Source organism: Patella vulgata, chromosome 7, assembly GCF_932274485.2.
Source record: "Patella vulgata chromosome 7, xgPatVulg1.2, whole genome shotgun sequence".
Classification (NCBI taxonomy): domain Eukaryota; kingdom Metazoa; phylum Mollusca; class Gastropoda; family Patellidae; genus Patella; species Patella vulgata.
In genome coordinates this window covers 34,779,796-34,888,802 of record NC_065885.2, presented here as the reverse complement: position 1 = coordinate 34,888,802, position 109,007 = coordinate 34,779,796, and the positions used below count along the sequence as shown (strand labels likewise).

Sequence of the window (109,007 nt, the reverse complement as noted above, 5' to 3'; positions counted from 1 at the left end):
CTATGCCTGAGACCTCCTGGTTAACGAGTCAGCGTCTTACTTGCTGAGCTACCATGGCGCCCCATTTAATTAGCATACTTACAAACAACTTATTCTGGGACCCAGTGAAAACTGACTTCTGCTGCTTTGCGGAGAAAATCAATAAACATAAAGGGAAATTAATGAATGTCAACAATGGATTTCCAAGAACTACATAAAACAATACACTTTTTCACTTTATTTTTCCCCACAGCTTTAATAATATCACACCCGCAATCATAACTATAAACCCAATTTAAATAACACATGTAATCATATTAATTTCTTCAAAGCGATTTTTAAAAATGTAAGTTGTTGGATTCCAAAAGAAAAGATGGTAAAATGTGTGATAGTGACTGAAAATCTAAAATCTTACTTAAAGATATATTCCTCTGAGAATTAATAGACCTTCAATTGACCCATGCAATTTGTCTTTACAGTATCCAATAGTATGGTGCTTATGTGTGAACAAGAAAAATAAAATTGCATAATCTCACAATAAGTATACAATTATTCAATTAATTTAATACTGACTATCATCATAAGTTCTGCCATTAGTATTTATTTATTTTTCCAAGGGGCATATCAAACATGACAATAGAGGTGATAATATAAAGTTACATGATAATAATATGAGAAAGTTTTGATGAGAGAAGAAGTAATGATGTCATGAATAATCAGCCTCTTGAGGATAACCCATAAAAACCTGCTTAAATTAAAACAAGTATTAATAAATCAAAGATAATGACATCGATAACACATTCAAATTGACCTTAATGTTAATATTTCATTGCGTAATACCTGCTTCTCTTGAAATATCTTATAAAAAAATAATTTAAACACATATTTTCTATAGGATATTGATTGTCAAAGAAATATATCTTTAATACTTGCTAAGAAATACTGTTTTAACAGTGTATATTGTTTTTCAATGAATTGTATCAAATATTGTAATTGTTTCCTCCTCCATCAACTTGTGTTGTTTTAAGATATATAATAATTTAATTTTCAACAATTTGCATAAATATATTATTAGCAAAAATAAGTAGTATACCAGGTCTGAGGTATATACAATGATTTATCATACAAAGCCTAACAATAAAAATATACACTATAAAATTAATATACACAGTTTGTGATTTACTCAAAATCTATAAATGTTAACAATTTGTTAAAGCTAATGTTCTCAGGATGCATTATTCCAAATGTTGCATTAATTTGCTTCTACATCATGGGTAATCCATCATAGACTATCAATCATTTACTCTATCACATACTTTATATAAACAAACTGAATTCATAAGCAGATTACTACCACTTAGTTCATAGTGACAAATGATCTGGGTTTCTTCTCACCAAACAGTCATAAGTGAGAGAGAGTGAGAGAGAGAGAGAGTGAGAGAGTTAATGCCCACTTGACACAAACTAGGATGAACATATGGTTCAATTTACTTCAATAATTTGCTTGTGTGTTGGGGTCTTAAGCTGTGGGAGAAAATCGGATGACCCATACCCCACCCCCTTTGAGGCTGGACAGGCGACCCTATTCATATTCTTCTTCATGTACACGTGAGCAGTTGAAATCACGCCACTTGTCTCAATGACAGATCGCATGATCTAACACGCAAAAGTTAAACCATTCAGCAACCCAACACCCCTACCACTAGTCAAAGCATAATTCTAATCACCTTCATGAGAAAATTCCTCAGAAACCAATGAAAGTGGACCTAATCTAATTATAAACAAATATTTTTTAATTCTGTTTTTTATTTCTTCCGTTTATTCTGTACTGTAAACTTTTCTTATCAATGCAAAGACTTGGTCCACTGATGTCTTGTTTATAACTCAACTAACAATGACATCAGAAGGCTTATAAACTTGATGAATACATATACTTGATAAATTATGGTTTCTTAATATATAGCTTAAAGACAAATATAGAATTTAAGACCATATATCCAATCAAAAGTACTTGTATCTTTAAAGAATCTGGTCGAAAATTATTCAAGAATCAAGTCCATCAATTCTAACTTAAATGAAATCCAAGACTGACAAATTAACTCCTTACAATGATGGGTGGAAGAATACGGCTGGAGATTGAAATAAAATATAAATGAAATATATAGGTAAAATTCTGCAAGCAACAAACTTGATAAGACTGTCTTGTCACATTTGTTACTCAGGGAATTTTACCTGTACTTTATTTAAATTACAACTTAAGTAACATAGCCATTTAAAGTTTACATTGGTTTCTTCTGATTTCACATCAACACCCATGTGTCTTAGGTCTTTTGACCAATAAAAACCCAATAATTCTATATTTTTCATACAAGCCAGCATATTCATAAAAAATTGTTTTATAATATCGGTACTCAGATGTTAATTACACAATATCCGAGGGCTTTACATTAATGGCATATTTTGAACATTTGAGTAATATGTGAATGATGGTAGTTCATATATAACACACCATATGCTACTGAAAAACATTTTTTATCTTTCAATCTTGTCAATAGAAAAATCTAGGTTATCATATAGTACTTATGTATCAATCATTTCAAAAGTTTCTTCAATCTTGTTTTAAATACACAAGATTATTTTCAAAAAAAGGAAAGCTCCACTACAACAAAAAAGATAGGTTGCCCGGCAACGAAACATACGCCCACAGCAGCTAAATCATCCGGGCAGTCAACAAGTGTTGTCGCATATTTTTTACTTTTTTTGGTAATGAAACATTTATAATACACTAAAATCTGATTAAGAGTAACAACTCATGAAGTAATTATCAGTCTGAAGTCAATCGGATGATAACTTTAGCCACTAGAATGTCACAATTTTTTCAAAGGGCCATAAGTTTGGTAGTAATTATCGGAAATTGTTGAAAATCAATAGGATTCCTTGTCTCATGACCTCAAACACTGTGTATAAATTTAAATAAATTTAGCCTCAAGAGCATCCACAAGATTTTTTGAAGTGATCAAGGGCAGTAATTAATGGAAATTTCTGAAAATCAATACGCTTCTTCGTCTTATGACCGTAAACACTGCGTATAAATTTAAAGTCAATCGGATATCAACTTTGGCCTCTAGAGTGTCCACAAGATTTTCGAGGTGATCAAGGGCCATAACTCTGGAAGTAATTATTGAAAATCGCTGAAAATGAATAGGCTTCTTTGTCTCATGACCTTAAACACTGTGTATAAATTTAAAGTTAATTGGATATTAACTTTGACCTCTAGAGCGTCCACAAGATTTTTTGAGGTGATCAAGGGCCATAACTCTGGCAGTAATTATCGGAAATGGATGAAAATCAATAGGCTTCTTCGTCTCATGACCTTAAACACTGTGTATAAATTTAAAGTCAAACGGATATTAACTTTAGCCTCTAGAGCGTCCATAAGATTTTTCAAAGTGATCAAGGGCCATAACTCTGGCAGCAATTATCGGAAATTGCTGAAAATCAATAGGCTTCTTTGTCTCATGACCTTAAACACTGTGTATAAATTTAAAGTTAATTGGATATTAACTTTGACCTCTAGAGCGTCCACAAGATTTTTTGAGGTGATCAAGGGCCATAACTCTGGCAGTAATTATCGGAAATGGATGAAAATCAATAGGATTCTTCGTCTCATGAGCTTAAACACTGTGTATAAATTTAAACTCAATCGGATATTAACTTTAGCCTCTAGAGCGTCCACAAGATTTTTCAAAGTGATCAAGGGCCATAACTCTGGCAGTAATTATAGGAAATCGCTGAAAATCAATAGACTTCTTCGTCTCATGACCTTAAACACTGTGTATAAATTTAAAGTCAAACGGATATTAACTTTAGCCTCTAGAGCGTCCATAAGATTTTTTGAAGTAATCAAGGGCCATAACTCTGGAAGTAATTGTCGGAAATTGCTGAAAATGAATAGGATTCTTCGTCTCATGACCTTAAACACTGTGTATAAATTTAAAGTCAATCGGATATTAACTTTAGCCTCTAAAGCGTCCACAATTCGGACGGACGGGGGTGACGACAATATACAACCACATTTCAATGTGGGCGTATAAAAATGAAAGAGAGAGGAATGGTGTGTAATACTGACAAACCAAATGCCCTTATGAAAAAAAAAGAGGAAAAGAGTTGGATATTGGATTAATCATACCAATATATATAGTTTTCTACATATGATTTATATGAATATATATGTTCTGAAAGCCCATAAATAACCTATTTATATAAAGCTCATTTACACCCCATGTATGTGCCCTTCTTTCAAGGTAATACTGTGAGTTTTCAATATACTTTGATGTACCATCCATGAAGGGTTAACATATAAATAAATGAAAATAAATACCTCAATGAAAAGTCAATGAACTGGGTAACAGAAACTTTAGATGAAGAATGGTTTAAGTTAAATCAACATTAATAAAATTTGTTTCTGAGTCACTTAGCTTTCACGATAAAAATGCATCTCTGATTTCCATGGTTTCTACAGAGGTTTATATCACAAAATTTATACAATTCAAATAAAGCTTAACATGCCATTTGATCTTTAATAAATTGTATGACTTACATGAGAACTTTAATTGAAGGACAAAAGAGCAATCTGATAAAAATTCAGACTTAAGTTTCGTTTGGACAGCCTCCACTCCATAAAAACATGAGCAGTTTGTGTGGGAGATCACCTCATTGGTCATATAGATACTATATCTAAATTTCAGGGTTACTTCCAAAATGCTGTGAACAGCTTATGCAAAGCTCGACTAAACAGAACCCTCCACATCAAACAAAACACGTTTTATTTAAAAACTCTTTAAGTCATGAAGACAACAAAATCAAAACGAGAAGAATTAAGATTTGCATTTTAATTAGATTGGAAATGAAATTTAACATTTAATCTGATTGGATAAAATCTGATGAAGGTATCAATCATTTTAATCTAATCAAACTTACAAAAGGTTTAGGTGTTTATCTATTCCATGTAATAACCATTAACTATCTTAAAATATTGTTGAAAAAGCGGTGAATAGAAGATTAGAACAAAATCTATTGTTCTATCATTATCATATGTTACACTTACCTTAGTTAATTTCATTTCCTAGAAAACCTGTCTAATCGATTTGAATATTACAGATGAATTATTAAACAAATTTAATATGAACTGTTAGTGTTCAGTCAGACACACACGGATTCAAATAAACAGAAACAGATTTTTGTAGCTAACGTTTCTTGTTTATCAAGTACAACAAAAACAAACTGCATACTACCAAAAAAAACCATGAAACAACAAAGAAAATCAAAAAAATCACATAATTTCAAAATAGTGGCTTACATTAAATTTTACAAAATTCCCCTAGTTCTTTGAATTTTACAGAAGTAATGTCCTTCAAGGGGAATTTCCTCAGACTCAGTAACTTCCATAGGAGTCGTCATTTTGAATGACACAATACAATTCAATATAACTGGTTGAATGCAATCTCATTTAGATAAACAATAAACATTGGGCTAAACAGTTTTTAATCGTCACACATCAATACGAAAAAGAACAGCTACACATTTTATTTTCCGTTTTGTTTTTATTTGAAACAATATGCGTCCGACTTTAGAATAAACTCCATTAAGTCTGCCACAGATGTTTACATTTTGTGCTGAACAACTGAACATTCAAATATCTGTACAACAGACATGATCTAATTATTGATGACAAAATAAGATAGGATCATAAAATAAATATAATATAGACATATAAATGAAATAATTATTTTAGCAAATACAAAACAAAATAAATATAATTATCTGAAGCCCCAATTTTCTACTTTATGAAAGAATAACAGTTCCCTCAAAGCTCCTCATAAGCTTTTATGATGTAATTGCAAGTGATAATGAAAAGATCTTTTCCTCACTAATAATTAATGGATTCTGATCGATGCATGTACAATTTTGTCTCCTCCCAAATTTTTCTTTAAAAATTGAGAGGTTTTTCTTTTGGTAAAGGTACAAACTTACTATACATATAAACTGCCAGCATTACAAATAGAGCACCAACGGTAAACTGTAAGGTCAGCTGAAAGTCAAAGAAATAAATGGAAGCTATACATGATAATACTATAGATGCAGACGTGGCAAATCCTTTTAAAATGTTGTCAGCGTATTTCACGACTACAGCCACAACTAATCCACCAAAACTTTGTAAAGCAATTACCAGGCAAACAAGCCATGTGTATCCAAAATAAAATCCTTTCTCGTGAACGGATGTGCCATCTTTGATCTCCATGGTAAATAGTCCAACGATGACGCCAAAGACACTTAATTGGATGTTGCGGATCCAAACCGACTGCCTGGTTCCTTTTAGAATTTTTTCAAAGTAAACACCGGCAAACCCAGACAGAACACAGGAAATGACTACAGCTACAAGTCCTTTGAAAGGATTCTGCATTACAGTAGGTGTCTTGGTATTATTACTATCTGCCTGGAGCTGGACGACTGAAACACCTGCAAAAAGTATTAATAACGACACCCATTGTAATTTGGCTATTTCTCTCTTTAGCATAAACACAGAAAATATTGCTGTTGTTAAAATTTTCAGTTGATATGTCACCTGGAATTGAAAACAAAAATCCTTATTATTAAAACAATTTTCATGGTTGGTACAGATGTGTCATTTTTATGAAATGAAATGGGAGTTTAACAATTTACTTTTCTACACCACCTGGGCTAATCCTTATTATTAAAACAATTTTCATGGTTGGTACAGATGTGTCATTTTTATGAAATGAAATGGGAGTTTAACAATTTACTTTTCTACACCACCTGGGCTAATGAAGACGGGTGTACACCAAACAGCCTACCGGTACTAATATATCAAATTCCAACTGTCAAGGGCCTCCGTCTTGCACCACTGGCAAGAAGAAACCACACTGAAAAAAATCCTGGGGATCTTTCTCGATCAACAGAGGCATCAAACCCCAGATCCCCTGGTGAGTGTGAGCATGGTTCCCCCATTTCAATTGGAAAAGACACGGAAGTGATATGGGCCAAGTCACTGGTACACAAATTTGCAAATTCATAAAACAAATGGTTATATGACTATGAGTGTGAGAAGACACGTTTTAAGAGGGGAGAGAGAGAAAAATGGGGTTTAACATCCAATTAACACAAACTAGGTCATTTCGGGATTAACATATGGTTTAATTTTGTTATTGACTCAATGACAGATTTTATTTTATGATACAACTTGCACGCATTAGCCACCCTAACCCTAACCCAAAATATTATTTTAGGGGATATTACCTACCCATTAAAAGATAACAAATAGCAGAGATCCTTGATTTTTACATTTTTGATCGATCAACACCTTGCTGATTTGCGCCAATGTTTTACTTTACATCAATACTTTTTATAACCTTTGGGAAAGGGATGTTGTTTAAAATTATATGATAGCCATGACTGAATTAAAAAATAATAAAGACAAAGTCTTGGTAGCTCAGTAAGTATGGTGCAGGCTCGCTACCCAGGGTTGACCGAGAAAAGTTCCGTAGGATTTTCTGGCATGGTTTTCCAAAGTCAGTATTCTGGCAAGGAACATATTATCTAATTCTTCTGATGAGATCAAAAAAAAAGCTGGTATGCACGTATATTAACAATTGACGGTTTTGAAATAACAGTAGTCAATAATGCTGCTGTCCATACATAATTGCCCTATAAGCTCACACAGCATGGTATACAAGTATGGCCATTTGTTTATCCCAGTTGTTGTAGAAAAGTAGAATGTTAAACCTCATTTTAGTTTTCTTTATTAAGGTCACTATATATATATAAAACTATATTGATTTAGATGGTGAATGTGAATTTCTGTATAAATAATTCTATACAACTACCAGTCTGTGTTCTAAATATACATCTATTATTAATCAATATACTTATATACGTCCACATATTTCTTACTATTATATACATAGACTACTTTTATTCAAGCATGACACTTTTTCATTTCTTTTTGCTTCTTGTTTTGAATTTCTTTTTTTTAAGTTCAAAAAGTGATATTCAGGGAATGGAACTGAATCGAGGTGTGACTCCTCACGATAATGAATGATGGTAAATGATGCAGTAGTTTCATTCAAATAAAGTCTGAGCACATTCTGTCAATTTTTATTTTCTTATTTCTAACTCTTTTTATTTGTAAGTTTTAAAATTTCAGTCAACCCAATTCTTTTAGTAAAGTTGGAATAATGATATATTCTGGGAATGGGCGTGAATTGAATTGAAGTGTTATTCCTCACGGTAATTCAGTGATTGGTTGACAAGACTTAATGACGACAAATGATAGGTTGCCAGAGAACGAAACATAGGTCCACAGCAGCTGAAATGTCTGAGCAGTCCACAAAGGTTGTTGCATTATGAATCTTTATTTTAGGTATTCAACTTCCATAGGTTTCTTCATTTTACTAATTTGAAAAATGCTGCAATTTGTCATACAGATCGGAAGATAACTTTTTGTCATTAGAGCATCACAAGATCCTGCAAAGTGAAAATAGGGCCATAACCAGCGATTCTGTTTTATTCAAAAATACTGGAAACCCTCCTACGTTTATCGGCAAAGGTCTTACTGCGAATAGGCTATGCCGCTATACCCAAATGCACAGTCATAGATATATAACTCTAGTCTAAGTAACTATCTTGCTTCTTCGTTACACTACTTTAAATAACACAACAGAACAGACGATTGCTGACATTCAATAGGCTTCTTCATTTCACTAATTTAAATGATGCATATGAATTTCATACAGATTGGGTGATAACTTTTGTTGTTTGAGCGTTCACAAGGGTCAACAAAGTGAAACAAGAGCCATAACTCTAGATGTAATTAACGGAAATTTGCTGAAACTCAATAGGATTGTTCGTTTTACTAATTTAAACGATAAATTTCATACAGATTTGATAATAACTTTTGTCGTCAGAGCATTCACATGGTACAACAAAGTGTAACAAGGACCATACCTAACTCACAGCGTAATTCATGGAAATTGCTGAAATTCAATCGGCTTCTTCGATTCACTAATTTAAATGATGCATATAAATTTCAAACAGATCAGACGATAACTGTTGTCATTAGAGTGTTCACAAGATTCAACAAAGTGAAACAAGGGCCATAACTCTAGATGTAATTAACGGAAATTGCTGAAATTCAATAGGATTCTTTGTTGTACTAATTTAAATGATGCATATAAATTTCATACAGATCGGTTGATAACTTTTGTCGTTCACAAGATGCAACAAAGTAAAACAAGGGCCATAACTTCAGAAGACATTAAGACAGAAATTATTGAAATTAAATAGAATTCTTCATCCCACTAATGCAAACAACATAATATATCAATTTCAAAACAATCATATGATAAATGTAGTCTGTAGAGTGTTCACAAGAAATTGTGGATGATGGACAGACGGACGGACCGACGGCAATATACGACCACATTTCCATGTGGGCTTATAAAAATGAATCGTATTTTTGTCGTGTTAAGACATCATTCACGTTCCCAACATCCATATTCACGGTAAATTAGATCGAAATGCAACTAAATGTCCGTTAAATGAAGCAAGTCTTTTTTTTTCTGTTAATATTAATTGATAGCTACTGATTCTAAAATGTGTCTGTAAAAAGTTTTGTAAAAAGAATGAGATTTATTTGGAAAACTAATAAAATCAAATTTCCACCTACTTGAATAAGATTTTAGAAATAATTAATGGAAATTGTTTAAATTCAATAGACTTATGTGTCACACTACTAAGAAATAGTCTAATACAATTTGAAAAAGATATGATTAATAATGTAGTCTTTTGGAGTGACAGAATAACAGATGGGGGAGATGACAATTGGCATTCCTATGTGGTCTGGTGGGCATATAAAAATCAACCTAAATTTAACTACCGGGGTATACAAATTCCCTGCAAATAATGATGCCGACACCACAATTTTATTCTCTACACCTATATTTGATTTCTACACTGGAAATTAGCAGTATGTAGGTTGGGTTTGAGATACTTATTCAAACAAGGTGTATACAATGTACATTATTGCACCTAGATAACCTTTTCTTTTAAAGAAGATACACTGAGATAAATTTGAATCAAGTAGGCCTACTTATATTATATAAAGATATTTATTAAACAGCACGAATCTAAATTATCTTAGGTTAGGATTGAACTTTATTATCACCATTTCTTTGCGGATTGGGGAAGTCATATTTCAGTACAGAGAATTTATCTATTGGGAATTTTGTGTTTTAGGGTTAGTTAAGATAAGTCCCCTAACCCTTGACTCTTAACTCAACATGTGAAAATCTCAAACCTCCTCAAACAGTTTGCGAATAAACTTTCTTTACTGCTTCCCTCAAGTAGAAAATCCATGAGGATAGGCCCTGTATAAAGGGGGCTGGATAGCCGAATGGTTAGCACATGCGCAAAGGTCTATCATTGAGTCAACTGGCTTGGTTTCGTTTCCCCGGTTGTACATGACAAGGAGTAGGGTCCCCTGTCCAACCTCGTTGGCTTTCTCCGGGTCCTCCGGTTTCCTCCCACTACTAAAGACCCCTACGCGCAAGTGAATTATTGAAATAAAATTGAACCATGTGTAAGTCTAGAAATGACCTAATTTGTGTCGAGTGGACGTTAAACCCCATTTCTCTCTATCTCCTCCTATCTATAAGTATTTAAGGAAGATATAAACATATCAAAAGTATGAAGATATATGATATTGTATTTAATCAGTTGGATAAAACATAAAATATTTATACTGTAACCAGGTTACATGTATATAAAACAATTTCAGGTTACAAATAACTTATTTAGTATATAGACCGGTTTGTGAATAATTTATCTAAAACAAATACATACCGGTAAGCTTACCTTTGTTCACTATACAGACAGTGGCATGCATGATGAGGGGGATGTGGGGGAGGGTGGCAGAGTGTAGTTAAATTTAAGTTTTTTTTAAAATTGAAATTATCGCTGTTAACTTTGTTGTACATCATGCCATACTTAATTTGAATAAAACATTATTTCATCTTGTGTTCTTGGCCCTATACCTGAGTCTTTGAGGCATAAGCTTACATCATCAAGGAGTTGCACTAGGCACCACTATACAAACAATGGTGGAAAGGATCTAGTATGTATCTTGTATAACCATTTTCAAACGTAAAAAATAATTAAATAAAACAATTACCTGAAATGTTGCAGCATCAAGATTAGAAACCGCTAAATACAGGAGATTATTTTGTACTATATAAACTATTGAAGGCACACATACTTTCACACAGTCCAACGGTTCATCGATTATATCTTTTTTTACTACACTTAGAAAGTTCCTAAAGCCTCCTTCTTGGACAGTTATGATGACCACACAGGTAAAGAATTTACACATCTCTGACATGACCACAGCTGTCGATGATACAAACATATCACCTGTCCGTGTCCGTGTGTAGCGCATGACCAATATAAGAGCTGCATTTTGTAGAGTTAAAACCAATAGTGACACATACTTTAATGGTAGCCTCTCTGAAAAAAAAAATAACCAGTTAATTAGTAGGTTTTGCTTTAGACAGGGAAACAGCATTTTTTTTTTTTTTAAAGATAACAACTTTTCAATACCTTTTTCAAAGATGCGAACTTTACAATAATTTTTCAAAGATGAGAACTTTACAATGCTTTTTCAGGGATAACAACCTTTTAATACTTTTTCAAAGATAACAACTTTTCAATATCTTTTCTAAGATAACTTTTCAATAATTTTTCAAATATGACAACTTTTTCAAATTCACATATATTAGTAAGCTTATGTTATATGGAAGACCAAACAACTTTTTATTCAGTGTTCTTAATTCTTAGTTCTTAATACATAGTCTTTAATATTTTTTTCTTCATTTGTTGTCGTATTTCGACATTTGTATACTAAAGTAGTAATATCAACATTTGTATCTTAAAATTAACATTCATTTTACAAATCTGACATTTGTCATATCAAATTTGTAAATTGTATCTTTGTTTAATTTAATAGTATTTTAAATTTCTTTTAGAAAATCAAAAAATTACATGAATTATTTTATTTAGTGGTAGAAGGCGACAACAACTCTCGTACGGTGGGTCCGAGGTAGCTGGAGGCTAGTAACAAAAGGATGTCTAAGCTGGGATCTCAGCGATGCACAAGGGGTTCAGGGAGGCGCAGAAATAAGTTTTAGGGGCTACCTATCTACTTATCTAATTATTTTATTTGGTTTGCAGCTCCAAAATGCAATGCAGTTATAAATTTACATACTACTAGGGCAGAAAATAAATGTATGTTGATAATGTATGTTAACAAATAAATGTAAATTGGATCAGTTAGCTACATAAAGTTTATGCTTTTGAAATAAATACACATATTTATCATTCAACAAAAATCTTAAAATGCTTTACCAGCATGTAAGATTTAGATAAGTAATGGTTTAAAATTAGATAATAAATAAAAAATTAATCGAAAATTTCAGTCAAATTACTTAAAGATCACCAAAAAAGCTTCATAATTTTTTAAAATAATGCAAGTTATATTAATGTCAACATATCCTTTCCATAAGTATAACAGGATCCCGAATGTCAATGTTACCTGCCACAGGTAAATTTCAATGTTAGCGATTTCCACTGTTCTCTGCAAGTAGTCGGAACTTTCTGCGAATAAAACAGCTGACGTCATTTTAGTCATTCTGCTCTTAGAAATAAACTAGAATATATGCAGAAAGAAAGTTATGTCACAGTTTGTTTATTGGCAGGAATTTACAACTACTCGCGAAGAACGGCGGAAATCTATCTGTTGAAATGTACCTGTGGCATGTAACATTGACATTCGGGATTGTGTTATACTATGGAAAGGATATGTTGACATAATTCCTTGCATTATTTTAAAAATTTATGAAACTTCTCCGGTGACATTTAATTCTGTGCGAAGTTATGAGTATTTGAAGTTTTGACGTAAATAGTCTTATAATCAAGTACTATTGCTACAATAAAACGATAAAAAACAAAGTCCTTATAAGATAAACACAGCAAGGTAAACAAAACTAAAATTTTACATTATTAATTTAAGAAACAGTCTTAGTCTTACCTAGTTTATTTTTTTCTATAGAGAATATGGGCGAAAAAGGAACATTTATCTCAACAAGTTTCTTCATTGTGTATTACAAACATTACAGTATATGCATACAACATAAAGCACAGTTCTTTCTACAATATTAGTTAAAACTCCTCTATTCTAAATCCAATTATGAAAATATCCATTCAATCAAAATTATAACTATACAAAGAAAATGTCAATTTGTCCTCAAATTAAACCATGAAGAAGAGTAAGATTATATAATTATAATGTGTGTTAAAAGAAGTTTAACCAACTAAAATTACTATGTGATAATTTTGTTAACATTCTTTCCCATGTGAAATTCACTGGTGTTATCAATGTATATGTATTTTACTACCGCTCCTATCATTTTTATGAATAATAAAAGGAAACAAATGCTTAATTACCATTATGTAGTATTGCTGTAAGGCATAACCCTCGAGCTATCATTCTTGCATTTCCATTAAAACAGATTTCATTTTTATAAGATATTTAGCTATCACCATTTGTATTATGCAATATTACCTAACTAAAGTACATACTGTGCATGTTAAATAACTTACAAAAAGGACTGTGATATAATAATAAATATCTTCAATCTTGTAAATAAAAGTGGTGTGATGGACATGATTAACCATCATATTGTTTAAGTTGTTTTCTATTTAAAGGTGCATTATGGAAGATTAGATAAAGAGCTGGCAGTTCTCACTATTATAGTTGAAAACTATTATCTCGATTTATCCATTTTTGCATTTAATCATCAATGAGTGTTGAGCAGCAGATCAAATTCAAATCCAGTGAAAATCGAACACATAAGATGACATCGAGAGTTAAGGTCTTTTCATGTTAATAAATGTATAATTCATAGTTTATTATAACATTTCAGGCCTAAAGAAAGATCTGCAATAGGCAGTTTCAGCTCTTACATAATGTAAGTTTTAAAATCTGGTTACAAGACACAATTATTTAATGAATTATGGAAAAAATAATATTGAGGAAAATAATATTGGGGAAAATTATCTTTTTTGATATCAAATTTAATATGGCACCAGCAGTAAACCATCTGATACTGTGAACTGTAGGTAGGACCTCACTGAACTTGTTGGAAACACATAAATAACACATTAATAATGCCATGACATTGTATAATGTACCGTATTGCAAACAATCTTTCTACTCTTAATTAAATCAAAGTTAGGATAAAACACTGCCTCTGATGTTCATAAAGCATATTATATTATTACTTATTACAACACAATGCAGGCGCTTGCCCATTTATTTAATCTTGCAAGTTCAATCTACTAACTATAGTGCAACATTTCCATCAAATTATGGTAAATTTAAATACGAAAAAAGAGTGTGTCCGAAACAATAGGCTAAGTTTAATTTATCAACAGGGTAATCTCACATGAGAAATCACAAAATATGTTTGCAAATAATTTCACTCAGCAATTATTTCTTCAAACATCACAAGCAAGAGTCATTATTAAGGCTTGTTATTTGGTCTGATTTTTATACGCCCACATTTCAGTGTGGGTGTATTGTCATCGTCATCACCCATGACTATCCGTCCAACAGATTTGTCCAATTTGGTGTGAAGAATGAGAGTACGAAACCTTTTGTTCTGAAGTTACACATTTAATGCAATAGAGGCTACAGTTTTGAACAGATTTATTTTTCAAATTTGTTGTGAAGCACTGGCCATGAGATTGAGAAGATGAGCTTATTTCCAAAAACATTGTTGGAACGATAAGAGGAATGATACAGTAGAACAGATTTCTTTAAAATCTGGTGTGAAGCATTGGGACCTTGAGAGCCTGTGACATTTCGTTCTAGAGTTACAACCTTTTTCTGAAAAACTTTCTAATGCGAGACGACTGTTTTATTTCAAATGTGGTTTAACGTATTGGACTCAATTGGAGTCATGAGAAGACAAACCTTACTGAGCGTTCCTTGACCTTCTGTTAAGGCATTACCCCACCCCGGCCATATTCCGAAAACCTTGTGAACACGATAGAGGCTACTTACAGTTTTTAAACGATTTTTTCAAATTTGATGTGAAGTATTGGAGTCATGGCACAACCTCTCGTTCTGGAATTAAGTTACATGTACCCCCACATCCCCCCCTTTTTTGAAAATCTTGTGAACTGTTAAGGCTATAGTTTTTAATGGAATGTTTTCAACTTTGGTGCTAAGTATTGGGGTCATGAACCCTATTAATAAGCAGCTATCTCCTTTTTCCAAAAACCTGGTGGACGCAACATTAGAATTAGAGGTTACAGTTTGTAACAGATTTTTTTTAAATTTCAGGTGAAGCATTTTTGGTCTTGCGAGTGAGAGGACAAACCCTATAGATCCATTTTCTATGTTCTGTGACCTTTTGGTCCCCCCCCCCTTTCTGTAAACCATGTAAACTTGATACAGGCTAGAGTTTTTAACAGATTGTTTTCAAATTTGGTGTAAAAGCATAATTTGGTGTGAAACTTTGAGATCAGAGTGGATGAAGCTTGTTGATTTTTAGCTTTTAGGATATATTATTATTATTATCCAGAAATGATTGTGGACATATGCCGGTATTATCAAGCTTACAGTTTAAAGCTGCTGTTGCATTTTGGCATGGTATGCGTGTTGGCGCCTTCTTACTGACATCAATAAATACAAAAATATGACTAAGTCGAAAGTCGACAAGACGGTATACAAGCCAAAATGCAAGTCGAAAATAAGAAATTTGGAAAAGATAGATTGCCAGGCAACGAAACATACGCCCACAGCAGCTATATCGCCCGGGCAGTCAACAAGAGTTTTACTTTTTTTCGGTAATGAAACATTTATAATACATTAAAATCTGATTAAGAGTAACAACTCATTAAGTAATTATCAGAAAAATAATTAGAATTTGTTTGGTTTTTATAAAGTTCTTCCCCATACTAACGTGAAGTAAACAAAACATTTAATATGGATTTAGCTGTTCAAGTTATCAAAATTCATTGAAAATCAATATACTTGTTCTGGTTCATCTCAAGACCTTAAACTCTGTATATCAATCTGAAGTCAATCGGATGATAACTTCAGCCTCTAGAGCATCACAAGATTTTTCAAAGTGATCGAGGGCCATAACCCTGGCAGTAATTATCGGAAATCGCTGAAAATCAATAGGCTTCTTTCTCTCATGACCTTAAACACTGTGTATAAATTTAAAGTCAATCGGATATTAACTTTAGCCTCTAGAGCGTTCACAAGATTTTTCAAAGTGATCAAGGGCCATAACTCTGGCAGTAATTATTGGAAATCGCTGAAAATCAATAGGCTTCTTCGTCTCATGACCTTAAACACTGTGTATAAATTTAAAGTCAATCGGATATTAACTTTAGCCTCTAGAGCATCCCCAAGATTTTTCAAAGTGATCAAGGGCTATAACTCTGGTAGTAATTATCGGAAATCGCTGAAAATCAATAGGCTTCTTCGTCTCATGACCTTAAACACTGTGTATAAATTTAAAGTCAATCGGATATTAACTTTGACCTCTAGAGCATCCACAAGATTTTTTGAAGTGATCAAGGCCCATAACTCCAGCAGTAATTATGGAAAATCGCTGAAAATCAATAGGCTTCTTCGTCTCATAACCTTAAACACTGTGTATAAATTTAAAGTCAATCAGATCTTAAAGTAGCTAAGTCTCTAACTCAATATCATCCAAAATCTTCGACATTGAAAACACAAATTATTTGTCGGTTTAAATCAACATTGATGTTGTGATCTTACCGGGAAAAGATGGCCTTCTGATATCCATTATTTAAGACAAAATAAACATTTTACATTAGGTACACTAATCATTTACCATAATGCGTTTCGGCGCCATTTGCCATAAGGGACTCGAAAAACGAGGCTCGGCATATTCCACAAGTCATGTCAAACGGTGACGCTATATTCTTATCTGGAGAGCATGGCCAATAAATACTATCGGGGTAGACTGGAATAACCAGACGCTAGAGATTGAAATTTGATTGAGAACCTAACTGTTTAGAAATTACAGTAAAAACAGAAACGATTAAATGTAAATCAATTTATATACATTCTTATTACATTATTGTATGCGTTGCGACCCATTTGTGTCAATTTCTAAGTCCCAAATATTAGCGACTTAGCTCCTTTAACTTTGACCTCTAGAGCGTCCACAACATGTAAACTTGATACAGGCTAGAGTTTTTAACGGATTGTTTTCAAATTTGGTGTAAAAGCATAATTTGGTGTGAAACTTTGAGATCAGAGTGGATGAAGCTTGTTGGTTTTTAGCTTTTAGGATATATTATTATTATTATCCAGAAATGATTGTGGACATGATAAAGATCAAATTATTTTTTCGGGACATATACCGGTATTATCAAGCTTACAGTTTAAAGCTGCTGTGAGGGCGTATATGCACCCCAAACAATAGGGATGTTTCTTAGGGTACAAAGAATAAGTATGCAAGGTTTCAAGATGATACGTTAAGAAATGCGGTCTGCAGACGACAAACAAACAAACACAAGAAATGGGCATGGTTCCCACCCAGGGGGTCGAGCATGCACCAAAAATAATAGGGATCCCCGGATCATCCTTAGGGTATAAGGAATAAGTATGTAAAGTTTCAAGATGATCACTTAAGAATTGGGGTCTATAGGCGACACACAGACACAGACACACACACACACACACACACACACAGGGGTGACGGCAATAAAGTGCAAATTATGAATGTGGACGTATAAAAAAAGCTTATTAATTCAATATATCAAAAGTCACTTATTACAGGCAAACAAGTGAAAAAAAACCCTTCTTTTACTTGTCACAGTGTAAATTGGTGGGCATGGTGGCTCAGTGGGTTAGGCGCATGCTCACTAGCCAGAAGGTTAAGGGTTCACTCCCAGGGCCAAGAAAGTTCCCTGGGATTTTCCAGCTTGGTTTCCACTCGTCTAGGGCCTGGCTAGAAAAAGTGTTTTAGTTGTTCAGATGTGATGGTCCAAGCTTACATCATGATCAACATGATGCCTGGATGTAAAAGAATGCAGAATTCAAGTGCTGTACAGGCAAAATTTGCCTCATAGCAGCACAGGGTAGGCCTATGATATGAAGGTCTTCATCAGGCCGGTATGTGCAGAAAAGTAGGACAACAAATTTGTGTAATTAAATTAGTAGTAATAGTAGTACTGTAGTCATTGATTGAGTTTTTAGATCTATAGCATTGTGACTGTCTCATCATAAATCTGTTTCTCAATGCAAAAAAAAAGTTAGCACTCACTCTTGGCATAGAGGCCATGGGTGATAAGATTACAATCAGTAGACCTACTAAGTGAAGGAATTGCTGTAGATTCTCACACACTGATACAAACTCTACATTGTTGGATTTGGAATACACCCTGACCTTGAACCTGCAATGCGTGGCTGTAAACAATACCACAATTAAACAAATTTTCATGCCAACGCAACATCTTTTTTTCAATTTTTGTCAATAAAATTCACTATAAACACTACGATTGAAGTGTTACCATTTCTAATGTAAAAGTGGGAAGCCATTTATCTAAATCTAAGTATTACATCTTAAATACTAACCAGGCGGTGTCGTCTTTTGCTGAGGCATCTCTTCTAGTACAACCAAAGTCAAAGGCGAGCTCAAAGCATCTCGCGTTTTTCCAATCGCTGACGTCGTTATCGTCGACATGGTGGTCACACTATTTTGACAGTGCCAGCGGGGAGGAGTGTTGTGATTAATAGGCCTATTATATGGTCTCTCTAAAAAATTGGGAAACTATTATTTTGTATATAATGTGCCTAATAAATGAGTATTTTACCAATAGATTTATCCTAATTTTTACAGAATTGGAACATTGTATTTTTGTTTACTGTTAGAAAATGAAACATTCCCGTTTCGGCACCCTTTATAATCTCGATCTGACCAATAAAGTTGTTTCGTACCGACTTTAGTTCTTGATCTTTTCGTATTTACATGGAAACAAACCGATAAAATATATTGGATTATTTTTTTTAAATTCAACAGCCACTAACTGAATATTTAATTTACGTGTACCCAACACACATTCGACCGTATGAGCCTTATAGTTAGGTAATCTAATAAGTGTGGGGCGAAATATCCTCATTTATACAATTCCCACTTTGAGTCTGGATAATCCTGTGTTTGTAATTTATTTTACGGATTGGATATGGAATAGAAATATAAAACCCTGGGGTCATTGGGTATATGTCCCTTATCCCTTATGATAACCTATTGCTTCTTGATATTTTCAATTAATTATTTAAAGGATAGGGGAATCGAATACATAGTTAGGGGGTATGACTTTCGCAGATGACCGCCGACATGCCTTTAACACACCGACGTCAAAATAATATATAATAGCATAAATACATAGCCTACCCAATAAAATATAAAATAATTATGATCATTGCACAACAAAAATAGATGGTACAATACAATACAGGTAAACATATCACATACATGAAAAATAAAAATGTCATTTTTGCTAACTGACACATTATGCTATTGCCGTAAGTGTTTTATATTTTATTGAAAATGTAGTCCTGTTATTAGGCAACTAAATACATAATTATTATTATGTCGTCGGTGTTGATAAGTAAATTATCAGGGGTCGTCCGACTGTCATCGGTGATCGTGAAAAGTCATACCGGTTGGTTACCGATGCAATAATAATTTTAAGAAAACGGATTTTCCTTATGGTGCCCCAATAATTAATATGTGGTTGTTCAAAAATGTTGTTGCTCTGTTTTGTTCTTCAAATTAAAAAAAAAAAATTATTTTCGACGCGCAATCATGCCAAGTTTAAGGTCAATCTTACATGAATTGGCGGAGCCTTAGGCATTTTTCGAAGCGCGTTGCACCCAAGAAGAACGAGATGAGTAGGGCTTGGTAACAAGTTCCTGATCTATAAATTACGTGGAAAGTATTATTATTTGGTGAACATATATAACGGGAAAACGTCGAAGAAAGAGGGTAAATTCATTTATTCCAGGAACATGGGCGCATATAATTGTGTTTTGTTTGAGCCAAATAATGACCAATACGGACATTCGTACCAACAGTCAGTATACGGGAGAAGTACGTCGATTATTATTTGGCGCACAAATAAATAAATTTATACTAGTGAAATATTGGACTCGCGTGATGTGTTTCACTGTAAAAGAACGTGCGGAGTGTCTGTATTTTAAGTCGTTTAATGGTCTTGAGCTTAAGACATTGCGTAATATATTGTAAAAACACTCGGGCCTACGGCTCTCTTGTTGTTACAATTGTCTCGCTCTCGACCATTAAACAATACATAAACGACTCGCTCTTCATCTGTTTGATAGTTGGTCGGAGTGCATATTCCTAAAGCAACGACTGCGAGTTTTACAACATCTAGACGTTGCTTGCTTACTTCACAATTCCCTAACTTATAGCTATTTCATCTACAGACACGTGAGCAGTAGCGTCCAATCAGAGGTTGTGACATCGCGACCTCCACGGAAAGTTTGACATTGAATGAACTTTGAACTTTGCATCTCGATTATCATAGGTATACATTTTAGCTTGAAAGCGCGAGACTTGGTATTCGCGACGATCGAGGAATCTGATAGGCTCACAAGCTGAGCTTGTACCCAATCGAATTTAGTGCCGAAATATGCAGGGTATTGCGTGAAGGCCTTGATAAGATGTACGTAGTTAAAGCGAGATCAAGCCTTCTATTGAAGATGGTCGGAGTGCTGAAATAAAGGGAGAGAGAGAAATGGGGTTTATTGACCACTCTAAACAAACTAGGTCATTTTGATCGGGACTAACATATGGTTCAATTCTATTTCAATAATGCGCTTGCGCGTGGGGGTCTAGCAGTGGGGGAAAACTGGAGGACCCAGAGAAACCCCACTATAATAGGTTGGACAGGCGACCCTACTCCTTGTCACGTACAACCGGATAATCGATGCTGAGATTGAAAAAAAACATCGAACGTGACATAGTTGGTAAATACTATTTCAAGTATAAGCTAAATAACAATATTTTATTCAAGTTGCACAAAGCGATATGGATTTCATAGATAGCGGTGTTCAGTAAAAGAACATATAGACCAACAGTATAATATAATAGTACACAATATATTTATATTATGTAGTAAGCGATATTAAGCAGCAAAGAATCCTCAGAAAGTTATCAGCACAAATTAAGAAGTTAATTCTAAACAAACTGAAAAAAAAAATCCACACTCGATGTTTGCTTATTACCCAAAAAAAATCTGCGAATCCAAATGTGAAAATACACACACAAATGCACAATTCCTAAATGTACTGCATACACACACAAATTTCAGATTGATCCTATGTCTATATTAAAGAAACTGCAAATCCGATATGAAAAGTCCACACAGAAAGTCCTGCCAGGAACAGAATAGCATGCCGTTCCCAGTATTCCACTTAGAAAACAAACAGTATTGATTGGTTAATCAAATATCTGACTTCATAGGGACAAAAGCCGCCAGTATGACCTGTGACGCGACCTCTCAAAACAAATGGTCAGATTTTCATGTAGTGTAAGGCATCGAAAGTATAAAAAAAACGAAACGAAATATAGACCTGTAGCCTATTTTAATCAGATTGGTTGAAAACCCGAGTTCGTAAGAGCGTCCTTTAAAATATTTATAAATAAAGACCTGTTCAGGATCCTACCTTGCTGCTGACAAATAGGGGATCCTCGCTTAATGCACCACTGCTGTTTGTAAGAGTTAAATAATTCTACCATTGTCTGAAAACTAACTATTTCTGATAACAGCAAATTTCAGCCAGTTCTACGAATAGCTTTTTATTTTAGACCTTTTAACTGTTGGCAATCCAAATCTGATCCGCTGTGGATATCCAGTAGACCAGCTAGATTACTGGATAACCTGGCTATCGCTGTCATGCGCAAATGAAAAGGGGCCATGTGCTATGTTATGGAATGATGACAGAGGACAACAACAACCGGCGAAATATTAATGAATTTCATTGACATTATTTCGCGAACTTTATTCTAATTGACACATACAGAGACTGATTGTTTCCTGTGCATTTTAGTATAAAATAAAAATGGCCTACTGTAGAGAAGAGGGTAGGGTTTGGATGTCTTTATAAATTTGTCTTCTCAGCTGTTGCTGTTCAGCGTGACATTCACTTCATCACTCAGTAGTCACATTAGGATTAGCCCTATTTATTAATACGTGCAGCGTCAATTTCTATTTCTCCTTTAAATAACATCTCCATCTCGAAGAAGTACGGTTAAACAGACATTATGCAAGAGCTAAATCTGCCTATTGCATGTCTTTCATTAGGCCTTCTAAGTTCTATGGTTATATAAATTGTTAATGGGCCATGTCACGTGAACTGGTGCTTGTAATAAAGTGACCCCCCCCCCCTCTCCCCCAAGAATATTAGAAAAAAAATATGTTATAGTAAATACAAATATATGTAAAACTGCAAAGTTATATGACTCTAGCATTAATATTGACTGAGATGTGTCTTAAGGGGGTACCCTTTTTGCAAGTTTTAAAATTCTATTTTATCATGTATGACTATATTTTGGTGTCTTATATTTATAAGTTATAACTTATAGTTAGACAATATTCTTGAAATTATGGTGTTTGTAAAAGAATATTATATAGAATAAGAAATCACTATCAAATTTCACAGAACAAGTACCATCAACTGTGTATGTTTGGCACTTAGGGCACTCCATACACATTTGACAGTACTTATTCTGTAAAATTTGATAGTAAATTTTTAATCAATATATATAATATTCTCTAAGTGACAACTTCTGATATAGTGTAGTAAAATTTCTACACTGTATCGAAATAATGATTTTTTTTTGCACAAGTATCAAAAGTTGACAAAAGCATGGAAAATTCAAGACTTTTAACATGTTAATATATTTACAGTTTTCGCCCATTTGAAAGGATACATTATACATGTGATAAGTGACAACTTCTAATAATATAGTGTTGTAAAATTTCAACACTGTATCGAAATATTGATTTATTTTGCACAAGTATCAATATATTCTGTTGTTATAAGCTGTAGTCGAAATGGAACGTAGGTGAAATTGGAGGGTACCGTTTTCTTCCATACCGACATTAGTAAGGATGATCAAGGCTAGGCCTAAAATTCAATCGCTATTATCTCGGTTCAGAGTGGATCAATTTGACTGAAATTTTAGCAAATTTCCATTACATTATCTAGTTTTTAACTATTATAGTGTGAACTGCCAGCTCTTTATCTAATCTCCCATAATGCCCCTTTAAATAACAGAGAAGTAGTTATATTAACTTATATATACCTTGTGTTTGATTTGTTCTAAATTCGTATTTCCCAAAACACCCCACTATTGTCAACACGAATTACAAAATTCATTTAAACCAAAGACCACCTTTTTGTTATTTTTTTGCAGCTAACTGTGTGAAGTATGTTTATTTAACCACTTCCAGCAAGACAAAGATCCAAGTTGATGGCAGACTTGTAACCACCCCCACCCCCATCATATTTGTCCCACTGCGCTGCCTATGTTGCTTGTCAGCGATGAATTTTTGGAAATCTAGTAAAATGGACAGTAAAAAAAGATTTTGTGTGATAAAATGAACTGGATATATAAGTATAATGTGTTAGCAGTGTAGATAACTGAATATTTTGAGTTTTGTTGTCTGCTGAAAGAAGTGAACTGGATTCGCGTCAAGCTTTCGACTGGTGAAATGTTAAATGTTTCGTCGTCAGAATATCAAAGAGTTGGATTACCCCTGCAAGTGGGAATGGGAACCAGATTTTTGAACCTGGGACATTCCAATTGAGAGTCTGATATGACATCCCCTTACTGCTCGACTACCACTGCCCCATCTTCTGTATATGTGATTAACATGCAATCCGTGTTGAAATTGATGATCTATAGTAACCATAATATAGCATTATTTGTTCACTAGTTACTTTTTATTTTTGTAGGGAAGGATAAAGTAATATTTGCAACAAAGGAAGATCTAGAACAACCTAGTACAGCCTTGATAACAATAGAAGATCCAGATGCAGAACCGGGTACTCTCATTATTATTGATAGACATTGATTGGAGGAAGAAGTAATAGATGGGTGACTGACAGAAAGAGCCAAAACTTATTTAAGGCTCTGTTTTTTTCCCCCTGGCCTTTCGAAGAAAGCAGGGGACTATTAAAATGGGTTCGCCCGTCTGTTAGTTTGTCCGTCTGTCACACATTTTGGGACACAATAACTCTCCTTCTAATTGAGCTAGAATGTTCAAACTTAGTGTAGGTGTTTATTAGGTCAATGCCTTGACGGAGTTCGAGGATGAGCATTTTCTGCTTAGGGTAAACAGAGATAAGCAATTTGATTGGTTGATGCTTTGGGACATGATAACTTTAGCTCTAAGCGATAAGCAATTTGATTGGTCGAGACTTTGGAACACAATAACTCTCATTCTAATTTAGCTAGAATGTTCACACTTGGCGTATATGATTATTAATTAGGTGAATGCCATGATAGAGTTCGATGATGAGAATTTTCTGCTAAGGGTAAGCAGAGACATAAGTAATTTGATTGGTTGATGCTTTGGGACACGATACTTTTAGTTCTAATTAAGTGAGAGTGAGGAAACTTGGTGTATAGTTTTATCACATTAGTATCTTGACTTAAGTTCGATAATGAGAATTTTCTGCTCACGGTAAGAAGAACATTAAGCAATTTGATTGGTCTAGACTTTCAAACACAATAACTCTCACTCTAATTGAGGTAGAATGTTCATTAGGTGAGTGCCTTGATGGAGTTTGGTGATAAGCGTACGGTAAGCAGAGATAAGCAATCTGGTTAATGGTTTGGGGCATGATAACTTTGGTTATAATTAAGTGAGAGTGTTGGAAGCCCGAGTATAGATTCATCATATCATTACCTTGCCTAAGTTCGATAATGAGAATTTTCTGCTTAGGCTAAGGAGCGATAAGCAAATTGATTGGTCAAGACTTTGGAACATAACTCTGCTTTTAATTGAGGTAGAATGGTTAAAATTGATGTAGATGTTCATTAGGTGAATGTCTTGACTGAGTTCAATGATTAAAATTTCAAGCTAAAGCTAAGCAGAGCTAAGCAATTTCATTGGTCGCTGCTTTGGGACAAGATAATCTGAATACATTCTTAAACCTAACCCATAATCCACATACAAACCTAAGAAAAAGTAGTCAGATCAACCACCAGCGCCTAACATTTCGAGCTAAACAATTTCATTGGTCGATGCTTTGGGACAAGATAACTTTGATTCTATCTGATAGAGAGTGATGAAACTTAGTGTATAGCTGATAATCAGTTTGATTGCTCGATACTTTTGGAAAAAATAAATGTGCGATTGATTAATATGTGTCATCTATTTATTTTTGGATTTCGATGGGGGACATCGGCCTCACTGTTGGCTTTTTTGTCTGTGTTCGAACATTCCAAGATAATTAGGGTTTTGAGAATTTTCATATATACAATAGTCAGAACCCCTTTCTGATTGATAAACCTTATATTATATGCATTATACATTGATTGAAAGCTTAATTATTCCCAAACCTTCCTATTCTTTGTAAGTTGTAAGCTGTCAAAGATAATACCACCGTCTATCTATTGATCATACTAGTCGGCATAATTTTGTACCTAGTATGTCTGATGTTGTCACATTAGGTTTTTATACCATCTGACGTAAGCATTTTATGTTTTTGACTTGTTAGAACTGCTAATGGGAATGTCAGATGTACATGGAAGTGGTGGTGGGGATTTAGAACACATGTCCTTCTGGCACAAAACAGGGGCAATTACTTTACTACAAATAATTTTTATGATTTAGGTATTATAAATTTAGTTTCAAGAGGCAATGAAAGGGGCAATAAGCAGTTGGCATATTTATATATTTGAATTGAAAGGGTTAGTGGCTGTTTTGGGGGAGTCAAGAGAGGGTGGGGGACATTGTTATGGATGTGAAACTAAAAATTCCCAAAATCCTGTGAACCTTGAGGGGTTTAACAAAAGTTCTCAAAAAAGAATCTATACTCTTCAAAAAAAGTAGGGGATATTGAAATGCAAATACCTATGCAGGTTGTTATATGATAAATAGTCATGGACACTTGACATGCTTTAAGAGTATATTCACAGACGAAGAACTTATCGCCCCAACAGAACCACTGAGCTGCACGTCCGACACGCAATAGCGCCATACACGTGGGAGGCGGGTGTTCCATTGTCAAATTTGCATAAGATTTACTGTTCAGCGTATCTTTGCTTTAGTGTGTTACGTTTAATTTGCAATGAGATGTCTTCGACATGATGAACGTCTATGTGCTATTGGCATGCTTCAAATAGTTTCTACACAGCAAGCAGTAGCCAACATGCTTAATGTGTGACAGTCTGTGATCAGCAGACTGTGGAACCGGTACCAACAAACACACAATGTTGATGATAGACCTCGTTCGGGTTGTCCTAGAGCCACTACACAAGCCCAGGATCGATACATTCGTACACAGGTCCTGCGAAATCAAGGACAAACGGCCAATCCGCTTTCTGTAAATTTGTACCAAGTTACAGGAATTCGAGTTACACCCCAAACGATTAGAAATCAGCTACATGCAGCCCATTTGCATGCGTGACGACGTCGTGTTGTGCCTCCATTAACTCACCAGCACATGGCAAACAGGCGTCAATGGTGTAGACAGCGTAGAAATTGGGGTAATCGTCGATGGGCACGTGTAATGTTCACCGATAGGCGTGCTCGCGTTTGGAGGCAGGTAAATGAGCATAATGTTAATGTCAGACAGCATGACAGATTCGGGCGTGGGTCTGTTATGGTGTGGGGAGGAATCACCATGACTGGCAGAACGGACATGCATATTGTTCAAGGAAGGGTCACTGGTGTATACTACCGTGACCACATCCTGGCACCGATAGTTCATGTTTCAAGATGGTAATACCCTTGGCCATCACACTCATGTTGTGAATGACTACCTCCAGCGTCACCATATTCCTTGGCCAGCCATGAGTTCTGACCTTTCCCCTATAGATCCGGAGACGTGTTCGTTGACGTGAACGTCAACCGACAACACTGCAAGAATTGGCCGTGGCACTACAAGAGGAGTGGGTCAGATTGCCCCAAATCGTGAATGGACGGTTGAGTAGGAGCATGCCACGACAAATTGCTGAATGTCTGAGGATTGGTGGAGCAATTACTCATTATTAAGACAAAAATCAAAAACGTCCATTTTCACTTTTGACGGTGTATATCTTTGCGAGTGAAATGGGGTCATCGGATAAGCCGCCCATATGAACTCTTTATGTTCATGTGTAGGCAATTGGCCTGTTATTAACACACACTAGTTACCTTTAACCGCAGTTTTGTATTGTTTCTGAATATCCCCAACATTTTGACCATCTCCCGGCCATCAACAGTCAAAAAAAAGGTTTTAACTCTTTCCTAACCATCAAAGAAACAAGACAAATTTTTTAAGTCCCATCTTTGTTGACTGCTTTTAGGAATTGGATCAGTTTCTTTATTCAGCTGTTAGATAGTGATGTTTGCTCTGCATATGACAGGAAATACCTAGTCAATAGTGGACATGGCTCATTTATTTGAGACTTCGTTTAATTTCTGATAAATCATGTCTTTTAATAATTTCTTTCTGCCTTACAGGATTGATATTAGAAAATGGTGATATAAATTGGAATTGTCCGTGTTTAGGTGGAATGGCTAGTGGGCCATGTGGTGTACAGTTTCGCGAAGCGTTCTCTTGTTTTCATTATAGTGAGGCTGACCCAAAAGGATCTGAATGTTATGAAAGTTTTAAGACAATGCAAGACTGTATGATTGGTTATCCAGAGTTGTATCCGTCTAAAGAGGACGCTGAAACTGCAGCTGAAAAATTAGAGAAACAGGATGAATTTTTTAATACAAACAATTCTGAAACTCAGGAGATTGCTGAACAATCTGAAGCCAAGTCTTGATGTGTGTTGAATAAATAACTAGGTAAAAATCAATATAGATAGTATGATATTTATGTGTATGTAGTATGTACCCTAAATCAAAAGACTAAAATTACATAACCGAACATCGTGGAATGTCAAATTTCTATATATTGTAGAAAATGGAATCTATTGTAAAAGTTTAAATATTTTTTGATTAACGAAGCATTATGTAAGAGCTAAACTTCATTTCATTTTTCTAGAACATCAGATACAACACCCACACCATATAACCAAACTTTGTTTATTATTTTAACACTGGTACTATTTTCACTATAATTTTGCTCAGAATAAAGTAATTTGAGTGAAATTTCAATATATTCATTTTTTATGTTCCCACATTTTCATGTGGACGTTTTATGCCGTCGCTGCTGCCGTCCGGACATCCAGACGTCCGTCCATCCCCAATTTGTTTGTGGACACTCTACAGGTCACAATTTTTATCCGATTTTGATGAAACTGGATATATAGGTTTATCTACCAAAGATCTCGGTTCTTTTCGATATTGGCATGTATCGAACCATAACTTCATGGATTATGGCCCCTGATTGTACGAAAAATCGGCTTTTGAGCTTGTGGACACTCTAGAGGTCACAATTTTCGTGAGATTTTGATGAAACTTGAAACGTATGTTTATAACCAAAAGGTCTTGGTTCCTTTCGATATTTGCGCATATCAGATCGTAACTTCCTGAAATATGACCCCCTGATCGTATGAAAAATCACTTTTTTAGCCTGTGGTCCCTTAAAAGGAAAACGTTCGAATATATCACCGTTACACCATAATGTCAGTTGAGTTAGAATTTCGAGAAAATCGGACCAAACTGCCGGACAAAATGGCCGCCCCACGAGCGCAATTAGTGTAAACATATGGTATATCAAGGTGACAATTTTTATCCGATTTTGATGATACTTGAAATACATATTTATAACCCAAAGATTTTGGTTCCTGTCGATATTCGCCTATATCAGATCGTAAGTTCCTGAATTATGGTCCCTGATTGTACGAAAAATTGCGTTTTTAGATTGTGATCCTTCTAGAGGTCACAATTATTATCTGATTTAAAAAAACGTTTGAATATGTCAATGTTACACCGTAATGTCGGTTGAGTTAGAATTTTGTAAAAATCGGACAGTAACTGCCCGTCAAAATGGCTGCTCCTTGAACACAAATTGTGTAAAAGTATGTAATACCATGGTTGAAGACCTGATATGGTCCCGGATTGTACGAAAAATAGTGTTTTTTAGCTTGTGGATTCTTTAGAGGTCACAATTTTTTATCCAATTTTAAAAAACGTTTAAATATATCACCATTTCACCAAAATGAAGGTTGAAGTCGAATTGTGTAAAAGTATGTAATACGAAGGTTGTGGACCCTCTAGAGGTCACAATTGTTATCTGTTGTTGATGAAACTTAAAATGTATGTGTATGTCCAAAAGACATCAGTACCTTTCGATATCTGCGCACTTCAGACCATAGATTATGGCCCCTGATTGTACAAGAAATCGCTTTTGTTTTTAGCTTGTTCTCTATCCATCTCTTGCAAAATGTGGGCAGATCTATTTTTGAACTATTGTAGTAAGAACGGCCAACTATTGATCTAAATCTTACATAATGCATCTTTAATGTTGTATAAATATTTCTAAGGGTATGTTGTAAGATATCTGGTATAGTTCACAGGTAATTGATTACATACAGAATTCTGTAAATGATATAATGCTGGCATGTTGTAAAAGACCATTTCATTTCAAAATCCACTTTTATTTACTCTGTTGGAATTTATTTGTTGGACAATGTGGGTTTTTTTTATCTGTCATTGGGACATTCGGCAGTTGTTTTGATACCAATGATTGGCATATCTTGATTAGGAACAGTGGATCATAATTTAAGTATTGCCGTTGTGTCTCTTAAACTATGATATTTATACTTTGAAGAGAAAATAATAATATATATATCTATTATAGTGTTAGAGTTTTATGATAATATCATCCAAATTATATGTCAGTCACAAATAGCTTAGAATTTCCAAACATCAATCCAAAAAGTATTTTCTCTCTCCGGTTTCTTTAGTTACCTGGGCCCTTATTCATGAAAACTTAAACTAAGTTACAACCGAAATTTTAAGAAATACTGCAACTTCATTGGATATATGCAAATTGATTTTACTGGTCAGCCAATCGAATTGCAGTATTTCTTAAAATTTCGATTGTATCTTAGTTTAAGTTTTCGTGAATAAGAGCCCAGCTACATATTTTATGAACTCCAGAAACGATTTGAAATAAAGAAAAATTTGTGATTTTATGACAAAATTTTTTGTTCTGGTAGATATGAAAATCAAACATCATCATATAATCAATCATATGTACAATGTACCTGTTTTATAGTTATTCCAAGATTAGGGGATTGCATTAAAGTAGATAGACTTTAATTAGGCTTGTTAAATTGTGTTTTATGCAATGTACATGTTTTATAGATTTTGTATTGGAGGTATTAAAATGAAAGAGATATTTATAGTTAGTCTGATTAATAGAAATTGTGATTGTGTGTATGAAAATTAGATTTCAATTAATTACATAATTCCATAAACTCATATCAACTGTAGTGTTATAAAATTGTTAGTTATATGCAGTAAGTGTGATTGAATGTGGCAATAAAAATTGTTTATTTAAATTTCTTGTTGCTAATATGATTTATTTGCCCTCCTGAAAGAGTATAACCCTGTTTACATTAAAAATTTTAAGCACAGCACGTTTAATTTTATTTTGTAGTGTAAATGGGTCAAACATAAGCGTCCCAATTTGGCCCACTGAAGTGAGGTCTCAGAATGGTGCCAGTACGGATTACTGTGCATGCGCCAAGTGAACCTTGACCTATTTTCCCTGCAAACTTTGACTTCTGTCATCAGTTATGTTAAAATGGCTGCTCAAACTAAATCACCACCACAATTGTTTTCATCGGGGTAAATTGCATAGTGACTGTAATTAATTTTTTTGTAAGGAGTTCCACATTAGGCATGCCTGGCATGGTTCCGAAACCATTTATTTTAGGGTAATGTAAACGGGTCAATTTCTTGAAATTTATCGCTGCCTGGTAGCGTGTGCCGTTCTCTTATTGCTGCCAAGTGTAAACAGGGCTTACGGCTCAGTGATTATGGCACTGACTAGAAGGGACAAGTTTCGATCCCTGTGGTGGCTGAAAGAGTTCATGGTGCAGGACAGGACAGAGGGTCTGGCAAGGAAAGTGTCTAGTTGTTGAGATGGGACAGAAAAAACCTGTACTCTTGTAAAGGAACCCTTGACAGAATTTAGATTTGTCATTCTGTTTCATTGCATCAATTCAAAAGCTTTCTATTAACTCTGTACTATTTCTTTACGGTCACATCCAGTATAGTTCTACTTGTTATGTCAAATATTGTTGTTGAACATGTGGGTTGTTTTTATGAGACCTAGTAATACAAGCCAGTCCAGGCAGAATTGGCATATTAAGTCATTTTTTTTATCCAGATATACTTCAAACTGCGTTATTTACTTTTCTAATGATTTAAAAAATGGGTTTAAAAGTAAATTTTCTGAAGAAAATATTTAATATTGGAGCTAACCGATATTGCCAGCTAAGCGAATATACAGCTGACCAGTTTGCAGATGGTTATGTTGATACGAAATGTGGTCTGCATCCAAATATTGGAATTGTTGTTGCCTCCCTTTTGCCATGAGGACGACAAAAAAAAAAAATCATAGCAAAAATCTTAATTTCTGTCATTGTAAAATGGGAAGGTAGTTTAATATTATAAATTCCCTATCATTTCAGATTCCAAGTTCATTATTTAATCATATTCATGAATGCATTTCGGTATAGTTCACGATCCGTAATTTTAATTAACAATAGTGGTAGTTATCTCCCTTGTACCAACTTTATATTTTGCACTATATTTTATAAAGAAGATATTTATTGCCAATTGCAGGTCTTGGAAGTCAAAGTATTTGTTATGCCACTACCACCAGCATTAGCAGCTCGGCTTGCTAAAAGAGGAATAGTAAAAGATACACCTAAACCACCCCCACCACCTTTTAAAGAGGCTAAAAAAAATGGCAAGTAGCTACAAATCTACAATTTAGACTAGTACTAGTAGGCCTACAATAAATTGGGAATATTAACTTACATTAACGTGCAACAACCATAACCTTTTCAAATGATTAATCAGTACCGGATAGACAATGGGGCCTAGTGGGGCAAGAGCCCTCGCAACACCCAACAGTGGTGTCTGAACCATCGTAAATTTTAAACGGATTTCTTTGATTATGAACAAACTACTTACCGTAACTTTAGTTATTATAAACTTACCTACCTGTGTGTTTGAAATCACCTCCCGTTAAATAAAATCCATTATCTCAATGAATAAAAAAGTTCTCTTGAAAAATTGAATTCCCACAAACTTTTGTCATCGAAAAATACCTAAATAGTCATAGAAGTTGATTACGTTATTCTTCGGGAGAGATCATTTCATATAAAAGGGTTAGACTTACAGCATGTCACAGTTTGCGGTACTTTTATGACAATTCAAATCTTATCTTAGTTTTGTATAAGAATAAGCTTTAAGTCTCGGCTTGGTATTGAGTTTGGGCGTTCACACACATAACTGCCCGTATTCCTTTATTTTGTTAGTACCGGTACCATCTTTTACATTCTAGTAAAATCTCTGCAAAGTTTATAGGTCTACCTTTTGTTTTACTTTTAGTCATACTGATTAGAGAGTTGAATGGATGAAGTTTCTTTTAAACACAAATGCGGCACAAAAACAATGACATTCTTTCACAGGCCTTAAATTTGACCCTTGAATATCTTTAATAATGATACATGTATAGCATGATACATAACGTATTATGTAAAGACTATTTGCAATTATGAGTGGTGGTGCGATATAAGTATTATTTACAATAAATTAAAAGATAATTGATGATAAAGAGTATATTAACATTATGATCAAACAAATATTGCACCATATCACAGTACGGTCAATTTTTCGAATCTAGAACTGATGGTGCGCTTCTTAAGAGGTCTTACAGCTTTTTTAGCATTATAAACCCACCCAAAAGGCACTTTCAGGGCTACCTCAACAAGCTTATAGATGTTATTGAAACGTTTATTATTGGATTGAAAGAATGATATCAAATTGACAATACACTTGGAAATGTCTTTAGTTGATATTTTTTCGTTGACCAAACTCAAACGATCGAAATGATTGCGCTTTGGTTTGATCGCAACAAGTGGTTTTCAAAATCTCTGTCAAAGTGTTAAACCACCCCCTCAACAGCTTCACTGGTTTCGTCCAGTGGTCAAATTTTTCAAGGGAAATTTTTTTGTTCGTTGGAATATTTAATTGTACAATGGATTTTATTTAATGGGGGGTGATTTCAAACACACAGGTAAGTTTATAACAACCAAAGTTAAGTAGTTTGTTCATAATCGAAGAAATCTGTTTAAAATGTATAATGGTTCAGATAGTAGGAGTTTCGAACAAGTCTGACTCAAAGCGATCAATCCAGATCATGTTTCCCCCCTTGTACCAGACTTTCACTATCAGGTGAAGTCGAGAGGTCCTCCCAATTAGACTAAGTTACTACAACAAGCCACCCGGAAAACATACCTTACCCATGCCAACAATAGTGTAACTGAATACTATCATTCATCAGTAAGGTATCTTTAAGACGATTTATCACAACAAACCGACCACGTTTGTTCCAGTTTCTGTACATAAATACTATTTCAGTATTTTCTAGTAAGTCAAGTTTAAAATAAAATATAGCTGCCAAAATTGGCCAAAAAGGATACTGCATCATTATATTTCACACGCATCTTATTCCACTCATAGAATTAGTTGGTTTCTAGATTTACAGATATTAAATCTCACACATGGTCTATAATTTAATGTTTAATGTAAATTGATTAGTAGATCAGTATTCAAATCAGTTTAATATAACAATTATTTCTAAATTGTTTTTTTAAAAATTATTGTAGATGATGAAGAAGTATTTGCTGAAGATTATGATGACATGCGAAAATCAGACCACCCCCAAATTCCAGAACAATATACAATACCCGAACCTGTAGCAAAACCTATTATACAGGTAGAAGAAGAGGAAGAAGACTATGATCCTAACGAACCAATCATTACAGAAGTCATAAACTGTCCATTTAAAATTAACCCTTATCATGAATGTACCGATTATTGCAAAAATACATATGGACTTAAACCGTTTGAACCAGAATCTAAAATGTTAAAATTACGAGAACGAATGTTACGGAAATATCCATTACCAGATAATTGGCGAGAAGTAGCTGATCCACTTTCGTATGTTATATTTTATTTATTTCTTGTTTTCTGCAGATTTGTATCTCAAATTTAATATGCATGTACATTTGTATACTGGTATTGTCGTCAGATTGTCAGTTATCTAGCAGTCCAATCGTCCGTCCATAATATTGTGTGAACACTCTGCAGATCTGAGTTTTTGCCTGAGTTTTTTCAAAATTGACCGAAACTATAGTGTGTGTGGTCAAAGCTAAAAAAAAAATGTTTAGACTTTATGTTAAGACTTATGGGTTTATCTCCCAAAGATCTCGATTCCTTTTAATATTGGCAGGTATTGGACTGTAACTTCAGGGATTATGGCCCCTGATTGTACGAAAAATCACGTTCTTAGCTTGTGAACCCACTAAAGGTCACATGTTTTTATATCCCAAAGATCTTGGTTCCTTTCGATATTCCACATAACGGACTGTAACTTCCTGGATTATGGCCCCTAATTGTACGAAAAAATCACGATTTTAGCTTGTGGACCTACTAGGGGTAACAATTTTTTATCGGATTTTAAAAATCTTTAAAATATATCATCGTTACACCCTGATGATGGTTAAGTTTGAATTTCGTAAAAAATAAAACCCAAACTGCCTGATAGAATGGCCGCTACATGTACTTGTACGTAAATAGTGTTAATGTATATAATATCTAGAGGTCCCAATTTTGATCCGATTTTAATGAAACTTAAAACATGTATTTATATCCCAAAGATCTTGGTTCCTTTCGATATTTGCGCATATCGGACTGTAACTTCCTGTATTATGGCCTTTGATTGTACGAAAAAATCGCCGTTTTTTTTTTTATCTTATTATCTATCCATCTCTTGGATGTAGTATACATGTATTTTTTAAAAGGAATTTATTTTTGTCTCAGAAATCGTTATTATTATTGGAATATGATGTCAGATCAAGTTTGTTGGTTGTCACCATTACATCCTAGAGCTACTGTTACATTACCAGCTGAAAGATTAAAAGGTAAGCTTAACATAAAATATTGAAAGATCATTTGGAAAATGAATGTCAGTTTGTCCAGAATGTCCAGAATTGAAAATTTGTCATCATCCATCGTCTAGAAACGATGAAAATGGGATGGTAAAAATAATCCATATATTTTAAAACTTTATAATCCAAGATGTAGTTCTCAATAAGAACATAATCAAGTATCTTGGCTTTAATTCACAGGTCATAATTTTTATCCGATTTAAAAAAATGTATTATTATATCACCGATACACCATAAGGACGACTAAGTTTGAATTTCGTGAAAATCATCCCAAAACTGACAGACAAAATGGCCACCCCTCGTTCTCAAATTGCGTAAAAATATGGTATATTAAGGTTGTGGACCCTATAGAGGTCACTATTTTTATCCGATTTTGTTGAAACTTGAAATATAAGTTTATAACTCAAAAATCTTGGTTCCTTTCGATATTTGCGCATATGGAATTGTAATTTCCTGAATTATGGCCCTTGATTGTGGGAAAAATCACTTTCGTTTTAGCTTGTTTTCTATCCATCTCTCGAAAATGTGGGCGAATCCTGCCTGGCAGCCGCTGGTTGAATTAAAAATTATTAAATGGGAATTGTATTTCAATCCATTAAAAATTACAACCATCCTATTCCTATGTTCTAGATAGTTGAATACTGGCTTGTTATGTGAATACATGTCCAATTAATAATTTATATAACATTTGAGGTCAAAAGAAAGACCTGCAGTAGGCAAATTTAGCTCTTACATAATGCATCTTTAAGTTTAAAGAATACTGTTTTTATTACATCACTTTTGATATCTTTCACATACAGAAGTTTGAGACAAAAAATCAGTGTACAAATCTTTTAATGAAATAGCTTCTCAAACCAGAAATAAATAAATACACACCAAAACAAAAGTATTGTAATTTTCTTTTTGACAACACAGATATGCAGAATAATGTCACATGATTAATATGGTCTGATGGATTATAAAATTATGTTACCAAAAAAAAAAAATTTTTTCTAATGACTGAAGATTTTCATAGAATCAATTTTAAACTTTGTACCTACATTTAAAATTATCAATATCATTAAATTGAATAATCAATACTTTTCGGTGTAATAGAAGTCTGGGTCAATTGACATCTTGAAATAAGACCGCTTTTCCAAGATCCTATATTTGTCCAGAGGACATAGACAAGATAATTCTTGATATTTGCTAGGCTTACAGGTTTTCATTACAGTAATCAAATGTTTAAGAAGAAAAATGATTGATTGTTTTTTAGGTTTATTAGATGACAAAGATAATTTATCTGACCAGGAAGATGATGAGAAAATGGAAGAAGGAAGTGATTTGGTAGGTTTCATTTCATAGAAATACTTCTAGTTCAAAGGATTCAATGTATGTTGTTGCACGAACATGTGCTTGATGACTAATTGATTCAATCTTGTACCCAGGTGACCTAGCTACATCCACTAAATGCCAAATTTGTGAAATGATGTATGGTTTAGTTAATTATTAGTATTATAGTGAAATAGTGTGGCTCAGTGGATATGTTGCTGTTTGCCACCAGTCAGATTAATAGAATAAAAATATATGTTCTGAAATGATCAAGATGTGTTGAGGCACGTTTTTTAATCCCATTTTATACTACATTAATATTGCCATCGCCCCCGTCAGTGTGTATGTATGTGTCTGTGTGTCACCTACATGCCGCAATTCCTAACTGATCGTCTTGAAACTTTACATACTTATTCCTTATACCCTAAGGATGATCCCTATTGTTTTTGGTGCATGCTGTCTCCCCCCCCCCCCTCCAGGCGCAGAGAAACGGCCATTTCTTGTATTTGTTTGTTTGTCATCTACAGACCGCATTTCTTAACGTATCATCTTGAAACTTTGCATACTTATTCCTTAAACCCTAAGGAACATCCCTATTGTTTGTGGTACATGTCCAACCCCCAGGGGCAGAGCCACGCCCATTTTCTTTCTGTGTGTCGCCTACAGGCCGCAATTCTTAATCGATCATCTTGAAAACTTTTCATACTTATTCCTTATACCCTAATGATGGCCTCTATTATATTTGGTGCTTGTCCGACCCCCTGGGACAGAGCCACACCCGATTTTTGTGTGTGTCTTGTATTTTGCCTACAGGTGGCAATTCTTAAGAGATCCTGAGAGCCATGGTGGCTAAGTGGGTAAGACGCTGGCAAGCTAGCCTGGAGATCGCGTGTTCGATCCCGGAATTGGACCAGAAAGTTCATCAGGAATTTCTGATTTGGTTTCCCCTTGTCACTTGGTGCAGGACGGAGGGCCCGACAAGGACAGCTGTCTAGTCATTCGGATGAGACGAAAAACTGAGGGACCGTGTATTCCTTGACGTACAAATAAAAGATCCCTTGGCAGTTGGATATAAGAGTAGGGCATAGTGCCGCTGCCCGGGCAAGATTTCCCTCTTCACTGCATGGCGTACATGTATGCCCATCTTCATTAGCCCATTCGGAGTAGAACTTGGAACTTGGTATAAGTATTCCTTATAGTCTAAGGATGGCAACTATTGATTTGGTGCATGTCCCGACTCCTAGGGACAGAGCCATGCCCAATTTTTGTGTTTATCATATACTGTCCGCAATTCTGAATGGATAATCTTCAAACTTTGCATAATGTATTCTTTATAGCCCAAGGGCGGCAACTATTGATGTTGGTGCATGTCCTGGATTTATCTTGGAACTTGGAACTTGATTTTGGTGCATGATCCGCTCCCCTTGGGTGGTGCCACACCCACTTTTTGTTAATAGTTGTTAAGCTCATAACTTTTTATTGTCTAGCAAACTAGAATTCTCATTCTAACCTTCCCATCAAATGGATGACACAGAAATTGGGCCAGACATTGTCCTATCTTTAAAAAAGATTCAAGAAGTGTTTGAATAGTACATGAATTTTCAGTTGTGGTTGGTTTTTACTTTTAGAGTGATGACGACAGTATGTCTGGCTCTGATTCAGAAGAAGATGTAATAATGCCTGATAAAAATAATAAAAAGAAATCACAAGATTATGGAGGAAGACAAAACAGAGATGATGATCGGGGTAGAGGAAGAGGCAGGAGGGGCGGTTCGTGAAATACAATATGATTTATTATTTTATAAATAAAGTCACATTTATTCGTCACCTTAGGGGATCTTCGAATGGATCAAGGAAGTTGTGATGATTTTCGGTACAATTTAGGGAAGCAAATTAGATTTTTATATACCTACATGTACTTACTATTTATATTACATCCATTACACTCACAGAATCATGTTGATAATCATCACTTCTCTCAAACATGAGATTGCACGCAGCTAAAACCTGTGTTAACCATGTGAAATAAAACTTATTAGTATTTATATGATTTACTCTGTAATAAATAAAGTTCAGCAGTGTTTAGTTATTCACCAATCTCCATCAATTTAGCAGTCAAGGTGTCTATCTCGGGATACTTTTGCTACTCCACTACGAGCTTACAGGATGTACTGACTGACAACTTGTAATCCTTGTATGTTATATTGAATGTTATTTACATGTCATCCAGCGACGTAAAGTTGTAATCACAACCACTATTAAACACACTATTACAAGAATGGAAGATTTAGGCCCATTGACCACTTTTATTTTTTATATGCCCACATTTTCATGTGGACGTAGTATGCAGTCGCCCCTGTCCGACCGGATGTCTGTCCGTACACAATTTGTTTGTGGACGCTCTACACGTCACAATTTTTATCCGATTTTGATGAAACTTAAAATCTCCTAAAGATCTCGGTTCCTTTCGATATCGCCATATATCGGACCATAACTTCATGGATTATGTCCCCTGATTGTACAAAAAATCACGTTTTTAGCTTGTGGACACTCTAGAGGTCCCAATTTTCACCCGATTTTGATGAAACTTAAAAAACATGTTTATAACCCAAAGATCTTGGTTCCTTTTGATATCTGCGCATATCAGATCATAACTTCCTGAATTATGGCCCCTGATTGTACGAAAAATCACATTTTTAGCTTGTGGTCCCTCTAGAGGTCACAATTATTATCTGATTTAAAAAAGGGTTCAAATATATCACCGTTACACCAGAATGTTAGTTGAGTTCAAATTTCGTGAAAATCGTACTAAAACTGCCGGACAAAATAACTGCTCTTCTACGCAAACAGTGTAAAAATATGGTATATCAAGGTTGTGGACCCTCTAAAAGGTCCCAATTTTGTTCCAATTTTGATGAAACTTGAAATACATGTTTATATCCCAAAGATCTTGGTTCTTGTCAATATTCGCGCATATCAGATTATAACTTCCTTAATTATGGTCCCTGATTGTACGAAAAATGGACGCTCTTTGTACTCAAATTGTGTAAAAGTATGTAATATGAAGGTTGTGGACCCTCTAGAGGTCACAATTTTTATCTGATTTTGATGAAACTTAAAAACATATCTTTATATTCCAAAGATCTCAGTCCCTTTTGATTTTTGCACATTTCAGACCATAACTTCCTGGATTATTGCCCCTGATTGTACAGAAAATCGTGTTTGTTTTTAGCTTGTTCTCTATCCATCTCTTGCAAAATGTGAGCATATGATTTATGGGTTTTATTTTTAGGAAGAAAACAAAGAGATGAACTTGATCCTATGGACCCTGCATCCTATTCGGAAGCCCCTAGGTAAGTTAATGATCATTCGAACTTTTTCAAATATAGAGACAGAAATGGTAGGTTACTGTCCTGAAAATTTGGCTTGTGTGGTCTAAAGCAGGGCAGAAAAGAACATAACACTTGATTAGATGTTGGGAAATGCCATGCTATTAGTAAGTTCAGTAGGACCGCACTACATGCAAACAAAACAGATAACACACAAAACAACATTTATAAAATCAAGTGAATGGATCCAGGGGCCATCCGAAAGCATCCACTGTGCTGTATAGTCCCAGGCCTATAATGATACAGACTTCACTCAAAACGAAACACAAAACAATTATTTACATGAAAGATAATGCGACCGATCTTGACGGTGGTTGTATCCTAAATGGTGTTTCCTGATGGCGATAGTCTGCCAGTCGATATTATTATTAGAAAGAATGTAAAAAATTAAAGATGCATTATATAAGAGCTAAATCTGCCTATTGCATGTCTTTTTATACGCCCACATTTTCATGTGGACGTATATTGTCGTCGCCCCTGTCATTAGTGGACGTGAGGACGTCCGTTCGTCCACAATTTGTTTGTGGACACTCTACAGGTCACAATTCTTATCCGATTTTGACGATACTTGAAATATAGGTTTATCTCCAAAAGATCTCAGCTGCTTTGGATATCGGCATGTATCGGATCAAAACTTCATGGATTATGGCTCCTGTTTGTACGAAAAATCACGTTTTTAGCTTGTGGACCCTATAGAGGTCACAATTTTTATCCGATTTAAAAAAACGTATTATTATATCACCGTTACACCCTAAGGACGACCTATAGAGGTCACAATTTTTATCCGATTTTGTTGAAACTTGAAATGTATGTTTATAACACAAAGATCTCGGTTTCTTTTGATAATTGCGCATATCGAATTGTAATTTCCTAAATTATGGCCCTTGATTGTAGAAAAAATCACTTTCTTTTTAGCTTGTTCTCTATCCATCCCTCGAAAATGTGGGCGTATCCTGCCTGGCAGCCGCTGGTTTATGGCTTCAAATGTTCTATAAATTATTATTTAGACATTTATTCACATTACAAACCATCAAATTTAACGATAAAATGGATAATGGGTTGTCAAGTACCGTTGCTACAATAATGAATGACCTATGCTACATTTTCGCCTGAAGTAAAGTAATTTGAATGAAATTTTCAATATACTGGTATATAGTTTTCATTATCTATTTTTGAACTATTATAGCAAGAAATGCCAGGTCTTTATCTAAATCTTACATAATGCTTCTTTAACAAATATAAGGGCGATAATCTGGATAGAATTTCGGAAAACGCTGAAAATTAATAAAAAAAAACTGTCATGAGCTAACAGAGTTCTGACTAACTGAAATAAGGGTAGAAGTTTTATATCACAGTTTTATTTCTGGACTTTTTGAAATACACCATAGTTATGTTATATTATTAAATTTTGAAACCTAATTAATTTCTTCTTCTCATCGGATATATTTAATGAAAAATTATATGTATAAATAACTATCAACAAGGCTGATGTTACAAGTACATGTATGGATTCCTTAATCATAAAAGTATAATCTTTGCTCAGTGTAACAACATTATGGCCTCGACCTAATATTGGTTTCAATTTCGTAAACAAGTTTTGTTAGATATAGGACAACATGTAATACTGCGGAAATAGAGGATAGATGTATATTATTTATGTATTAAAATCACCCATAGGTTAACAAAATGCAGACTGGCTAGCACTGCCATTTCCTTTTTTTTTATCAACAACACACCATATCTTCTTTTGTTTGTGAAACTACACAATGGAATGTAGCAACGCTGATATAATGTATTTAGTTGATCAAATTAGTACTTGGTTAAGAAATTAGTACTTTGGTCAGTCTCTGACGTAAGGAAATTAGGGGTGTTCGCATCTTTTAAAGAGAGAGAGCGAGGCTGTGATTCAGGAGAGCTCAGCTCACTCAGACTGTCGTACCAGATCATTCGACACTTGTAGAGGGACAGTATGTAGCGTTTTCAGAAGTTATCGGCTCAAACATTTTATTTTGAGTTATTATTATCCGCCACCAAACAAAGTGTGCCAACACCCAGTGGGGGTGATAGTATAACCATGTAGCTTAATTAGGATGCCTGATACCATACTAGTATTTGATTTTTGATTACCAATATATCACAGGGATTGTCTTTCTGTTGACCTTCTAAAACATGTCCAGAGGCACAGGATATTGATGACTTGAGTTTTCTTGTTAAAACTGTTACTTATGCTTCAGATTTCCTGAGTAAATATTGACTGTAGAAATGAAACCTTATCAAAACGTGTATTTTATTAATAGGTCATCATGATCTACAGTATGATTGTTTGTACATGTAGCACTTCAAATACAGTACTTTAGATAGAAAATACAATGTGTTTTTTTCTTGGCACAGACAAATTACATTTGTATTTTTTCTCTACTTTTTATTTTAAAATCCTTCAAATGTTCATTGATTAGTTAAAGTAACATTTATGACACATTCATTAATCTCATATTTGGTTAATTGTCCACCGCCTTTGATTGGTTGATGCTTTGGGACAAAATAACTTTAGTTCTAATTAAGTGAGAGTGATGAAATTTGGTGTATAAATTTATTACATCAATGGCTTCAAGACTAAGTTCGATAATGAGCATTTTCTGCTCAGGGTAAGCAGAGCGATAAGCAATTTGATTGGTTGAGACTTTGGAACACAATAATTGAGGTAGAATGTTCAAACTTGGTGTAGTTATTCATTAGGTCAATGCCTTGATGGAAATCGATGTTAAACATTGTATGCTTACAGTAAGCATAGATAAGCAATCTGATTGGTTGATACTTTGGGGCACAATAACTTTGGTTATAATTAAGTGAGAGTGATGAAACACGGAGCATAGATTCATTTTATCATTACCTTGACTAAGTTCGATGATGAGAATTTTCTGCTTAGGCTAAGTAGCGATAAGCAATTTGATGGGTCAAGACTTTGGAACATAACAACTCTGCTTTTAATTTTAGTACAATGTAGAATGTTTAAACTTGATATAGATGTTCATTATTGAGTTCAATGATTAACATTTCGTGCTAAAGCTAAGCAGAGCTAAACAATTTCATTGGACGGTGCTTTGGGACAAGATAACTTTGATTCTATCTTGATAGAGGGTGATGAAACTTAGTGTATAGTTGATAATCAGTTTGATTGCTTGATACTTTTAAAAAAAATAAATGTGCGATTAATTAATGTGTCATCTATTTATTTTGGGATTTTGGCGGGGGACATCAGCCTTACCATTGGCTTGTTTTAATTGCAGAAATGGAGAATTTGTCTGGCAAGAGATATATCAAAGTCTGTTGCAACCTACACCTCTTTGCTGCTGTCTGATTAGTAATAAAGATATTAAAAAAATCATAAATAATTATATTGAAATTACTGCCTTTTGTAATTACTGGAGATTGAGTGATCCTGTCCAGATATATGACAGTACTCTTAAATTAAATCATACGTTTATTACATTTTTTTATACGACCATATTTTTATGTGCACGTATTATGCCATCACCCCTGTCTGTCTGTCCGGACGTCCGTCCACAATTTGTTTGTGGACACTGTACAGGTCACAGTTTTTATCCGATTTTGATGAAACTTGAAATATAGGTCTATCTCCCAAAGATCTCGGTTCCTTTCAATATTGGCATGTTTCCGACCATAACTTCATGGATTATGGCCCACTCTAGAGGTCACAATTATCACCCGATTTTGATGAAACTTGAAATGCATGTTTATAACCCAAAGATCTTGGTTCCTTTCGATATTCACACATATTGGATCGTAACTTCCTGAATTATGGCCCCTGATGAGACAAAGAATCCTATTCATTTTCAACAATTTCCAATAATTACAGCCAGAATTAAGGCCCTTGATTACTTTGAAAAATCTTGTGGACGCTCTAGAGGCTAAAGTTATTATATTGTTTAAATTCACGAGACAAAAAATCGAAACAAATTCTAATGATTTCTGATAATTACTTCATGGGTTATTATGTGTAATCAGATTTTCATGTGTTGTAAATGTTCTCATTACTGACAAAAGAAAAAATATGTGACAAGACTTATTGACTGCCCGGACAACTTAGCTGCTGTGGGCGTATGTTTCATTGCCTGGCAACCTATCTTTAACCTAAATTATAATAATTTTTTGTTTAAATTGTATTTTCAGGGGTACTTGGAGTAGTGGTTTGGATCAAAGAGGATCAGCTAAAACAGGTGTGGATGCCACAGCTTCGGGTCCACTATTTCAACAAAGACCGTATCCTAGTCCTGGTGCTGTATTACGTGCTAATAGACAGATGGAGGATGATAAATAACTGAACATACCTGAATCAAGGAACAATATTCCTGTACATGATCATACATGCAGGAAAATAACAATAAAGCTACCTGTGAACTGTTAGTTAATGGATATTCTCTGCTGTGAATTATCTGTATGTTGAAAGCATCACTTATTTAATGAGACATCTTAATATAAAATGTATGTGAAGATTCTTTGTGGTTTCAGTCAGTGCAGAAAAGTAGAACCTTAAACCCCATTTCATTTCTTTGATGCTTCGATCATCATTGACCATTTGTAAATTTTTCATGTTACCAGATTTTATAGATCTTCAAGTTTGATCTATGGGGAATATCATCAAACATTTTCATAGATTGTAATTACATATACCATATTCTATCACAATAAACAAATAGGTCAAATACTTTACTTGTATGTTGAAACCACATATTGTTTAACACATCTTTTTTTATAGGATTCCTTTTACCAACTGGCACATTACGGAAAAATATTAGATTGTGTGACAGTTTCTACATATCATTCAAATACAGGCAATCTTTTTTTATACATCCACATTTTCATGTGGACGTATATTGTCGTCGCCCCTGTCGTCCGTCCATCCACAAATGTTTGTGAACACTCTAGAGGTCACAATTTTTATCCGATTTCAATGAAACTTGAAATATATGTTTATCACCCTAAGATCTCGATTCCATTCGATATTGGCATGTATCAGACTGTAACTTCATGGATTATGGCCCCCGATTGTACGAAAAATCGCGTTTCTAGATTGTGGACCCCATAGAGGTCACAATTTTTATCCGATTTGAAAAAAACGTTAAATTATATCACCGTTACACCCTAAGGATGGTTGAGTTCGAATTTCGTAAAAATCAGACCGAAACTGATTGACAAAATAGCCACCCCTCGTTCGCAAATAGTTTCAAAATATTGTGTATCAGGGTTGTGGACCCTCTGGAGGTCACAATTTTCATCTGATTTTGATGAAACTTAAAATGCATGTTTATAACCCACAGATCTCGGTTCCTTTCGATATTTGCGCATTTCGGATCGTAACTTCCTGAATTATGGCCTCTGATTGTACGCAAAATCATGTTTTTAGCTTGTGGTCCCTCTAGAGGTCACAATTATTATTCGATTTAAAAAAAAACGTCCGAATATATCAACGTTATCGGACCATAACTTCCTGAATTATGGCCCCTGTACGAAAAATCACATTTTTAGCTTGTGGAGCCCATAGAGGTCACAATTTTTATCAGATTTGAAACACTGTTTGTATACATCACCGTTACACCCTAAGGATGGTTGAGTTCAAATTTCATGAAAGTCAGACCCAAACTGCCGGACAAAATGGACGCCCTTTGTAAGCAAATTTTGTAAACATCTGGTATATCAAAGTTGTGGACCTTCTAGAGACCACAATTTTGATCCGATTTTGATAAAACTTGAAACGCAAGTTTATAACCCAAAGATCTTGGTTCCTCTCAATATTTGCGCATTTCGGATCGTAACTTCCTGAATTATGGCCTCTGATTGTACGCAAAATCACGTTTTTAGCTTGTGGTCCCTCTAGAGGTCACAATTATTATTCGATTTAAAAAAAAACGTCCGAATATATCGACGTTATACCGAAATGTTTGTAGAGTTCAAATTTCGTGAAAATCGGGCCAAAACTGCCAGACAAAATGGCCGCCCCTCATACGCAAATAATGTAAACATCTGGTCACAATTTTTATCCGATTTTCATGAAACTTAAAACTTATCTTTATATCCCAAAGATCTCAGTCCCTTTTGATATTTGCACATTTCAGGCCATAACTTTCTGGATTATTGCCCCTGATTGTACAAAAAATCATGTTTGTTTTTAGCTTGTTCTCTATCCATCTCTTGCAAAATATGGGCATATCCTGCATGGCAGCCGCTGGTTTTTATTCCAACCCAAAATTCCCATACAAAAGGGGACCAAAGAAAGAATTGCTACAGTACAAATAGCATAACTACATTACTAATCTTTTTGGGACTCACAGTAGCTCAGTGACTAAGGCACTGGTTCATTAAAACCAGGACACCCTGTTGTACCTCAGATTTTCCAGAGTGAACTGTGTCTTGCTGTTTAGATGGGACTAAGAACTGAAGCCCTTCGTTTGTACACATTGACGTGCATGACAGCTAGTTGAAATTTGAAATAAAACAAGGCTGCAGGATTGCCATCAAGGCAAAGTTTTCCCCTCATAGCACACTGCATGGCGTATCCCTGTATTTATTAGCTTTGTTGATTTTCTACAATTTACTATAGATCAAATTTTGAAGGATTTTGAGATTACAAAAACAATCTACTGGAACCCTTATGATGGGAGAAATAACCATCCAGCACTGGTCTCATTAAACGTTTTTCATTAGGGACTCATTTTCTAAAAAAGGTGGTGTTTATACGTCCACATTATGCCGTCACTCCTGTGTGTGTATGGGTGTGTGTGTCTGTGTGTCGCCTACAGGGCGCAATGTTTATACGCCAACATTTTCATGTGGACGTATATTTGATGTCGTCCCCGTCCGTCCGTCACAATTTTTATCCGATTTCAACGAAACTTGAAATATAGGTTTATCAGCCTAAGATCCCGGTTCCTTTCGATATCGGACTGTAACTTCATGGATTATGGCCCCTGATTGTACGAAAAATCACGTTTTTAGCTTGTGAACACTGTAGAGGTCACAATTTTTATCCGATTTGGTTTAAACTTGAAATGTATGCTTATAACCCAAAGATCTAGGTTCCTTTAGATATTCGCGCATATCTGTACATAACTTCCTGAATGATGGCCCCTGATTGTAAGAAAAATCGCGTTTTTAGCTTGTGAACCCTATAGAGGTCATAAATTTTATCCGATTTAAAAAAAAAACGTATTATTATACCACCGTTACACCCCAAGGACGACTGAGTTCGAATTTCGTGAAAATCGGACCAAAACTGACATATCTAATGGCCGCCCTTTGTTCTCAAATAGCATAAAAATATGGTATATCAAGGTTGTAGACCCTATAGAGGTCACAATTTTTATCTGATTTTGTTGAAACTTGAAATGTAAGTTTATAACCCAAAGATCTTGGTTCCTTTCGATATTCGCGCATATCGGATCGTAGCTTCCTGAATTATGGACCCCGATTGTAGGAAAAATCACTTTCTTTTTAGCTTGTTCTCTATCCATCTCTCGAAAATGTCCCAAATCCTTAGGGGCAGAGCCACACCCAATTTTTGTGTTTATCGTATACAAGGCCACAATTCTGAATGGATCATCTTCAAACTTGGCATATGTATTCCTTATAGCCTAAGGGTGGAAACTTTTGATTTTGGTGCATGTCCCAACCCCAGGGGCAGAGCCATGTCCATCTTTTGTGTTTAGCGTCTCAAGGCCACATTTCTGAATGGATTATCTGGGAACTTAGTATACTTCAACTATTGGTACATGGTCCGCCCCCCTTGGGCTGTGTCACACCCACTTTTTGTTAATATTTTGTCTGTAAATAATCTACAGCTTGCAATTATTAACATATTTGGATCCAATTCAGTATGATCCATCATAGGGTTGTACCTGTTTATATTGGTCCATTTCCACCCCCAGGGGCAGAGCCACGCCCAATGTTTGCATTTTTTGACTACAGGCTGGAATTCTGAATCTGAATGGGATCATCTCGGAAATTGGCATATTTATTCCTTATACTGTAAGAATAGCAACTATTTACATGTATTTTGATGCATGTCCTGACCCCCAGGGGCGGTGTCACACCCACGTTTAGTTTGTAAATTTGGCAAAACAAACCCAACACCTAGCCTTCTTTATTTCAAAAAGTACCATATGGATCGAAGCAGAAATGTGGACATTTGTTGCAGCGATAGCGATGCTCTCTCGTTGGATTATGATTTTACATTGTATGCTATTTCTAATTCTTCAGTAACAATAATAAATAATGAATAATACAGCTTTGTATATTTATATATATTTTATAAATGAAAATCTATATTACATAGCTGTACATACAAATATACAATACATTTATATATTAATGACTCCTTTAACAAAATTATATAATTTGTCATTAACATCGCTAACAATGGAATGACATCACCAACAATGGAAAGACTGAAGTTAATACATTTAGTTATCACTCATTTACGTGTTTATAGGATGAAATCAATCTGTTTTGTTTTTAAAATAATTTCAGTTGAATATATCATCCATTATGAAAATATGCAGAGATCACACTGTTAATTTATGACTGTTTAGCACCGTCTGATGTTATTTTACACATTTACACATTTCATATGTACAAATACATTTATTATATACAAATATAATGTATATTTCATAACTATACAAATTGGTGAGTTTCGAAGTTCATAAATTAACTGGAATACATCTGCTGTTGAGAGTTCATGGAATAGTATGGGTTGATCTGTTGATAGTAAGGATAACCGGTATACATATTGTAAGTACTGTTACCATAGTTACAAGACTGGTATGCCGATGGTACCATGGAAGAACTGCTGACATCATTAAGTAAATGAGACATGAGTAGAGGATTGGTAGTAGAGCTGCTGTAGGAGGTCGGTGTTGGGGGGCTACTGGAATGGTTGAAGGTCGTTTGTGAAGGGTTATAGCCCAATGCACTGTAGTTGTGAGTAGGGTCATAGCTTGCAGACGTCATCGGCATATAATGAAGGCTGAAAAACAGAAACAGATAAGCATGATACGACTGGGAATCACTGGCAAGAATATGTGTTTCAACTGGGGCCTCCATAATTAATTATGAGATAAAGAATCGAATACAAACATGGGTGAGCTTGATATGTAAACCGTTATTTATGTTTTCTAGTTTCATCTCCAGAAAATTAGTCTTTACAATTACAAGGAAAACGGAAGTCACATATTGTACTTACTTGGATCTAGGTTTTTCATTTACATTTTCCTTTTTCGGTGCTTCTTCTGGTGGAGAGAGCACGTGACGATTCTCTGCTGGTGGGGATTGGCTAGGTGGAACAACTGGCAAACCAACTGGAGTTTGACGGGAATCTTGATTAAAAATCTGTTTTCGCATCCAGGCCATGTGAACATCTTTTGACTGCCGTTTAAATTTGGAACGTCTGTTTTGAAACCAGATCTGTAAAGCAATTAGAAGGTGGTTTAAGAAATGGTTGAGATATGGGAAATCTCTCTATCAGTTCGTTTATAGACAACGGAAATATGTGTACAAGTGAAGCAACATTATAAAATATATTGTCGGATCTTATAAAATAGGTTCCATACGAAATGATATTAACAATGAACAAACTACAACACCACACCCACATAATATTGATTTAGACAACGTGAAATTCCTTATAAAGAAACTATATAAAATTGCCCAAAAACTGTCGTCGGATGCAAATAATCAAACTGTCGTGCCATCAAATCTATTCGGACATATGATTAAGTTTAAAATCGAGACCAAATCATTTTATGAGTTGGATATCTTTCAAGGTGTGATTACCCAACTTAAAAACCTTTATAATCAATGATTATTGAAACTTACCGATATTCTTTCAATGCTGACACTGAGTGATGTTCCGAGTTCTTCGACAGTTGTAGAATCTGGATATTGGGATACCAGGAATAAACTCTCTAGAGCATGAAGCTGTAAAGACAAGTACACTGTAGCAACCAAGATGCCAACACGCACATTTCCTAATTGCTTCACGATATTTTGCAAAATTGAAATTAATTTATCAATTATTTATTCAATTCTTTTATAAAAGATATATATTAAGTGGTTCAGGCCATCGTTCGCCTTTGTCTTAGATATATTTTTGTTTAATGAATTATGCGCAGCAGGACAAAAACTGTTGTTATTCTGGAACTGTATCTTACCTGTGAAGCTGAATATTTGGTTCTGTTTCTGGGTTGTATTCCTCCTCGTTTCTTCTGTTTATCATCAGGACTTGTTGTAGTTTTAACCTTCATGATTCTTTATAAATACTAACAAATAAAATATAAAAACCAAATTATGTCAGGCGGTATCAAAATTTACGCGGATTTCTTGTTAAAACAGACAGTATAACATTTAGAAGACTATTATACTTGTTGTGCATGGATGCAGAATTTGTAAGATCTTTTAAAATTAATATATAAATATACGATATGTTATTTAGTTTCTATATCTGAAATGTAGACTATCGCTCGCAATTCTTTAATTTGAATTAGACCTACCTTATAGATATAATTTCCCAGATGTTTAATATCAGCCTAATATTGCAAAAGTGAACACACGTTGAAATGTAGAATAAATTGAAATGATGAAATTGACGGGGCACTGTGGGCTTTTATACTTTTTGTATACGTCACAAAATTTGTCAATTAGCTTCTACGATGAAAATTGGGAACTGTGTAGGGGGACTTCAATATACTTTGTTATGAAAACAATACAGGTAAGACCAGGAGAATGATCAAAGGGAAAATAACAGATGGAAGCCGACCATACGGCTAGTATCATGAGTGGAATGGTTTCAACAAACTTTTCATCTACCCTTTCTCTTTGGTGTTATGTTGATTGTTTGTTTTAAATATTGTTGTATCAACCTGTGATTGTTTTTATTGTTTTACTGTTATATTGTTATCAAAATACTCGCTTTTCATTATCACTATTTACCTAATGGAAAACTTACTTAGATTTTTACAACTTCAGTCAAATTCTTTTAGCACGTTTTATAGATAGAAATGTATTTCGAAGAAAAAATCGTCAGCATTAATTTTTCTTAAATCGAAAAATATGGGCTCTTTGTATAAAAATAAATTGTTTAAACGTGTTTAAGTAACTGAATCAGAATAGCACGTGCCACAATTATATGGAATGCAATTTATTTAGATGTTTATTTCTGGTGCCGTTTCGACGATGTTTATCTCGTCTTTATCAAGCAAAGAAAGTCTTCACAAACGACAAAACTGGGGGAGGGGGGTTGGGTGGCCGAATGGTTAGTGTGTGCACGCTGTATCATAAGATCTGGCATTGAATCAACTGGCGTAAGGAGTAGGGTCGCCTCTCCAACCTCGTGGGTTTTCTCCGGGTCCAGCGGATTGCCTCCCACTGCTACAGACCCCTACGCGCAAGCGAAATTTTGAACTATATCATATGTTAGTCCAGAAATGACCTAGTTTGTGTCGAGTTGACGTTAAACCCCATTTCTCTCTGTCTCACGACAAAACTGACCGAAATAACAAAATGAATGAGATAACAAAATGCCAATTTTATGAGCTTTATGAATTTTTATGAATTTTTGGATTGTGAAAGAATGAATGAATCGGTGAAAGAAAGTTTGTTCGAAAATAGATGAAGTAATTTATAACTTTTTGCAGGACATATCTAACATTATTGACCTAAATGTCGGCGAAGAAAGGGCTATGACACCAGAAGCCATTGATCAACCATCAACTGATTGGTGTAATCTACTGTTTTACCGACTTTTCAATTGACGGAGTTGCGGTGATGAAAGTGTTTTTAGAGTAAATTGTTACCCTAACCAAACCTTTGTGTTAGTTAAATATTGTTGCGAAAACTTTTGATTATTCTTATGCAAACAACAGTTATTCCGTCTGGAAAATACTGTCTTTCCTTTTAGGCTATTTTTTTTATTACAAAATATTTTGATATTTGGAACCTATTAATGCAATAATAAAGTTTCCATGCCAAAAAAATCAGTATTTATTCTTCGTTATGCACAAAAGTAATTATACATAGTTGTAAATAAAAGTGTATTTTATTAATAATTCATTCATATAATGCGCCCCAAATCAAGCAAAAAACTGCCCGATAATGCTTAAAATTAGATTTAAGTACTATAAAGAAGTACAATTATTTATCACATTTAAAAAATCTTATAAAAAGTTCATTTTTAAGTTTACAATAAATACACATAAAATAAAAGTATTTAAGGACAATAAAAGTATTATTACTTCTAAAAGGTGTTATAAAAAGTTCAGCTTTAAAGATTTTAAAGCTTGAACAATTTTAGGTGTCTTCTGTTTAAGCGATTTGCCCAGTAGAAAAAAGTTTATATTATTAAAAAAAATTCTAAACAACTTAAAAATGCATTATGTGGTCGTTCTTGTTGTAATGTTCAAAAATAGATAATAAATTAATATATTGATAATTCCATTCAACATTACTTTATTCTAAGCGATGATATCACTGTTTGAAGTTTTGACAAGATGTGGCATATTGTTTATTATCGCAGCCTCGCTTCTCCTTTTTTTAAAAATTAAATCATTAAATGGCGATCATATTTCAATCCGTTTAAATGTCTAAATAAATTATATATAAAAACCCTGCAATATAGGCATCGTTAAGAAATATATTATTTTATTTGATTCATTTGCTGTTTTAGAAAACAGTAGTATTTTTCTTTACACGGTGCAAAGTCAACGATTATGAGACTGCATTCAAAATTCTAGCGCCACGTGGTACGTTAAGAAAACAAAAGAAACCATCCTCTAACAACATCTTTGATTGGTCTTGAACTTTCCCGCCGTTCGAGTTTTAGAGGCAATCAAAGGGAGCAGCCGTGTGATTGGTCTTAAATTCGCCGACGTTTACCCGTACCGTTTTTAGCTGATGAAAGACAGATTCGCCGTGATTGATGTGCATTTGACCGAAAAATTGGAAAGGGCTTCTGTTGGAATTTATGAAATCAATGGCCTCGATTATCTGCTACCTATATATACCAAATTACAGAATTTAGTTGCAGTGTTACGCATTCTAAGTCTTGTGCACATCTTCTCAAACTGCGACTAACTTTATAAATTATTACACGAAAATAGTTAAATTATTGGTATGTAAGTATATAAGAAACATTATGCGCAATTATTAAGTAGTAAATATTTTATTCATTTTAAAGTGAAACTAAGTCTATGTCAGTGAGAATAACATGTCTACAATGATCAGCATTTAATCCTACTAATTATGACTATGTATATTAATTTTAAAACTCCAATACTTGTAATATCTCTCGATAACAAACGTTATTTTGGTTGCCAAATGTTCAATAAGTTTGTAGATGACCAATATATATATATATTAAATTTTTTATTATTTTACAATTAATAACACGATTGCTACTTTAATAGGAGAATACATTTTAAAACTAAGTTGAAAAATATCCACTGAGCGGCTGTATATTATATTATTATAATTTCTTTTTCAGCGATTACAAAAATGAAGGTCAAGTCAAGCCCAGAAGAAAAAAACACAAAGAAACGAGGTGGCATACAACCTAGAAGTAGAACTAAATATACAGTTTCACAGGTACTTTTCTTATGACAAGCAAAAATTTCATTCATTTTGCAATTTTAGAAGAAAGAGTAAAAGCTTTCCATTTTTTTTATCAGCGTGGCCAGCTAACATTTAGTGTTTCGACAATAACAATTGTTATAACAAATTTACATTGCAAAACTAATTTTACGGTAAAACGAATCTTTCATAAATTATATTTTTTTTTCATATTTTAGTTACAAGCTATGGAGAATATATTTTTTACAACACAATATCCAGATTCCTGCGCTATTGAAGATTTGAGCAAATCTCTTGGTGTTAGCATTGAAAGAATATCGGTAAGTTTTTCACAAAATTATCATTCTGAAGGACATAGTTTTCTACCCATAAATCAATAACAAAGCATGGAGCCTATATTCCAATTGGCCACAGAGAGTTTTATGTATAACTTTATTCTTTAAATGGGCATGACAATGAACATCGTTCGGAGGAGACATGCACGTAAAAACACACATGACAAAATATCCCTCATGACAATGCATGACGTATATCCATTTTCATTAGCGCGAGTGGAGCAGAAAATTAGGGCGTTCAATCCCATTTCATCCATTCTTGTTGGAAAACTAACAGAAGCCAGAAATCATTATATTGTATTAGATCTGAATATTTGTTTCTTTCAGATCTGGTTTCAGAATCGTCGTTCCAAATTCAAACGCCAGTCGAAAGGTGTCCACATGGCCTGGATGAGAAAACAGATTTTTAACCAAGATTCCCGCCAAACTCCAGTTGGTTTACCTGTTACGCCTGGCCAGTCATCACCAGAGAATCGCCACTTGCTTTCTCCCGTAGAAGAGACAACACACAAAGCTAACTTAACCCAAGAAAACCCCAGATCCAAGTAAGTACATCAACACCGGGACTTAAAACATCGATTGTAATTACCATACTAATTACCGATTTGACATGGTACTGGTACCCGATGAGGTCAGATTTTTAATTGACCTAACAATTTTGCAAGTAGGACCACAGTACTAAATAGACCCATAATAAGCAATTAGAAGATTTATACTAACAGGGGAAAAGCGGGTAATAAATTGTCGACTGTTTTGAAATGGATATCATATGAAAACAGGAAATCGAATAGATTAGCAGACTAGCGGATGCCGTTACACTGGAATCCTATGCAGAAGGAAGAGAATCAAAACATGGTTAATAACTGACCATACTTTTCTTTTCACTCTTGAGAAATTCGCTAAAATTGTGATTTTAACTTTTTAACAGATTAATTTGTTTTCATTTTCAGTCTTCATTATATGCCGATGACAGCTTCAAACTACAACCCTGTCTTCAATACTGTGGCAACCGCTCCTCCATCAACAACCTTCAACTTGAATTCTGTGCCAAGCACTTCTTCGGCGACGACTTTCAACTTGAATTCAATGGCACCTACAATTTCACCAGCGACCTACAGTTCAAATTCTGCGACCCCTCTTTCCTCGCCAACGACCTACAACTCAAGTTCTGCAACCCCACTTTCCTCGCCAACGACCTTCAACACCAGCCCAATGACATCTGATTCATCGCCGACGGACTACAACTATTCCTCGATGACACCATCACCAACCTATAATACGTCTTCTACCAATCCATTCTCGATGTCCCAGTTGCTGAATGATGCTTCATATCCTTCCACGGTAACGCCAGGGTATCAGTCTTGTAGCTATGGTAACGGTAGTGCTTATGATATGTATGACAGTTATTCTTATTACCCACAGATGAATCCTTACTACACACAGCAGATGCATTCAAATTATTATCAACATGGTTTAGGAGTTTAAGGTATTGGTAATACAAAAAGAAATTGGAGTTTTATTATTTGAAACCATGAAATGGGTAACAAATTGCGACAATGAGGAATACTACAGGAACTAATCATCTTTGTCGAATTGTGTGAAACTGATGTGTTATTATGCATTAGTGATGATTAAAATTTACTTTCAGTTATTTTTGGGTGTGTTTGTGCTTAAAATGTCGACAGTGGAATTCAAAATCAGCTTCACTGTGGATATAGAATTTTAATGTAGACACTACACCACAAAGCAAACACAAAGACTTGAATAAGACTATAATCTAATGCAATTTGTAAATGTTTTGTATATAGAGACATTGTTAATTTCGTGCATCATTGTTAGTGCTTAAATATGTACCTAAATCTATGTGTACTTATAGAGGTATATATAATAAATAACATCGAAATATGATCAGTTTGGTTTGTTTTTTTGTAGGGGAGACTGGGGAGAACACCCCGTGTCAACAACCTTGCCCCTTTGACGTTCCGGCGTCCCTGGCTTGTCTCAAAATGACTTAAGACATAGTCCAAGTGCTAAACCCCACACACCATTCCATTATAGGGTTTTAGGACCTTGTAACAGATTTCTGAAAAGGATTGACAGAGTAACTGTTCTGTAGATAAAAAGAGCAAATTGTGTGTTCAGCAGTGTTTGTTGACTGAGATTGAACACTGAAATGAAATGTTGTTTTTTCTCTGCACCAATCAGGCATTCGTTAATTTCAATTACCAACGAGTATAAGGAACCTCGGTTTTCGTCCCATTTGAACCACGAGCTGCTAATCATTGCCAGACACTCCACCCTGAACCCATGACAAGGGAAAACCAGGATAAAAAATCCCCATGAACTTTCTAGGCCAATACCGGGGTTGAGACCAGGACCTACTGGTCACTGAGCCATTTTTTAAAAGGTAGTTAACGTTACTTATAAACCTGTAACGGTAAATCTCTTTGATCTTTGGGATATATTCTATGCCAAGAATAACTTGCGGTCTGAAAGTCGGGGAAGGTTTTGGATATCTACAGGGAATTTTGGGGTTATTCGCCTGAAAGTTTTTCTTTAAACCCGTAACAGGTTATTCTTCCAGGGTAGGTTTTATTTTCCATAAGAAAACATGATATAAGGTTTTTCTTGCGGGAATTCTGGGATATTATTCTCATCTTGTGTACATGTAAACAGACGGTTTATAAGCAAGATAAAGTCCTCGACTTCGGTTATGCTGGGGAAGAAAGACTTCAGAAAAACCTCGGCCTACTGGCCTCGGTTTTTCTTTTTCTCGGTTTATTTTCTTCAGTCTTTCTTTCCCCAGCATAACCCCAGTCTCGTGCTTTATCCTACACATAACGATCGCTTCTGCTGAAAACAGTAAACATAAATTCCAAGCTATGCATGTGGCTGGATAACCATAACTGCATAATCCTATGTGACTGTGGCAAGTGATCCTCGCGATTATCATGTCACTCATATAATTGAGGAATGAAATTCCCTAATTCATAACCTGGTAAGGCAAATCGAGTGGCCATTTCCGAATGGTTCAACGTTAAATGCTAGATGTTTGTCATGTGAAGAAAGCCCCCACATGTGCATAGACTGAACATCTAAAAGCAAATGGTGTTGTTACGGTATCGTGAAAAGGTTTGCCATATGGCCTCTTATACCATGTATTTTGTCCCATCCGAACGACTATACATTTTGTCCCCTGCAGACCCCCGTTCTGCACCTCTGACAAGGGTGAACCACCCCAGAAAATCCCGACGAAATTTCGGAACCACCAGGTTACAGAGTCAACGTCTTACTCACTGAGACGCCATGGCTCCCAAATATTTAAAGAATTCGTGAACAAAAAGCATTAATGTTTTACAGGCAACTTTAGTATTTACCCATCTTTATTAATAATATTATAACTATAAATACAAAATACTAATTATATATAAAAAAACAAAAACATGTATATCCCAATTCATAAAGATATAATTTATCAAGTTAAATGGTTACTGTATATTAGTTCAACATCATAGATCATCTTCCGAACAGATTCTTAAAATTTAAAACATCAGTTTGTGTTTAAAGAAAAACAATCCTGTAACACAACACCCAACTGATTTTAGGAAATACTGTGTGTAAATGTACATATTCATCAACTAAGTTTCATCTGATGAAAACTTTGTTTCTTTTAAGCTTCTATTTTGTGGAATAAAGATTACACAAGTGGTCTGTAAATGCTTTCAGAACTTTGTTAGGAATACAACCTAACAAGACAACAATCATGTACAGTGATCCACATGATTTAATATAGCTTAAATTGTGCCTGTAGGTATAAGACATTTTGTTTCAATTCTATGGATAAAATGAAGCCAGTAGACAAAACGAACAATACAATTAGATATGTATACCCAGAAAAGATATACAACAGAAACCCCCAAAATATTTAAGGTCCTGGGGGAATTCCTTCCATTTCCTCAAACATGACAGGTTCAACAGTGACTTTTTAAAATAGAACTATATACATGTATTAACAAATTTAAAAATTTATACTCGTGTTATATTACAGTACATGTATTATGTAGCTATTATTATTAAATATAAATACAAATAAATATACACTGAGAAAATATGGAAACCTAAATATTTCCATAATGAACAAATGTTGTAGACGGCAGTGTAGTAGTTAATATCATTATTATTAATATTAACCATATTTGTACAAATAATTTTTGTAATAAATATTTACAGATAAAACATGGAAAATAAAATATTTCAATAATGTAGAAATTTTGTAGACGGCAGTGTAGATTAAATAACTACTGTAATAAATAGTTACAGAGAAATGGAAACACAATATTTTAATAATGAACAAGTGGTATCTTGAGAACCAGAATATATTCTTTACTTCTGATTAGTAAGATATTATTTCTAAAGAATGAGAAATTTTAACTTTATGACAATTTTTTTTAGGGTTTTTATAGAAAAACTATAAAAAATCCTACTTTACTACTGACTAAACCAACCAAGCCAATGAAGATGGGTAAATTTAACTGTAGGCTATTTATTGTGTTATACGGTTAAATTCTTTGAAATTCCAATTTTATGACCTGTAAATTGATTAACACGTAAGTTTTCCAATTGGTCAATTTCCCTGCCAGTCAGTCAAGACAGGTAAATAGGACTGAAATGAGACTCTGTTTTCAATAATATAAGATTTCAATAGCAATCACAGAACAATTAGTCCAGTCACTACATGTCTCGACATTAAACAAATTGCAATAAAATAATTACCAGTTTTATCTACACACAACATATTCCTAAATAACATACCAAAGGTATAGAAACACACACTATACAAAAACTTGAAAAATTTTAATCTAAAAATATTCAGAAGCCAATGGGTCACCGTAGATGAAACAAACGTCAACATGGCGGAATTACTTGCACCAAAGTAAGAAACGGTTCTAAATCGACTATAGGAGACATTAATCTTATTCAGGTAAGCAACACAGTGATCCCCAAAACGTTCATATACAATGTGCAGCATTAAAGAATAAGTGTCGAGCAAGGCGCTTATGTTGACGTCGCCAATGGGTAATTTTTACCACTCAACCATGACACTCTTGTTGAGCAAAAACTTTAGTCTGAACGGTCACGTTTTTAATGATTGTTTGTATGATATTAAATATGTGTAGGTAACTTATAAAGGTATATGGACACACATACTGTGTTTTCCGTGAATATTAAATTTTCTTTTTGCACATGCTCTTTTTGCATTTTACACTTCATCCCGGGTGCCTGGTATTGGCATTGCATAAACTACAAACGAATGCAGAGTTCCGAAGATGTGCATCAGCTTTCAATAGCCAACCAACAAAGGCAGAAATCATGGCATCTGGAGAGCAAATAATGGTGTCACACTACCATGGTGAACCAGATCCTCGTCTGGACAGAATGCGTTATACGCGTTTCTGTGAGAAATTTACAAAAAACTTGGCTCCAACAGCGACCGAAAAAAACACTCTTTACGATTCTACTATCAAGTTAGCAACTGGATGGGAGACCGACCAAAAGACATGCTACCTTAAGACTAGGGATAGGAATTACGCCATGGTCGCCTGTATCACTTATACACGCTCAGTAGACTTGCTTCGAGTTGCTTACTGCAATTGTAAAACTGATTGCGCTTCCTCAAGATGCCGTTGTATAAAGCATGGACTTAGATGTTCACCGGGCTGTGGGCATTGTCGAGGAGTCAGCTGTAGATCTCAATGCCGATCAATTTTGAAGATGACAGCATGGATGAACAATCTAATGAGTTGAGAAGAACTGCTTAGGTATCAGACTGACCACAGTCAATTTTTGCTCTGCTGCTACTATCAATGAGATAGATCAAATATGGCTATCTTATATATTAACCTCAAGTTTACTAAATAATGTCTTGTGCTTTATACCCAAAAGAGGATACTTGTCCAAACGTCGTGCTTTTAGAATAAAACTAGTGATTCTTTCCCATAAAACTGTGTTCTGTTAATGTGTTTCCAGATGGCTAAATGCCACTTAAAGATTAAATATGGCTAAGTTAATATCGTAACCCACATTTATTGCTAACGAAGCCTGCTATATATAGTTATATTTTACGATTTTTTTCTTTGCTTTAAACAGTTAAAAGTTTTAATATCGTAACCCACAATCATTGCTAATAAATCTGGATGTTTATAGTTATATTTTACGAAATTATCCCTGGCTTGAAACGTTAAAAGTAACCTAGATACTATAGTACTCTTGTTATATCGTGTTCAGTGATAGATCGTATCTTCAACAGTGTTCAAAAACGGCTTTTGCGTCATCGGTGTAAACAGTTAGCGTATGTGAAATACCATCATTGTTACGGGGAAAGAAGAGTGCACGATCATTTTACTTGCTGGAAGAAGGCCGTCGTCTTGAATATTGTAAAAAAATATTCAGAATAAATCATTCATCTGTTTGTCTTTGATAGCGCCATGGACAGGTTTATATTTCTCTACGTCAGACATGTATTTAATGTGTGTGTATGTGATGAAATACAACTATGACAAACCAATAAAAACAAGCCAAGACAAACACCACTTACGGTAGATCCAATTGTCACATTTTCGTTATCTATACTTTTCTATACTTTTGATTTATTCAATTTTGCACCTATATCTGTCAAAATCAGTGTTATTCCCTTTATTGCAATTTGTTTAAGGTTACTCAGTATCTGTGCTAGATTGACTTGGCTAGTCTTTTTTATTATCTTTTTTGTCTTTTTGTTGGTCTAGTTTCTTCCTGGTCTTCATCTTGTCTTTTTCTTCTACCACTTCTTCTAACAACCTCTTCTCTATAAAATCATATAAATTCAAGTCATAGAATTAAACAAGCTTTATAAATATAACATGATTTCATACAATTAAATCTGACATTTAATGTTCCTATTCTGGTAAATAATATTCAAGATCAATTAGATCTATATAAAGGACAAAAAAAAAAAAATCAAAAAAATCTTGAAATATTACTTAAGTTAAACATAGTGTTTGCTTGACAACAATGTATTTATCAGAATGTATATTTTTTCCATCCATTTTTATGCACATCTGGTTTATAAAATTACACCATTCACATATTTAGAAATACACAAAAATCACAAGTTATCTTATATCAAAGAAACCGTAGATATTTCTGACTCACAATATGCCTATTATATTTATTGCAGATTTTATATTCTGGTTTAACCAGTGGCTGCCAGGCAGGATACGCCCACATTTTCAAGAGATGGATAGAAAACAAGCTAAAACGAAAGTGATTTTTCCTACAATCAAGGGCCATAATTCAGGAAATTACAATTCGATATGCGCAAATATCGAAAGGAACCGAGATTTTTAGGTTATAAACTTACATTTCAAGTTTCAACAAAATCGGATAGAAATTGTGACCTCTATAGGGTTCACAACCTTGATATACCATATTTTTACGCTATTTGAGAACGAAGGGCGGCCATTTTATTTGTCAGTTTTGGGCCGATTTTCACGAAATTCGAACTCAGCCGTCCTTAGTGTGTAACGGTGATATAATAATACGATTTTTTAAATTGGATAAAAATTATGACCTCTATACGGTCCACAAGCTAAAAACTTGATTTTTCGTACAATCAGGGGACATAATTCGGGAAGTTACGGTCCGATATGCGCGAATATCGAAAAGAACCAAGATCTTTGGGTTATAAACTAACATTTCAAGTTTCATCAAAATAGGATTAAAATTAACATATTCAAACTAATTATTCAACCAAAAATTTGCTTCAAATCTCTCTGAAAACTTTGTATTCGCAGGAGTTACCCGAAGCTATAAAAGAAAATCAATCTATTTTTAGAGGCCATGTTTGTCATCTAACTTGATTGGGGGAGGGTCATTTTTTTAGAATGTATTTGTCATTACTTACTGTCCATTTACCATACATATAGTGGCCTAAGTAAATTCTTGAATTATTTTCTCTCAACTTCTTCCCCCAATTAATCGCAGAGTCTGTTATAGGTTTATATCCCTGGATGTTCCCAAAACCACCCAACCATTCAATCGAGAAATAACAACTGCTCCCTCTTTCAAGCTAGTATACAGTAAACTGTCGGACAAGATGTCAGGTTTCCAGTTAGTGATACCCTGACATTTTTGCCCAGTGTTTGCCCCATGGGTGTTTTCGGGTAATCCAGTATTTTTCTAGTAAGATTAGGCGTCTATACTATCCATATATACCAAATTTGTCATACTTTTATTGGAAATAACCACCCCGATAAATCTTTAAGGTAGGTTAAGCAATTATGATCCTAGCTAACATTGGTTGATGTATACCAAATTACACTTACTTTTGTTTTTGTATAGAAGATCTAGTTGGTCTTCTGATAACATCTAGTGATGGGGGCTGAAACAGTCATATAAATGAAGTGAGTAACCTTTGAATACCTAATTCTCCTTGGAAATAGAAGGCCTTTCAATTTCCCTTATTCGGTCTCTAAAGGATATAGGCCTACAGTATATTAAAGCCACTGATTTGCATGATTTTGAAACCCTTGCAAACTACCAACACTGTGAAAGTTGAAACTCTAAAACTAAAGGAATATTGGTCTAAAAATGGTTCATTTCAGTTTTTACAAAGATATGTTGAATTGAAAATTTTGTAACATTCGACATCCTTTGCAACAATATAAACAAGCCAGCACCACATAGAAGTGTTGGGTAAAATGTTTTGATGGGTCTCTTTTTAAACTAATTGCAGCCTGTTCGAACAATACACAGACAGCCAGCAGCTTTAAACCAATTCAAGAAAATTAGCTCAGGGATTAGCTCACTTCAAGACAAACATATTTATCTGAATAATTCACTTCAAGACAAACATATTTATCTGAATAATTCACTTGCCTACAGTGTTGGTTAGCAGTTAGACGAAAACAAGGTTACTCTGGTGATATGGAAATGGAAGTAGCCATCTTTATCACCTTAATCTACATTTTATATGTAATTTTCTGGTAATAAACAGTGGTTTAAACACAAACCAGACGGTTAGTGATCTTTTTTTAAATTTAAATTTACCACCAAAAATAAGGGCTGAAAGGTTTTCTTTAGATAAACTCTAGATGTTTCAATAATAAAATGAACTAGATTAGAAGTCATCTTAACACAATGTTCATAGATAGAAACCAGACATTAATAACTGGCTGACATTCTATGACAGAAAATGAATCAATAGAAATTAAAAGAAACTTTAAATGGACATCCAAAACTTGAATTAGGATTGATCTATTTTAATAATTTTTGGATTAACATGCCTTTTGATTAGAAAGCTGATTTACTGAAGATCTATATATATTTGCCCTTTAATCTGAAATATTGTGTCTTTTAAAATGCAACGGTTACTACACTTACTGACATTTATATAAAGTTAATCATTGTTAATAAACTAAATTATTTAATTCAATTTTATTAAGATATAAACCGACCTCCATAATTTTAACAGGAATAATATCAGAAGTAGCATCACTATTGTCTAATGTATCAATATTATCTGGTTCATTGTTGGTTGATTCAGATTTCTGTGTTAGAGCTGGCCATAAATCTGATACATGTTCATCTGTTGTACATAGAGAATTATCTATAAAATACAATCATTGAAACATTCATTATTTCCAAGTAAATACAGGGAGGGTGTATATTGCCCACAGTGGTGGATCCAGGTGGGGTGCTTTGCCTTGGGTGCAGATATACACCACAAATCACCATTGATACTTATATATTTTAAATGTTTTTGCTCATTGCAGATTCCAATTCTGCTTAAGACCAAAGACCCATCAACGAACCCATTTTTATAGCTTATTCATTTTCAATGTACCTACATATAAACAATTCTTCATAAAATATTTTAAAAATAAAAACATCCTAATTTAATTTGTGAAAAAATCAGTATATCATGGGATATGTAGAAAGCAAAGTATTTACTTTTAAAAGTAATGAATGAATGAAAGAGTGTTTAACGTGCATCTTTTCTGCACCAACCAGGCTAATGAATGCTGACTTTTGAAAGCAGCCAGCCATATAAACTAAAAGAGAAACATTTAAAAACAAATAAACATTGACTTACCAATAATTTGACTAATATTTCTTACAGAGCTGACGTCACCATTTTCAGATCCACTATCATCAACATAACAGCCTTTAAACGGAGACATTTTAAAACTTATCTTCTCTGGCGATGGTGAAAAATAATGATCAATTCTATATGCATTTTTTCTCGGTGATGTAGGAGGCGTAACTTTACCTAAAGTCTGATGGCTAAATAATGACTTCCTACACAGTGATTTACAACCACTTTCATGTTTGTCATCACCATTTTTCAATCTGTTTTCATCCGAATATTTTTTTTTGTCAGAGTAGGTTAAATCTATGTCATTATCCGGAAATAAATCAAATGATCCATGGCTTGATGTTGAAATCTGTCGGGTTAAGATACCTTTAGTTGGGATATCTTGAAGGAAATTTGAATTTAAGTCTGGATCAATTACAGTGGATTGAACACCATTTTCTAATTGTGACAATGGTGCAGGAAGCAAACTTTCAACATTATTAATACTGCTCTCTGTTAAAATAGTAGATTTATTTTCATTACTTGATACATTGACACTAGGCAGGTTGTTTCTGTCTATTTTTTTCATATGTTTTTTCGATTCTAACATCCTTTTCTTGGTTTGTTCAATCAGATCAGTGAATTGATTTTTATGTTTTTTGACTGAAAGATAGAGTAAATGTATTCAAGATTAAAAATTAAAAAGGTTATTTACTTCTTGAGGCTTGCAATTGCAATAAAAATCGAAATAAATTTTAATAATTTTTTTAAAAATGCAGCCAGACAATTAGTTATGCTAGAAAACATACAAAAACTACCAGCAAAAATATACTAGATATCCAACACCTCATATCTTTAATTTTACATCAATGGGGAGTTCTTTTCACAGCCATAAAATTGTATGCAAAATAATTATGTGTAAGTTAGCAAGCACTAAGACATCAACACCAGTCCCAGTAAGAATCTACTAATTACTGTTACTAATTAGGCAATTTGATATCATAATTTTATTATTTACATGCTTAATACAATTATTAATATTTCAGATAAAAATAAGTTTAGAAGGTTTAAAGGAAGATATCTTTAAGCATACATAAACACTGGATTAAACTTTATAATGTATTGATGTAATGATAAACCACACATTTCACTCACCATATGTTTTCTGTACTTTTCTAATTTGAGTGGCATCTGCATTTTTATCAATATTCAAACCCTAAAATAATAAAAAGATGAGTTACCAGGCATTGAAACATATGATCACAGCAGCTAAGTATTGATGCTGCAAGTGGCCAATCTGATTAAAACACAAATACTATTTCGTTTCGTTTTTTATAGTTCAAAATTTAGTTTTACTTGTTTTTACTACACTAGGACCTGGAAGAGTTGTTATATAACCTGCGTTCTGGATGATGTGAGAGATTAGCCAATGAAACGGTCTGTTCCAACGAGTATTTGGAGTGAGGTGCACATAACTGTGGGTAACCCACTAGAAACATCAACGCTGATTGGCTAATCAAATGTCTGAGGTCATAGGGTCAAAAGCCATCCGTATGACCTCTGATGCGACCTTCCACTACACTGGTAAGATCTTCATGTAGTAAAGGCCATAAAAAGTATAAAAGATAGGTTGCCAGCCAACAAAACATACACCCAATGCAATTAAGTCATACGAGGCAGTCAACAAGGGATGTCACATATTTTTTTCTTTGTCGTTATGGAAACAATTACAACATACTAAAATCTGATTATAACAACACATTATAGTAACGATGTGCCATTTGCATTTTATGTTAAAATGTCAAATTTTTCCTGGCTTAATCTACGCTAATATGTACTCAGATTGATTATCTAATATTTAATTAAGAAAACAAAATCAAAAAAGTAATACTAATGTCCCGGCTTGGATTCAGTCAGATTTTAAAAAAATAAATATAAAATGAAATGTGATTTAATGTCCTGCTATTCTACTCTAACTGGGCTAATGAAGACACGATATACATAATGGCACAACTGACAAGGGGGAACCACGCCAGAAAATCCAGATGAAGTTTCTAGGCCAATGCAGGTATCAAACACATGACCTCCTTGGATAAAAGATAGGTTGCCAGGCAACAAAACTTAGTCAAGGTATTGATGTAATGAAGCTATACAGCAAATTTCATCATCTCACTTAATTAGAGCTTAAGTTATTGTGTCCCAAAGCCTCAACCAATCAAATTGCTTATCCCTGCTTATCGTAAGCAGACAATGTTCATCATCGAACTCCATCAATGCATTCACCTTATGAACGACTACACCAAGTTTGAACATTCTACCTCAATTAGAAGGAGAGTTATTGTGTTTCAAAGTCCCAACCAATCAAACTGCTTATCCCTCTGCTTAACCTGAGCAGAAAATGTTCATTATCAAACTTAGTCAAGGTACTGATGTAATGAAACTATACTCCAAGTTTAATCACTCTCACTTAATTAGAACTAAAGTTATTATGTCCCAAAGCATCAACCAATCAACCAATTTGCTTACCATAAGCAGAAAATGCTCATCTTCGAAGTTCATCAAGGCATCGGCCTAATAAACACCTACACCAAGTTTGAACATTCTAGATCAATTAGAAGGAGAGTTATTGTGTCCCAAAAAGTGTGACGGACAGACAGATAGCAGGACAAACCCATTTTAATAGTCCCCTGCTTTCTTCGAAGGCGGGGGACAAACATATGTTTATATTGCATGATTATCATGCACATGATGTATCTGTACACATTGTTATTGAAAAACATAGTCTTTAAGTTTAACTAATTCTGCATATTAAAAATTCTTGAACCATTTAAAGAAGCTAAGTTTCTAAGTCAATATCATCAAAAATCTTCGACATTGAAAACACAAATTATTTGTCAATTCAAATCAACATTGGTCTTGTGATCTTACAGGGAAAACATGGGCTTCTGATATCCAATATTCAAGACAAAATAAACATTTTACCATTGGGTACACGAATCGTGTACCATAATGTGTTTCAGCGCCATTTGGAACAAGGGACTCAAAGAACAGGGCTAGACATATTGCACAAGTCATGTCAAATGGTGATGCTATATTCTTATCTGGAGAGCATGCGCAATAAATACCATCGGTGTAGACTGGAAAAACCAGACGCTAAAGATTACCATTCACATGAGATTTCTGGCATATTTCGCCGAATATAATTGATTAGAAATTACAGTAAAAACAGAAACGATTGAATGTAAATCAGTTTATATACATTCATATTACATTATTATATGCGTTGCGACCCATTTGTGTCAATTTCTCGGTCCCAAATATTAGCGATTTAGCTCCTTTAAAGTAGTTGGTCATGTAGAAAGCAGTTTTAACAAACAGATGAAATAATCATATTGTAGCTAACTGATTTAACTGATGAACGAAGCATAAGAAAAAGACTCAAATATTCCATTACCTTTATGGTACTGGTAGCAGCTAATTTCTGTTTTAACTTTTCACTTTTCTCATAACACTTTATAAGTTCTTTCGCTGAAGTAAAATGAAAACTTGAGACACAAATTTGAAAGAGGCAAATAGTTTCCATTTAATAATTCTTGTCAGATGTTAAACATCATTCTTGAATAGCTACAAGTCAGATTTTTATATAAATGAAAACTTTATACTATAAACTTGGCAAATAGTTTTCATTCAATAATTATTGACACATCATGGATCACTACACCATTCTTCAAGAGCTATGAAGCGTCATTTTTACCTACTCGGAATTCAACTTTCAAGGTCACGTTTTTCTGGCCCACCTGAAGGACTAGATGCTATCCCTTTCAAGAGAATTCTGAAGATCAAAAATGGAATCTCCTGGTTAATGAACCAACAGCAATATCACTGAGTAGCTGTCGCTTCCCAATGCAATCAAATTTTTTCTACATTCCTATATGAAGGAAAATATGATGAGTGGATATTATTTCAATAAATCTGGATAGACTTTAGATCATTACTGCACAGGACACTTTTTTCTATTGTAATAGATAAATAATATGTAAATTTTAATTTCAACAATACATGTGGATACCTACTTGTTTTAGGATTTAATGAATCACAATCAGAATTATGTAAGAGACTAAAATCTTGATGGCGTTTTATTAGTTCCTACAAAAAAAAGTATAAAGTCAAAAAAACTATCTTTATTTATTTCATAAAAGGGCCTGAAAAAAAAAAGCTTTCAGTTTATTAATTGAAATGTCTATATTTGAAGATCATATCTTAATATGACAGGCATCACAGATCACGAACAGACACAACAACAAATGTATGATGGCCTAAATCCACTTTAATTGTAAATGATGCACAACTATGATTTTTGATACTGTTCATCATTATGACTAGTTTAACCATCCTTACCATAATATAAACTATAATTTAGAGTTAGTAGTAGAAAGGCAGGGATCCAAGTCAATATATGGCCAACTTTACAAGTGGGCATTTAAAAACTACATTAAATTACATATCTAATCTCTAACCTACCTGTCTGATCCCCTCTGTAGACAGACCAATTTCTTGTAATTTCTTGCGGATATCCTTATCACTCATCAAATTATACACCAATTTGGTTAACGGTTTCTTTCTTGAACTACATTAAATAAAAGATAGGTTTCCAGGCAAGGGTTGTCGCATATTTATTCCTTTGACTTTGTAGGTATTTGGGGGACTTTACAAGACAGTTACATACAAATCAGATTATAATTTTTGCCGTTTGAAGGTTCACAAGGGGTCTTAACTCTGGAAGTAATCTACAGAAATTGATGAAATTTGAAAGGCTTTTTCGTTTTACTAATTTAAATAATGCATATAAATTTCATACAAATCAGATGATCACTTTTGTCATTCAAACGTTCACAAGGTTGACCAAAGTGAAACAAGGGCCATAACTCTAGAAGTAATAAACGGAAATTGCTGAAATTCAATAGGATTCTTCTCTTTACTAATTTAAATGACGCATGTAAATTTCATACAGATCGGCAGATAACTTTTGATGTTAGCGCGTTCACAAGGTTCAATAAAGAGAAACAAGGGCCATAACTCTAGATGTAACAAACGGAAATTGCTGAAATTCAATAGGCTTCTTTGTTTCACTAATCTAAATAATGCATATCAATTTCACAAAGATTGGGTGATAACTTTTGGCATTCACAAGGTTCAATAAGTGAAACAAGGGCCATAACTCTAGATGTAATAAACGGAAATTGCTGAAATTCAATAGACTTCTTCGTTTCACTAATCTAAATAATGCATATAAATTTCACAAAGATAGGATAATAACTTTTGGCGTTAGAGCTTCACAAGGTTTAACAAAGTGAAACAAGGGCCATAACTCTAGATGTAATAAACAGAAATTGCTTAAATTCAATAGGCTTCTTCATTTTCCTAATTTAAATATTGCATATAAATTTCACAAAGATTGGATGTTAACTTTTGGCATTAGAGCATTCACAAGGTTCAACAAAGTGAAACAAGGGCCATAACTCTAGATGTAATAAATGGAAATTATTGAAATTAAATAGGCTTTTTCATCTCACTAATGTAAACAACATATATCAATTTTAAAACAACTGGATAATAACTTTTGGATTTAGAGCGTTCACAAGAAATTGTGGACAATGGATGGACGGATGGACGGGGGTGACGGCTATATACGTCTACATTTCCATGTGGGCATATAAAAATGTAAAAGATATTTGTGTGTATTCAATTGATCGTATCAAATCTGAAAAGCATAGACAAGTTTTAATTTCTAACAATGCCATTCAATAAAGGTGGAATGTCAGATACACTTCAGTGAATAAAACTGTTGAATTCTTTGTTGAATGTAGAAAGCTCTTAGAATCTTTTATTCTACTTACAATGTTTTCAATTAAATATCAAAAAGGTATACGAAAAAAAGAGAAAATATCTGGCATGCACTACATCTGACAAGCCCTGCGCTACACATTAACTGATGATTTCCAAAATTTGTAATTCAACATGGTACTTCATTATGCCCCAATGGACAATTTCATCAAGACTTCATAAATTTCAATGTAAACTGGGGATAACTTTGAAATACACCATCAAACTTTGTTATAATTAGGGAGAAAACTCTGAAATTTGCAATAATTATTTTTCGGAATTTTGAATTTATCTTCCTTATCACCAAATGAACTATCCCTGCAAATCCAATAACAAAAGTTGAATGGACCGACTGGACGAGGGTGAAAACAATTATATATTAAATATCTATGCATATTGGGATCTAGATAATAGACATGTTCAATAATAATAGACAACAGAATAAAGACATAACATGGGCATTATCACTCTAAAATATTGTTAATTGGTTATCAAAAATTACTTAAAGTTTAAAGTAGGGTATTTTTTAAAGGTGGTGAAAAAGCCTAAACTTTGTATGATTCATAAATTGATAGCTAAAACAGTATCTCTGCAATGGCTTGAAAGAAATGACTTGAATACAATATAATTTGAAAATGCTGATTTAACTGTATAGTCAAATCGCATCAAATCGCTAAAAATATTTACAAACCTGTGTAGACATCAGGTTTTTTTTTTAACAGATTACCAACAATATTGGAGATCTTAGTAACTTTTTGATATAAAATAAGTAAGTAAGATACAAAACAAACCTTCTGAGGCTTTCCTTTTTTTCTGATTTATTAAGACAATTATCGAGATGTCTGTTGACTACCTCTTCTCTAACACTTATACCACAGACTGGACAATCAACTACAAATATACATGTTAAAATAGCTATAATAATAGTGCCACTTTACATTTGTGGTGCATAATTAACGAGCAATACAACAGTAGTAATAAAACATAGATAACCAACTAGTTATTAAATATAAACAATGTGACCATCTGTGTAATCGACATGCACATAACACTCGGATGAAGAGTGGATGGACATACAAAATGTTTCACAAAGTACACTGTACGACATGTGCCCATCTTCATTAACCCAATAGGATGTTAACCCTCACCCCCATTTCATTTGTATTGTATCAATATTATACATTACCTCTTTTAGGATTTTTACCATTACTGACTGGAGTACTACAGCTTGGTTGTGAATCAATGCCATCACTCATCTGAGACGTGCTGGAATCTATTCGTGGAGAAATCTTTGTGAAATTATAACTCTGCTTAAAGGGAGTGCCAACTTCACCCTTCCCGTTATTGTTCAAGATAGGAAAAATATCATTAAATGGAGCAGAGGTTTCGGGATGTCCTTTTGTTTTATTGCAAGTTTCCTTTAAATGTTCATCAGGAGAATCAATATCTGATTCGTAATCTGTAAATTTAGTCATTTTTTCTCTGTTGTTTTCCAAAATTTCTACATCTGAGTCAATCGCTTCTGTAAGAACCTGATTATAAAAAAGATATTGTATCAAGATGCTATATCTTTGATAACTGAATAATGGAAAAACCTTTTTATGCTAAGGACTAATGAGGACTGAAAATTTATGTTTTTGGAGACTGCAGTTGAATTACTTTAACCTCTGTGAGTTAAATACAAATATACCTTGATTTTAACTGCCCCAATGAACAATTCAACAAAGTTTTTCAAAATTCCAAACTTCAACTTCAAAATGAACTTTCATAAGTTTGAATTCTGAAATTTGAAATTTTTATAGTTTGATAGGGTTCTTCCTACTTTTACCACATAAAGCAGTGTTCAGCCAGTGTTATGCGGATAACAACGTCCCACCAGTAGCACTGGTGGTATTGGTTTTAATATACCCACATAACATTGACTGAACACAGTCAACAGGGGCGCATAGCGCACAACAGCTTAGTCCAGATAGACAAATGGGCTGATTTTTTTTGCCGAATGGGACGTTTTTTTTTCCGGGGGGGGGGGGGGGGGGGGGGGGGAGGGGGAATGGACTGGTTTGCCGGAGTATCTAGCACATTCAATCAAACCAAAAGTTTGTATAGTCAAGTATTAGATGAAATCACCTCATAATTGCTCATGAGGAAACTACTGCGCACCGTAACTACATTGTCCAGTATAATAGAAAGTAAACATCTTACATTACATGTAAATGATAATGATCACTGTCTATTTTTTTTGTACTTTATTTTGGAATACAAATTTTGAGATTATGCAGGCGAATTTCCCTTTGTTGCTGTGTCAAATTTTGCTTCATGGGGGGTGGGGTGGGGTTTATTGATATGGTGAGCCAATTTGATTTTCTAATGCTGAGTGGCTGATTTTTTGATAACATCCCGCCCCCCCCCCCCCCAACCCTGGGGAAATGTGTTTGGGCATCAAATATAAAAAGAGAGCAGCAAGCTGGGGGTCATAAAATGCCTGGCTGATTTTCATATTCACATCCGGATTTATATAGTATAGAAATTTATTATTATTGTTACTTTTATATTTTTCATATTTTTCTATTTTATGATAATTTTACGATTAAATGACGAAATTTTATGACCAGCGGCTTCCAGGCAGGATACTCCCACAAAAGCGATTTTTTCGTGCAATCAAGGGCACAATTCAGGAAGTTACAATCCGATATGCGCGAAAATAAAGATATATTTTAAGTTTCATCAAAATCAAATCAAAATTGTGACTTCTAGAGGGTCCATAACCTTGATATACCATATATTTATACTACATGTATTTGCGTACGAGGGGCAGCCATTTTGTCCGTCAACTTTGGTTCGATTTTCCCGAAATTTGATCTCAACAATCATTACGGTGTAACGGTGATATATTCACACGGTTTTGTAAATCGGATCATAATTGTGACCTCTGGAGGGACCACAAGCTAAAAACGTGATTTTTCGTGCAGTCAAGGGCCATAATTCAGAAGTTACGATCTGATATGCGCAAATATCGAAAGGAACCAAATCTTTGGGTTATAAACATGTATTTCAAGTATCATCAAAGTTTTGTTGAAATCGGATAAAAATTATGACCTGTAGAGTGTCCACAAACAATTGTGGATGGAGGGACATCCGTAGTATGGACAGGGACGACGATAATATACGTCCACATGAAAATGTGGGCGTATAATAAAACTTGTGATGTGTAGAGTGTCCACAAACAAATTTTGGAAGGACGTCCGGACGTATAAAAATATAAATGTTTTTATATTGTATGGTCCCTGATATTTAGATTTGAAACAGAACAGGATTCTGTTGTTTTCAGCAATAAATTTAGTTTTCTGTAATTCGAATATAATAACCTCTAGATTATGGACAACAAAAGAGATATCTATAATGCACATGTTTTTTATACTTGAAGTTCAATATCAATGTATTTTTAGCAAATAAGTACTGAGCAATTGATTCCAGTTTTTACCTTATTTAGTGGCTTATTGGTATGATTATTTGTAAGGGAAGATAACTGTGTAATAACAGGTGACTGGAGCTTATTAATCTTACTTGTACTAGCTGTAGGATCATTTCTATTTAAACCTTTTTCTTTCAGTAAATATTTGAATGGTTGTCTAGAAAAAAAAGATAAGTGAATGTACATATACGATACAGGTAACAGACCATAGCTGTCAGTCAATTCTGACTATTTTGTAAAGAAACGGTAACAAAGGTTTCATTTACCGATCAAAGTGTTTGTTTTTCTTGAATCAGTAGCCACATACCTTAGTTTTTTATATTGTTCAATAACACTATCCAATAATCGATTATTTCGTAGTTCTGGTCCAGTAGCAGACTGAAATGAAAAATCAAAAAACAAGATTTTTAATTCCTTGCCAATGAAGGAGGATTTGGATAAAAGCATATTGCTGTCAAGCCCCACAAAATCTTAAAAAGCTGTAAGCTTACATTATTGTTTTAAAAGGAGCAGTCTCATATTTGACCCTGGTTAAGCCCCTTAAAGAAACCTTTATCCAAGCCCTGTAAAAATATCTAGAGCTCCGTAATACATTTTCGAAGAAATACAAAAATACTGCGATACATAACAGTTTGTTTATACTTGCTGCAGTTATAATGGAAAGTATCGTAATTATTGTTGAAATTATCAAGTCACAAATACAACTAACTGATTAATGAAATTGAAAAGGTGTATTACGTAACTGCTCAATATTTTTATTTAAAAATTTCAGGCAATATAATTGGCTTATATCTCTTCAAATTTTGGCACTTGATTTGGGTATTTAAACCTATGTGAAATTAGAAACTGCCCAAGATCCTAATACAAGTAGGTTCAAATGTTTTATATCACAGCCCATAAAGTACATTTGAGACTAATCTACTAGATAGAACAATCGATCGAATTTTCGATTTTCATTAGCCCAGTATAGGAGCAGAACAGTAGGACGTTAAACCCCATTTCATTTCATTTATTTAAAAGAATAAATCATATGGGTTTCGAAATATTAAATAACTTTAAAATGTGTTCCCACAAATAAATTAACTATTGCATTGTCTATTTGTGAAATTTTGTATAGTACTTACAGCTGAACATGTAGGACATTGTGTTTTATAACATAAATATTTTCTTATACACAAAGAACAATCTGAAAAAAAACAACCCAAAACAACAAGATAAATATATTACAAAAGATAGGTTACCAGACAATAAAACATATGCCCACAGCAGCTTAATAGTCCGAACTGTCGAGAAGGGTTGTTGTATATTTATTCTTTTGTATAATTGGGGGCATTTACAAGACATACGGATCAGATTATAATTTATGGCATTTTAATTAAATATAATTGAGATTGTTCCAATTGAAGTTGCCTTCAAAATATTAAAACAACCCTTTGTTAGTGAAATAATTACAGTTTTATTACATGATCAAATTGGAGATGCATGCACCAAGTTACTAGATTACATGACTACTTGAGAGATTCTATAGTTTCGTTTCGGTTATTTTTTTTTGTTTTGAATTTGCACTACAATTTAATCTAACACACTTTCTATCATCACAATATTCTTCTAGGAATTGAAATAAAATGAAATGGGGTTTAATGTCCCACTGTTCTGCTCCAACTGGGCTAATGAAGACCGACATATGCCATACAGTGTGCTACGAGGAAATTTGTGCCTGGGCAGCGGCACTATGGCCTACTCTTATATTGAATTCCAACTGCAAAGGGATCTTTTACATGCATGAGATTGTACACATGGGACCTCGGTTTTTCGTGCCATCCGAATGACTAGACAGCTGTCCTTGTCAGGCCCTCTGTCCTGCACCACTGACAAGAAGAAACCATGTCGGAAAATCTTCTAGGAAGATTTCTGTGTTAAAATCAGATCATTCCAAAATATTAACCCCCCCCAAAAAAAAAACCCAAGCCAGTGCCACCAATAATAATCTTCCCTAAAATTTTTAAACTGATTGGCAATGCCTAATTATTTATAGACTTATTATATTGGTTCAGTATGTACAAGTATTTAATAGCGTATACAAATTTTTATAGTTTATTTAGATACTTACAATTATGTTGACAATTTGGAAGAATCATAGCTGTGTTCATATAATCATAACATGATGGACATTTTAATAAATCATCTAAAACCTGAAATAAATATGCACAAACATCTTATACAAATACATCTGTACCATTCTTCTCTATCAAAGTTCATAGGGGAGGGGGTGATGTGATCTGTTAAATTCAATTTCAAATTCAAGTGTTCATTCCCATGCAGGAGTAGAATTGACGGCCAACCCCAAGAGTTTTTTCCACTGACATCATGTGCTCGAATGAATAATGAAACAAAGTTACTCTTGAGTCTCAACATGACCTAACTTGTGTTGAGTCAATTTTCAACTCCAGTTCACTCTCTATCAAGATTCAGTATATAATTAAGTAGACAAGAATTTTTTATAACATAGGATCTCCTGGTTCTTGAACGATATACTGAGCTACTCACTGATCTGCCATTGCACCTAATCTGACTAAATCTCTAAATTAGATACACTATAAAACAACAAGCTAGACCTTGCTATCCGTCGCTCTGATTAACTATATTGCATCATGTAGAGTAAACATCACAGTGGTTACATTACATGTAACTGTTTTAAATATTTGTGGGCACATTTTGTAATCATTTGAAACACCAGAGTTCAAATTTTATGCCATAACTTTTGAAGTTAATGGAAAGTACCTCAGCTCAAGAATTTCCATCGATGTTTTCCATTGCTAGTTGAGCAGGATGAAGGATCTGGCAAGGAAAAGCATTAGGATCTAGTTTATTGGACTGGGAAGGAAAATTACTGAGGCCCTGTCAAACTTCAATTTGTGTACATTTTACTAATTTTAGCATGGAATTACGTTTAAAGGGACAATAACACTCTTGCTGGCTAGAAGCTCCAGAAAATAAATACATGTAAAAGCCTTATTCTAAGTATGAGATGTTTAAGTGTCCTACCTGTTGTTTAAATTATCCATTACTTTTTACATCCTATTTTACTTGTCCAAAGGGTTCAAAAATATTTTTAAATCCAAGTCACATTTGAAAAGGTTTACGTTAGGCTTTTCAAATCATTTAGTTGAATTTCTCCAATTTTTTAAATTAGGTGTGTTAAGATGAAATTTGTATCATCAATTAATTGGAATATATTGTAAAATGGTACAATTTGTTGACCAGAATAAAGATTGGGACATATTATTCAGTTACAACAAGAATGGTATTGAGCCTTTTATATCAGAAAATCTAATCTATAATTTAGTGTTGCAATTCACACTTATTCAGGGGGTTATATTTCATTTTCATTTAAGTCCCATTAATATTATCATTGATAGGTGTACGTTATGTCATCAATGTATCGAGATAATACTAATAGTTCATTAGTTGGGCGTTTCTTTTTCTACTTCAATTGTACTTCTATTTCTAGATAGGCCTAGTTCAGCCATGAACATAGGTCTCATTACAATCGCCCTGCGTGTAATGAGACCTACGTTCAGAGCTGAACTAAGCTACTGTCTGAACCATCATAAATTTTAAATGGATTTCTTCGATTATGAACAAGCTACTTAACTTTGGTTATTATAAACTTACCTGTGTGTTTAAGATGAACTCCCGTTCAATAAAATCTATTGTACAACTGAATATCCCAACGAATAAAAAAGTTCTCTCTTGACAAATTTGACTATTTACTTGTAATTTCAACTGAGTGGAGGACAACTAGCTTTCGTCACGTGTTGGGTGAAACCAATGCAGCTGTTGCGGGGATGGTTTAATCTTGACAGATAGTTTGACAACCATGTGTTGCAATGAAAACAAACCGCGATCATTACGATCGTTTGAGTTTGGGCAACTAAAAATATGAACTGAAGGCAATTACGAACACATTTTAACCCATTAACCCAACCTATTCTTAGAACATAGTTCGTCACTTGGGGGAATCCCTTGGGAATTTCCCATGATCGCAGCATGTGTAGGATGTTATATTAAGTCCTGGACAACTGCCACTCACTGTGTGTAGGGCGTAATATAACACCTTGGAGGTATTTTCCCCCAACCTATTCCTAGAACATAGTACATAGTTCTTTGTCACTTCGTCAAATTAATTACACAATAGGGGGTAGTTAACGTTTTAAAAACGTCACACTTAACGGCGGGGGAAAAAAATATCCTATCTTCTTTATGTTATAGTTATAAATAATTTAACAAGGATCATGAAGCTCACCTCCAAAGTCTCCGATAGCATTCTTTCGATCAAATAATTAATAACCGCTTCAAATAATTAAAACAAATTTTGCAGAGATTTTACTAGAATTTAGTAGAATGTAAAAGACGGTAACAAAATAAAAGAATACGGACAGTTATGTGTGTGAATGCTCAAACTCAATGCCGAGCCGAGACTTATAGCTTATTCTTAAACCAAACTTGAATCGTCGTAAAATGACCGAAAACCGTTTCGATTTCCTATGCTGTCACCCCTTATACGAAATGATATCTCCCGAAGAGTTAACATAATCAGCTTCCATATTCATCTATAGAAATATTTCTATGTCCATATTCATTGGTATTTGTGTCAAAAGTTTGTGGGATTTCAATTTTTCAAGAGAGAACTTTTTTATTCGTTGGGATATTCAATTGTGTAATAGATTTTATTGAACGGGAGTTGATTTCAAACACACAGGTAAGTTTATAATAACCAAAGTTAAAGTACCTTAGTCTCTAACTCAATATCATCAAAAATCTTCGGCATCGAAAACACGAATTATTTGTCAATTCAAATCAACATTGGTCTTGTGATCTTACAGGGAAAAGTTGGGCTTCTGATATCATGGGAATTATTTCCCACCCTTAAAAATCTATGACACAGGAAATAACAACACAATTACCTCCCCTGTTTTGCTATTGACAACATGGGCCATGGGGCAGCCATTTGCCAACGTTGGAATTTGAAGTTAAAAATGATATTTTTGCCAATTTCTCAGCTGGCAATAGCGAATTATAGGATTAATAGGATTATTCTTTAACAAGGTAAGACTGTTTATGGATACCATCTATTTTAAGGCTTTATTTTAATACATTTTAAAAATGTAACTTGAAAATTTGCAATTGCAACTTTAAGTAGTTTGTTTATAATCGAAGAAATCTGTTTAAAATTTACGATGGTTCAGGTAGGTCTACCGACCAAACTTTGTTTGTGTACGCCTAATACTAATACTACTGTGTGAACCATCGTAAATTTTAAACGGATTTCTTCGATTATGAACAAACTACTTAACTTTGGTTATTATAAACTTACCTGTGTGTTTGTAATGAACTCCCGTTCGATAAAATCCATTGCACAACTAATTATCACAACGATGAGAACAAGTTCTCTCTTGAAAAATTTGAAAATTTACTTGTAATTTCGACAGAGTCGATGTCAACAATGTCTTCATGACGTATTGGTCGAATCCAATATACCTGTTGCGGGGGTTGGTTAACATTGAAAGATAGTTTGACAGCGCGATCATTTTGATCGGATATGGGTTTGGGCGACGAAAAATATCAATTGAAGGCAATTACATAGGAGATTTATATGGAAACCATTGATTGCCAGTCTATCAAATCTTCTTCACAATTGCACGGATACTCGTAAAAATAAAGTCATGTATAAACTATATATATCCTATCTTCTTTATGTTATAAATAATTTAACAAGGATCATGAAGCTTACCACCGAATTCTCTGAATGTATTTTTAATTTTATACGCATTCTTTCGATCGAATAATAACCGCTTCAGTAACATATATAATGGTATATAATGCTACTAAGCCCGTATGACCCCGTAAGAAGCGGAACATTAATTCTCGATTCGACAGTTTTGACCGAAGTGTGATAAAGCCCGTAAAACGAATGTATAGTTGTGTTTGTGCGGCATGCGTGTTCAAAAGTAAATAATCCCATCCGAGTCGCTAATCAAATAATTAGAACAAAATATTTCAAAAAGTAAAGCTATAAAATTTGCAGAGATTTTACTAGAATGTAAAAGACGGTAACTAAATACAGGAATGCGGGTAGTTATGTGTGCGAACGCTCAAACTCAATGTCAATTGTCGTAGGTATCCAGACCACTCGGACCAAAGACTACTCGGACTAAGACCAGTGGGACCAAAACAAGACCAGTCGGACCAATTAAATTATATTATAAGGCTAGACAATATGCTATTTATTTATTATTATATCACAATACAAAGAAGCAAATAATTCTTATACGGAATTCTTATATTTAGAGTTGTTTAGTTCAATTTTGTGTACGGAAAATAAATCAACGATTAGTTTTAAAATTAATTAATAATGGTGCCAAAAAAATATCAATCTAATTTTTCTTATTTACTCTTGCAATGAGACTCGGTATGTCCAGACTTTTGACAGTTTCTACATATACGGGTATACTGTTCTTGTCTGATAGCCTAATTTTACTTTTTCCACATTCGCGGTATCCCCAGTGGTTTCATTCCGTTCTACCCCACTAACCCCTGGGTTACTATATAGGGGGGGGGGAGACACGTTTTCAAGTTATCCGCCCTTGATGCGTTAATATAAACAGCACATAATAATACGAAGACCGGACGTTTATATGCCCCTTTTTAAACGTGACTACAAGTGTGGTTCTCGATATTTTGCGATTTGGAATACAATTATCAATTTATTCAAACAACACGTTATTATTAGTTCGAGTAGTCATATTAAAACACACACAATTAGAAATTTATTCAAATAACACTTTATTATTGGTTCGAGTAGTCATATTAAAATAAACACAATTATCAATTTATTAAAATAACACTTTATTATTGGTTCGAGTCGTCTTTCTGTTGGGTACGAATAGTCTTTTTGTATGGTCCGAGTAGTCTATTTGTTTGGGCTGAGTGGTCTATCAGTTGGTCCGACTGGTCTTGAACCGAGTGGTCTTTGGTCCGAGTGGTCATGGATTCTTGTCGTAATTGTACTTGAATTTCCTATGCTGCCACCCCTAATACGAAATGATATCTTCCGCAGAGTGACGTAACCATCTTCCATATTGGTATTTTTCTCTGGGAAAAGTTTGTGATATTTCAATTTTTCAAGAGAGAACTTGTTTTCATCGTTGTGATAATTAATTGTGCAATGGATTTTATCGAACGGGAGTTCATTACAAACACACAGGTAAGTTTATAATAACCAAAGTTAAGTAGTTTGTTCATAATCGAAGAAATCCGTTTAAAATTTACCAAGACTCAGACAGTAATTGAGTAATAGTAATATTATTTTATTTGAGCCGCGAGGACTGACTGATTGAAGTTATTCACCTGTAATTCAGCATTTTGTTCCTTTGCAGTTGGCTTTGAAGAAATGTCTTCAACATATTTTGACATTTCTAACATCTTCGATATAAGTATTAATTTATTAACAACATTTAAAAGATTCGATAAATACAATTTGTATTTGTAAACAAACTTTCGTTTATAATCAATTTTACCCGCGAAACATTCTACTTCCGTACACCAAAGGTCAAGGACCAAGGTTTCATCAAGGTCAAATCGCTAATCTGCAGACATTTACGTATCCTAACTGAATCGATATCTGAGATAACCTACGCAAAGCCTTATTATTAAATATATTTAATCAAACCGATTTAAAACAAAAGAAATCATAAATATGAGTCTGTCAGTTAATTTAATAACAAAATATTATTTCGTTCCCTTTACTATTTCTAAATTCTCGAATATTACAACTGGTAATTGCGCAGAACTATATGCGCATACTGTTAAGTAATCAAGCATGGAGGAATATACGCGTGATCCTTGGTAAGAATAATACATTTGGGGAAATGAGACTTATGTTCACAAATAGATAACAATGACCATTATAGAATATGTTCACATTGTATATACTTAGACAAACTGTTATGTATATGTTAATTTCCCGGCTAATAATATGACAGAACAAGCCGTATTCTTTTCAAGGACCCGTCAAAGTCGGCTCACTAATTTTGAAGTGACGTAACCATCAGATGTAGGGTTACTAGGGACAGGGTAGTCCAAGTCCTACTTAACACTAGGGGCCGGGTATCATTCAGATTTGATGAAAAAAGGAAAGAAACTGAGATTACCATCTATAATCGGCGCTATTGCACTTTCTTACCTCTACCAGTTCCCGTGGTCGTAGGCACTTGAAATTTCCAGAGGATGTTAAGCCTAAGGGGGACAAGCAATGACCAGACCACACACCAAATTTCAGCCGAATCGATCAATAATTTTTTATTTTAGCGACCTTTTAATTTCTAACGAGAGAGAACTTCATCCGTTTGACGCCATTTGCTTTGGGCTTTGAAAATGGTTACGGGGTCAAGGTCAAATATCCCAAAACTGACTTAGAAAAGTTTGAGTTCAGTTTTCTGTAACATGACCTTGACCTACGACTTTGACCCAATTATCTTTTCTGAGGGACCTTGTCTCTGCTTTTACCTCAAGCATTAACTTTGATAATACAGCAAGAAATAAGGCCACGACAAGCATAAACGCAAAGGGCCTGAGATGGATGGGTAGTTTGGAGTCAAGGTCAAAGTCAAGGTCACGGTTGGTTAGCGTTGACTAGTGGAGATCACCACTACCTTTCGCATTGACCGCGCCCATTGACTTCCTTTTGGACAAGGGCCCTCTGCGTTTGACCGTTTTCTGACCGAGCAGTGTGCGACAGGGCCAGGGTAAACGTCGATGGTTCAAGCCAAGATTATGGGCTTTGATAATGGTTACGGGGTCAAGGTTGTAAGTCAAGGTCAAATGTCCCAAAACTGACTTTGAAAAGTTTGAGTTTAGTTTTCTGTAAGATGACCTTGACCTACGACTTTGACCCAATTATCTTTTCTGAAGGACGTCATCTCTGCTTTCACCTCTAACATTAACTTTGATAATACAGTAAGAAATAAGGCCACGGCAAGCATAAACGCAAAGGCCCCAATATGGATGGGAAGTTTGGACTCAAGGTCAAAATCAAGGTCACAGTAATATTCACACCTAAAGGCCAATCCACTGATCAACACCAAATAGTATTTTATAGAAAATGGTGGCTTCGCGCAATATTAATTTTTATGAACTGCAGTGTTAGGCAGCTAGTGCAGTGTCTGTGTCGGTTTCCGTCTTAGTGTCTTGTTATTCGAGTCGGTTTCCGTCTTAGTGTCTTGTTATTCGAGTCTAAATAGTAAACAAAGCAAATGGCGTCAAACGGATGAAGTTCTCTCTCGTTAGAAATTAAAAGGTTGGTAAACTAAAAAGTTATTGATCGATTCGGCTGAAATTTGGTGTGTGGTCATTGCTAGTCCCCCGTAATATCCTCTGAATTGGTAGAGGTACCAAAGTGCAATAGCGCCCTATAATCTTATACACATATTCAGTTAATAGATTGCCATGCAGAAAGTGTTGAATACCATCAAGATTTAGTTTACCATTTCGTTTAGTTTTGATATTGGTCATCCAGTTTATGACCATTTAGTTTCATTAACTAGACAACCGATGCCGAACTAAACGGTAGCACAAACTTGGCGGTTTTTGATAATCTTGATGGTATTTAACACTTTCTGCATGGTAATCTGTTAACTGAATATGTGTATTAGATTATAAATGGTAAGCTGTTTCTTTCCTTTTTTCATCAAATCTGAATGATACCCGGTCCCTAGTGTAATCAGTTGAGACATTTCACCCACTAATGATTTCATTAATTAACAAGCTAGTTTGTAATGTTATTGCAAATAGTAATAGACAAGAATCTTTTACAAATTTGGATATTGAGTTTACACATTCATTAGGCCTAGCAGTAGCTTCAGCTTGCTTCCTTGAAACAACCGTTGAACCATGCTTGTTTAGTATGGGTTTCAGGTCAAAGTTTCATATGACAGAAAAAATTTTTTTTAAATATTTTGTGAAAATATACATAAAACGCTACCCATTTTTTTATTTTATTTCATCAAAATATTCTAATTAGATCCAAAGTTATGGAGCTTTAAAATCTGAGATCAACGTCAAAAATGTAATCAAAATGCTCTATTCCAGTCAATGCGTGGCATGGCACCAAAATAAATGCTTTTCAGTCGTATCTGAGTGACGTCATAAGCGGTATTTTGCTTTCAGAATCGCTAGTACCAATTTTTAAACTGAAATCTGCACGTTATAGTCAGCTAAGATTTATTAAAATCGTAAAAATTTGAATGATAATATGTCAAATATTTATAATATGGGTGATACCACAAAAAAAGTTGGCTATATTTAGTCAAAATTTGGCAAATTTTAGTCAGTAAAACAGATAAATCCCGTTTTATACGGCTGTAATTGTCGGATCTCAAGTATCACGCACCATAATAATCACAAAAATGTTATCTATCGTTTGATTGGTTCTATATGAAAATCTCCTGGGAAACTAACGTGCGGATTCACCAATGAAGTGAGCCGTAGCAATGGAAAATCCCTGTCAGAGCGGTATTTCCCCGTGAGCGTCTTCTGTAAATAAACGGTAATTTCGCTTACATTTCAATAATTTTTAAGGCAGAATCTTTGCAGATATTGAGATCGATATTAAACTATTACAATGCAATTGCTAGTAATACATTTACAAAAAATAGTAAATAAGAATCGTAGATTGGAGTGGGCTATATTTCAGCCACTGGCTGAAACCCCTATTGTTAGTAGCTTTACTTGAGTGTCTTTCGCGGCGGTCCTTCCACCTGATCCAATATTGTTACCACCTAGAAGCATTCAACCATGCTAGCGCACAACCTGCGGGCTGCGGAACATCCAAATCTGCAAGAACTGGCATGTTTACACGTGTACATGTATTCATATATATGCATCAATTTCACTATTAAGACTGCATCTGTTGTAATCTTTCTACATCGCACGAATGCAGTTTTGCGGCTATATTTCTGGCCAATGTTATGGAGCTCATTTTCCATTGGACAAAGTTATTTTCAAAAATGACGGGACGGGGACGATGATGCAGTCGGACCTTCAATATCCCCAGCACATGTCTTTTTCCCTTGCATACCAGAGAAATCGGTCAATTTTTGTGCCTTGCTCGGTGGTATGCGTCACATGGTTCATCAGCTGCTTTGTTTTCAGACATTTTTCACGCAAAAATTGCAAAAAACAAAACTTGGCAAAAAACAGAAAGTGAAGAAAAATACGGAGGTTGGGTACAGAGCCAAATGACGTGATCGATGATCACAATGTGTTCATTGCGCACAATTATTGTTGATTGTTCATTGCGCACAATTATTGTTGATTGTTCATTGCGCACTTGCTCATTGCATGATCACACATTTACAAGAATACCCACCTTTTTTAAAGGCACGGATTTAAGATTTTCAAAGCACAGACCCTGTAATTAAACTAAAACTTTCCTGTCTTCTCTATATTATAATTAATTGTCCCCCGTCTTTTGAAGAAAGCAGGGGACTATTAAGTATTAAAATTGGTTCGTCTGTTCGTACGTCTGTCACACTTTTTGGGACACAATAACTCTCCTTCTAATTGACAATGCTTCACGTTTGACGTGAATGGTCGCTCTTGCTCTTCTCGGCTCGCGTAAACATCAAAATAGAAGAGCTTTTTATCGCTCTGCTCAGCAGAGGATAAAATCACTCTCGTCATGTATGTCAAAAAATGAACCCCGAAACTGCAAATAAAGCCTATGCAAACCAATCCTCGAATAATTGTCCAATGGGAATTTTGTTTCTGGCCCGCAGAAATATATCACTAAATTTGATTCTGGGTGCTGGAAACATGATGTGGCAAGTAAATATTTTTGTTAACGTGAAAATATCCCTTATTTTTATTGTATATAATGGCAAGTAAATATTTTTGTTAACGTGAAAATATTCCTTATTTTTATTGTATATAATTATTTTAATGGCACACTCAGTTGCACCCTAATAAAAGGTAATACATGTTGGACATTGAGGTTATTGATCCAGCCATAATACTATAATGTATGCAATATGCAAATAAGATTGTTTGATTTGTGCATGTATGCTGTTAGCCAATAGTAAAGTGTAAATTTTTCCGCTGTTAGACGCCTCTAACCAATGATAAATGGTTGTTTGGGGCATATATATAGCGAACATTCAGCCATTGTTTTGAAATTTCCTCTTGGTTGAATATAAAATAATGATTATATCGAAGCAGAGAATGATTATTGACCCTCAAAATAAAAAAAATAAAATAATCAACTTTGATGTTGTGATCTTACCGGGAAAAGATGGGCTTCTGATATCAGATATTTAAGACAAAATAAACAATTTACCATTGGTACGTAAATCGTGTACCATAATGTGTTTCTGTGAGTTTCAGCACCATTTGTAACAAGGGACTCGAAGAATGAGGCTAGCCATATTCCACAGGTCGTGTCAAACAGTGACACCATATTCTTATCTGAAGAGCATGCTCAATAAATACTGTCAGTGAAAACTGGAATAACCAGACGCTAGAGATTGCCATTTGATTGAGATATATGACACATTTCGCCGAACATACCTGATTTGAAATTAGAGTATAAACAGAAATGATTGAATGTAAATCAGTTTATATACATTCATATTATATTATTTTATGTGTTGCGACCCATTTGAGTGAATTTCTAGGTCCCAGATATTTGCGATTTAGCTCTGTTAAGTAATTTGTTCATAATCAAAAAGAAATGTTATAAATTTACGACGGTTCAGACAGTACAATGTAGATATCTACTTTAATTTATTGTCCCTCGCCTTTCGAAGAAAGCAGGGGACTATTAAAATGAGTTTGTCCGTCTGTTTGTCCGTCCATCACACTTTTTTGGGACACAATAACTCTCCTTCTAATTGAGCTAGAATGTTCAAACTTGGTGTAGGTGTTTATTAGGTCAATGCCTTGATGGAGTTTGAAGATGAGCATTTTCTGCATAGGTTAAGCAGAGATAACCAATTTGATCAGTTGATGCTTTGGGACATGATAACTTTAGCTCTTATTAAGTGAGAGTGATGAAATTTTCTGTATAGTTTTATTACATCAATACCCATCCCAAACTTAGGCTGCCTATCTACAGCTAGCTCCGGCTGAGAATAGGCCCTAAGCTAATTAACCGACATTTAAATTCCTACATCGACGATTTTAGTCGAAAACACTGAGTATGCTTTTAGAAAATTTTAAAAGTATTTATTTCTCTTTCTCTTCTATTGTCATATTGAATGAAATTAAATGTGTTTATTTAGCCGCTGTGTGTATGAAAGATGTCAAACTAATCAAAGCCGAATCACAAAATAGTCCTCTAATTATTCAATATGGCGGCGCCCATGAAACATAATTTCACAGAAGCGGTTTTGTTTGCGAAAACAAAATTAGGAGTATCTAACCTTGTTCTGAAAGATAAACAGATTGAAACTCTAAAGACAGTTTACAATGGTAAAGAGTTTATTGCAATATTACCTATAGCACATATTATATTATATATCGCTTTTACGCGAGTGTCGGCGACATGCCGTGTTTACATAAAACACACGTGCGTGGGTTATTTTTACTTTGTTGTCTAAACAAAGCGGTGTCGAATCGATAAGTCCCGCCCCAAAATGATCACATGATCGTTTTAAATGGCGGATAATCAGTGCAGTGTCACATTCTGGGAAGTATGACGTAGATGGGTCGCTGCGTGCAGTATGATCAATACCTTGACTAAGTTCGATAATGAGCATTTTCTGCTCAGGGTAAGCAGAGTGATAAGCAATTTGATTGGTCGAGACTTTGGGACACAATAACTCTCATTCTGATTCAGGTAGAATGTTCAAACTTGGTGTAGGTGTTCATTAGGTCAATGCCTTGATGGAGTTCAGTGATAAACATTTTCTGCTTATGGTAAGCAGAGATAAGCAATCTGATTGGTGATGTTTTGGGGCACAATAACTTTGGTTATAATGAAGCGAGAGCGATGAAACTCTTGAGTATAGATTCATCATATCGTTACCTTGACGAAGTTCAATAATGAGAATTTTCTGCTTAGGCTAAGGAGCGATAAACAATTTAATTGGTAAAGACTTTGGAACATAACAACTCTGCTTTTAATTGAGGTAGAATGTTTAAACTTGATGTAGATTTTCATTAGTGAATGTTTTGACCGAGCTTAATGATTAACATTTCAAGGTAAAGCTAAGCTTTGGGACAAGATAACTTTGATTCTATCTGATAGAAAGTGATGAAACTTAGTGTATACATGTAGTTGATAATCAGTTTGATTGCTTGATACATTTTTATAAAAAAAATAAATGTGTGATTAATTAATATGTGTCATCTATTTATTTTGGGGTTTCGGCGGGGGACATTAGCCTCACTGTTGGCTTGTTTAAAATATAGATAGTAGTACATCATAATGACTGGAATAAATTCATATGACTTTGGGGATTGTCAGAGTAGCTAGCCAATATGATTGAGGATGGCTTTTGTTCCAACGACGCTGTACTACCACTACTCGGCTGTACCCAAAATACATTTATGGGGAATATACATGATCTTGTGTGTCATTTCATCAGTGACTACTGTAGCCAAAAGGATCGCAGCATGGTCACTGTTAATTATTACTATTGTACATTTTTAGAGGGCGTGACTAAGTCCTCTTGTGTGCTTTACAAAATATGGTACAGAAATAAAATATACCAATAAAATAAACTACACGTACATCCAACATACATGTAAACATTGAAATCAACTTAAAATCTTATGGATTTCATCAATACATAAACTATCCATTATTAATGAATGAGAACTAAGTTAAAAAAATTCACTTTTATGTGCAAATTTAAATTACAGGGGTAAAGACTCTAATCTTGGAGCTAGGTACGAACAGACATTTTATGCAGTTTAGATCAAAGTGGGTTAACTGTTATTAAATTAAACTGGATTCTTTTTTTTTTTTTTTTTCATTTTTATACTTCTAGTCCCTGGCGTATTGTTGATGATTGTGGTGGAGCATTCTCCATGGGAGCAATTGGTGGTTCATTATTTCATGGTATAAAAGGTTTCAGAAATGCACCAAGTGTGAGTATAAAAGTCATCACAGTCCATGAAGTATATATCTTTATCCATTACTGACAATCATAAATTTTAGCCTTAAATTACAGCCTGGCAATTGTTTGTTGGCTGTATATTCATGGTTGTGGCTGACAGATCATTGCCGACAAATCAGCAGGATTCAAATTTAACCACTGTCCGGATACGTGCTTGCATCAGTCAAGTTAATCATGTATACCTTTTTATAGATCAACTGTAGATCAATAATCAATTGTTGTAAATGTCTGGGTTACCACCGTTACTTCTTAAACCGCCTGAAACTAATTCTCCTTAGACTTACAGCTTCCGAAACACTTGTGAGAAGCCGTGATGCCCCAAGTAGCTAGTATACATTCCAACAATACAAGTAGCTATATTAACTGTTAGAAACTTCCATAATCCAATCATCACAAGATTTGGCCTGTTGACCAAAACTATTTTGTGAAATACGAGATACGTGTATGTACATGTACTTCAAAATAATAAGTTAAAGTGTCTGTTGTTAGACTTTATTGATGTTCTGTGTATATATCTAGAAACATATCAGTTGGTTTACTTATTCAGGGAAATTACAGAAGATTAATTGGAAGTTTTGTAAGTCTAAAAGAAAAGGCTCCAATTACTGGTGGTAAGTAATCATTCTTATAGTACAGTTATTATTTAAAGAATTCTTATCTCTATAGTACAATTATTTTTGTCCCCTGCTTTTCGAAGAAAGCATGCGACTATTAAAATGGTTTCGTCGGTCGTCCATCCGCCTGTCTGTCCATCACACTTTTTGGGACACAATAACTCTACTTTTAACTGAGCTAGAATGTTCAAACTTGGTATAGGTGTTTATTAGGTCAATGCCTTGATGGAGTTTGAAGATGAGCCTTTTTTGCTTCGTTTAAGCAGAGATAAGCAATTTGATTGGTTGATGCTTTGAAACACGATAACTTTAGTTCTGATTAAGTGACAGTGATGAAACTTGGTGTATAGTTTTATCACATCAATACCTTGACTAAGTTTGATAATGAATATTTTCTGCTGTGGGTAAGCAGTTTGACTAGTCGAGACTTTGAAACACAATAACTTCCCTTCTAATTGAGGTAGATTGTTCAAACTTGGTGTAGGCGTTTATTAGGTGAATGCCTTGATGGAGTTCGATGATGAACATTGTCTGCCTACGGTAAGCAGAGATATGCAATTTGATTGGTTGATGCTTTTGGGCCCGATAACTTTGTTTTTTAATTAAGTGAAAGCTATGAAACTCATAGTATAGATTCATTATATCATTACCTTGATTAAGTTTGATGAGAATTTTCTGTTTAGGCTAAGGAGTGATAAGCAATTTGCTTGGTCAAGACTTTGGAACATAACATTAACAACTCTGCTTTTAATTGAGGTAGAATGTTTAAACTTGATGTTTTGACTTCGTTAGAAAATATGAAATTATCGCTTTAAGGTAGAATGTTTAAACTTGATGTTGATGTTCATTAGGTGAATGTCTTGATTAAGTTCAATGATTAACATTTCCCACTAAAGCTAAGAAATTTCTTTAACTTTGATTTTATCAGAGAGTGATGAAACTTTGTGTATAGTTTATAATTAGTGTGATTGCTCAATTCTTTTGACAAAGATAAACGTGCAATTAATTAATATGTGTCATCTATTTATTTCGGGATTTCGGAGGGGTACATCAACCTCACTGTTGGCTTGTTTAAACTCTATCTGTTTAAATCTTTGTTGTTTTATTTACCGTACATGCTTACTTACTCATATGCCCTAGGACGATATTGCCGATAATGTCAGTAAAGCATTTTGAAGATCGATAATTGATGTAAAATATTTAAAATATCGATAAGCGTGCAGTTATAGGCACCAGAGTCACTTGGAAGAAGAAATCCATAAAAGATAATCCTTATGACAGTATTCCTTGCATCATGTACTTGGGCCTAGCACGGTAACTGTAATTATTAATATAAATTAAACAGAAAAGTCATTAAACACAGATTTGTCTTTTCATGTGAGATGCCACCTTTTTTACTCTTTTTTATTTCGTCTGCTCTGGTCCTCGTGATGTAATAATGTATTGTCAAATATTGAAATTATATAGGCCTCATAGTGACCAAGAATTAAAAACGAGACCTTTTTTGCGCAGTAGAAATCAGAATAACTAGTTACGAGACATCAACTTTTATGTGAACTGGATACGAATCTGTTCATGTGATAAAAGGGAAATATCTACGTTGTACTCGTTATTTTTCTGGTCATAAGCGACAAAGCTATGTTGAGCGGTGACAGTTCTGTCTTCCAAATGATATTGAGTTTCGACAGTTGCTTTTGGTATGGAGTTGTGAGTAGGACATAAAATGTTTGCGTTGTCACTGGGATGTGACGAAAAAGTGGCATTGCACATGAATTATGTTTTAAAACCAAATTATTGTGATGAAGAGACATTAAACCCGTAAAGGTACATGTATTTTAAAATAATTCATAACACAATTCTTTGTTTGTAGGGAATTTTGCTGTTTGGGGAGGGTTGTTTTCAGCAATAGATTGTTCATTAGTGTATGTAAGAAAGAAGGAAGATCCCTGGAATTCAATCACAAGTGGTGCCTTAACAGGAGCTATTTTATCTGTCAGAAGTAAGTAATCAATAACTACATGTATTGTATTACTTAAAAGAGTTAGTTGTCAGTAATTGTTTTATCAGAAGTATCAGTAACTAATTGATGAGATAGAACTCTTTTACCAGAGGTACAATGGTACGTGTGTGTAATCAATAACTGTTTGATCAGATAGAACTACATGTATCTTACCAGAGTTCAAGGACCAATTGAGTGGGGGGGGGTCCCCCAAGGTTGTTTTTCCTATATTGTGTTAAGGAACAAAGGTCCTAAATGAAATCGAACTAATAGAATATCTTAATAATTAATCCTCTGGAATGTAAAAATGGTTGCTTTATTATTTTCAGGTGGAACAGGGGCAATGGTTGCTTCAGCTGTGATAGGTAAGAATTGTATTTGCCATATGATTTATATTCTATTTGAAATATATTTTAATGATTTTTTTTAATAGCCCTTTGATAGCTACACAGACATTTTGCATTAAGCTATGATTTTGAATGTCACTGACAATTAGTGCTGGGTATTGCGACTGCAGTCACGATACGATACGTATTGCGATTCATGTGCCACGATACGATACGTATCGCGATTCATAACTAGGTCATAGATTTATCAATAAAACAACAAATTAAATATGTGATTGTGTTTTTAATGAAGTCACTAAAACCAGGAAATAAATAAACTTGATTACTATTTAGTAATGTAAACTCTGATTAACATGGAATTAAAAAAAATAACACTCCACAGAGAAATAAAGTTATTGTCTTTTTGTTTAACTGTAATTTTTTTTAAGGAAAATTAGTTCATCCACATGTTTGGGTTTAAGGTAGTGTCACCTTTTAAAAACCCAAAGTTTTCCCAAACTTTAGATTTATATTTCGCTGGAGGATTTGTTTTGCGACTGTGTATTCCGCCATTTTGATTTTTACAAGAGCTGCTATCTATTATATTTACGTTCTAAATTTATAAAATTCTAGAGTAAAATGTCGTTTTATGTATTTAAATATGTATGTTTTATTAACTAAGCCTTATAAGAAACTTTAAAATTCAGAAACAAAACGAAAGGGCGTTAAAATGTGATTAAAATCTAAACTTACGAAACTAACGGTAATTACGGTCGTGCGCTATTTATAGTAACACACATGTCAAGACTACTGGACATCGTTTGCGAAGTGTCATTGTTTCAAATAAAGTTTAGGGTATAATTTAAAGTTTTTAAAGTTTATAATATATTTGAGAAAACGCAAAAAAGAATCGTGAAAAATCGATTCAGCATCCCGCGATTCGATACAGGTATCGTGAGACGGTGAATCGTGATACATCGATTCAACGATATATCGTGCCAGCACTACTGACAATATATCGTTATACAAACACAGTGTGGATAAACCAAAATGTCAAAGTATATAATGTAGCAAAGCTATTCACAACTATACACCCTTGGCTTCATGTAATTAGATAGTCCAAATCATATTTACTGCATTAATATGAGTAACTGCATACAAGTCGATTTTCTTGCAGCTATATTTGTGTGTATGTTTGTTTTGCTTGACTGTATAAACATATAGGTAGCCAATTTTATAAATATTATATTTATATACTTGCAGGTGGTGTGTTATTGGCAATGATTGAAGGAATGGGTATATTATTTAACAAATACGCAGCAGAACAATTTGATCCAGGTAGGTTCATACAAAGATATAGCGTCTTCATGCTTGTACATATAGGTTTGTTTTATGTATCCTAAAAAATCTGAGATACTTCATATGGTAGTTCATACATGTGCATGCCAAGTAATCAGATATTGTCAGATTTATTATGATTTTATGAATCCTCTTCCAAATTGTGAAATAATCTTTAGATCATTCTGATTTTAATTAAAATCTGATCAATATTACTCCCTCTAAACTCTACCATAAATGACCTAGAGTTCTCCTCTACTCTCAGCCCTGCTGTTGGTACTGATTTGTATATATTTAACTAATTTTGATTGCTTATTTCCAGCAAAGAGAATGGTTTTCGAAGAACCTCCTGCCCCTTCAGCACCATCTCAAGGTGGAGGTATATTTGGAAATTCTCAACAATATCAATAACGAAATGTGATCATAGTTTATGAAAATTATTTATTGAAGAACATAAACATAACAAGTGTTATAAGCTCTAGTACATTGACATGATTGTGACTGTGAAATGCTAAGTTCTCTGAACATATTTCTTACAGGATGACACTGTCAAAAATAGTGTTCATTTGAAGCTACTAGTGTTCTACTTGAGTAAAGATCTTAAAGAGAGGATATTTGTGATGATAATGTTAAAATTTAAAACCATAAGTAATTAATAACCAGATTCAGTCAATTTTAGTGGTATCTTGTGTATCCAGATAAACGGTTTCTCTGCCAGTGTTAATAAAAATGTAAAAAAATCGAAAAAAGGACTATTGAACTAGAACTGTTATATTAATGAATGTTTAGTTTTATAAGAAAGGAAATACCGTAATATATTTATGTATATATTGTTTAGTTTATCAATAGGCCTACTTGTTTTAGTGGTTGAACTGTTTGTGTAACTATTTAAAAGCCACCATGGCTAGCAGTACTTTGCATAGTTTTCTTGAGGGTAATAATTGCATTCTTGATGGGTGGGAAAGATACAAACATCCCGAGGGAAAGATAGAAACACACCCTGGTGTAAAGCCTATATTAGCAAGTTTAGATACTGTCTGCCTTAGGTGCAGGTGAGAGAAAACTATTAAGTTTGTCAGTTCATTGAATCATATTACTTCATTATATACACAGTGTATGTCATATCTGAATATCTTTTCATCACAGATGTTTTGGTTCCTTCGCTTTATGTACACCCTTTCGATTGGTGAATAATTCACCAGGATTATCCGTAACAACTATTAAATAACTGTTGGCAGTTACTGTATCAATATAAATGTGAGGTGGACATTCATTGACAGATATTACTGTCTTTTGTGGAAAAGATGTGCCCTCAGTATCCTAGTACAAAAGAGTTGGGATAATTTGTCAATTAATTTAAATTTCAACTTTAATAAATATATATGGCAATTGGATAGAATATTATGTGATACATGTACATGAGGAATAAATTTTATATAAAAAGTAAAACAGGGGCTTGTTGTTATAAATATGTCCTGTTAATGTACGATATTTTGTCCGTGTTAGAATCTTTAGAATCTTCCAAATAAAATTTTGATTAGAGATGCTTGGTATGGTTGATCTAAAACGATTTGTAGGTCCTTTTTTTAAGCTCAATAATTGGGTTGAGCCAACATGTGAGCAATTTGGTTTGTTGATACTTTATAAAAGGATAAATGTGTTTTCTAGAGATGCAACAAATGCTTAAACAATTTTGGGACCTGTAAATGTCTAATTGTGTTGTTAGGGTGGGTCGATTTGGAGTCAGTATCTTTGGTCTCTACTACATTAAAGAAAAATCGTTTTTTGTTTGGACAGTAGGATACAAAATGCCTGACAATTTTTATACGCCCACTTTTTCATGTGGAGGTATATTGTCGTGGTCCATGTCCAACCGTCCGTCCACAATTGTTTGTGAACAGTCTACAGGTCACAATTTTTATCTGATTTCAATGAAACTTGAAATATAGGTTTATTAACCTAAGATCTCGGTTCCTTTCGATATTGGCATGTATCGGACTGTAACTTCATGGATTATGGCCCCTGATTGTACGAAAAATCGCGTTTTTAGCTTGTGGACCCTATAGAGGTCATAATTTTTATCCGATTTAAAAAAAACGTATTATTATACCACTGTTACAACCTAAGGACGACAGAGTTCGAATTTCGTGAAAATCGGCCCAAAACTGACAGACAAAATGGCCGCCGTTCGTTCTCAAATAGCGTAAAAAATATGGTACATCAAGGTTGTGGAGCCTATAGAGGTCACAATTTTTATCCGATTTTGTTGAAACTTGAAATGTAAGTTTATAACCCAAAGATCTCGGTTCCTTTCGATATACGCGCATATCGGAATGTAACTTCCTGAATTATGGCCCCTGATTGTACGAAAAATCAGGTTTTTAGCTTGTGGACCCTATAGAGGTCATAATTTTTTATCCGATTTAAAAACTCTTATTATTATATCACCGTTACACCCTAAGGACGGCTGAGTTCGAATTTCGTGAAAATCGGCCCAAAACTGACAGATAAAATGGCGTAAAAATATGGTATATCAAGGTTGTGGACCCTATAGAGGTCACAATTTTATCCGATTTCGTTGAAACTTGATATGTAAGTTTATAACCCAAAGATCTTGGTTCCTTTCGATATTCACGCATATCGGACCGTAACTTCCTGAATTATGGCCCCTGATTATATGCCCACATTATAATGTGGACGTATATTGTCGTCGCCCTGTCCGTCCGTCCACAATTTGTTTGTGTACACTTAACAGGTCACAATTTTTATCAAATTTTGACGAAATCTGAAATAATGGTTTATCTCCCAAAGATATCGGCTCCTTTCGATATTGGCATGTATTGTATCGTAACTTCATGGATTATGGCCCCTGATTGTACGAAAATCATGTTTTTAAATTGTGGACACTCTAGATGACACAATTTTTATCTGATTTTGATGAAACTAGAAATGTGTGTTAATAACCCAACCATCTTGGTTCCTTTCGATATACGCGCATATCGGACTGTCACTTCCTGAATTATGGCCCCTAATTAAACGAAAAATCATGTTCTTACCGTGTGGTCCCTCAGGAGGTCACAATTTTTACCTGATTTAAAAAAAAACGATTAAATATGCCACCGTTACACCATTATGATGATTGAGTTCGAATTTCTTGAAAATCGGACTGAAACTGCTGGACAAAATGGCCGCTCCTTGTACGCAAATAGGTCGCAATTTGTATCCAATTTTGATGAAACTTAAAACATGTGACAGACGTGATAAACTGGCCCTGCAGTATGCTACGAAAATTGCATCACTGCCGAATCACATTTCATTTAACACCATATTTAGACCTCTTCATGAGCATTTGTATCTTGTGAAGACTAATTTTATTCCATCATTCGGTATTCGCATACAACCCCTTTTGTCTGAGGCTTGTATCAGCCTTGACAGTATTGCGGATACCCCTTTCTTTAGGATTCCACCGTGGGCTATATCTCCCCCAAAGATTGATTTCGATCTTTCTCAGCATAAAAAGAGGGATACTAGCTCGACGGTGTTCCAATCTCTCTTTAGAGAGTTAAGGTCTAAGTATGGTGATTATGCTCCTATTTACACAGATGGCTCGAAAGATGGCGATCGGGTAGCTTCGGCTACCGTGACGCCACCCGAGACCATTTCTGTTCGCCTACCTCCTGCTGCTTCTATTTTTACAGCTGAGCTCCAGGCTATTTTCCAAGCCTTCGAGTCCATTTAGTCCTCATCAGACTTCAAACACATCATCTTTTCTGATTCTTTGTCCCGTCTTCAAGCAATTAATAACAAACAGCTTGATAACCCATTAGTGGCAGACATTTATCGTCTGCTACTTTCATGCGAGTTGTGCAGCAAGGACATTGTTCTTTGCTGGCTCCCCAGTCATATGGATATCAAAGGGAATGATCAAGCAGACTCGGCTGCCAAGTCTGCTTTAGATCTTTCCATAACTGATTTTTTAACACCATATAAGGATTTTAATAATAACCTAATCAGCATTCTTAATCCAACATCTTTACTTGTAAATTAATTTATAACCCCATGTGTGTGCAACGCTAATCATTATCTACATCGATATGTAAATTCATTTATGGCCCCATGCCTGCAACTTTAGTCGGATTGATTAATGATAGATATTAACGACAGTACACTTTATCAATACACAAAGATAGTTAGATGACCGTTCTCAATCTCTTAATTCTAACGTATAATAAATATTGAGATATTTTTTCGCGTTTCATTTTTACGGTCGATTTCAGAGTAATGAAGTGAAATCCACATGCAGAAAAAAAGACGCCGTACGATGACTACAGGAAATCTAGCTACGGATCGTCATTAAAAAATCACGTTTCAGTCATGTTTGACTTTAATAATTCATTTCGCATGACCACATCTTTTACTTCTGTACTCTTTTACTCGGGGAAATTAGAACCACAATACTCTTCTGACGGAAATATATTTCGAATCGTTTGGACTGCACACGATGGTAGAGTGGCTCTTATCAAAAAGTCACTTTAAAACACAGTTTTAAAATCGCTGTCGTGAGAAGAGAGGGCGGGACATTATAAAACAAATTCTAAATAGGATCTTAAAGATACATTATGGGAGATAAGATAAAGAGATGGCAGTTCTCGCTATAATAGTTAAAAACTAGATAGTGTAAAGGTAATTTTCTGAAAATTTCAGTCAGAAAATTTCAGTTTTGTGCAGCTCAAAACTTTTTGCGCCGATGAAATCAAAGTGAACGGATGCTCGATTTATAGAGCGTATGGAACACGTATGCAATGAGTACACAATGAATGCATGGCGTTTTCAAAGGGGGGGGGGGGCGTTTTTTTCCCCGTTTTACATCCTCTTTGCATCCGTAAGTGCAGTGGGACCGGGCCTTAAGTTCTTGTAGTTGTATGATTTAATAAAAAGATAAGGATATAACTTTGATTAACTTGCGAAATGAAATTTATTCTATGAACTGCTGAACAATTGTGGGTTATCCTATACCCTGAGATGAAATTCTCCTGTGTTACAAATATAAAATATTCAGCATTGTTGTAGAAATATCCCCTGATAATTACTGTGTCGTGATCGGATTAAACACCTGGGGCTTGCTGTAATTTGTTTCATACAGTCATTTTGTAGGCATTGGTACATGTATTGTCCAATAACAATGTATATTTATGGGTTTAAATGAAAGTCGAGGTTGCGGTCAACTTTTATATTTCTCTATGCCTGTAAAATGTGATTGGTTAATTATTGAAGGTCTACACTTCTGTCAAAATGATAATCACTTGGTGATAATGAATTGCTCATTCTTGGATCTCGATCAGAAAATATTACCGTAGTCATTTACTGGTATACACACGAGTTTTACCTCCTTCGTATTTCCAAATATTATAGGTGAATTATTTGAATCTATTCTGAACAGCAGGACAAATGAATAAAATTTATTGTCGCCAATGCTAGAATTTTTGCTCTTATAATTAATGATGGCATTATTATATATTGTATTAATTAATATCTGGCAAGTTAGTAGATTCACATATTTGTACTTAAATCAAGTTAGCGAATGAGTGACAGATGGGTATATAAAAAAAGAGTTATAGAACCAAAACATAGCTATGTTACCAGATTACATGTGATTGGAAATTTACCTATTGCATCATTTAGTTTAAGAGACCAATCATATCAGTAATTGCACAGGTTCAGGGTCATGAATAGGCTAGTTTGTGCGTGATGTCCATAGGTCCTATAAAAGAAATCATAGCAAACTTTTAAGCCAGATTTCATTAGATTCCGGAGAATTTACCATCTGAATTCGCAAGACAGCAGCTTGATTCTAGAAGGGAAAAGATGTAGCAATTTCTATCAGCAGACTCGCCCCAGCGAGGCTGGCTGGCTGTGTTTGAGAATGACTTTAGTATTGTTATCTATACTATGCTTGTATCCATGTATCCGGCTATGATATATAAAATGTAAAAACGAACTGTTGCATTGTTATTCCTGGAAAGACAAACCTCTTGAGAAAACAGTAAGAAGGAAATACACAACGTGAAGGGGAAGCAAAGACGACAGGTGAAAATACTAGACGATCACAGGGCTACTAAGATATGTAGCAAGATGCATGGGTCGTACGTAGGATGTGACGACCGGTTTTGGAATATCCCGCTCTCCACGTCTGACAAAAGACCCATGATACTACATTGTTCCCGCCTTTCGAAGAAAGCAGGGGATTATTAAAATGGGTCAGTCTGTTTGTCTGTCCGTCCGTCTGTCTGTCCGTCATACTCTTTGGGACACGGTACCTTTAGTTCTAAAATTAGTGAGAGTGAAGGTACTTGGTGTATCAATACCTTGACTAAGTTCGATAATGAACATTTTCTGATCAAGGTAAGCAGAGCGATAAGCAGTTTGATTGGTCTAGACTTTGGAACACAATAACTCTCCTTCAAACTGAAGTAAAATGTTCAAACTTGGTATAGACGTTCACTAGGTGAATGCCTTGATGGATGGAGTTCGAGGATGAGCATTTTCTGTTAAGGGTAAGCAGAGATAAGCAATTGGATTGGTTGATGCTTTGGGACACGATTACTTTGGTTCTTATTAAGTGAGAGTGATGAAACTTGGTGTATAGTTTCTGAGAGTGATGAAACTTGGTGTATAGTTTCATCACATCAATACCTTGACCAAAATGAGCATTTTCGGCTCAGGTTAAGGAGAGAGATAAGCAGTTTGATTGGTCGAGACTTTGGAGCGCGACAACTTTGATTCTAATTGAGTGATAATGGTGAAACTTTGTGTATAGTTTCCATACATCAGTACCCTAAAGACACGTTAGTTACGAGTTTTATAAAAAGTTGGTCATTCTTGCTATAATAATTCAAAAATAGATGATAAAAAAAGAAAATGTTGAAAAATTTCAGTCAAATTACTTTGTTCTGAACGGAAATGCCACTGTTGGAAGTTTGAACTAGAAAAAGGCATCAATTGTGTCTGCACCGTCTATGAGAATTGGCGATAACTCCACCCACATATTCTCGATTATCAAGTAGCATGCTCAATGGCTATGGTAGCCTCGCTTGGCAGGCTTTTCATCACGAGTTTCCAGAAGCGACATCAGCGACTAATGGTAAACGTTAGTTTGGTCCGTGGACGACTGTTTAAAATCCAAACTATATCCAAGCCATCCGTGGGTCTACAAAGTTGATTTTGAGCTTGTCGTGTAAATAAAGGTCTAATTAATAATTTCTATAACATCTGAAGCCGAAATAAAGACTTGCAATAGGCAGATTTAGCTCTTGCATAATGTATGTTAACAAAGTTCGTTGCTGAGTATTTTCTGCTTAGGCAAAGTAGAGACGTCAACCTGATTGCTCGAAAGTTTGGAACACAATAACTCTCGTTCTAATTGAGGTAGAATGTTCAAAATTGGTGTAGGTGTCTATTAAGCAGAGATAAGCAGTTTGATTGGTTGAGGCTTTGGAACACGATAACTTTGGTTCTAATTGGGCGAGAGCGATGAAACTCTTGGGTATATAGATTCATTATATCAATACCATGACTTAGTTCGATGATGAGAATTGTCTGCTTAGGCTAAGTAGCGATAAGCAATTTGATTGGTTAAGACTTTGGAACATAACAACTCTGCTTTTAATTGAGGTAGAATGGTTAAACTTGGTGTAGATATTCATTGGGTGAATGTCTTTACGGAGTTCAATGATTAACATTTACCACTAAAGTTAAACAGGGCTAAGCAATTTCCTTGGTCGATGCTTTGGCACTTTGATTCTAACTGATGTAGAGTGATGTGATGAAACTTTTCTGCTTAGACTAAGTATAGACACATTGTAATCAATTTGATTGCTCGATACTTTTGAAAAAGATAAATGGGTAATTAATTTATATGTGTCATCTATTTATTTTGGGATTGCGGTGGGGGACATCAGCCTCATTGTTGGCTTGTTCCTTCATTATCCGCCCACATGAAATGTTATGTCGTCGCCCCTGTCCACCCGTCCGTGTGTGGACACTCTACAGGTCACAATTTTGATCCAATTTTGACGAAACTTCAAATATAGGTATATATCCCAAAGATATTGGTTCCTTTCGATATTAGCATGTATTGGATTATGACCCCTGATTGTACGAATATTCGCGTTTTTAGCTTGTGGACCCTCTGGAAGTCAGAATTTTTATCCGGTTTTGATGAAACTTGAAATATATGGATATATCCCAAAGGTCTTGGTTCGTTTTGATATTGTCGCATACATACTGGATTTTTTAGCTCGTACTCTGTCAATCTCTTGCAAAATGTGGGCGTACCCCTAAGTTTGAACAAGCTGAATTATTATCTAAATCTAAATACTGTAGTGGTTTTAATATGAGAGTTTGGTCTTCATCAATTTTTAGTTATAGATAGGTACATAAAATAGTCAGGTACGTAATGTCTGGTCCCGGGAACTTTAATAATTCTAGAGCCTAATATAACTGTCCTCATAAAGCAGGCCCCATCCCTATCCACAATGTCTGGTTTCTCGCAGAGGTCGCTCGACCAGTTACCCAGGGAGCCGAAAATCGCAGATCCATTTTATAACCTTTTCTTTGACCCCTTCTGCATATTAAATATTTACCATTACATATTTTTGGATCAGGAATTGATCCCAAGCGGTATTCATCTTTTTCTTCAAGTATGATCAACATGAAACTTGGCATGCTTAATGGGTTTTTTTACTTGATAATATTAATATGACTAATATGAACAACCGTTCAAATAGTTTGGGGCTACGTTTCCATTACAATACTGTTGATAGCCATATCTGAAATACACAATCACAATAAATTTTATTTATGATTAGAACCATTAACACGATGTTGGCAGAGAAAAGGAACAGATAATATTCTGCCTGAGTCACGTTCTAGCACTATGCTATGTACTGCCAATTATCACAGAAAAAATAGGAAGATATAAAGGAAATTACAATGCGTGAAGCTCAGATATGATATCTTGTGTATGATATCTCTGTTCAACACTTCCTATGAAGATCCTTTTGTTTATTATTTTGCAGTTGCGTATGAAGGAGTTCCAACGTCTTTGTTTTGATGAAAGCCGAATGCAGAAGAAAAAAAAGTGACTTGATTGGAATTCAGCGGATTTCATTTATAACCTGTCAATACTTATGAGATTGCTTTAAAAAGGTGATTGTTCGAAATGAAATTGGGGTACGTCCTACTGTTCTACACCGACTAGGCTAATGCAGACGGGAATACGCCATACTGTGTGCTATGAGTTAAATTTAGCCCTGACAGCGGCACTACTGACAGGGCCTATTTTAAAGTTCCAACGCTCCTCTAGATAAAAAAAATCTGTGAATTGAAAATCTGAAATCCGTGCTTTGAAAAACAACCCAATGTTTTGTAGCCTTGTGAATCTCCGAAGATTGTATGGTTAAACTGAGCTATCATTATGATCATCTAGCCTACCACTTTCGATTTCTGTTTCAAAAGTTTTGTATTGTTGACGTATTCCCACCACCACCTAAAGCACGAAAATTACATGGCATAACATCGTCAGATGCAGTGACTGTGTAGCTTCGTTTGCCTTTGGCTCGACTTTGAATATTTCTTTGGGCTGTTAATGATACTGACACACGGTGATAAATATAAATATTTTAACCAATATTTTATTCAGAAATTGAAAGGGATTGAGGAACAGGCATAGCTTATATGACCTCTCTCCTATATTCTGTTATATTTTGGTTATAAAAATGTAAGCGTGATATCGTGTTATCCGAAGTCAAATTCTGGAAATTTTCACGGACACCAAAACACCAGAAACCGTTCTTCCAACTGTTCAGGATTCTTGTACGTGATGCCAATGAAAATACCGATGAACTTTCACCACCAAACCAGGGACCGAACGCGGGACCTTTTGGTTAGCGAGCCAATGTCTGATCATTGAGCCACCTCGACTTCCTGGACTGTTCGAAAGTAAATTACAACAGGAAAAAATAGTTTTTTTTTTTCAAATTCCAAAAACGACAAATGATTAATTAAATATATAAAATATAGACAACGGGAATATTTAAGAAATTGATCTTGGTTGTTTTTAAAATAAACATATTATTAAAGGGAAACCTGCTGTCAACCAGCTAAAAAAAAAGACAAAAACTGAAGTTTAAAGGAGCTAAATCGCTAATATTTGGGACCTGCAAATTGACACAAATGGGTCACAACGTATATTATAATGTAATATGAATGAAAATAAACTGATTTACATTCAATCGTTTCCGTTTTTACTCTAATTTCAAAGCAGTTATGTTCGGCGAAATACGCCAGAAGTCACAATCCAATGGCAATCTCTAGCGTCTGGTTATTCAAATCTACACCGATAGTATTTATTGCGCATGTTCTCCAGATAAGAATATGTGGCCACCGTTTGACATGACTTGTGGAATATGTCTAACGTTCTTCGAGTAGCTTGTTACAAATTGGACTGAAACGCATTATGGTACACGATTCGTGTACCAATGGTAAAATGTTCATTTTGTCTTAAATATTGGATATCAGAAGCCCATATTTTTCCGGTAAGATCACAACACCAAGGTTGATTAAAATTGACAAATAAATCGTGTTTTCATTGTTGAAGGTTTTGGATGATATTGAGTTAGAGACTTAGCTATTTTAAGTAGAGGGTTTAATGTGATTATGTTAAATTTAAAATGGAGGCGGAAAATGGGTGAAACCAAGCCGAAACAACTATGACTGGTACAGGTCAATAGGAAATATAGGGCCGTCAAAACAGTGAAGAAAGTCAATACCCGGTGTAGCCTCCGTTAGCCTGAATCATCTACTCATTGACTGAATGAAATGTTGCTTCTGAGTCCGTGTTGTCTGTTCCGTTCCTGATGTGATGCCTAATCAAAATTGCCAGGATTCTGCACTGGTGGATTCCTCTGGGGATTTACATCCAAGATATGCTCAACTGGATTCGCGTCAGGGCTTCTGGCTGGCCGAAGTAGTGTAGCAACGTTGTGATCTAGCGTTGTCGTCATATTGGCCTTGTGAGAAGAATGTGATTGCCGAAGTGGGGCACAATAACAACACTGTCCAGGATCTCACTTTGGTACCGTTGACACAAAGAATGACGTCACACGAGTCTCAAAAGAGTTGCATCTCCCAGATCTACCAGAACGTTGACGGTCCTTTATGTCATTAGTATGCTGATGTTTTTGAAATATTCGACTAATGGTCGAGAGATGGCGACCCAACTGTCGTACAACCTGTCTCATTATTGACATCCCAGCAATCCTCATGCTAACAACTTGCCCTAATTTTGCAGTAGTGAGTTGAAGAGGTCCCATTGAGTAATACAGACAGTGAACACAACGATTTTAAAACTTTTCTCAATGCAATGGCTGATTTTCCATGCATGCTTTTCATGACGCAAAGGGTTCTTGCTTACTTTGCGCTGTAGATACCTTACTTGCTGCACTGGCAGCGTCCACTGGTTTATATATGAAGGACAGGATAATATGTCAAACTTTTCATTTCACTTACACATATATTTATTTACGTAATAAATTTCTCTAGAACGCATAAACATTCTGGTGTTGCGATACTGTTTTCTCTGGCGAGGAATCCAGATCGAAAAGTCACATTTATTTACTCTTTCGTTATTCGGCAGATCGAAGCCACCAAAACATGAAAGTTCTTAAATTTTTCGGCACTTCCATGTAAAACAGAATTCTTGTATGCCATTATCGTCGAGAATGGGTGCGATGGTGACTTAAAGCAATTAATTTATTTTATGTATAAATGATAAAGTTTTAAATGGAATGAAGTGGGTTTAAACGTCCCATCAACAGAGCACTTGGTTAATTCTGAGACCAACAGTACGTTTATGTCGATTACACCGTGTGGTTTTCAAATGTCCACTGTCAGACCGTACAATGTTGAGTCTCGGTGTTTCATGCAAAAATAAACGAAGGGGCGCCGGGTACCGAGTCAAACAGCGACAATGGGAATGAATGAATGAAATGGGGTTTAACGTCCTACTTTTCTGCACCAATCGGGCTAATGAAGACAGGCATACACCATACAGTGTGCTATGAGCGAAATTTTGCACGGAAACAATTGAATTTTAACTGTCAAGGGTTCTTTTACGTGCACACCAACCTTTACGTGGGACCTCAGGGTTTGCCTCTCATCCGAACGACTAGACGCCGTTCCACAGGAAACCACGCTGGGCAATATCGGGGAACTTTCTCAGCCATCATCGCGGCAGCATCGTGCTTACTGAGCCAACGCAGTTATACTACACTTTCCTTTCGTAGCTGGCGGCGTATGGCTCTATTCTTTGGAACCTTAAAATAGGCAAAAATGGGTCTAAAAGCACATAATAATGTAACCAATTATACGCGAACAGACCAAATTGAACGGCATTCTTTTACGCCTGCTTATAGTCCATTCTACACGTTTTTTATACGCCCACATTGAAATGTGGTCGTATATTGTCGTCGCCCCCGTCCGTCCGTCCGTCCGTCCGTCGGTCCGGCGTCCACAATTGCTTGTGGACGCTCTATAGGCCGAAGTTAATATCCGGTTGACTTCAAATTTATACACAGTGTTTAAGGTCATGAGACGAAGAATCCTATTGATTTTCAATGATTTCCGATAATTACTGCCAGGGTTATGGCCCTTGATCACTTCAAAAAATCTTGTGGACGCTCTAAAGGCCGAAGTTAATATCCGATTGACTTTAAATTTATACACAGTGTTTAAGGTCATGAGACAAGGAATCCTATTGATTTTCAATGATTTCCGATAATTACTGCCAAAGTTATGGCCCTTGATCACTTTGTGACGCTCTAAAGGCTAAAGTTATCATCCGATTGACTTCAGATTGATACACAGAGTTTAAGATCTTGAGACGAACAATGGATTTTTATGTCTTGAACAGCTAAATCCATGATATTAAAAGTTTTGTATACACAACGTTAGCATGGGGCAGAACTTTATACAAACAAACAAATTCTAATGGTTTTCTGATAATTACTTCATGAGTTGTTGCTCTTAATCAGATTTTAGTGTATTCTAAATGTTTCATTACCGAAAAAAGTAAAAATATGCAACAACTCTTGTTGACTGCCCGGACAATTTAGCTGTTGTGGGCGTATGTTTCGTTGCCTGGCACCCTATCTTTGAAGGATATGTTTGTCCATTACAAATAGCGCCCGAAACCATAGATTTTAAAATGTTCATTATGTTTTATTATTGGATATTAGTATCCCATATTTTCCCGGCAAAATAGCAACATCAATATTGGTTGAAATTGACCAGTAATGAATTGTAATTCGTGTTTTTGTTTTTGTTTGTTTTTTTTTTTAATTTCGAATGTTATGGAAAGTTTTGAGTTAGAGGTTTAGCTCCTTCATTTTTTGGTTTTTTTTCAATACATTGTATCAGATATTCAAGTAGGGAAACGAAACGTAGCTGACATTTTAATCAGATTGGTTAAACTCTACGAGTAATTGCTCAACTGAGTTTTGGAATATGTAAAACGGAAACATTAAAGAACTACTTCACTTACGAGATACCCACAAAACCCTGGTGTCTCTCTTGCAATTTAAGTTTAATACAGATAACATCATCTTTTAGATCTTCGTCTTGGAAAGCTAAAAATAGAAATATAACGATACAGTAAATACTAATGGCTCAATTAGCATATCGCATCCATTTGAAAGGGTAACAAGGCGATACCAAGAGGTAAATTTTATTTGGCGGAAGGCTAATATTTACCATAGTACAACAGGATTGGACAAAACTCACAAAAACTTACAAAAACATCCTATACTTAATAAGTATACAAAGCTACCCAAGATAACAAAAGGGACAAAATGAAGAAAAGAATAGAAAAGATTTCCAGGAATAAATAGAGAATCTCCTACCAGTCTTTTTTTGATATCAAATTTTTGATATCAAAAAATATCAACACAAGTTGATAAAGTAACAAAAAACGAGGCTCTGCCGAGTTTTTTTTTACTTTATGAATGAGTGTTGATATTTTTTGATATAAAAAAAGACGAGTAAGAGATTTTATTTATCACCCAATACATTCTTACATGCACAAATAGATAAATATAATTCTTTGCTGTAGATTTCACTTTGAACATTACGGCGTAGTGATACATCATTTTTTGACAGCAATTCAACCATTGCAAAGTCCTTTATATTGACCCAGTCTTTCCATCAAGGTCAATTGAATAACAATAGTTCATTTTTAATAAAAAAAAAAGGTTACTTTTAACAAGAAATGAACTGTTCTTTGAAAATAAAAAAGTAGTTCCTTTTCAACTGACCAATCAAATTCGTGTTATCTCCTAAGGAGATATCGTAGTAGATTATGAAATACATTACACAAGCGATATCTACTGTAGAATGTTTTATTGGGTGATAAATCTCAAAAATGGTATAAATAAATACATGTAGATATAAAAAATAGTTCAGAACTATTCCAATTAGTACAATTTCAACTATCTTACAAATCAAAACTAGTACAATTTCAACTATCTTACAAATCAAAACTATGGAAAAACTATATGAACAGTTGAGAGGCTATATGACAAATATAAAATTTAAAAGCCGAAACGAAATATATCTGTGTTTAAATCAGATTACAATACAGATTACTCAACGCTAAATAAGAAATTGTTACCAGAGCAGGGTTGGTTGCACGAGTTTCTGCTGACTCGGTCATTACTTGGCTTACAATCCCAAAAATCATTGATCTGAAATATACCATGGTTTGCTGAACCATCGGCGTTAACATTTACGGTACTTGTGGATAATCCTGATTCATGTTCTGCCATACAAACCCCTGTGCATATAAATAAATTACAATGGGATTAAATACACTGAAAATTTGACCTTGAGTGCACCGAACAGGTCATGCTGCAGTCAGTTGCCCTGGAACTAATTTACAGGAAATTGATTGTTGCTAAATTCTAATCTTTAGATCGCTAAACTTCTATGAGTCAGGTCAAGTTAGATTATTTAACTGGGGTAATCTGAAGGGTTGTGACGTAAGACAAAGTGGAAGTTGGCATCTTTACTAACTTTATTTTAATATTGGGCTTATTGTGACGACAGTGGAACACAATATCGGTTGACTGCATTTATAGAAGTAGAAATTTCAACGAAGACCGACTGTCTCTCACAAAACAAATTTACGTATAAAAACCAATGAACTCAACAATTTTATTTTTGATACAGTTGAGGTTATTCCCAGTATTTGGGATTTTTGATGTGCTTGTTTGGTTAGCTATTCAATAAACTGCATCGTTGCTAATCCTTCCTTTAATTCTCCAGACTTCTTTCACTGAGCATAAGGCAATCTGTTTCACAATGGTAATGGTAATGAGAGAGCCCCCTTTTAACTGTGTAGAAGATGACTGACCTCGAAGTTCATGTGCATTATGTCTACATGTGAAGCCACACTACGTCGCCTCAGGGCAGAGAGAGAGGGAGAGAGAGGTGGGATTTAACGTCCACTCGACACAAACTAGGTCATTTTGGGACTAACACATGGTTCAATTTATTTCAATAATTCGCTTGGGCGTAGGGGTCTTTAGCAGTGGGAGGACCCGGAGAAAGCCCACGAGGTTGGACAGGCGACCCTACTCCTTTTCACGACAACCGGGGAATCGAAATCATGCCAGTTGACTCAATGACAGACCTTATGATACAGCACGCACGAGCTAACCATTCGGCCATCCCCCCCAAACCTCCGGGCAGAATTGGTGTCTTTCTTTTAAACCTTCATTTACTATTTCATCTACCCATTT

General features: G+C 34.6%; 6 protein-coding genes and 1 long non-coding RNA gene across 8 annotated transcripts; 4 read left to right on the top strand and 3 right to left on the bottom strand.

The window, feature by feature from the left end:
- Nucleotides 1-202: 202 nt before the first annotated feature.
- LOC126827479 (UDP-galactose translocator) lies at nucleotides 203-18,498 on the bottom strand (the record flags this gene model as incomplete). The annotated part of the gene is made up of 3 exons (XM_050556858.2): nucleotides 203-6,604; nucleotides 11,228-11,559; nucleotides 18,426-18,498. Coding segments are annotated over 3 exons (1,041 nt in total), but the record flags the coding sequence as incomplete, so codon positions are not given.
- Nucleotides 18,499-22,092: 3,594 nt separating this feature from the next.
- Nucleotides 22,093-30,866, top strand: LOC126827481 (mitochondrial intermembrane space import and assembly protein 40). The gene is made up of 3 exons (XM_050556859.2): nucleotides 22,093-22,271; nucleotides 24,149-24,238; nucleotides 27,868-30,866. Exons 1-3 carry the CDS (start codon nucleotides 22,250-22,252, stop codon nucleotides 28,176-28,178), a joined length of 423 nt encoding a protein of 140 aa, XP_050412816.1. The 5' UTR covers nucleotides 22,093-22,249; the 3' UTR covers nucleotides 28,179-30,866.
- A 1,206-nt stretch (nucleotides 30,867-32,072) lies between these two features.
- Nucleotides 32,073-44,769, top strand: LOC126827486 (polyglutamine-binding protein 1). The gene is made up of 7 exons (XM_050556875.2): nucleotides 32,073-32,284; nucleotides 34,212-34,545; nucleotides 35,428-35,528; nucleotides 36,811-36,881; nucleotides 38,495-38,636; nucleotides 40,159-40,219; nucleotides 44,447-44,769. The coding sequence occupies exons 1-7, from the start codon at nucleotides 32,182-32,184 to the stop codon at nucleotides 44,592-44,594; spliced, it is 960 nt and encodes a 319-aa protein (XP_050412832.1). The 5' UTR covers nucleotides 32,073-32,181; the 3' UTR covers nucleotides 44,595-44,769.
- Nucleotides 44,770-49,029: 4,260 nt separating this feature from the next.
- Nucleotides 49,030-56,068, top strand: LOC126827487 (homeobox protein ceh-37). Its single transcript, XM_050556876.2, has 5 exons — nucleotides 49,030-49,412; nucleotides 53,808-53,908; nucleotides 54,112-54,213; nucleotides 54,556-54,773; nucleotides 55,179-56,068. The coding sequence occupies exons 1-5, from the start codon at nucleotides 49,409-49,411 to the stop codon at nucleotides 55,711-55,713; spliced, it is 960 nt and encodes a 319-aa protein (XP_050412833.2). The 5' UTR covers nucleotides 49,030-49,408; the 3' UTR covers nucleotides 55,714-56,068.
- Nucleotides 56,069-57,686: 1,618 nt separating this feature from the next.
- Nucleotides 57,687-71,741, bottom strand: LOC126828000 (uncharacterized). 2 transcript variants are annotated; one of them, XM_056102334.1, is made up of 10 exons: nucleotides 71,412-71,741; nucleotides 71,017-71,116; nucleotides 68,864-68,969; nucleotides 68,416-68,488; nucleotides 67,797-67,870; nucleotides 65,498-65,558; nucleotides 64,361-65,005; nucleotides 63,723-63,874; nucleotides 62,592-62,647; nucleotides 57,687-61,072 (listed from the first exon to the last, which is right to left on the bottom strand). In XM_056102334.1, the coding sequence occupies exons 1-10, from the start codon at nucleotides 71,698-71,700 to the stop codon at nucleotides 60,985-60,987; spliced, it is 1,644 nt and encodes a 547-aa protein (XP_055958309.1). In that variant the 5' UTR covers nucleotides 71,701-71,741; the 3' UTR covers nucleotides 57,687-60,984. The 2 variants fall into 2 exon arrangements, with proteins under 2 accessions (XP_055958309.1, XP_055958310.1); XM_056102335.1 differs by lacking the exons at nucleotides 71,017-71,116; nucleotides 71,412-71,741 and having other exon boundaries at nucleotides 68,864-69,002.
- A 2,263-nt stretch (nucleotides 71,742-74,004) lies between these two features.
- Nucleotides 74,005-81,292, bottom strand: LOC130013588 (uncharacterized). The gene is made up of 4 exons (XR_008788763.1): nucleotides 81,108-81,292; nucleotides 75,808-75,889; nucleotides 74,822-74,883; nucleotides 74,005-74,075 (listed from the first exon to the last, which is right to left on the bottom strand). It is a non-coding gene; the product is annotated as an uncharacterized LOC130013588 (long non-coding RNA).
- A 250-nt stretch (nucleotides 81,293-81,542) lies between these two features.
- LOC126827489 (mitochondrial import inner membrane translocase subunit Tim17-A) lies at nucleotides 81,543-94,602 on the top strand. The gene is made up of 7 exons (XM_050556881.2): nucleotides 81,543-81,605; nucleotides 88,748-88,847; nucleotides 89,424-89,487; nucleotides 91,361-91,489; nucleotides 91,819-91,854; nucleotides 93,079-93,153; nucleotides 93,476-94,602. The coding sequence occupies exons 1-7, from the start codon at nucleotides 81,580-81,582 to the stop codon at nucleotides 93,562-93,564; spliced, it is 519 nt and encodes a 172-aa protein (XP_050412838.1). The 5' UTR covers nucleotides 81,543-81,579; the 3' UTR covers nucleotides 93,565-94,602.
- Nucleotides 94,603-109,007: the final 14,405 nt, after the last annotated feature.

What these genes read in the sequence shown, in the direction of transcription:
- LOC126827481 (XM_050556859.2), top strand. Translation starts at nt 22,250, where the DNA reads ATGGCCTACTGTAGAGAAGAGG. An exon ending in GGCCTACTGTAGAGAAGAGG is followed by an intron (nt 22,272 to 24,148) that starts GTAGGGTTTGGA and finishes TTATTTTTGTAG; the next exon opens with GGAAGGATAAAGTAATATTT. An exon ending in AGATCCAGATGCAGAACCGG is followed by an intron (nt 24,239 to 27,867) that starts GTACTCTCATTA and finishes TCTGCCTTACAG; the next exon opens with GATTGATATTAGAAAATGGT.
- LOC126828000 (XM_056102334.1), bottom strand. Translation starts at nt 71,700, where the DNA reads ATGACTAAATTTACAGATTACGAATCAGATATTGATTCTCCTGATGAA. An exon ending in TTCATTAAATCCTAAAACAA is followed by an intron (nt 67,871 to 68,415) that starts GTAGGTATCCAC and finishes ATTTTACTTCAG; the next exon opens with CGAAAGAACTTATAAAGTGT. An exon ending in TCTTCTATACAAAAACAAAA is followed by an intron (nt 61,073 to 62,591) that starts GTAAGTGTAATT and finishes ATGATTTTATAG; the next exon opens with AGAAGAGGTTGTTAGAAGAA.
- LOC126827489 (XM_050556881.2), top strand. Translation starts at nt 81,580, where the DNA reads ATGGAGGAATATACGCGTGATCCTTG. An exon ending in GAATATACGCGTGATCCTTG is followed by an intron (nt 81,606 to 88,747) that starts GTAAGAATAATA and finishes TTATACTTCTAG; the next exon opens with TCCCTGGCGTATTGTTGATG. An exon ending in AAAGGCTCCAATTACTGGTG is followed by an intron (nt 89,488 to 91,360) that starts GTAAGTAATCAT and finishes CTTTGTTTGTAG; the next exon opens with GGAATTTTGCTGTTTGGGGA.
- LOC126827487 (XM_050556876.2), top strand. An exon ending in CTAAATATACAGTTTCACAG is followed by an intron (nt 53,909 to 54,111) that starts GTACTTTTCTTA and finishes TTCATATTTTAG; the next exon opens with TTACAAGCTATGGAGAATAT. An exon ending in CAAGAAAACCCCAGATCCAA is followed by an intron (nt 54,774 to 55,178) that starts GTAAGTACATCA and finishes TTTCATTTTCAG; the next exon opens with TCTTCATTATATGCCGATGA.
- LOC126827486 (XM_050556875.2), top strand. Translation starts at nt 32,182, where the DNA reads ATGCCACTACCACCAGCATTAGCAGCTCGGCTTGCTAAAAGAGGAATA. An exon ending in TAAAGAGGCTAAAAAAAATG is followed by an intron (nt 32,285 to 34,211) that starts GCAAGTAGCTAC and finishes AAATTATTGTAG; the next exon opens with ATGATGAAGAAGTATTTGCT. An exon ending in GAAGTAGCTGATCCACTTTC is followed by an intron (nt 34,546 to 35,427) that starts GTATGTTATATT and finishes TTTTTGTCTCAG; the next exon opens with AAATCGTTATTATTATTGGA.